Genomic DNA, 144,179 nt, shown 5'->3' with positions numbered 1-144,179 from the left:
ACTAAATGGCTTTTCGTTTTGCCTCTTTTATTCGATTGAACGGTCGATAATGACTCTAAAACCCCAAGGGGCAGGAGAGGAGGAGTAAACATGAATAAACATGGCAAAGCGATGTACCTGTCTGGGGACAGGGTCCAACTGAGGAGACCTGGTTGTGGCCTCAGGTATTGTGAGCCTCTTTTTTTTCTGAACATCACAATATTAGCATTTTAGGCTTGAAGCTCGGCAAGTAGACACGAAGATGAATATTTCTGTCTTCTTAATGCAATCAAGTACCGGATGCCAATTTCTGAAGAAATACCGGTAGATGAGATTTGCACAATTACAGTATCTTGGGTTTTGGTGCAAGTACACGACCGCAGCCAACCATGGGAAAAAGGCAACCTAGTTGTTTCAAGAGTAGGTTTTTTTAAAAGAAATCTAGAAATTACACGTACAACTGTGTGAAATTATGCTATTGTACTAGAGTTTCAGGAGAATTAGAAGTTATGCTGTCACGTCAGTTTTTTTGTAAAGGGCAGAGATTGCAAAGTCAGACTGCAGATTTAAAAAACAAGGATTGGTGGTTAGTCATAATTACACAGCAATGGAGAAAAATTGTGGGAAGAAACTTCAAGAAACGAAGTAGAAGGTTCTGCCTCTACAAACCCCCGTGATGAAAAATTCACCTAAAGAAATGCCAAGACCTAGAGTGGATCTGAACGGTTATTTTATGACTTCCAGCACTAACAGGTTACACTACCTGATGGTCTTGTACCTGTTAGTGCATAGGTAGCTCATGTTACATTGTAAATTTTGCTCGTGGTTATCTGGGTAAAAGACAAACCACGAGCAAAATTTACAAGATTACATGAGCTACCTGTGCACTAACAGAAGATCTCAATAGTGGGAGAACTGCTTTACAACTGACATGGGAACTGTAGGAAGTTAGCACTCACCCCTCTCCTAGAAGAATGAAATATTTTAGGAAATATTTAAAACGGCAGAATATTATATGAGAAATGGAGAAACATGTTTTAAAGGCAAAGCAGCTTCCTGCCTCCCCCCCCCCCGCACACACACACAAACACACACCTTTGTCAATGAGCCATTAAGGCCTCAGCCAAGCTCACTCATTTCCCCCCACTTTTGTCAATGGGCCATCATCTGCAACACAATAGGCCCCATCTAACAACAGAAACTCACTACATGGCAAGACTCAAGCGAGCTTGAGAGACAACCTATAAAGTTAGCTGAGACCCCTAGACCACCTGGGAGTTTGACAACCAATCAGGATACATTTCTTATACAAGAACAAGAAACTCAGAGGTGGGGCCCAACAGAGGGCATAAAACCAAGGCACTCCCAGCTTTTGGGGCTTCTTTGTTTTCTACTCAGGAACTCAAGCCATGTGATTCCTGTCCACCATTAAACCATCTTTCCAAGCAGTCTCCATGTTTCCAGTGTCTTTTTCCCCACTTGGAACTGAACCCAGATGGACATTTCTTCCAACAGAACAAGGAAAGGAGACATGGATACTATGTGTGATGTAAAAATACAGGTAGCCCTCAACTTACAATCACTGCTTCAAAGTTAGAAAAGCACTTAAAAACAGTGACTTACAACTGGTCCTCACATTACAACTGTTATGGCATCCCCATAGCCACTTGATCAAAATTCAAGCACTTGGCAATTGGCATGGATTTATGACTGGTGCAGCATCCCAGGGTCACATGACCAGCCACCTTCCCAGCTGGCCTCCAACAAGCAAAGTCAATGGGAGAAGCCGGATTTGCTTAACCACCGCACGATTCATTTAATGACTGCAGTTATTCGCTTAACATCGTGACCAAAAAAAGGGGCCATACAATGGGGCCCAACTCACTTAATAACCACTTGGGTTAACAATGGAAATTCCGATCCTATGTGTGATCATAAGTCGAGGAGGAGCTATATTGCAGAAACGTTCTTTGGAATGCAACAGAGCTGTTTTGATATACAAGACATGTCAAGGCCCCAATTGTTATTCAAAGAAGCTGACCCAGTATTTTACGGCAGAAGGAGGGAGAGAGAGATTAAGGAAGCACAGCGATGTGTATCCTTGAATCTATTGTTTTTAATCTAGGCATAAATTCTATAGGCATTTAATAACAATTGGCATCATAAAAAGAATTCCATGCTTAAAGGAGCCCTCGGAGAAATACAACTGAAAGGCATACATGCTGTAAAGCAGAAATAACTCTACAATGGTATAAATTCTTATTTCCCCTCAAGTCCTTCTGGATTGCTTCTTCCTGGTGATGATGGTGGGGGAGTTTGTGGAAGGGATGAACGAAGAATATCAGGAGGGTATGCCAAGATGAAGCTAGGAAGTATTTGATAAAGTCTAGTTTATTCTATTCTATTCTATTCTATTCTATTCTATTCTATTCTATTCTATTCTATTCTATTCTACTCTACTCTACTCTACTCTACTCTACTCTACTCTACTCTACTCTACTCTATTCTTTAGCCCAGTCCAGTCCAGTCAAGTCCATTCTATGTTGTATCAAGCTATATATTATAGTATATTGCATGTTGTGGGGTCATCAGGATATGAAAATCATCTCAGCCACCCAGCTAAAGCAAACAGGCACCAGACTGAGTAGTAGCTACATAGGGAGATGCTAAAGCAAATGGACAATTTAGTCACAGTGGCAAGGGAAGCTATGAATACAGCATTGTCTTCAAGCTGACACAATAAATACAATTAATATAGCATTGTACAGCAAGAAGACAATGGTAAATAGTTTCCATATTTCACTTAAAAAACCACATGGATTGATGAGAGAAAGTGATTGGTGATGGAAGGCTGGATGATGGTCTTCTCCTACTAAGCAGGAAGAGGATTGAAAGGATTGGAAGATGAGCATAATTTTAAAAGAAATATCAAGAACCTGTGCCTTGCTGGTGATGTACTCTGGTAGATGCAAATATAAATGATTTAGAAACCCTTGAAATGGATGTCAAGGTACCCAGTTTGGGGGGGGGAGGGATGAGATTAAGGTTAAATATAAAGAACCCCAACTAGCCCACATAGTGACAATAAAGATGTTGAAATGGTGAGTAGCTTCTGCCTTTTTGGATGAACCGTCAATGGTAAAGGAACCACATGCTACAATGCAACGCAACGCAACACAATACAACACAGTATATCAAATAACGCCTATCTCAGTAGACCTGGGGATGAGAGGGAGAAATGTTTTAGGAAAACAAACAAAGCACATACATAGATAAGTAGAAAAAAGAGGGAGATGCAGACATAAATATTCACCGGTAGGAAGAGCCGCCCTAAAGCTTCTATGGCTGAAAAGCCTTTAAACTCCATTTTCTCCCCCACCAACTCCCCACCAAAATAAGCACACCTTTACAAATGGAACTACACACAGCAGAGTATTGACTAAACAACCTCCTCCCATTCTCCTCCTCCTCCTCCTCCTCCTCCTCCTCCTCCTCCTCCTCCTCCTTCTTCTTCTTCTTTTTTTATTTTTTTTGTTGAGTACATATTAGGTAATATATATAAGTATAAGCATGAATTGAATACATATAATGATTTATTTTATCTTCTTTTATCTTCTCCTTCTCCTCCTCCTCCTCCTCTTCCTCCTCCTTCATATTTTCCCACATCATTGAAGTATTGATCCATAGGCAGTGACAGGAATTGACCGAGCCTGGGTTGAGAGAGAATGACTGGCCCAAAGTCACCCAGCGGGCTTTCATGCCTAAAGCAGGACTACAACTCACTGCCTCCTGATTTCAAGCCTGATGCCTTCACTACCACACCAGACTCTTTATTGACTAAAGTCCTATTACTGCTAATATCCCACATTTGCATAACATCGCTATCCTTTGAAAGAGCTATGCTGATATTGCTTAATTGATCCAGTCTGCAGAACAAGCCCTAGCCATCTAATCTCACGCCTGGATGTAAAAAAAAGGAGAAATCATTAACTAAAAGGGGTCCATTCGTTGAAGCCCTTATTACCATAAATGTCACACAGCTTGCCTTCCTCTTTTGCCCCCACCCCCAGTTATTCCCCTAGCCATCTGATTAATGGGTGGATGGAAGCAGATTAATTTACTTGTGATTTCTAAAAACTTAATCGGTGGAAGTGCAAGAAATATCTGATAGAACTGTCAAAGATAATACATGCTTTAAAGGACATAAAATCAGAAAAAAGCATCCAATCAAGATGGAACCACTATGAACTTTTTTTTTAACCTGAATAGATAAGCTCCTTTCACACACACATTTATTCTCTCTCTGATTTTTAAATGACTTTAAAATTATCTCTACATAAGCAAATTCACATTTGCTTCACTCTGAAGTCAAGGTTCAGTACAGTAAGGATTGTTCCCTTCATGCTAGCATTTTTTTTTTAAAAAAAAAACTTTCTATATTCGAAAAATGTATAATATTAAGAATTATTTTATCATGCGACAATTCATTATAATGGATGATAAAAAGTCCTTCCTCATTCATTATTTCTTCCTCCCTGCTGTATTCTGCCAAGAGGAAGGCATGCACAATATGTAGGATCTAATAATAGGTTCTAGAACTTTAAGATTGCCAATCCCTCAAATGGTAAGTGATTTTTTGTTAGCCCCATGAATAAAATTAATGATTTCATTTGGACTAGGCTTTGATCAGCAACAGGTTTAATCATTACATTTTAAGGTTTAACACCTTTGTCAAACCTTGGACATTGTAAATACCTTCTGTGATCTTATGGAGGAAAAGAATGGTCTATATTCACCCTTGCAACACTTGAACAAACTTGCTTATGACTCATGCTTATGGGTCATCATGATACATAGCTTGAGAAGCACATGTGGAACATATAGATCTGGCTCTACTCTCAATTGTATGGAATATTGGGCAAGTGTTCTGCCTTCCACTAGACAGCTGCAGAATCACACAAAATTCGCTCAATGAGAATAACACAAATTATCATTGATTTGGAATGTAATGTTATGAACATCTCTTCAGTAAAGGCAAAAGTCACAGTTATCCAAGCATGAGTGATGAAACCTTTTTTTAGGAAGCATAGTTTTGACAGAAATATTTTACTAGAAGAGTACTCAAATCCTCTGCTCGAAATAAAATTCCCTATACCACCAGGCTTGAAATTTTAGGCCTCGATAGCCTCAAACTACACTGTCTACGTTCCGACCTAAGCTTAGTTCATAAGATTATTTACCAAATGTCCTACCTATAAATGAGTACTTTAATTTCAGCCTCAATAACACAAGGGCTATCAATAGATTCAAACTCAATGTAATTCTCTCTAATCTTGATAGTAGGAAATATGACTTCTGCAATAGAGTAGTAAATGTCTGGAACACTACCTCAGTGATGGCTAACCTTTTTGCCGTCGCGTGCCAAAAGCAGGGGGAGCGTGGGGGGTGACGGCTGCGTGTGCCCACATTCATAATTCAATGCGCCCCGCCCTTCCACGCATGCGCACATGACCCCCCCCACTTCCCCCTGCTTTTGGCACGTGATGGCACGGTGGGCCCGGTAGGCCCGTTTTTCCCTCTCCCCAGGCTCCAGAGGCTTTCTAGGAGCCTGGAGAGGGCAAAAACAGCCTTCCCCATTCCCCCTGGAGGCCTCCCGGAGGCCGGAAACAGCTGGTTTCCCAACTTCCAGTGGGACTGGAAGGCCTGAAAATCAGTTGGCTAGTGCACACATGAGCGCTGGAGCTGAGCTAGGGCAACACTTGCGTGCCCACCAATAGGACTCCGCGTGCCACCTGTGGCACCCGTGCCATAGGTTCGCCATCACGGCTCTACCTTATCCTGTTGTTAGTCTCTCTAATCCCCATACCTTTTACCTTAAACTGTCTACCATGGACCTTTCATGTTTTTTAAGAGGTCCCTAAGGGGACGTGCATAAGTGCACCAGTGTGCCTACCGTCCCTGTCCTACTGTTCCCATTTATATGTAACCATTCTATGTGTTCATGGCTATGTTTTGCCTATTTATATCCTTTTATATGTGTCCATCTCTATGTCTATACTGTTATTGGTTTCCTTGTACTTGTTGACAAATAAATCAATATTGATTTAAGCCAATATTGGCTTAAGATTTTAATTGATTAATTTTATGGGTAAGGGTTTTAAAATTGGGAAGCCAAAATGATTTAATTATTTTTTAAATTATTTTAATTTTCATACTGTATGTATTTTAACCCTGGCTGTTCACCGCCCTGAGTCCTTCGGGAGAAGGGCGGTATAAAAATTTAATTAATAATAATAATAATAATAATAATAATAATAATAATAATAATAATAATAATAAATCTGACGAGCTGTTCTCTCACAGCTCTATGACTTGATCAACTGCTATAGTTAATAGATTCACTTTTTCTGCCAAAGTCCAGGTAGATAGGAAGAAGCCTTTTTAAAGGCACATTAATATGGAAGACTGATTTCCTTTTGGAAAATATGTATTGATTTGTTAGATTCATATCCCATCTTCCCTCTGGGAGCTCAAGGCAGCATACATACTGTTCGCTGCTCAACACCCATCTTTGGATTAAGAGAGCGACCAATTGGCAGCTACAGTGAGCAACCATAATGGAGGATGGGCTTGAACTGGGCACCACTCCAACACCACCCTGGTTCTATGGCAGGGGTGTCAAACTGGATTTTTTCGAGGGCCGGATCAGCACTGTAGTTCTCCTCCATGGGCTGGCGGGGGAGAGGAGACGGGATGGATGCCTCCTGCAGCACTTTTCCGGCCAAAACGGGGTGCGGGGGGGCCCATGCCCCATTTTGGCAATGAGCTGGTCCTTTGCTATTTCCAGGCCGGCCCTGCAGGCCGGATTTAAGCACCCCGCAGGTTGGATCCGGCCCGCGGGTCTTGAGTTTGATACCCCTGCTCTATGGTTTTATTCTTAAGGCTAGCAGCTCCAAAAAGAAGGAAGGATTTAGAATATTTCAGTTCTAGGCATAATCATAATATGGATGCCTCATGCTATTGCTTTGTTTACAGAGCGGAGCTCCAGATCTAAAGGCCAATTCCCAGAACTATGGATCATCTTATTTTCATTCATTCCAAGTGATGCTAATATTTATCTAGGGATTTATATCTCATTTTTTATCAAAGCCTCAAAGAGACCAGTAGAAAATATTAAAATCGGATCATAACAGCGATGTAGGAATGCTTTTTCAAAAACGCCTAGAAGTGTCCAGAGTTTTGATTTGTTATTGTGTACATGTACATTTACACAAACACGTGTCTTCTTTTTTCTGTTGTGCATTCTCATTCCATTTGCGAAAATGACTGCAGTTCAGTGGCAAAGAAAAAAGAAAAAAAAAAGAACCATGCACAGCTCCCAAACTGGGCTTTTTCTGTAAGAAAATGGTCCCATCTAAATCACCTCTTTATGGCTCCAGAGCAGACTGAGAGAGTGGATGGAAGCAGTACGTGTGAATAATAACCTTTGGCTAAGACAGACCTCATCTTTGTCTGCACTAACACTTCCTGGCCAAACATGTTTCCTTAAAGCATCCAATCTGCTCTCCATCATTGCTGTCTCTTAATACCATGGAGATCTGGCTGCAGAACTCCCTTCCCTTGCCCATCTCCACAGTAACTGTTCTCCGAGCCAAATAATAAAAAGCCATTGTAGACCTGTCTGGCTTCTAAATGCATTGAACAATGATGGCATGCTTGAGTTTGCCAGCCAGCCAGCTATGGTGATTACGGAGAATAGAAGAAGCTGGGTTTTGCGCTCTGCTTATTGTGCCTATTGTTATGCAAGGCAGGGCCATTCATCAAAATATGTGGAGTTATTCCTCAAATGTTTGCAAAGGTCAGTCACTTGTGCAGACCCAAGACGGGAGAAACCTTGGAAGGCCACACCTAGCAACCTGTGGAATTCTCCTCCTCTTCTCCTAATATCTTTGCTTCACAGATTCTTCAGAGCAAGAGATTACCATGAGAATGTTGGGCAATAATGGAGTTTGATTGGTTGATTGGGTTTAGCATCTTGTGTGAATCCAGCCAACGTGGCTCATTGTGATGGTGCATGAATTTGACTCCTTTTAGCTTATTAGACAAACTAAGCATAGCTCAGTGTATGAATCCGGTCCTAGCACTGACTTAATTTTGTGAAAGCGAACGGTCACAAGAGTTGGCATATGTCAAGGCTCTTTAATGAGTGGAGTAGGTAAACCATGAAATGCATTCCTTTCTTCTCCATTGCAACTGGTTCCCACTTTTGCTCTGCTTTTAAAGAGAGTATTGACTTATCTTTTAACATTGGCTTTTTCACTTGCTGCTGTGCATTTTAACATCATCTCAGTGAGTATAATTAATGTGATCAATTGTTGGATTGTTTTTTAAAATTCTGACGCAGCTCCTTGATTGGTCTCAAGGAGAGCAATACTAATTTAGTCTGAGAGAATCCTATGGCTCAGTTTAAGCACCCTGATGCCAAAGCACTCGAGTAAACCCAGGACAAAAGGTGCTGTTGACAAAAGTGCTTGAAGGACCTTTGGTTTTCTTAATCCACCATGCTGTAAGCAATGGGAAGAGCTGTGGTGGCGCAGTGGTTAGAATGCAATATTGCAGGCTAATTCTGCTCGACTACCAGCAGTTCGATTCTGACTGGCTCAAGGTCAACTCAGCCTTTCATCCTTCCGAGGTCGGTGAAATGAGGACCCATATTGTTGGGGGCAATATGCTGACTCTGTAAACCACTTAGAGAGCGCTGTAAAGCACTGTGAAGCAGTATATAAGTCTAAGTGCTAAGAGCTATTGCTAAGGGGGATTATTTAAGATTTCCCTTTCTGAGATCATCTGAAATCAAACTTGCATCATTTTGGGAATAGAGGGCTTGCAAGGTAAGTGTAGAGAAAGGCATACCTCTCTTTGATAAAGTACAGGGAAATTTAGGATAGCAGTAGCAGTAGCGCTTACACTTATATACCTCTTCACAGAGCTTTACAGCCCTCTCTAAGAGGTTTACAGAGTCAGTATATTGCCCCCAACAATCTGGGTCCCCATTTAACCATCCTTGGAAGAATAGAAGGCTGAGTCAGCCTTGAGCCGGTCAGAATCGAATGGCTGGCAGTCAGCAGAATTAGCCTGAAATAGGTCAGGGATCATAGGACTGTAGTTAAATCAACGAAACAAATTAGTCCAACAATTCATCTTATTATTACTATTAATATTCCTTTCCATGCCTCATTAAATGGTTCATATACAGCATCCTCTCCAAGATGTATCCATGGTGCATTTTCCACAATGCTAAATGAGCATAAGCAGGAGTTTTAGAAGCAGAACCACGAAAGTCTTAAAAACCTATTTAATTATTGCTTTTCCCTATTTGCTATTTCATATCTAGCTATTCATCTTCGATATTGTGTAGTGCTGTACCTATCCAGGTAAGAAAAAACATGAGCGATGGTTAGATTAACAGCTGCAAGAATAGCATTTGCTCAGAAATGGAAGAGTAAAGAAACACATTCAGAAGAAGTGTTATGTAAAATCTTCAATTGTGCAGAAATGGACAGACTCACTTTGGAACTCAAAAATAAAAGTGAATCAACATAGTATGAAATCTGGACTAAATTTTATGAATGGTTAGACAAGAGAAAGAATGCCAAGAAGAAGGTGTAGTGAATGTCTAGAAATATATACGTCAATGTATACTGAACTTGTGTGTGTGATATATGTTTATTGGATATAGATATCCAATAAACATATAGGATAGGAGGAATTATGTAGTATGCTTGACATGTAATGAAGTAAGATATATGTAAATCTGTGTATAGATTAAGGAATATATTTTTTATTCATTTGAATTAGATGGAAATGTTGGAAACCGGAGATGGCAAACCATGTCCATTGTTTTTTAAATTTGAATTATTAATAAAAAACTTTTTAAAAAAACACCACCGATGGGCAATGACCAAGGAATAGGTGCAGGTAATCTCGACCTCGACCTTAATTTAGCAACCATTTGAAGTTACAAAGGCACTGATAAAAGTGACTTACAATTATCTTCCAACCTATGACTGTCACAGCATCGCCACAGTCATGTGATCAAAATTCTGGTGCTAGACAACCAGCATGTATTTACAACAGCCGCAACGTTCAATGATTAACAGTGATTAACCAGTGAAATAACTTGTCTTCAGAAGTTGTAGGTGCCCCATCACTGGAGGTTTTTAAGAAAAGACTTGACACCCACCTGCCTGAAATGGTATAGGGTCTCCTGCTTGAGCAGGAAGTTGGACTAGAAGACCTTCGAGGTCCCTTCCAACTCTATTCTGATTGATTGATTGATTCCAGAGTCATGTGAGCATCATTCCCAGCTAGCTTCTAACAAGAAAAGTTAATAGAGGAAGACAGATTCAATTAACGACCATATGATTCGCTTACCAATTACAATGATTCACTTAACAACCACGACAAAAATGTCATAAAATCAAGTGTGATTCATTTAACAACCACTTTGCTTAATAACAGGAATTCTGGAGCCAATTGTGGACATAATTTGATAACTATCTGTAACAAGTTGAAATGCACATCAAAATCCAAGATGTATGGATAGCATGTGTTTTGGAATTAGAGCCTTCAAACCTGAGTACAATTTTAACATTTAAATAGCAGCACATCCCTCTCATCTGGCTGTCTGGCTAAAAGTCAAGACTGTTCCTACTGATTGGTAGCTACGCGCTACTTGTACATTTGTGTAAATGGGATCACTGTAATAATTTTTAGTAAATTTAGCACATCACATTTGGTTAAAGTGATTTCACAGGCCATAAATTTCATTGGCGTGCCTAATTCATTCGCAAAATCGCTATTGATCATACAGGTACCAAGTAAATCAGAGGGAAAGAAATGGAAATTACTTGGTTAAGTAATTATGATGTAAAGAGATAGTTCTGTCACCCGTATTAGGAGCAACACGTTTGTTCGTGCACTGATAGGGATATCAACTCTGGAAGGCAACTGCCTGGTACACTAGAAATCTGAAATTTGGCATATGCAGCAGAGGTGGTATTCAGCAGGTTCTGACCAGTTCTGGAGAACAGGTAGCGGAAATTTTGAGTAGTTCGGAGAACTGGTAAATACCACCTCTGACTGGCCCTGCCCCCATCTATTCTTTGCCTCCCGAATCCCAGCTGATTGGGAAGAAATGGGGATTTTGCAGTAACCTTCCCCTGGAGTGGGGAGGGAATGGAGATTTTACAGTATCCTTTCCCTGCCACGCCCACCAAGCCATGCCCACAGAACCAGTAGTAAAGAAATTTGAATCCCACTACTGATATGCAGTCCAAGATACCTCAGATCGTCTGTGAAAAGATCCTGACAGGAGAACTTTCTCTTACTTTTTCTCAACTAGTGCAGAAGGTATTACTCCAAACATTTATTTAAAAATGGTAAAATGATCAGTGGAATAGAACAATGTTCCTCAACCTTGGCTGCTTTAAGATGTATAGATTTCAATTCCCAGAATTCCCCAGTGGGGCTAGCTGTGGAATGCTGGGAGTTGAAGTCCACACATCTTAATATGGCCAAGGTTGAGAAACACTGGCATAGAATGTTGTGTTAATTGCTCCAAAAATTAAAAAAAAAAATCTGTAAATGAGAAAGTAACTCAGGATAGAAGCCACCTATCTGAGTACAGAGGTTTAGTGGAATTTACAAAGCCAGCTTTTCACCCCAAATCTTGTTTGGTTTCACACGTTATTGGAGTCTGAGAAAGCATAGTGAGGTAAGAGAGAAAATGCTGCACAGAAAAATCCAATTATATTCTAGGCATAAAGATGTTTCCAATAAATTCCTAGATCTGTGAAATCAGTGTGGCTCTAACTGTGGACTGTCATGATACATATCCATTAGAATTTGTTTTTATGGTACCTCTATCTGCCACTGTCATACTGTTAACAATCCTAGTGACCTTGTAATTGTTGGAAAGACTCAGGACAATGTATAATTTTATATTTGCACTAAACAAATGAGTAAGAGTGTTACATTTTCACTGAATATTTTGTTTTCCAAGAGTTATAAAATACATGTCCTGGAAATGCCATCTTGACACTGCCAGCTTGAAAGGCCACAATGTTTGACTCTTGTTTGGGTTCAATTTATAAGGTAAAAATAACTGTGTTAATTCTCACAGAGAAATATCTTGTTCTTTTTTTCCCTCTCAGATTAATGGAATCTATCTATCTATCCATCCATCCATCCATCCATCCATCCATCCATCCATCCATCCAAGGCACCTGAAGGCTGGATGGAAGCTGAACAAGGAGAGATTTAACCTGGAAACAAGGAGAACTTTTCTGACAGTGAGAACAATCAACCAACAGAACAGCTTGCCATCGGAAGTTGTGGGAGCTTCATCACTTGAGATTTTCAAAAAGAGATTGGACTGCCATTTGTCAGAAATGGTGTAGGGTCTCCTGCTTGGGTGGGGGGTTGGACTAGATGACTTACAAGGTACCTTCCAACTCTATTAATCTGTTAAATCTATTTATCTACAGTATCTATCTATCACTCTATCTATCACTCTATCTATCTATCTATCTATCTATCTATCTATCTATCTATCTACAGTATCTATCTATCACTCTATCTATCACTCTGTCTATCACTCTATCTATCATCTATCTATCTATCTATCATCTATCTATCTATCTATCTACATATCTATCTATCATTCTATCTATCACTCTATCTATCATCTATCTATCTATCTATCATCTATCTATCTATCTATCTACATATCTATCTATCATTCTATCTATCACTCTATCTATCATCTATCTATCTATCTATCTATCTATCTACAATATCTATCTATCATTCTATCTATCACTCTATCTATCTATCATCTATCTATCTATCTATCTATCTATCTATCTATCTATCTATCTATCTACAGTATCTATCTATCACTCTATCTATCACTCTATCTATCACTCTATCTATCTATCATCTATCTATCTATCTATCTACAGTATCTATCACTCTATCTATCACTCTATCTATCACTCTATCTATCACTCTATCTATCTATCTATCTATCATCTATCTATCTATCTACAGTATCTATCTATCACTCTATCTATCACTCTATCTATGATCTATCTATCTATCTATCTATCTATCATTTATCTATCTATCTACAGTATCTATCTATCTATCTATCTATCTATCACTCTATCTATCACTCTATCTATCTATCATCTATCTATCTATCTACAGTATCTATCACTCTATCTATCACTCTATCTATCACTCTATCTATCACTCTATCTATCTATCTATCTATCTATCATCTATCTATCTATCTACAGTATCTATCTATCACTCTATCTATCACTCTATCTATGATCTATCTATCTATCTATCTATCATTTATCTATCTATCTACAGTATCTATCTATCTATCTATCTATCTATCTATCTATCTATCTATCTATCTTATATGCCATCCATGTTGCCTGGAAGCGATCCTAGGCAGTTTACAATCATGAATGAGGATTGAAAATATCTCATAGATACCGAACATAATTGTTTAGGTTTTGTTGTCATTGAGCGATGAAGTTCATGACTCTTTCTGAAAATAATGGGTAGTGTTTGAAATAAATCTTGGTTTGCCACAAATCCACTTCTGTTTTCCTTAATGGTAGACTTGGTTCACCTGATAAGGGTGCAAGGCAAAACACAGCAGGCATGATCATCAATTAAAAAATAAATAAATACTGAAAGTGCTTTTGCTCCTCACCCTAAACAAAAATGTTTTTTTAAAAAGGCTTATCCAGGACATTATCTGATGAATTTTCCTTGATCTAATCAGGCAAGCAACATACAGTGACTTTCTATACTGCCCCCTTGGGAAGGGGTGTATCCTTCTTATAAAGAAGACCAGCATGGCAACTATCAAGACAAATACAGTTTCAAAGAAGAGCTGTCCATCACTTTCCACAGCTGTTCCTTTTATTCCTCCCCGTTTCCCCTCCCTTGGCACATCAGGACATTGGTTGCCATGGCAGGACACCAAATTGTTTTGCTTCTAAAGGGTATGGCTCCATTAAAGAAAAACATTGTGTGCAGGGTCTGTCATGGTGCTTGGGCTTCTTTATATTGCTGGGGCAAACAGCAGTTCTCTTGGCCCTTTCTTTCAGCAGCTGCTTAGCCAAAAAATGAAGTCTATATATCACAGTCATATCCTTCCATTTTTTCTCAACATCTCAAAAAATAGATGTTTTATTTCTTGCACAGAATAGAGCTGGAATGGATATTGGAGGTGTCCTAGTCCAACTGCCTGCTCAGGCAGGAAACCCTATACCATTTCAGACACGTGGCTGCCCAGTCTTTCCTTAGAAACCTCCAGTAATGAAGCACCCACAACTTCTGAAGGCAAGCTGTTTCACTGGTTAATTGTTCTCACTGTTAGGGAGTTTCTCCTTGGTTCCAGGTTGCTTCTCTCCTTGATTAGTTTCCATACATTGTTGGAATACTTTCCTATAGCCCAAACCTTCCATGGCAATTTTTTTTCTGTCATGTCATGCTTCCAGAGGTTGTGGGTGCTCCATCACTGGAGGTTTTTAAGAAGAGACTGGACAGCCACTTGTCTGGAATGGTATAGGGTTTTCTGCTTAAGCAGGGGGTTGGACTAGAAGACCTCCAAGGTCCCTTCCAACTCTGTTATTCTGTTAATCTCATGACGTTGCCTTTCTCTCCCCCATAGCCTTTGATCAAGATAGACTTCAATCAACCTTAGCCATAGCCATATTTTCGATGCTGTCCCCATCCCAAGGCAGCCTGAAGGTGTACAGAATCTTTTAAGCTCTGTCACCCATTACATTGGAAAGAAGTTGGGTGACTGCACTTCCTTGAGAAAGTGGCAACAGAGACAGAATAGGGGTTGACTCTGGGATCAACAGATTTGATGCTATTACAATTTTGGGCCAACTCAAAGATGGGCGGAGAACAATTCAGCTATTCAGCAGTGAAGAAAGGTCCATGGCAAACTGGATGAGGTTTGAGATGACAGCTTTGTTTTTATTTTTGAGTAACAGCTTACTTTTCTATTTCATAAAAGAAATTGGGGGAAAAAAGAATCAATTTCTTTTTACCCATGCCTGTTAAAGAAGCAAAGCACAAATATAAATCTCTGTGCAGCTCCAGCTAAGTCATAAACAGTTTTGTAATGGTAGAGAAGGACACACTGTAGGTTCTTGTAAGTCTGGCCTTTTTAAAAATAGTTGTGCTTAAAGTTCGATCCATACTGCCAATAATAATAGAGCTAGAAAAGTTGAATATTTGGAACTGGTATGGATTTTGATTGATTGATTGATTGATTTTGCATAATATTAAAATGTAGAAGCAATAGTTCCTTTCAGGACTTGGAGCTTTAGTGAGATCCTGATGTCACTGGGCTTATTCAGCTTAATGAGGAACGACTGCAAAGATTTACAGTTCCATTTTAATACTTGTTGATAGGTCAAGGGCAAATCTGAATTCATTACAGAACAAATGATTGTTGGGTCAAAAGGCAAAATTCCCTCCAGATCTGTGACTGAAAACCATTTGCCACCCGAGTCCAGGGAGCTATCTTACCAAAATTAGGCTAGTAGGAAGCACCTAGAACAACTGTTCTAGCCTTCATATTCTACCAGCATAATTTCAGTCAGAGTTGCAATATAGAACACAAGAAGAAACCTGAAGAAAACCTATTGTGAAGAGATTTATCACTTAAGGTGGGGAGGTAAGACAGGGCAGATAAGAAGCACAGCACTGAAAGCCTCTGTTATCTCTCATTATGCAAGGAAAGATTTATTTATGACTGAGGACCTGTATACTGCACAAGTCAAAAAGAGAGGTGTGAAAATATTTACAGACCCCTCGCATCCTGGACCTAAACTGTTTCAACTCCTACCCTCAAAATGACGCTATAGAGCACTGCACACTAGAACAACTAGACACAAGAATAGTTTTTTCCCGAACGCCATCACTCTGCTAAACAAATAATTCCCTCAACACTATCAAACTAGTTACTAAGTCTGCATTGCTATTAATCTTCTCATCGTTGCTATCACCCGTCTCCTCCCACTTATGACTGTATGGCTGTAACTTTGTTGCTGGTATCCTTAAGATTTATATTGACTGTTTCCCTATGACTATCATTAAGTGATGTACCTTATGATTCTTGACGAATGTATCTTTTCTTTTATGTACATCGAGAGCATATGCACCAAGACAAATTCCTTGTGTGTCCAATCACACTTGGCCAATAAAGAATTCTATTCTATTCTATTCTATTCTATTCTATTCTATTCTATTCTATTCTACTCTACTCTACTCTACTCTACTCTACTCTACTCTACTCTACTCTACTCTACTCTACTCTATTCTACTCTAATGAATCTGCTTTAATCAAGCTGAGCAGGGCTGGCCCAAAGCACTATGCTTTCCGAAGCTAGAACAAACTGATCTTATATTAATCTTATGTGGATTAATAGCTGAGTCTCTTTTTTAAAAAAGATATTTGCAATGGGGTTGCAACCAGGTAAATTGGTGAAAAAGGTCAAGCCAAAAGGTCAAGGCTCTGTTTCCGGGTCTGTTTAGCCCTGTAGATGCAGTGTGGCAAGATCCAGTCCCTGGAAGTCTTACATTGAGCATGTAAGCATTGAGCATTCAATCCATGAGATTGAAATGAGCAAATGAAGAAGGAGGAATTAGACAGGATATGGAAGGAAAAGGCCAAATTGGCTCAGAGTGGTGGTAGGAGCAGTTGGGGCAGTGACTCCTAAGCTGGGAGAGTGGCTCCAACAGAGCCCAGGAACCACAACTCTCTATCTGGAAGACTGCAGTGCTAGGAACAGCTACGTTCCTGCACAGAACCCTCAGCCTCCCAGAGCTCTGGTAGAGGACCCAAGATTAAGGAAGAACGGACCACCCAAAGAGGTGAGGAGGATTTAAATAACAAGTTAATATTTTATCCACATGGCAAATACAGATCAAAATCTTGAATGCACAAAACTCTATGGCTCCGAACAGCTTTCTCGGTGTCCTTTAAGCAGATGAATCTTGTCCAAGGCAGAAGATGAGTTCAACCAACAAGTTAAGCAAAAAATGTGATTGGTTGCTTTATAGCTCCATTCCTGTATTCATAGAAACACATTTTACTAGATTGGATGAAGACTAACAAATATATTCAAATAACATACTAAATCTGGCTAATGTTAGGGTTCTTGGGAGTTAATGTGCTACACAAAGTACCATTAAACCCTTTTTGTTCTGGAAGGAATTTGACAACACTTCACACTTTCAAAAATGGTTTAGAGTCTTTGTATTTTGGAGAACTCAGCATATCAGTAAGGGATGCTGATTTCCATACTTTTCAGAGTATAAGATGCACTTCCTCCCAAAAAAAAATGGGTGAAAATTGTGGTATGTCTTATACACCGAATATTGCTGAAGCCCCACTCGCCCATCAGCCCCCCAGCCTTCGGCCATTTTTTTACCTCCGTGCATCACGTTTTTGGCCTCTGCACACCCCGTTTTAGACCTATTCCAGGCTATGGGGATCACCACAGCACATCGCCGCTGATCACCACCTTTGTGCAATGCGTTTTCAGCCTCCATGCATCACGTTTTTAGCCTCCACATGCTCCATTTCATACCTGTTCCAGGCTGCGGGGATCGCCACAGCACATCGCTGCCGATTGCCGCCTGTGTGTCTCTGTGCCTCTGTGCATCATGTTTTTGGCCTCTGCACATGACGTCTTTGGCCTCCGCACACCATGTTTTTGGCCAGTTTGACGACTGCTGCCAATCCCCACCGCCTGGAACCGGCTGAAAATGCAATGCACAGAGGCCAAAAACGGGGTGTGCGGAAGCTGAAAAGTGACATGCAGAGGCCAAAAATGCAACGCACGGAGGCGGCGATAGGCTCTGGCAATCTCCACAGCCTGGAACAGTTGATTGGCAGTATTCTGGAAGCTGATCCAACCACCAATCAGCTCTGAAGTTGAAGTTGACCAGGCTGTTTGCTTTTTGCTGCAAGGATGCTAGCCAAATGAATACCGATGGATGCTGGTAAGCAGAGGCAGAATTGTTTTTTTCTTGTTTTCCTCCCCCAAAAAGGTAGGTGCATCTTATAGTCTGGAGCATCTTATACTCTGAAAAATATGGTAAGTTATGAAAAAAGGTGTGCACCTGCCATCATAATCACTATAATTCCCTTTTCATACATAACCGCATATGGTTCAAAAGGCAACTTTGAGTCCCACATCAAGTTGACACTGAAAGCAGCGGGTTGCCATCTTCCACTTCTGACAGCTCTCAATTTTCTTTTTATTCCAAATTGGTTTATGACCCTTCTTTCTTCTCCTTTTAAACACAGTACATGGATGTCTTTCTTTTAAAGTTTTATTCTATTTATTTTGTTTTTATCAAATAAAATCCGTAAGGTCTTTCCATTTCTAAAAATTCAGTACCAATTTTTTTAAGAACAATCAGGGGAAACAGACATGTGCTTTAAAAGAGTTACAGTATTTTTTTAAGGAATAAACTCTAAAGTGCTGCCCTGTCCTAGGATACAATCCTCTTGACTTGCCGCGCTTCCATTAAATCCACCAAGACAGCTCTCAGCCAGAACGGTATAATAAAAGGAACGCGTATCTAATTTTACATATGTTAACAACAGCAAGAATAGCTTTTGCACAACAATGGAAAAATGAAGAGATCCCTTCAGATGAATGTGTTATTTAAAGAAATATTAGAATGCGCAGAGATGGACAGATTAATACTAAAAATAAAGGAGAAGGAAGAAACAGAATACTTTTTAATGTGGGACTTGTTTTACCAATGGCTATCTAACAGAAACAGAGGTTAGAAACTAAAAAGATTAAAAGAACAATCAATTATATAATGAAAGTTTTGTAGTATGGGAAAGCGAATGCCATTATTACTATGAGGTTATTATTAATGTTATGTATTTTATGATTACCACTATACTTATTGTTTCTTTTTGTTGTTGTTCAAAACTATTTGTACTCAGACAACATGCTGTTCATATAGACATTGAGTGTTTATGTTTATTAAAGAAAAATGTGTCAAATATATATATATATATATGTAGGTCTTTGGTTATTCGGGTTTTCTCCCAGGTAGAATTAGAAGTGTCTTGGTGATGTTTTGACGAATGAGACTTCGTCATATATATATATAAAGACATCTCTCAGCAAGTTTTCAGTAAAGGGGAAATTTGTTCTTTAGAAATAACTAGATATTTTCCCTTCTCCTTGGATAAATTTAGCAAGATCAGCTTACTGATATATGACTTCTTAATTAATACAGAAGCATTATTTTCTGGGTATAGTTCATCACATTCAAAGAAAAAGAAGAACGTCATATAAGATCAAATCCTATATATTTTCTACACAGAAGCTTCCATATGATTTAAAACACTGGGAAATTTGTGGTTTGTTTTTGTTTTGTTTTTTAAACAGGAGGAGCCTAGCTGGAAAGAAAAGGCTCTCAGATATGGCAAAGAGACAACAATGCTAGCACACTTCTTCATTACTGCTTAAATAGAACAAGTGAATGAGTGAAAATAGGGCAATGGATATGCATTAATTCAATCTCCTATGAATTATACATGGGCCATATTCTGCTGAACGAGCCAGGCCTACCATCTCTGCAAGTAACCCAACCTTAACTCTCATGCCATCTCTCACTCTGAAGTCAGTTTTTGGGCCTGACTTTAAGGAAGCCTAACCTTGTTGAAGCTGTACGACTGCCTGAAGCAAAGCACAAGATATTTCCCACATTTCATGACAATCTCTTAAGAGTTATTACAAATGCTGGACTGAACAGGTCCTCTAACACAGGACTCTCCAAAATTGGCAACTTTAAGACAATTTTTAAACTTTAGCAGTGTTGTAGTAACTGAGGGGCTGCCACAAAGATGAGGGCGTCAAACTATTTTCCAATGCACCAGAAGGCAAGACAAGAAACAATGGATGGAAACAAATCAAAGAGAGAAGCAATCTAGAACGAAGGAGAAATTTCCTAATGGTGAGAACTATCAACCAATGGAATGGTTTGCCTTCAGAAGTTGTGAGTGCTCCCTCACTAGAGGCTTTTAAGAAGACTCTGGAGAGCCATTTGTCTGAAATAGTATAAGGTGTCCTGCATGGAAAGGGGGTATTGCTAGAAGATGTCCAAGATCCCTTCCAACTCTGTTATTCTATGTCTAAGAATTGTGGTCTTCAACTCCCAGAATTCCTCAGCCAGCCACGCTGGCTAAGAAATTCTAGGAGTTGAAGTCCACAAGACTTAAAGTTGCCAAGTTTGGAGATCCCTGCTCTAACACATCTGTAGGCACCAGACAAGCCTAGAGAGACATAACAGAAGCCTGACTTCCAACAGCCCTTCCCTATGTCAGAGTTCTGATAGATGGCCTCTCATTAACAGTAGTCCTGGCAAAGGATACCATTTAGATGGGACAAGTCAGACAGCTGTACGTTTGAAACGCTTCACATGACACCAAGCTATTTCTGTGAACTACATGATGACGAAGAAAAAAACACTAAGAATTGTCCATCTCAAGTTAATTATAGGAAAAAGGAGGGTTGCTTTAGGGTTTTCCCAATCAGGGACTTTTCTGCTCTGCGGCCTTTAGCTGCTTGACTCCCGTGTGAAAAACCAGCTGTAAATGAAGCTGGATGGAGGTTTCTTTTCCAACTTTCAGCTCCTTCTTCCACTTCAGCTACAATGATGGGCAGGGATTCTGTCTGGCAAGTAAACTTGGACTCCGATCGGTGGATTCCCCTGCTTCCTTCCTCTTCTCATCTCTGCCAGATTTTTTTTAAAAAAAACCAAACCAGAGATGTCTCTTCCCTGGGCATTCTTGTTGAGGATGGGTGGGGAAAAAAACAACAAGTTTTGCAGTTCTTCTTGCCACTTGAGCTAAAAAGAGAAACCTGACAGCTCTCTTGTCTATTAAAAGAGGGGGGAGGAATGGCCTGCGTTTCATTCTTCATTCTGCTGAATTTTATTGTTATTTTATTTATTTATTTGTTGTGGCCCATCAGCGGCCTGTGCAGCTGGTAGCTGATTCTGACAGGGAGGAGGCTGGTGTGGTGCTGCGCCAGCAGCCTGTGAAGCTGGCACTCAAGTCAGACAATGAGGAGGCTGGAGAAGATCTGGTGCCAGAGGCAGGGATTCAGCCAGGGCCTTCAGAACCTCCAGAAGCTCCCATAAGTGAAGAGGAAGAAAACGAGGAGCTTCTTCTGATGCACGGGCGCGCAGAGCTCCCAAAAGGCAGGAGTGACTCCTCAGGAGGAGGTTTCCTCGAGAGTAAGGCTTGGGGCTAATTGGCCACTCCCTTAGCCTATTTAAGGAAGGACGACGACTGAGGCAATTTGCAGGGAACAACTTCGTTCACTCTCCTTCATGTCCTGATCTTAGTTCTCTTCTCAGTTTCCTGCAAATTGCTTCTGGGCTTTCTGCTAACCATAGTAAGATTACGATTATTTATTCTTTGGATTCTTGTAGGCTGTTAAGAAAGTTAATTAATAGCCTTTGTTTGAAAAAGACTGATTTAATTTAGTAAACTAAGGTTTGTACAGACTTTGTGTGTGCTGCGTTCTTTGGGGTCCATAGCTGGGGCTATTTAACTTTTATCCTACCATTATTTTTGCTTATAAATAATTAAAGGTGGCAAACATCTCAGATGCTTTCCTTCTTCTTTTTCCCACCCACAACAACTCTGTGAGGTGGGTTGGGTTGGGATGAGAGAATGACTGACCTAAATTCACCCAGCTGATTTTTCATGCCTAAAGTGGGACTATAATTCCCGGTCTCCTGGTTTCTAGTCTGGTGTCTTAGAAACAAACATACAAACAAAAATCTCCTATCAAGGCCCAGCCTTTTACTGCCATTCGGCCTAGTAGCCCAGTATGAAATGGCCATCAAAGGCAGAGAGCAGAGACTGAGAGTTATGCCTGCACCCACCAGCCAACTGGAAGGCAATTATCTGTCAAAATGAAGCCTAGTAAATGGATTGGACTGTCATGCTTGCATCAGCAGCAGTGGTGGGTTTCTACCAGTTCGCCCTGATTCAGGCAAACGGATAGTGGTGGCGGAAGGAGGCTCCGCCCCAGGGTTGGGTTCTAAATTTTTTTACTACCGGTTCTGTGGGCGTGGCTTATTTTGTGGGCATGGCTTGATGATCATGTGACAATTCTTTAGGATTTAGCAGAGGTACTGGTCTACCAGGCTTTTAACTGCTTGCAGAGCTGTATCGGTCTACTCATTTTGTTTTTGGAGGCACTGGTCTACCTATTTATTTTTTCAGGCACCGGTCTACTCATTTGTTTTCTTTTACCACTGATCAGCTGTAGGGCAGCCCTTTGAAGCCCCGGCAAGAGTTTAAACAGTTTTTTTTCCCTCTAGCCGATAGCTGGGACTCAGGAGGCAGCAATAGATTGGGGGTGGGGCCAAATAAAAAGTAAGAATAATGCAGGGGGGTGGGGGATGGGGGGGCGGGGGGGCAGAACCGGTTCAGTGACATCATATCTTCACCGCTACTGGATCGGCCGAACCGGACTGAACCGGGAGGAACCCACCACTGCTCTGCCCACCCGCCTGGACGTCATCACAGACACTCTGCGCATGCGCAGAAGGTTCTGCAAATGCACAGAAGCGCCACGCATGAGCGAAGCGGGCATGCATGCACACACGCTCACAGTTCTGAACCGGCAGCGAAGGCAAGTGGAACACACTACTGATCAACAGAGGGGAAGGCACTACTTTCATTATGAACTGGGAACATTTGCGTAGGAGTCATCCTTCTGGCAAGCTAGGGGAAGGCTGAGGGCGATGTCAATCATTCTTGCCTTCTGCAAATGACAGATGGTTCAATCTCGTGTTCAGGAAAGCAGGAAGGGCAGATCAAGGACTAGGGCTGATATGATAGCAGTGTTCCAGTACTTAAGGGACTCTCACAGAAAAGTGGGGGCTCAACCAGTGGTGAAATCTAAAATTTGTTACTACCGGTTCTGTGGGCATGGCTTGGTGGGGGGGGGGGTTAATGTGACTAGGTGGGCGTGGCCATTTTTTTTTTTTTTACTTTTAAAACCATTGTTTCTACAACCTCTTTGGCGAAGAGGTTGTAAAAAAATGCTTTCAAAAGACTCTGACGATCCCAGCTGAGTTGCCTGATCGTTAGAGGCATTTAAAAGAAAAAAAGGCTCTGCCGACAGGCAACTCAGCTTGGATCGTCAGAGGCATTTAAAAGAAAAAAAACCTTTGATGATCCCAGCTGAGCCGCGCGATCATCAGAGGCTTTTTTTTTTACTTTTAAAAACATTTTTTTGGCTGAAGAGGTTGTAGGAAAAATGCTTTTAAAAGTAAAAAAAAGCCTCTGATGATTGTGCGGCTCAGCTGGGCATGGGGGAGGGGAGGGATTTTTGCTACTGGTTCTCCAAACCACCTGCCTCCATCGCTACCGGATCGGGCGATCCAGTCCAAACCGGGAGCATTTCACCCCTGGGGTCAACCCAGTCTCCAAAGCATCTGAGGGCAGGACAAGAAGTAACAGGTGGAAGATCATTAAAGAGAGATCTTAGAAGTAAGTTCTAAGAAGTAAGAATAAATTCCTAGCACGGAGAACAATTAATCAGTGGAAGGGCTCACCTCTGGCAGGGGTGGGTGGATGCTCCATCACTGGAGGTTTTCAGAAAGAGCTTGGACAGCCATTTGTCTGGAATGATAAAGGATCTCCTGCTTAAGCAGGGGGTTGAACTAGGAGACTTCCAATCCTATTATTCTATGTTCAATGCGCTAACCCTAGGTGAAGTAAAGATTCAGGGTTCCTTCACAAATATAATAGATGAATCATGAAGAAATGGCTTCTTGTTTCTAAGGTCTGTGTAGGATTTCAACCACTACTCCACCCTAGTTTTCTATTTCAACTCCCTCCATTTACAGTTCTTTTATTTTTTCCCATTGCCATCCATCTCACCCAATACAGTTTGTTTCCTTGTGTGTGTGTGTGTTTCTCTGTATGTGTGCGCCAGGGGTGGGTTCTAAATTTTTTTACTACCGGTTCTGTGGGTGTGGCTTATTTTGTGGGTGTGGCTTGGAGGCCATGTGACTAGGTGGGCGTGGCTAGCTGGTCAGAGTCATTTCTGGAAGGTCCTCGCACTTACGAACAGTCCTCGCACTTACGACCCGACTCATTTGTTTGCTTTTAACACTGATCAGCTGTAGGACGGCCCTTTGAAGCCCCGCGGCAAGAGTTTAAACAGGTTTTTTCCCTCTAGTCATCAGCTGGGACTCAGGAGGCAGCAATAGATTGGGGGTGGGACCAAATAAAAGGTAAGAATAACGTGGGGAGGGGGGGTGGGAGGGTGGGGGGGAGAATCGGTTCGGTGATGTCATATCGTCACCGCTACCGGCTCGGCCGAACCGGACCGAACCAGGAGGAACCCACCACTGGTGTGCGCGCGTGCGTGCACGGGTGTATCTGTCTGTCTATGTATGTATATATATGAACCCAATATGAAGTTCTACAAATGAATAGTGCTAGGATTATTACAAAAGATGGCATTCATATTCTTGAAATAAAATTATCGTTGTCATTCTCATCATCATCATTCTTATGTAGTGATAGATCTTTTATTACAGAGATAAAAGATAATATCAGAAAGTGACTGACAATCTAAAGCGTGTGTTTTAAATCCTTCGTTTCTAGTGTCGAAAAAATCTTGCATCCTTTAACAAACAGAAAGGCTTATTTGCATTTTTTTTTATTTGATGGCCATCCACGGAAAAAAGCCTATAGTTTAGCAAGACTTAGACTGCAGAAAAAGATAATCTTTGAAGTGGAAAGTTCAAAGGCTTTTTTTTTTTTTTTGCAGATAATAAGATCTCTCATAGATTTTAGCCAAAACTGGCTTTTCTGTAGTAATGTTATCTTTAAAAACAAAAAAAGCAAAGCACAATGAAATCATCATACTTTTGTACAACAAAAAAATGCTCCACAAATCATTTATTTACGTCCAATAATATGGTACTTAACACATAACAAAAACTGTGAAATGTATCCCTGCAATAATCTTTGAAGGCATTTCATGTGATATCATCTTGAACAAACTATCTCAAATAAACTGTGACGGCACTCCATGTTAGTGATAAATTAGTAGCGCTCTAAAGAAACACAACTTTTGGATGTTGAGATAAAGTATGGTTTCATGGCCTTTTCCCTACCTTCTATCCTCCTTTCTTCTCTTCTCTTTTGGTGAAGCCTTGAAGCAAAAATAAAAAATAAAAAATGGATGCTTAAATTCCTTATTTGTTTGCTTTCTCCAAACTGTAGTTGTTTTTAACTATGTTTAATTTGAAAATAACCCATTTCAATCATGGATTATGAAATTATCTGGTGTCAAAAAACCACAGTCACATTAAGATGAGTGGAAGTTTCCACTTCAACTGCAATTTTAACCTGGTTGACCAAATTCAGAAGCAAAGGTTTTTATTATCATAATCATAAGTTTATTTGTCAAGCATATATAAGATAACAGGTAAAAGTATAAACATAATTTGAATACATGAAAAAGAGTAAGTAAAAAAGGAATATTAGGACAGGGACAGTAGGCACGCTGGTGCACCTATGCACACCCCTTATCTTCTTATCTTCTCCTGGCTGTTCTGGAGCAGAAACCAGGAAGGTAGCGCCAATACACTGATTGTGATAAACTGAGACCTGGATGTAATAACTATTTTTATGCCAAGAAAACAAATGTCTGTTTCTATTACAAAAGAGGTTTGGGTTGGTTTTTTTTTTTTTGTTGTTGTTGTTGTTGTTTCTTTTACAGTTCTATGGTGTCCACAGAGGGACGTGGTGGCTCAGTGACTAAAACGCTGAGCTTGTCGATCGAAAGGTCGGCAGTTCAGCGGTTCGAATCCCTAGTGTCATGTAATGGGGTGAGCTCCCATTATTTGTCCCAGCTTCTGCCAACCTAGTCGTTCGAAAGCAGATTTTTAAAAAATGCAAGTAGAAAAATAGGGATCACCTTTGATGGGAAGGTAACAGCGTTCAGTGCGCCTTTGGCGTTTAGTCATGCTGGTCACATGGCCATGGAGACGTCTTCAGACAGCGCTGGCTCTTCAGCTTTGAAACAGAGATGAGCACCACCCCCTAGAGTCAGGAACGACTAGCACGTATGTGCGAGGGGAACCTTTACCTTTACCTTATGGTGTCCACAATTATGAACAAAGGTACGCTTTAGTGTAAGGATAGGCCTTTTTTTTTTTTGTCTCATGATTGTCAAGTCAGAGGTCACAACTGGCATGCTTGAAACGCACACACACAGCTGTGCACACACAGATGCCCTCAGCTCCTCAGCAGAAAAGGAAAAGGGAAAGGTTCTCTTCCCCTCTCCCCACAATACTTCTGCAGATTTCTTCAGCCACATCCTGCCGCAGGATATCTGCAGAGAGGAGAACGAGGTTTCTGCACGTCTAGAGATACCAACACCAAAAGAAGTAGAGTATTTGCGCTTCCCACTAAAATAGGAATTATTTAGAAATAGCATTATTCCACGGGGTTTCTTCAATACAATAGTGTGCAGTTCCTGGCAGCCTTCAATTTGTTGATCAGTGGACTGCTGAGAAATGTGTGCTATTGTGCCGGGGAAGAGTGTTTTCCAGATTAACAGCGCTCCTTGGAAGTCCATCCATCAGCTTTGGACAGAAATGAGCAAAAGCAGTTATCAGCTGGGTAATCCAAGTCCTTGACAAGGGTTGTTGGACAGTAGCTTGCCCACTTCTGGCTCATGCATCAAAATTCTTCTTTTGTTGAAAGCCCAGTGAATTATTTATGCTGATTTGACATCACACATTCTTGTTTTATAACCAGAAGATGGTCTTTCTCTTGGCTATCTCTGCTCATGCTGGGTTTATGGCTGTTTTCTTGAACTTCTTCTCCCTCACTGATCGATGCTTATCTGTCTCATCTCATCTTCCAGGAACCCGACAATAAACAAACCAGCACAGAGTTCTTTGGCTACAGCTTTAATCCTCCTGTTTTTCAACAGCACCTTGAAGCTAGACTTCCAAGGCCTTTAAAGCTCCGAGAGATAAAGTCCCAGAGGGAGGTCCTGGTTGAACCCCAGGATTTTAATTGTAGACTCCTAAATAATTTCTGGAGAATGGCAGCCAAGAACATATGGTCCTCTAGCAGCTGAAGAGGCAGATTGTGGTGAGTTTTAGAGGCCCAGCTTTATAAGACATGGGCTGTGGCAGAGAAATCTTATTTTCCTCTAAGGCACAGATGCCTTGTTGCACGGCAGATAGCCTTGTTTCATTTTCGGCCTCCGCACATCCCATTTTTGGCCTCCACACCAGAGGTGGGTTTCAACAGGTTCTGACCAGTTCTGGAGAACCGGTAGCAGAAACTTTGAGTAGTTCGGAGAACCAGTAGTAAAAAATCTGACTGGCCCCACCCCCATCTGTTCTCCGCCTCCCAAGTCCCAGCTGATCAGGAGGAAATGGGAATTTTGCAGTATCCTTCTCCTGGAGTGGGCCACGCCCACCAAGCCACACCCACAGAATTGGTAGTAAAAAAATTTGAAACCCACCACTGCTCCGCATGCCCCATTTTTGGCCTCCGTGCGTCCCATTTTTGGGTAAGTGTTCAACTTCTCATGCTCATTTCCCTGTACTAGAATCACACAGTAGATTCATTTAGATCCAGATTTAAGTGAGAATTCTATCCAGTCAACAGATGATTGATCAGTCTCCAAACAGTGCTTTTGTTTCGTTATATACTTATGAGGTATAGAATGTTGACATATACAGTACTTTCATTTGAATGTGCCAATTTCAAAGGGTAAGGACCAGTTAATTAAAAACCCAAATTACAAGTTGCTAGTCCAAAAAAAACTAAGCCACTCTCAGGCCAGATCTAAACTTTCAAAATAATATAAGCAGAAATCAAAGCTTCAATCCATGAGCGATAAATATTCTTAGAAGATGCGGGTTTAAAATGACCCTCAGAATTTACATTACAATTTGTTGTTGTTATTCTTGTTGTTGTTGTTGTTAACAAAAGAAGTCAAAAGTGAGATAGCCATGAACGGCTAGTCCTCAGGCAGAAGGGCGGTATACAAATTTAAAAATAAATAAATAAATAAATAAATAAATAAATAAATAAATAAATAAATAAATAAACAAACAGTAAACCCAGGCCAGGAGATACCTAGAATGGGCGGAAAAATCTACGTGGAAAAATCCACGTAGTTAATATTAAATGCAAAACAGTTCCAAAAAACAAAAAAGAAACAAAACAGATTTTATTAAAACAGCTGAGAATTAACTCATTCTCAGCATACTCTAAATTAAATGAAAGCAAAATCCTCAAAACACCATTCTTCAGTTTATCTCTGACCTTAGGATAATTAGGCAAACTTTTCTTGGCAACAGTTCAGGAACAGAAGACACTGACAAGAAAGAAATCCATCCAAACACAAAGCAAATCTCTCAATGGTTGTTTTCCGGCAAAGAGGCCAAGAGCTGTTGCTGGTCTTTTAAGCCTTATGGGAGGGGCCAAACATCTCTTGGCCCTACTCCCGAGTCATCCTCTCTGCTTTAGCTGCTCCTGCCTTCTGGCAGCTCTTCTCATACGTGCACTAGGAACAGGCTCCTCCTGTTCCTCTGCCTCTCTACTGTCAGCCTCTGGAGGCTCCGAAGTCCATGCATCACTCCCCGATAGCCCTGGCCCTATCTCTGCCTCCGACTCAGAGCCTTCATCCGGGCCTTCCCCAGCCTCCAGGACTGGCCCATGTTCTTCCTCAGCCTCATCGCTGTCCGACTCCACTGCCAGCTCCGCAGGCTGCTGGCAGACCACAACATCTATAACTTATTTCTGTAGTATCCCACACAGGATGAAATCTGCAGGATGCCATTTTTCTCTCCCATAGAGACACATTTTAAGCTGTTGTTATTTATTATTACTCCAGTATAAATCTTGCAGAGAAAGATAAAGCCGTCCAATAGTAAAATCCTGAATATATCTTAATAATGGGGGATTTTGCGCTGAATGTAACAAGCATATCATATAATCCAATTGTCTGAAGGTGAAGGAAATGTATCTGTAAATGTATTGCTTAGTCATTATGCTAGGAAAAAAGAACAATACACAGGCATTTATTTCAAAGTTTTAATGATTTTATCAGCCTTTTGTCAGGGGTTGTGGTGAAGAGATTCACCAAATATTTTCATGTAAAAAGACAATAAAAGTGAAATATTAAAGACAACACGGTGGAAGCATATCTAATCATGCTCCTTTCCTCCTACCAGGCAAATAATAAATAAACAGCTAGTAAAGGTATCAGTGGGAAGAGATACAGAGATCTCCAGGACTTTCATAATTTATCAGAATTTCATTCAGAGGCTGCTTGAAGGAGAACACGGCACAAGCAGTTTCATTGGACTGAGAGAAGCACAGTATGAAAACCTCTATGGGCAAATGCTTGCCAGAGGTAAAAGCCCAGAAGCCACAGCCGCTTGCTCCCATCACGCTACCCCAGCAGTGCTTCATGTTTGATGAAAGCCAAGCAGGTTTGGGGCAGGTAGATTCATCATCAGCCAACACAGCTCCATATGGCCTTCAAGTAGATCACACCAATTAATTTTTTTTTTCAAGTAGGCTGGTCTGCCAATTGGATAATACTGCTGTCTATTGGCCAACAGATGGCTACAGCTGGGAAGATTTGTAGGGTTGGAAAATCCATTTACAGACTAACACAGCTTTGTAATAGCCATTGGGTAGATTAGGCCAAGAAAGTTTTTAAGAGGCCCAGGTAGGTGTACACATGGGCTAACAAAGTCACAATTGTTCTCACTGTCAATTGACAGTCAAGAATTAACCAGTGGAACTTGCCTTCAGAAGTTGTGGGTATGCCATCACTGGAGATTTTTAAGAAGAGATTGGACAACCATTTGTCTGATATGCCATAGGGCATATCCTTTTTTGGCGCCGAGTGCCAAAAGCACGCACACACACCCATAATGCAAAGCGCGCACGACTCCCTGCGCCCCACCCCTGCGCATCTGTGTGCAGCCCCCATGTGCGCCCTGCCCCCATGCATGCTCGCATGACCCCTGCATGCCCCCAACCCCCCGTGTGGGTCCCAACCTCCACTCATGCGCGCATGACCCCATGTGCCCTTGCATGTGCGTGCCCGCCTCGCACATGCATGCACGACCCCCGTGCATGATCCAGGCCCCCACGCATGCGTGCATGACCCCTGCGCATATGCACTCATCTCCCGCATGCCCCCCGCCCCCCGCGCATGCACGGCAGAGACCTGAAAACCAGCTGGCCAGCAGGATACATGCACACGTGCGTGTGCAGCAGAGCTGAGCTGGGGCAACTGCCCGGGTGCCCGCAAAGAGGGCTCTGCATGCCACTTGTGCCCTGCGTGCCATAGGTTCGCCATCATGGCCATAGGGTCTCCTGTTTGAGCAAGGGGTTGGATTGGAAGACCTCCATGGTCCCTTCCATTATTCTTCCCATCCTGTGCATATAGATAAAAATGGAGTTCTAGTTGCCTTCTCTTTCAAGGACTAATTAGCCATAATGGGCAGTTCATGTGCTCATTCCCCACTTCAGCAATATTACAACACTGTGTTTTATACCCTGGATCCACTGAATGAGTTCCTTAATCCACTTACATACCATCTATGTTCCAATATTTGAGGGGCTGCCACAGAGAGGAAGGGGTCAAGCTATTTTCCAAAGCATCTGAAGGCTAGACAAGGAATAATGGATGGAAACCGAACAAGGAGAGATTCAACCTGGAAATAAAGAGAAATCTTCTGACAGTGAGTGTAATCAACCAATGGAACAGCTTGCCTTCAGAAGTTGTGATAGCTTCATCACTGGAAGCTTTCAAGAAGAGACTGGATTGCCATCTGCCAGAAATGACGTAGAAATGCTTGGGCAGAGGGTTGGACTAGATGACCTACAAGGTCCCGTCTAACTCTGTTAATCTGTATCTATACCAATAAATCTTACCGTCCATTGAGTTTATATGTCACTGTATCTATTATTATCCATATTGTCATAATATCTAAATAGGTTTATGCACATTTATCCCAATGGTCAAGACTGCTCTTATTAACTAAGCAAGCAATATATTCATTTAATATATTCATTCAGAAAAGCTGAATTTAAAGTCTCCGATTTTCACCTGCTCTTGTGGGGAGGACTGGGGAGGAGGGGGGAAATGAGTGATTTATGGGGTGCTATACTGTGAGTCATTTGTCTCAACTGTTTAACCCAGAACTTCGCCTGGGTCCATTGTGGTCCTTTTCTGAGCTATGCCGAAATAAGCCTTTTAACTAAAATGATAGCCATTGGGCTGAAGAATCCCCCAAACTAACCAAGAGGTTCTCATTTTCCCTTTACAATTTCTGAAGCAGTGGTCAAACCGTACAGTCACTTGTTTCGTTTTCTGATATGGGAATGACAGAAGGAGGAAAAACCCTACTGCACCTGTCCATGAGTTTGCATAAAATGGCTCAGTGTGGGATGAGTCATGTACACTTTATAAACCCTAGGCAAATTCATGAACTGGATTCACATGGTATTGCTTATTAAGCCCTAACTTAGCCTATTGAACAAGCCAAACTGCATGAATTCATGGATAATGCTAAGGCATAAATAATGCTTTAAATATCCCAGTCATTGCATTATAGCAGCATTGTATTCCATGCTGCTATAAGGCTACCAGATTCGGGCTGCAAAAAGCTGCATGACCGATAGATTTTAATGGAGATACAGGATGTAAAAAAGCGGTGAAATGTAAAATTTGTTACTACCGGTTCTGTGGGCGTGGCTTGGTGGGGGGTAATGTGACTGGGTGGGCGTGGCCAACTTTTTTTTTTTTTTTACTTTTAAAACCATTTAAAATCGGCCGAAGAGGTTGCAGAAAAAATGCTTTTAAAAGCCTCTGACGATTCCAGCTGAGCCGCGCGATCATCAGATGCTTTGTTTTTTTTACTTTTAAAAGCGTTTTTTTGGCCGAAGAGGTTGTAGAAAAAATGCTTTTAAAAGTAAAAAAAAAAGTCTCTAATGATTGCGCACCTCAGCTGGGCATGGGGGAGGCAGGGATTTTTGCTACCGGTTTTCTGAATCACCCACCGCCATCGCTACTGGATCAGGCGATCCAGTCCGAACTGGGAGCATTTCACCCCTGATCTAAATACTTAAAACATATCTAACGTTTTGCTGCCATCTGGCAGCTGTCTGGATTTTGGTAGGCTAGAACTGGTAGCTCTACCTAAGATATAACAAAAACACGACAAGACAAATGCATGAATCCTCACCCTTAAGGTGTCCTCACATCTGAATATCTGAGAACATGTTGGGGGTGATGGAAAGACAGACATGGCTGCTGGAAGACAGATCATGGGAGGAATTATAGAATACAGGTAGTCCTCGATTAATGACAATTGAGCCCAAAATTTCTGTTGCTAAGGGAGATAGTTGTTAAGTGAGTTTTGCCCCAATTTACGATTTTTCTTGCCACAGTTGTTAAGTGAATCACTGCGGTTGTTAAATGAGTATAATTACTGTACATGCCAGTTGTGAAGCATCCAATTATTTATCACAAGACTGCGGGGATGCTGCAACTGTCGTAAGTATGAAAAATGGATATAGGTCATTTTTTTCAGTGCTGTTGTAACTTTGAATAGTCACTAAATGAACTGTTGTAAGTCGAGGACTACCTGTACTGATTTATCAAAATGCTATCAAAATCTCTTCTCTAGCAGTTTAGCAATAGCAATAGCACTTAGATTTATATACCCCTTTACAGTGCTTTACAGCCCACTCTAAGCAGTTTACAGAGTCAGCCTATTGCCCCCAACAATCTGGGTCCTCATTTTACCCACCTTGGAAGGATGGAAGGCTGAGTCAACTTTCAGCCTGGTGAGATTTGAACTGCCAAGTTGCAGGCAGCCAGCAGGCAGCAGAAGTAGCCTGCAGTACTGTACTCTAACCATTGCGCCACCTTGGCCCATGATCACTTCATAGGATGGTCCATAGTACTCCTCCTTGCCTTTTTTTTATTAAGCCAGATGTGAAATGCAGAGCACTGGATTGCAGCTGGATATCATTTTTATTTTCTAAGAAATCTTCCAGGGGCCACCCAGATTCAGAATGATTCTTGGAAAGTAAAATGGATGTGGAGGCTGGTGTTTTCTTTTGCAGCATGCCAACTTTATGGTTTTTTAATTTAACATTTTTTAAAAAAATATATAGTCAGAATATGCTAGTAGTTTGGGCAATATAGCAGCAGCCCCTTCTTACAAACTCATCATGTCTGATAGAAATCCCAGACATTATAAAATTATTCTTTTCAATTCAACCACAATTGAGTCCAAACTTTCTGTTGCTAAGGGAGACAGTTGTTAAGTGAGTTTTGCCCCATTTTACAACTTTTCTTGCCACCTTTGTTAAGTGAATCACTGCAGTTGTTAGTAACATGGTTGTTAAGTGAATCTGGCTTCATTGACTTTGCTTGTCAGCAGGTCGTAAAAGGTGATCGCATAACCCTGGGACACTGCCACCGTCATAAAAACGTGCCAGTTGCCAAATGTCCAAATTTTGATCACATGACAACAGAGATGCTCCCATGGCCATAAATGTGGAAAGCAGTCATAGGTCACTTTTTTCAGTGCCGGTGTAACTTCACGCGGTCACTTTGAGTCAAAGACCACCTGTGTGTAGCATAACAAAACAGAACAAATGATTGAATCAAAGACAAGATTCCCACTGGAGGAACTGAGGAATGGTTAGTTCTCAATGTCCCTAAATTTCAAACTTCTTTTGCTGAATGTCCTTCTTTGGATTATTAAGAGCATCACTATGCTCCAGCCTCAAGTCATAGATGGAGCTACCTTCCAGCCAACTTTGGCTGATTTCCAAAACCGAAGCCTGGTTGAACCTAGTTTCTGCATCACAATCTTGATTCAAAGAAAAGGGTGATTTGAAGCACCTGGAGGTATGCAGTCAGCAACAGGAAAAGGAGTGTTTGATTCAATATGGTTTCCAAGAAAAGTACCTAGAAACATCCAGGAAATGCAATCCCCCAAACCCTTGAGTTTTCTCTCTTACTTTATGCAGGCTTCTCAACTGCTGGGAACCAACACAGTCTGCTTCATCAGCACTTACTCACAGAAATTTAAAAGCTTTGTTGTCTTTTTAGCAATAGCACTTAAAACAGTATATACCGCTTCACAGTGCTTTACAGCCCTCTCTATGCAGTTTACAGAGTCAGCCTATTACCCTCCACAATCTGGGTCTTTGGAAGGATGGAAGGCTGAGTCAACTTTGAACCGATGAGAATCGAACTGCTGGCAGTCAGCAGAGTTAGCCTGCAATACCGCATTTTAACCACTGCGCCTCCACCGCTCTTTAGCTAGTTCTTGTTTTAATATTTCCATTCTCACATGTGTCCTGTTAAGAAGAAGTGTGCTTTAAGAAAAGAGTGAACAAGCTACACCCCAGGATACACATATTTCTCTTCCCTCCCAACCTGTTATTGCAGCCCCCCCACCCCCCACTCTCCTCAGGGATCCTGCTGCTAAAATTGCAATTGGTTGTGAGCCTAATTAGATGAGATGACAGAGATACATTGGCACGACTTTGGCCCTTGATCAAGCCCAAACCGAGGCTTGAAAATTTCTTAGTAATTTATTAAAGCCTACCTAAAATGTCTAGGGAAATGCAAAACTGACCTTTGAACATCTAAAACAACAATGGAATAATATTATACGGCAAAACAAAGGTCAGGAAATGTATAGCTCTTATTAATTTGGGATCACCATTAATTAGTTTTAATATATTGAGCCCGCAAAAACCTGCCAACCTCTTTGACCTAAAATCCAGTGTGTCAGCAGTAAATTCACCCGTCTTTATAATATTGCGATATTTGCGCCGGAGAAATAAATGTGAACGGCTAACAGAGAGTATATGAAACTATTCAAATGCAAAAACGAGCCTGCCCTACGATTAGGCTGTTCTCATTGTGGCCATCACACCACATTTCTTTCATAACCCAGGCTGTTATATATGGGAAACAGGGAATAAAGAAGGGGAGAAGGTCAGAGATTAGTAAAATCCTTGTGAATACTAGAGAGTAGTCATCATGATGCTTAGCAAATTAGCATGCCTTATTCAGTGTTTGGGATTTATTGAACGTCTGTCCACCTTTGCTTCTCTGTAAATGCCAGTTATCCCCCTGATACCCATAACGGGCCTGTAGTTAAAGGCTGTGTAACATTTTACTGACAATATTTGCATGCAAAGAAGGTCCTCCTGTGCCTAGAAATGTCATAAAGAAGCTCGTAAAATGGAGGGCCTCCTAGGGGCCATGCCATCTTCCCCAGTAACCCTAATCCTTAAACCTCATATACGGGTAAGAGCCAGTGGTGGGTTGGCCCCGGTTCGGACTGGTTCGCAAGAACTGGTAGTAAAACCGGCGGGAGGCTCCACCCACCGACACCGACATAATCAGGAAGCTTCTGCGCATGCGCAGAAGTGCACTTGCGCGGTCCCATTGCGAACCAGTAGTAAAGGTAAGTAGAACCCATCCCTGATAAGAGGTGACGTAATAGTCTGAACGGACTTGGTCTGGCCATCATTCATTTTATTTATTTTTGTATTATTTATGTATTAATGAAGCAAAGGTATAGGGCTGCCCCATGCAGGTGATCCCACAGGTCACGCAAGGCTTAAGTTCTATACGGGAAATAGAACAAGGGTAAAGAACCTGTGACACAAAAGATGTTGATGCAGTGTAATTTTCAACAGCAGCTGATGATACAGTAAAGGAGCTGTGGCTGGGAGTTGTGCTTTAATAACACCTGGAAAGCCACAGATGCTTCACCTGCGAGATAAAGGCGGGCTAGACTGTATGTTATTCCTGACAGATAATATTTGAATGCAAATCAGAGTAAGAATTGTGTTGCACCTTGTGGTTTTAGAGTGCTTTTGCAAATGTTGTGAATATCAGAAGCACGTTAGATTGTGAATGCATATTTATCATTACACTATTATGCATCTAGCCATAAACCAAACTGGTTCAGCTCAGAGAGGCACATAGATGAGGTAGGTAAGTTAGTGACAATATACTGCATATGCTCAAATCCATATATCAGATGCCTATATCAGATTGTACATACGCTCATTACTGTATATATGCTGTGGTTCAGCTCAGAGGGGGGACATAGATGAGATCAACTATATTTAAAGGTACATCTTTTTAAAGGAAGACCTGAAAACTCCATCTTCTCTTGCTTTAATATTGATATGCATTTATGAAAAGGTAAGATCATTGTATCTCATCGCTGCACAAAGCTCAGCTTTAGATCAATAAAGGAGCTACTGTGTCATTTTTTCCCCCTTCCCTCCAGAAACCAGCAGGAGATCATGCCACCCTAAATCTTTCTGCTCCCAGAACATGTACGCACAGAATGGCGATTGGCAATTCCTGGCACTGAAATGTCCCCATGTATCGTCCGCTATGTGAAAACTTATCTCCAATGAACATGCACAACCCTAAAGTTATTTTGTGCACTGCATTTTTTGTTTTCCCCTTCTAGTTGCAGCATGGAGGATTCCTTATCACTGAAAGATCAGCCATACAAACTTTCAACCACAAGATGGAAGCAAAGAAATGTTGGGTGGGTGGGTGGATGGATGGGTAACCAGAATTTAGTGGTTATCCATAGTTGCGCAGCCCAAATCCAGCCACTGGGTTCATTATGAAGTATTGAGAGCTAGAGTGCTTGAACTTCAGCACCAAGAGTTGTATGCTTTCTGAGATAGAGATTGTTGGGTTTATACCAGAGCTGGAAACTACCCTAAGAACACAAGGTGAGGAGAGGAAACAAGGAAGCAGGACTACTGAGACAACTGGGAAAGGAATTTTTGATCATGTAGAACAGGGGTCTCCAAACTTGGCAGCTTTAAGACTTGTGGACTTCAACTCCCAGAACTGAAGTGGGAGTTGAAGTCCACAAGTCTTAAAGCTGCCAGGTTTGAAGACCTCTGATGTAGAGTCAAGTCTTTGCAGCAACACTTTCAGTTATATGTATTAAGCCCAATGTAGGCTAATGAGCTTCAGACCAATAAAGGAGAATATTTATAGCTCAGGAATGAAATAAGTGTTCCTTAGTGCTCTCTGAATGAGTCCTTAGTTGTTTTCTTGCAGACGTTTCATTATCCAAACTAGGTAACATCAGCATCATCTGGGTAATGAAACATCTGCAAGAAAACAACCAAGCTCAGAAAGCACCAAGAACTCCTCATAATCAGCTTTAGTTACACAGTATCTAGGTCCGTGATGGTGAACCTATGGCACGCGTGCCACAGGTGGCACACGGAGCCATATCGGTGGGCACGCGAGCATTGCCCTAGCTCAGCTGCAGCGCACATGAGCGCGCAGGCCAACTGATTTTCGGGCCTTCCAGGCACACCGGAAGTTGGCAAACAGGCCGTTTCCAACCTCCAGAGGGCCTCCAGTGGGGTGGGGAAGGCCGTTTTCACTCCTAGAAAGCCTCTGGAGCCTGGGGAGGATGAAAAACGGGCCTACCGGGCCATCGTGTGCCAAAAACAGGGGGAGCACGGGGGGGGGTCACGCATGGGGGGTGGGGCGCATTGAATTTTGGGTGTTGGCATGCACACACACGAACTCCCGTGCTCCCCCCACTTTTGGCATGCGACGGCAAAAAGGTTAGCCATCACTGATCTAGGTCAACCAAGTCAAATTATGCATTTTTTTATAAAAGGGGGAAGGGATGACTGTAGATGCCATGGGTCCAATCTCTTTCATAGTCAAAACAGCTCTGCAAAATGGGTACTAAACCCAAAGACTGGACAGAAAGGGGCAATCTCCCAGAATACCTGCTATATCAAACAAATCACTGTCCCACATTGTATCCATTAAACCTCCTCTTCCAGAAGCCGTCAATCATTGGACCTGAAGGTCTTGAGCCTGGGTAAGAGGCAAAACATCACTTCCATAGCAGAGCATCTCAAGTCATTTTCAGGCTGTCTCAGTGTGGGCTGATGAGATACAGCATGGAGGTACATCCTGTGGAAACCATGAGTTCCCAAACACAGGGAACTTGCCACCTGTTAGGTTCAGCTTTCCCCAATTTATTGGCATGATGGTTTTATCCTTTCTTTACATGTTTTTCATCCTGTCTTCTTGCAAGAGCCAGTTCTTTGTCCTGCAATCCCATTCATGCTCGGAATCATTAATCTCACTGAAGACAACTGGATTTCAAGTTCTGAGTTCCACCAACAGGGCCAGAGCAATTGGCCATTTGCTTAGGTTAATTTTCCTTCCTTCTCCCTGTCACAGCATCCTGCTGTGCTCAGGAACTGTTTTACTGGTGAGGTGAGAGTATTTTGAGGGGAATTTCTCCCCATGTCTCTAAAGATAATTATAAATTTAAGTGATTGAATTGTATTTTATCAGCCCTGCATCAGCTTTGTTATCAATAACAACCAGTCAAATTAAACTCAAGAGATGTGGTGGTGAAGGGGAATAGAAGGAAAAAGAAATACCGTTATTTTATTAATATTTATTATTAATATTTACAGTATTAAATAATACTGCTACTATGTTAGTTTCCCCTATCCCAACATTATCACCCTTCCTTCATTCATGGTTTATAGAAAATCTAGAGGTTACTGCTGGCAGGTTACATGCCAGTGTTTTAAATATTATTCTCCAAGCTTTGATTTGTGGTTATTTTCCCCCCACTTTTTAATTGGAACTACACAATGCCTGCCTGCCCAGCATGGTATTAAGGCTATTCAAAACTACTTTGATTTTAATTTTATGCTGTTTCTTTTGAAAGAAATAATAATTTCCATTCCAATTTGCTAACTTTTCAATGCAATCCAGGGTCTACCACTCCTTTGGCATGGAAATGCTTTCATTCCACATTGTTGTTACTACTATGTTCGTTTGTGGAATCACAACTCTGTATCCTGAAATTGCTATGCACAGCCATCCCTTTCATTCAATTTAATTTCGGCAGACTGAGAACAAGTAATGCTGTAGACCAGTGGTTCTCAACCTTTTCTACAGTTTAAAACTTTTCTACAGTTTTAAACTTTTAAATAGCAATAGCACTTAGACTTATATACCGCTTCATAGTGCTTTTATAGCCCTCTCTAAGCAGTTTACAGAGTCAGCATATTGCCCCCAACAATCTGCGTCCTCATTTTACCCACCTCGGAAGGATGGAAGGCTGAGTCAACCTTGAGCCTGGTGAGATTTGAACTGCTGAACTGCAGCTAGCAGTCAGCTGAAGTAGCCTGCAGTACTGCACTCTAAGGACTGCACTACCACGGCTCTTCAAAAAATACCTTTTGTGACCACAGACTGTGGCCATGGACCACCAAGGCTTAACTCAAGATTTAAATCATAACATTTCTTATAGCCTTCACGGATCCCTTATGATGACATCGCAGTCCCCAAAAAGGTCTGCAGGCTACAGGTTGAGAACTGCTGTTATAGACCAGTATTGATGTATCGACCATCCAGAACCATTTCATCTTGGGCAGGGAGATGGGCAGCATAGACATTTAATTAATTAAATACAGCTCAGATGCTCTGAATCAAAGAGCCTTTCTCGGCATTCTGAGAATGTCCAGTACAAGCAAATCATTCTAGCACATTACTGAGATCACCACACCATTTTCACTTGCTTCCCTGAGCAAGATGACTCCCCTTTACACTCAATTGACTTAAGTTTATCTATAATTCAGTTTAAGCCAATACTGTCACCAAATGGTAGACTAACATTTGTATGCACAGCCTGGATTTCTCAAAATCAGTTGTAATGCTAGTCGCATCTTTTTTATTTATTTATTTATTTATTTATTTATTTATTTATTTATTTATTTATTTATTCATTCATTCATTCATTCATTCATTCATTCATTCATTCATTTATTGGTTCGATTTATATGCCGCCCTTCTCCGGAGACTCAGGGCGGCTTACAATGTGTTAAGCAATAGCCTTCATTCTTTTGTATATACCTGTTTAGTAGGGCTTTTGGCCCCTCCTAAGCGGTGTTCTTTTTTATACAAAGTCAGTTTATTGCCCCCACAATCCGGGTCCTCATTATTATTATTATACATTTTCCTTTATTATACATCATGTTTCCATTTGACAGCGTACAGTGTTAGTCACATCTCAATTGACAAAGTTAAAGGACTATAAAATAAGAATAGATACAACACACTATTTTCTGTTATCAAGCTAGACTTTCACCCAGCCTGAAACTCTGTTCCTTTGTGTTAACAATTTTTTTCTCTCCAATTTCTTTATTCTCTCTCTCTCCCTCCCTCCCTCCTTTGCTAACTGCCTTCTTTTTCTTTTTTATTTAGTATTTTTCTGTGTTTAAACTGTAACCCTCAACTACACTACATTTACCAAAAAGAGGCAATTAATTGGCTGAACGATGGGGAGGCCAGGACTTAAATATTAATTACAATCTATTAATTAAGATGAGTTTGGACTAAACTTTGACCTGAGACAAGGGAACTTAACATCTGCAAGGAACAAACCATTGTTCTTCATAACAAAGGCAGGTTCAGCTGGCATGTACCAACTTCCTCACATCTCTTGCTTTCTACATAAAATTATTAATTCATGCAACATTCAACACGATTCAAAGAATCTATCCAACTTCTTAAGTACATGTTACCCATGTTGCCCGGGGGTGAAATGTAAAATTTGTTATTACCGGTTCTGTGGGTGTGGCTTGGTGGTGGTGGTGGGGGTAATGTGACTGGGTGGGCGTGGCCAACTTTTTTTTTTTTTAACTTTTCAAAGCATTTTTTCTAATGCTTTGAAAAGCCTCTCTGGCGATCAGGCAACTCAGCTGGGATCGTCAGAGACTTTTCAAAGCATTTTTTTACCACCTCTTCAGCCAAGAAGTTGCAGAAAAAAATGCTTTGAGAAGGCTCTGATGATCCCAGCTGAGCAGCGCGATCATCAGAGGCTTTTTTTTTTAACTTTTAAAAGCATTTTTTCATCGGAAGAGGTTGTAGAAAAAATGCTTTTAAAAGTAAAAAAAAAAAGCCTCTGATGATCGTGCGGCTCAGCTGGGCATGGGGGGGGGGCAGGATTTTTGCTACCGGTTCTCCGAACCACCCGCCGCCATCGCTACCAGATTGGGCAATCTGGTCCGAACCAGGAGCATTTCACCCCTGATGTTGCCTATTTATAGCATTCGGATATCCTTGTCACTTGATGTCAGCTGTTCTGTGCTTTCTGCTGATGATATTTTATATTATTCAATGCCTTCACTCTGTTGTTAGTTTCTGGCCCATCTTTTGCCCTTCTCAATCGCTGGGAAGTCTTCCCATAAGTGGGATAAAACTGGGGGTTATAATGAACTCAATACAATAATATGGTGACTTCAGAAAAGTGCTTCTTTATATTCTGAAAACTCAAGACAAAAGAGATCAAAAGATGTTTACACACATTGTACACCAGAAGAAAAAGGAATCTGCAGATAATATTCTAACGTGGAGAGGTTCGTTTGGTAAATACCAACTCCCTCAAAAGTACACCATTTCAGGGAGAAGGTGAAGGATGACGTTAAAAATATATATAATGTTAAAAACTTTCTCTCTAACAGAAAATCAGCACAAGTGACAAAACATACAATGCACCAGAAGCTTCCCCCCCCCCAGCTCCTTCCTTTTCAGTTTGCCAAGGGGAATTTTACACGAGCAGATGGGTAGTATTATTACACTACTTAGGTGATATTCGATGCAATTGTAGCTGGATGAAGTCCAAGACTATCTGGATAGAGTTTTGTCTGTTTTTTGTTTCCCTGTGGCACATACCGGCAGCATTCAAAGGTGTGAGAGACTCCTTGTTTTCTATCAACAAACAACAAAAGTGCACAGCAACCAGCTAACTTGTAAATAAGAACTGGTGAAATAAATTGGATGCACGAGTCTGAGAAGACCTCTGGCAACCCCCATTAAGCCAACCTAATCTTCTGGCACCCTTTGGGGAAATCTGTTCTCTTACATCAGTTGCCTTTGAGCCTGACTCTTCCCCAGTCATATTAAGCTGGCAAGTGGGGAGAAAAGATGTATCTTTTTTTTTTTTACCGTTTCTTTCCATGCTTGACTGAAATTGACTTTCAAAACAGGAAGCTCTGGCTGTTACACCAAGTGACCCAGACGTCCACAAACAACCACTGAAGTGAAGGAAAGTTCACATCTGAAGCGCAAACAATGCAGTGGTCATACTGCCGGTCATATGACATATCAGCCTCTTCTTCAAAGGAACTTCTGAATAATCAGAAGTGCTGATTTGTTAAGTCACCAAAAGGTTATGACAAGAGCTTCTATGTTGGTTTTTATGCATGGAACAAGAAGAAAACCATTTGGGCTAACTAGATCAAATTAAAGGCGACGAAAGGTCAAAGTTGAAGTCGCTTTGAATTCCTCAGAATAATTTGGATGCATTGCTAGGTAGTACAGGTAGACCTTTGACTTACGACCACCATTGAGCCCAAAATTTCTGTTGCTTTTTTTTTATAAAAAGTTTTTTATTTTTATTTCTTATACACATATTGTAAATGTACATTCTCTTATCCATAATTGATCATATATATATACATAATTTTTCCTAATGAAAGCATAAAAACAAGACATTTTAATTACATTTGGGGTTGCTCTTCTACCCTCTCTTTTCCCTCTTTTCACAACAAACCTTCTTCCCCTTCTTCGTTTTTCCCCTCTCTCCTATCTTCTTCTACTTTCTTCATCCTATTCTCCTCCCCTACTTCCCCTTCCTCTCCCCCACTCCTCCCTTCTTTTCCCCCTTTCTCACCTTCTCTCCTGCTCTTGTCCCCTATCCTTTCTCCCTCTCCTTCCCCTTTCTTCCATTCCTCTCTCTCCCTCTCCTCCTTTATCCGTCTATTCCTCTTTCCTTTCTTTCTCCTTTGTTGTGCCAAAATTTCTGTTGCTAAGTGACACAGTTGTTAAGTGAGTTTTGTCCCATTTAACAATCTTTTTTGAATGAATCACTGCAGTTGTTAAGTTAGTTAACACGGTTGTGAAGTGAATCTGGCTTCCCCATTGATTTTGCTTGTCAGAAGATCGCAAAAGGAGATCACATGACCCTGGGACACTGCAACCATCATAAGTATGAATCAGTTGCCAACCGTCTGAATTTTGAGCACCTGTCTATGGGGATGCTGCAACAGCTGTAAATGTGAAAAATGGTCATAAGTCACTTTTTTCAGTGTAGTTTTAACTTTGAACAGTCACTAAATGAATTGTTGTAAATCGAGGACTATCTGTATTCAGGCAGGATTACAAATGTATACCAAGGCCATGAAAAAGTCCCAGAAACAGTAATGGTAAATGAGACTTTTTTATATACAGATCAGTCAAGAGTAACAGGCTGAATCCATGTTTTTTCTTTTTTTCTCCCCATATGTATAATTGTTTACTTAGGTATGGTACAGAGGTAGAATAAGAGCATGTATGATCAATTGGAAGCAAATTTTCCTAAATTCCTTTTTTTTATTATTATTAAAAAGTTTTAACAAGTATTATTTTCCTAAATTTTCCTAAATTCCAAATATGACAATGGGAAGAATCATGGAACACATTGATAAAATTCACCCCAATTAATGTTTTCAGAAAGCAATGTTATAAAATGGTTTATAGATGGTATAGAACTCAATAATTGCCAAAATCAGGGGTGGGCAACTGTGGCCCTTTTATAACCCGTGGACTTCAACTCCCAGAATTCCTGAGCCAGCTTGTCTGTCTCAGGAATTCTGGGAGTTGAAGTCCACGGGTTGTAAAAGGGCCACAGTTGCCCACCCCTGGCCAAAATAGTCAACTCATATAGTAATAAATGCTAGAAATGCCATGAGACAGAAGGAATATTTCTACTGTATGTGATGGACATGCAACACGCCTACCCCCCCCCCAATTGGAAAAACATAGACAGTGCCATTCAGAGAATCTTAAGGATCAAATTCAAAATGACAACAAAGGGTTAGTTTTTTTAACTAGGTACAATTCCAGAACATATCACTACATATTCACAACACTGGAAAAAAGACAATACCAACCATATCTGATTGGGAATCTAAATTGCAATGGCAATCTAGCAGCAATGGCAAAAGATCACAAAACGCATACATAACAGAAGTTCAACTACATTTAAGTAAGTATGGCTTCCATATATATTACAAATTACGTAGTAAGGTAAACATCAACGAAGTATGTTTCGCAACAGATACTACAAATTTGTTGGGAGAACAAAGATAAGGGAAGTGGGAAATCAAATATTTGCCTATATTATTCTGAGGGGTTTTTCTTTCCATTTCTCTCTTCTTCTTTTTAATCCATGGTATTTCCACATAGGGCTGGGAAAGAATTCAGTATCAAATGCTGGCAGTAATTGCAGAACATACTTTTTTTGTTTTATTTTTATCTTTTGAACTACTATGATAACATATTGGCATTTTTTTTGCTGGCTATTCTTCTCTGTTGGTCCCCAAGAAGCTTTTGGTTAGCCTACGAATACTGAAAAGAATACAGTTGAATAAAACACCCAAAGAAAAGAAAATCTTGATACTGTCTCCCACTTGATAATGCGGTTTTAAGACACCACTTTAGCCCTCAGCCTATCTATAAGTTTACCAGGTCCTTCATTAGGCATTATTTTTTTTGTCACAAACCCAGCAATTTGAAAGAGTTTTCTACAAATCTTCTTCCGAAATATGAAATTGTTGCATAATGTTTTCTTGCTATCTCACAGGCCAAGTTTATATGTGTGTGGTGTGCACCTGCAGTTTTGGCTGCATTTAGATAAAATACCAAACTGTAGCATAATATGACAAAGAAAACTTAAGTTTGTCTGCCTTCATTTTCCTCTCATTCTAGGGTGGTGGGATCATTTCTGTTGACATTTCAGATTTAACTGTATTTTATAATGTTAATCTTGGAGTTGTTGATCTTAATGATTGAAACTTAACAAACTTCAGTTATATAAACAATACTTTGAAGTTGTCCTATTTTCATAACCATATTTAAATGAAGCCATAGTTTAGTCTAGATCTGGATCCCAAAGCAAGCTATGCAAAACCAAAATGCAAGAGCAGTACTGGATGCTAAGTGAAGCATGAAGGAGCCCAGAAAGAAACTGAGCTCATTCTTGTGATACTTCCCCCGGGAGTCCTTGGTGCTCTCTGAACTTGGTAATTTTCTTGCAGACGTTTCATTACCAAACCAGGTAACATCATCAGTACTAGAAGGGAATGGGATTTGCTCTTTACCACTGATGATGTTACCTAGCTTGGTAATAAAAGGTCTGCAAGAAAATCATCAAGTTCAGAGAGCACCAAGGACTCCACAGTTCAACCCTGAGCTATAAATATTCCTTTCTATCGGTACTACCTCTGGATTTGCTGATTCACCAGAATTAGCTCATTTCACTTTAATAGGGTTAGTGACTGTAGCTGGATCCCATAACCCAATGATAGAAATTCATCATTTAACATTACTAGGACTCCTCATCCCAAATGGACCAAAGCAATGATACTTCATTTTTTGCTATTTTTTTAATTTATATCCTGCTTTTATTATTGTTATACATAGTTTAAGATGGCGAACACACCTTATATTCTTTCTTCCTCCTCTTTTCCCCACAACAACCTTAAGAGGTAGGTTGGTCTGACAGAGAGTGATTGGCCCAAGGTCACCCAGCTGACCTTCATAAGGTAGGATTAGAACTCACAATCTCCTAGCTTGGTGCTTTAACCACTAGACCAAACATGTCCACTACAAGAAGCACATGCCAAAGGCTTTCTGGATAAAAATTTGGTGGGTTATGCAAAATGTTCTGAAGAAAAAAATCCAATTTTCTCCTCAATTGTTTTTATTGGGTATAGTTAAGGGCTTTTCAGAGGGTGAAACAAAATTGATATTGTATATGGTGACAGCGGCTAGGTTATTGATCGGTCAATATTGGAAAAGGGATGTTATGCCTACAATTCAAGAATGGACTTTGAAGGTGGCCAGTTTTGCAGAAATGGTGAAGATATCAGCATACTTAAAAGACCGGACTCAAGAGACTTATGCAGGGGAGTGGAAGAAATGGATAGATTATGTGCAGAATAAATACCAAACTAGGAAGTACCAGATAGCTTTTAGCTGAATGTTGTGTAGAAATGTATAGTATGTAGGGGGTACAATAGCTTGATATTATGAATAAAATGTATAGTACACAGGGGGAGAATAGAAGGGTGGTAAAGTATGATATAATATATTGTGGACGGATTTCACCTTGGGGAAGTCATGGGAGGAGGGGAGGGTTGGGGAGGGTTAGGGGGGAAGGGGGGGTAAAAATGGGGGAAACATTTGTATTTGTAAAACTTTTTCAATTAAAAAAAAGAAGAAGAAGAAGAAGCACATGCCAGACACAAGTCATTACTTACTAAATGCAATCATCTTTTGGAATTTCTTCTTTCTTCATTATCTTGGAGAATGGAAATTTGTATCCTTCCTTGTAAACAAGCACCCTGGCATGTGGAATAAAAAAGCAGAAATAGCCAAAGTTAAGGAGGATACTGTTTCATCATTCCTGTTGTATCTTTTAAGCCCACAGCCCAAGTCAATTGCCTTGTCACATAGAAACAATTTGTGAATTAACCACAAATAATTGTGGCTATTTGATTAGTGGCTGCTCTGTGAAATTCCCTTCAATAAGTCTGGTGGAATCACTCTCAAGTTATTTGAGGGTAGGAAAGATTTTGCTCAAACAAAGTAAGTTTGGTATCATTTCAGTTTGGCTTCAAAAGAAAGTTGTGCAGAGTATACAGCAAGACCTGTTCCAGTGAAAGTCCTGATATCCAGAGAAAGGCAAAGGAAATAAAGAGCTTGAGGAAAACCCAAACATCTGAAGAAAGAGCAGCAGGTCATTTAATTGACTGGGGGGGCAGGGGGAATAAAGCTAGTCTCCTAAGTGGTCCATTACAAAAGCTATTTGCTTCTTCATAGAAACAAGAGTGTTGTGTGGTATTAGAAAAGATAGGCCTTGATTTCTGAAATTGCTGCCTTGTTGTCGAATGCTGAGGCTGGTCTTTCATGTGATGGATGACCCAATGCCACCTACCACCGTGCTCTCATTAAGGAAAACATTGTCAGCCTTGGTGGTTGGCAAGAGACTAAGAGAAGATGAGTAACAGCCACATTTCCAGTGCTGAGTGTTGGCTGTCTACATGTACGAGCAGCTTCCTTTGAAGAGAGTAACACTTCAACTGCTTCATCACTTCTTGTTCTTTGTTTGCAAGTGTGACGTTTGCAGGACCAAATGAACAGGTGCACATGCCTTGTGTGTTCCTTTGGTGCTGCGGTTTTCTGTAAAATTCAGACAGACCTCAATGTGCATCGAAGTGTGGTAGAAATGTGTTGTGCCACCACAAACTGCATCTAAATGTTCAGATTCATTTTGTTTTAACAGCTACAAAGAGCTGTCTAGCCTAACCTTTGTCTGCTGTGCTGGTAACACAACAACAAAATGGGACGCCTTCTGCACCAGTCTTCCCCAGCCTCAACATCTTCCAGGCCAAGGAACGTGAACTCCCAGAATTCTTAGCAATGGTCGTGCTGGCTTGGGCTGGTGGCCCTGGCAGTCTCTCCACCTGGAGGCCATCCAGGTTGAAATCTGTAATTAAATGTCAAACTAAACCCCGGTTCTAATTAAATTAATTAAATGTGAAGAATATGATAATTCTATGTGCTGGATAATTTTCACCTTAAATGTTAACAGTTGGCTGGAAGTGCTAGAAATTTCACCCAAGGATTCCGGGATCTGCATGTGGCCCTGGATTTTAGGAAGAAATGTACGTGATCCCTGTAAATTTCAAAGAAATGTTATGTACAGTAGGATCCTTTATGACATTCCTCATTTATAGCCTGAAATAGAGCTGGCTGTGATGATTACCGCTGATAACCAGAAATGAATGGGTTGCAGAGAAACCATCTTTTTGAAATGATGAGAAAATTGCATCCATGTGCTATAGGAGCCCTGGTGGCGCAGTGGTTAAAGTGCAGTACTGCAGGCAAACTCTGCCCACAGCCTGGAATTCAATCCTGACAGGGTTGAAGGTTGACTCAGCCTTCCATCTTTCTGAGGTTGATAATATGAGAATCCAGATGGTTGGGGCAATAAGTCTTCTACCTTGTAATCTGCCCAGAGAGTGCTGTAAAGCACATAGGGAAGAATATAAGCCTAAGTACTAGAAAAGTTTTAGAATAACAGAGTTGGAATGGAAGGGACCTTGGAGGTCTTCTAGGCCAACCCCCTGCTTAGGCAGGAAACTCTACACTACTTCAGACAAATGGTTATCCAATCTCTTCTTTAAAACTTCCAGTGTTGGAGCATTCACAACTTCTGGAGGCAAGTTGTTCCACTGATTAATTGTTCTAACTGTCAGGAAATTTCTCCTTAGTTCTAAGTTGCTTCTCTCCTTGATTAGTTTCCACCCATTGCTTCTTGTCCTACCCTCAGGTACTTTGGAGAATAGCTTGATTCCCTCCTCTTTGTGGCAGCCTCTGAGATATTGGAACACTGCTATCATGTCACCCCAGTCCTTCTTTTCATTAAGCTAGATATGCCCAGTTCCTGCAATCATTCTTCATATGTTTTAGTCTCCAGTCCCCTAATCATCTTTGTTGCTCTTCTCTGCACTTTAGAGAGTCTCAACATCTTAGATAGTGCTCAATGTTTATGTCTGCTGCACACTGCTGGCTCATATTCAAATGGTTGTCCACTATTTAAATGGTTGTCCTAGATTCCTCTCACAGTTACTACTATTGAGCAAGGTACCACATATACTGTACCTGTGCATTTTGTTTTTCTTGCCTAAATGTAGAACCTTACATTTTCGTCATTGAATTTCATTTTGTTAGATAGTGTCCAATGTTCAAATATGTCAAGATCCTTCTGTATCTTAAGCCTATCTTCTGGAGGGTTGGCTATTTCTGCCAGCTTGGTGTCATATGTAAATTTGATGAGTTCCCCATCTAACTAATGCTATTGCTTTAAGCATTCAGGACCTGAGTTTGTTTGTTGCTGGACTACAACACTCATCATCCCTTACCAGTGTTCAGATTCATAAAGGCAGATGAGAGCTGACATTTAATAATACCTGGAGGACTGTGTGAATCCCACCTCTACCTCCAGGAGCATGGACAGCATCAAATAATAGTTTTGCAGCTTTCTCAGCTGCCTACTCTTTAATTTCCAAATACAATCAACACTGACATTTGATATGTCTAGGCTGATGCCGTCCCAGCTGACTCCCTATTCTTTCAAATTCTGTGCAGGCAGTGTTCATTAAATTGCAGATGTATAGGCTTTATTCAGGACAATAGCTGGGGGGAATCTGGTTTCTCAAGCCTTCCACAAAAGCAAATAAAAAAAGCAATAATGAAAAGCAGTGTTCACAGAGTACAAGCCGCCATTCTTGGGTCCATTTGAAGCTCCATATATGCTTGTGAGACTGAGATGCTGTAGGGCAAATGAAATCTCATTTACATGGATTAACAACATCTAATAATGTTGTCAAATGTTTAATTGCATTTATATGTAGTTCCAATGCACGGCACTGCAATCTGCTCTGAAAATTCTGAGAAAATCATCTCAGATAAAGTGACAGAAAGAATTTGGGTTAAAAGGCTCATTCGAGTTTAGGCATATTCAGGACAGGGCCAGATTCACAAATTTATTTACTTTGTTAATACATGGAAAATATATCAGTCATATGAAGAGCATTTCTGCACATCAGCCTAAGCTGCTAGTTTCCATTGTTGTGCTTAGCTTTTTATAAACTGACTTCTGAAATTCCAGGCTGGATTGATGCAAGTTGGCAATTGAATTGGCCTGGGGCTCAGTCTGGACTCAGGCCAGTGCAGGATCAGATTGGTTGTTCTCCTGCTTCCCATCCCTCCCTTCTATGTAGGTGTTGTGGTCTGCCAGCAGCCTGTGGACCTGGCAGTGGAGTCAGACAGTGAGGAGGCTGGGGAGGACAATGGGCCAGTCCTAGAGTCAGGGGAAGACTCAGACGAGGGCTCTGTGTCAGAGGCAGAAATGGGACCAGGGCCATCTGGGAGTGATGCACGGACTCCGGAGCCTCCAGAGGCAGACAGCAGAGGGGCAGAGGAGCCTGTTCCTAGTGCACGCATGCGAAGAGCTGCCAGAAGGCAAGAGCAGCTGAAGCAAAAAGGACGACTCAGGAGTAAGGCCAGAAGATGATTGGCCACTCCCATAAGGCTTAAAAGAGCAGTTTTAAAAAGAGCCGTTGGGTTCTTTGTAGAAAAGCAACATTAATTCCAGTACTTCTTGTCAGTGTCCCTTGAACTTTGTGGGGGTTTTGCCAAGAAAAGCCTTTGGCAGGTTGCCAAAGACATCAAGGTTGGTGATAAGGCCATAGGACTGGTTATGAAGAATTTGTTTTGGAGTAAGCTGAGAATGAATTAATTCAGCTGTTTTAATAAAATAACTTTGTTCAGGACTGAATTGTGTTTGGTAAACACTAGGTGGGCCTCAGTCACAACAGTAGGGACATCAAGTGTTATTGGATGACTTTGGTGTAGACTGGTCTCCTGTGTCTTTTAATTTTAGGGATTAGTTCCACCTCCCTAGTCCTCCATATTTGCTTTCACTCATGGGTGCCCTCCTTCCAACTTCCTCTATTTGGTCATTTTAATTTTGCACAATTTCCTTATTCACTACATCCTTATTCTCCTTATTCCTTAGTCTCTCTAGCCGTATTTATCTTCTCTCTGTATTTCTCTATCTCTCTCTTCTATCTTTCTCTCTCTCCTTCCCCCACCCTCTCTCCCTCTCCCTCTCTCTCCCTTTCCCTCTCTGTCTCTCTCTCTCTCTCTCCATTGTACCAACACTGCCCCAATAAACTGGGCTAATCCATCATTCCTGCAAAGGAACTTGTCAGAGGCTCCTCTCTTTTCAGTGCCCTCACCACTGGGAGCTGTATGCTTAGAGGATGGGTGCAATGTTTCTAGCCAGAACTTTTTCATTTTAAGTCATAGAACTAAGGAGAAATTCTGTGTACCATGGACAGAGGGTGGGAGAGGAAGGGGAGAAACAGAAAGAGTGCTTACTGTATATGGAGCGTAAAAGCAAAAGCTTTTACAGAAGCTGACAAATCTCTATTGAGCACCCTGGAATCAGGCTTGGATTTTAATAAGTCTTCAGCTTACATTTTTGAAAGTGTTACTTTTAATAGAAATATAAAGAAGAAGGCATGGAGATCCTAGCAACCCAGGACAGTGATCAACCTAGGGGAAGGAGCATGGCAAACCATGCAGCCAATCACAACAATGCTTGTTAACTAAATCAGAACAGAACCTTTGAAACCATCTACCGTACTCTGATGGGTATAAGGTGGGCTTGAGCAGAATCGTAGTTGGAAAACATGGGCAGGGACTGCTTTGTGATGAAGAAGGAGTAGGAGAACCATGACATTGTCTTACTTCATTCCAGAAGTGATGGGAGACTTTTACAGTATCTGTGACAGTCTAAGCAGGATGTGAAGATATGCACAGAGTTGTTAGCTTATGTTCATTTGTCCAAGCAAATATCCAGATGAGAGGTTAGTAGTACTAAGTGCTTATGACAAGGGGATTTAAAAAAAACTTAGCCATGCATGCAAAGGTCTGCAAGCAAGAAGAGACTTGGCAGATTTTTCCAATCAACAGTTGGCATGGAATTGTGGAGATTTAATGCTTCACTTTTACATCATAGAAGGTTCTATTATTTTCAGCAGAATATGTCTTGAGGGTTTTTGCTCTAAGAACTTCTTTTCACCTCACTCCTTTTTTCCCCCTTTAATATATTAATGTCCCATTCAGATCCTTGTCTAACAGTTCTCAAAATTGGCAAAAACCATACATAACTGCCTTGGTATATTGAGGAGAGAACAAAGTCACAAAGCTGCTTTTATTACAATTATATTAAATGTTGCCAAATTCACAAAAGTTTTCCAGAATTTTTTTTTTTCAAAATGCTTCTTCAGGCTGAATACTAAGCAAAATAGTAAATGAAGTGGGAAGACAAAAGACTCAACATCAGTAAAACTCAAAGTCTGCAATTACAACAGTACAAAAAATACTAAATCCATGTTTAGGTTATACCTTTATAAAGGTAATTCAAAGTTACAAAATAGTGTGGAATGTTTATATTTTCAAGATTTCACAACTAAGACAGAATTTAAACAAATGAAAATAGCAGGACAGGAATATATGTGGCAAATAATCAAGGGACATCAGCATTAATATGATTAATTAATTTTCTCAAGAAGTGAATCTGGCATTGATATCAGGGCTAATGTATTCATGTACAACTGCATTGGGGGAGCAGGCTTTTGGTTTGTATTTGTGTTGTTTATAAGTTTGTTTTAGTCTGGACTCTTTGTGGGGTTTTGTGTTTTATCTGTTTTTGTGGATTTTTCAGTTTTACATACTGCCAAGAGTTTGTTGGAATTGGGCAACGATGGATGGATGGATGGATGGATGGATTTTGTTGTATTTTAATACAACAATATATATATAATTTTATATATATTTATATATACAATTTATTTATATATACTTTATATATATATATATATATATATATATATATATATATATATATACAAATATATATACAATTTTAATACAACAATATAACAATCGTATTGTAATTTCGTTGTATGGGTATACTGTGTATACACATACAATGACAATAAAGTTATTATTATTATGGATGGATAGATGGATGGATGACAGTTCACCAAAGGAGGCTTTTTGCATCTCTCAGACCTGACCATCACAATTGATTGATTGATTGATTGATTGATTGATTGAGGGTAAAGGTTCATTCTCCAAGCTTGTGGGTTGGTTTCCAATCATTTCATTACCAGGCTAGGTAACATCTTCAGTTTATGGGATGTCAGTATTAGTGTTCTTTATTTCTTTATTTCTTTATTTCTATCCTGCCTTTAATATTCTTACAAATAATTCAAGTTAGCAAACATATCCAACACACTTTCCTCCTCTTATTGTCCCCATAACAACAACAATATGAGTTGGGTTGGGTTGGGCTGAGAGAGACTAGAAGGCAGGACTAGAATTCATGGTCTCCTGGCTTCTATCCTGAAGCCTTAATCCTTAAAGGATGAAGGCTATTGCTGAGCACATTGTAAGCCGCCCTGAGTCTTCGGAGAAGGGCGGCATATAAATCAAATTTAAAAAAAAAAAATCATTAGACCAAACTGGGTCTGGTTGCTTTAAAGAGAATGTTCATACTGTAGTCATGGTTTTGTCTGGATCCATGGCTGAAGCATGCTGTGGCATTGCTTGGATAAAGCTGACCAGCCCAGTCTTCTATAGTTTCCCCTTCTGCAGTGCTGAATTTTCTGTACTGAATCTGAGCGTCAACACCTATTGATGCTGAGCAACATTCATATTCCTTTAGACCAGTGTTTCTCAACCTTGGTAGCTTGAAGATGGGTGGACTTCAACTCCCAGAATCCCCCAGCCAGCAGCGCAAGGTCTGAAGCAAAGGCACGAAAATATAGAAAGCATCCCCCCCAACTGTCCAGCGTAAATCATCCAATCCACAGGCCCTTCAGGGGTCATGTGGGAGCACACGTCTGGCAGTGTCATCATCTTGCTATGCCACAACTGTTGACTTTGAAACATTATCAGCTTCAAAGAAAATGGTGCAATAAAGATTCACTTTCGTTTTCCTCCAGCTCCTTCCCCCCCAAGAATTCCCCTAGCTCCCCCTCCCCCATTCCATGGCAGCCGAGCAAGCATTGAAAGAGCAGAGGCTGACAGTCCACTCTAATCAGCTAAGTAAGCCATAACACCTCAAAGGGTTCCTGAGCCTTTAAATGGTCTCTCAGTCTGGTTCAGTAGGAATCACAATCATGGGAAAGACTGCTGATCTGACAGTTGTGCAGAAAACCATCATTGACACCCTCCATAAGGAGGGAAAGCCTCAAAAGGTCATTGCAAAAGAAGTTCCCAAAGTGCTGTATCAAAGCACATTAATAGAAAGTTATGTGGAAGGAAAAAGTGTGGAAGAAAAAGGTGCACAAGCAGCAGGGATGACCGCAGCCTGGAGAGGATTGTCAGGAAAAGGCCATTCAAAAATGTTGGGGACTTTCACAAGGAGTGGACTGAGGCTGGAGTCAGTGCATCAAGAGCCACCACACACAGACGGATCCTGGACATGGGCTTCAAATGTCGTGTTCCTCGTCAAGCCGCTCCTGAACAACAAATAATGTCAGAAGCGTCTTACCTGGGCTAAAGAAAAAAAGAACTGGTCTGTTGCTCAGTGGTCCAAAGTCCTCTTTTCTGATGAGAGCAACTTTTGCATCTGATTTGGAAACCAAGGACCCAGAGTCTGGAGGAAGAATGGAGAGGCGCACACTGCAAGATGCTTGAAGTCCAGTGTGAAGTTTCCACATGGAAACGTGGGGAGCCATGTCATCTGCTGGTGTTGGTCCACTGTGCTTCATTAAGTCCAGGGTCAATGCAGCTGTCTACCAGGAGATTTTGGAGCACATCATGCTTCCTTCCGCAGACGAGCTTTATAGGGATGCTGACTTCATTTTCCAGCAGGACTTAGCACCTACCCACACTGCCAAAAGTACCAAAACCTGGTTCAATGACCATGGGATTACTGTGCTTGATTGGCCAGCAAACTCGCCTGACCTGAACCCCATAGAGAATCTATGGGGCATTGCCAAGAGAAAGATGAGAGACATGAGACTGAACAGTGCAGAAGAGCTGAAGGCCGCTATTGAAGCATCCTGGGGTTCCATAACACCTCAGCAGTGCCACAGGCTGATAGCATCCATGCCACGCCGCATTGAGGCAGTAATTAATGCAAAAAGGGCCCAAACCAAGTACTGAGTACATATGCATGCTTATACTTTTCAGAGGTCCAATATTGTTCTATGTACAATCCTTGTTTTATTGATTTCATGTAATATACTAATTTTCTGAGATTGTGAATTTGGGGTTTTCATGAGCTGTAAGCCATAATCATCAAGATTATGATAAATCAAGGCTTGAACTATCTCGCTTTGCATGTAATGAGTCTATTTCATATATTAGTTTCACCTTTTAAGTTGCATTACTGAAATAAATGAACTTTTGCACGATATTCTAATTTTTCGAGTTTCACCTGTAGCTGTCCAATCTCTTCTTGAAAACCTCCAGTGATAGAGCACCAACAATGTCATGATTAAAGCTATAAAGGGCCAGTGCAATACAGAAAGGCTGTCAGTATTATATGGAATGTGGGAATAAGCTAAACTAAGAAAAATTGACTCTGATTCTACCTGCTACTATGTGGTTTGACCCAATATGGAAGTGAAGCGTTTCATGCTTTTTTCTGGAAACTTTGTTCAACTTCTCAGCCTATCATATAACTCTGATATTTCCGGGGGGGGGGTTGGTTTCCTACCAAATATTGAGCAAGTCTAACTCCATTAAGTTGTTGTTTGTTGTTCTTGTTGTCGTTAGACAAGTCAAAGTCCTAAATACCACTCTCCAGTGGATACAAGTGATAGAAAAGTTTTTAGTTTAGGTTGTAGAGGTCAATAAGATCTTGGAATGTCCTAGCAGCTACAATTAAGACAGATTTCTTTTATCAAGAAAAACTTTGTTTATTTAAAATCAATAAACTATTTACATTTTAAATCACAGAACATTGTATCTTGGTCTTTATTTATTTCTGAGGTAAATGTGCCTAGAGCATAATCCCTTCTCCCATGTGTCTCCCCCAAGTATGTGTGAGTAAAGGGGGTCATATTTATAGGGTGGCTAAGCCACTCCCCCTTCAGTCTCTTAGACAAAATGGAGGGAAAGTATAAACACAAAACCATCCTTCCGGTATAGACAGTGTGGTTCAGTGGCACTGTTTCAGATAATTATCTGACAACAAGAATAAACTAAATCCATACAAATTGGATCATACCAGATGCAAAAAGGTCTTTTCCAAATCTTGATAGAATAAAACTTCTCTGTTTCCAAAAACAAAACAAATCCATCAGTTAAGACAAACTACTATATTCAGAGTCCTTGGTGCTCTCTGAACTTGGTGGGTTTTTTGCAGACGTTTCATTACCCAACTAGATAACATTACCTAACATTGGGTAACATGGATAATGAAACATCTGCAAGAAAGCCACCAAGCTCAGAGAGCACAAGGACCCCAGAGTTCAATTCTGAACCTCAAATATTCTCTTCTATTAGTACAAAAGTTTTGTCTTCTAAGCTAATGCCAAAATTCACCATCCTGTTCAAATTGTATAGTACTATCAAGGTTAGATTGTACTCTTCTTTCTCCGATAAAGCTCAGCACAATTTTTTGTTCCTATTTAGATTCAGAACCCTTGAATTTATTTATTTATTTTGTCGCATTTCTATGCCGTCCAACTCCCAAGGGACTCACTGTAATAGAATTACAGTGTCTATTTAATACAGTAATAGCTTTGCTTACAGAGTGACTTGAATCAAATCCACATTTATCAGTAGTTCCCCAGTGACAACAATTTAACTTTACAAAAGGGCAATTTTTCAGTTTCAGTCAGATTCTACACTAAAGTCCTGTGACAAGCACACAAAATCAGGTGTGAAATCTTTGTAGGCAATGTGTGGATCTTCAGGCTGGTTCTTGATTGTTGAAGAAAAACGATCAAGATCAAAAGGACACGGTGGGGCAAATCCACCCCTCTGCACATTTGGCACCTCTTCCTCAACAGTCTTCCTGTTTCAGGTTATTGTTTTCTTGTAGAAAGAGGATGGACGGGGAGATTACTGGAAACTTTCTTAAGCTGAGCAGGTTTGCAAGATGCATGCTTTAGATTTGCTTGCAGGCTGTGTGTTTGCTACTTTATGGGCAGTCTTAAGACACTGCCATTCTTATGAATTTGATGATCCCAGATCAGGGAAGCTTTCAAGCCCACATCTCTGAGCTGTGATGGTCTTTCCTCCTGTCTTACCACAATCCTCACTGCAAAGTATTGGAAGGAAGCAGAACTGATAAAAATCATTGATATGGTAACTTATGGTTCTTGGGCTCACTGGAAGCCTGGAAGCCAATAAATCTCCCATTTCTGAAAAGTTGCCAAGGCAGGGAGAAAGAAGGCATCCTTAGAGCAGGGGTCTCCAAGCGCATAGCCCAAGTAGAAGAAAGACATTATTCTTATTCAGTAATCCTCCCCTCTTTTTTTCTTCATCAGTATATTAACTCCTGGTACAAGGATAAGATTTAGTAGATTGGGGCACACATACCTTGCACACACAACTCTTTGTAATATTCCCAGTGAAATCAAATCACCCTTCTTCCCAGGGAAGCCTGTCATAGGTTTGCAACAGTTTGCAACTGTCTTTACACAAAGGGGAAAAAACAGTCCAACCTATAAAAAACAACACCACAAAAAACTGATTAGGAACACAAGTTAAAATAGGGAAGAAAATGGTAAGTGAGCACCTGTCTACCCTAGACGAGTTCAAATCACCAGGACTGGATGGATTACACCCCAAGGTTCTGAAGGAACTGGCAGATGAGATCTCAGAACCACTGAACTATATCTTTCAAAGATCCTGGAGCACCAGGGAACTGCCAGAGGACTGGAAAAGAGCTGATGTAGTTCCCATCTTCAAAAAAGGGGAAAAAAGATCCAGGAAACCGCAGTCCTATTAGCCTGACCTCAATACCAGGGAAGATTCTGGAAAAGATAATCAAGCAACAAAACAGCGAACACCTAGAAGCAAAGTAATAACCAAAAGACAACATGGGTTTGTCAAAAACAGATCATGCCAGACTAATCTTACTGCAATCTTTGACAAAGTGACAAAATTAGTGGACCAGAGGAATGCTGTCGATATAATTTACTTGGACTTCAGTAAGGCATTTGATAAAGTAGAACATAACCTACTACTAGATAAAATAGAAAAATGTGGGTAAGACAGCATCATCACCAGATGGATTTGTAACTGGCTGACCAACTGCACTCAAAGTGTAGTCCTCAATGGAATTGCATCTACATGGAGGGAAATATGCAGTGGGGTACCCCAAGGCTCTGTTTTAGGCCCAGTACTCTTCAACATCTTCAACAATGATTTGGACGAGGGGATAGATGGGGAACTCATCAAATTTGCAGATGACACCAAACTATCAGGAATAACCAACACTCCGGAAGATAGGCTTAAGATACAGAAGGATCTTGACAGACTTGAATTGGGCGCTATCTAACAAAATGAAATTCAATGGTGAAAAAAGTAAGGTGCTACATTTAAGCAAGAAAAACAAAATGCACAGGTACAGGATAAGTGGTACCTTGCTCAATAGTAGTAACTGTGAGAGGAATTTTAGAGTCCTAGTGGACAACCATTTAAATACGAGCCAGCAGTGTGCAGCAGCTGCCAAAAAAGCCAACACAGTTCTAGGCTGACTAAACAGAGGGATAGAATCAGGATCACATGAAGTGTTAATACCACTTTATAATGCCTTGGTGAGACCACATTTGGAATACTGCACCCAGTTTTGGGTGTAAAAAAGATGTGGAGACTCTAGAAAGAGTGCAGAGAAGAGCAACAAAGATGATTAGGGGACTGGAGGCTAAAACATATGAAGAACGGTTGCAGGAACTGGGTATATCTAGTTTATTGAAAAAAAGGACTAAGGGTGACATGATAGCAGTGTTCCAATATCTCAGGGGCTTCCACAAAGAAGGGGGAGTCAACATCAAGCTATTCTCCAAAGCATCTGAGGGCAGGACAAGTAGCAATAGGTGAAAACTAATCAACGAGAGAAGCAACTTAGAACTAAGGAGAAATTTCCTGAGTTAGAACAATTAATCAGTGGAACAACTTACCTCCAGAAGTTGTGAATGCTCCAACACTGGAAGTTTTTAAGAAGATATTGGATAACCTTTTGTCTGAAGTGGTGTAGGATTTCCTGCCTAAGCAGAAGGTTGGACTAGAAGACCTCCAAGGTCCCTTCCAACTCTGTTATTCTTTTTTCTGTTTTCTGATACATTTTGAAATATTGGGGCTTCTGGCCACTGATAGGATTACAGGAGTCATCGCCCAAATCTACTTAGAGTTTATTTAGATCTTTGTACCATATTTTCCGGCATATAAGACGACTGGGCGTATAAGACGACCCCCGAATTTTCCTGTTAAAATATAGGGTTTGGGCTGTACTCGCCGTATAAGACTACCCCTCTTCCAATGCACACCAAATAAAAATTAAAAAACATCAACTGGCTCACCCACAATGTAAAAGCAGCTGTGCTAGACCCAAAATGGCCCCTAAAACAAGCAGGAACCTCACACAGCCACAAAAAGCCCAAAAAAACAACTTTCACACTTTACACACACACAACACAACACAACACAACTGGCTCACCCACAATGTAAAAGCAGCTGTGTTAGACCCAAAATGGCCCCTGCAACAAGCAGGAACCTCACACAGCCACAAAAAGCCACAAAAAACAACTTTCACACTTTACACACACAAAATTCCACATACAGCTTTGTGAGATTTTGTGTGTTTGTGTAGTTAGAGTGAAACACTACAAAAACACACTAATCTTAGAAAGCTGCACAAATATTATTTTATTTTATTTCATTTTTATTTTTATATGAAAGCTAAATTTAAAACTTCCTAAACTTTAAATGGCTAGGTCTAAAAAAGAACAACTAAAAAAAAACCCAATTAACTATTTTTTTTAAAGATCCCAAAAGGGAAAAAAACTTACCCAATAGAACAGGGTTCTCCAACCTTGGCAACTTTAAGACTTGTAGACTTCAACTCCCAGAATTCCTCAGCCAGCTTTGTTTTGCTGGCTGAGGAATTCTGGGAGTTGAAGTCCACAACTCCCTGCCTGCTAGATTGCAGGCAGGGAGTTGCTTGCTGATGGAATGGATTCAGGCAAGCTAAGCAAGGCAAGCGTTGCGACTAGCAGCTAAGGTAAGCAAGCTGGAGGGGAAAAACTTTTTTCCTTCTCCATGGCTCTGGCGATCCCAGCTGAGTTGCCTGATTAGCAGATCGTCAGAGCTTGGATCACCAGAGCCATTTAAGGCTCGTCAGAGCCTTTCGGGCTGGTCTGCCTGGTTACAGGAGAACGACACCCGGTGTATAAGACGACCCCTGAGTTTTGAGAAGATTTTCATGTGTTAAAAAGTCGTCTTATACGCCGGAAAATATGGTACTATAGTTACAGTTACTTAAAAGGAACAGCTGCAACAAACACAGGTTTGGCTGGAGACTGTTACTGTACCTGACTACCTTGCTTTATCAGGGTTTGTGGACTGTAGGTGATGTTGATTGAGCTTCCCTTCACAGGTGTCGTCACTGCTTTTTTCACTCTGCTCACAAAGATCTCTGTAAGGAGCACTCGGCATTGGACATCCAATGTGTTTCCTGAGGTCACCTAATCTTTTTTCTTTCTATCCTCCTGCAAGCTGTTGTTAGTGTATGACAATCCCCTCTAGATTAATGGAATAGCCTCTTAAAACTACAGGTAGTCCTCAATTTACGGCTACAATTGAGCCCAAAAGTTCTGTTGCTAAGCATTTGTTAAGTGAATTTTGCCCCAATTTAAGACCTTTCTTGCCAGTTGTTAAGTGAATCATTGCAGCTGTTCAGTTAGTAACACAGTTGTTGAGTGAATCTGCCTTCCCCATTGACTTTGCTTGTCAGAAGGTCACAAAAGGGAATCCTATGACCCCAGGACACTGCAACCGTCATAAGTATGTTGCCAACCGTCATGAGTCAGTTGCCAAGCATCTGAATCTTGATCAGATCACTATGGGGATGCTTCACTAGGCACTATGGGGATGTGTGAAAAACAGTCATAAGTCACTTTTTACAGTGCCGTTGTAAGTTCGAGCAGTCACTAAATGAACTTTTGTAAATTGAGGATTACCTGTATTCCTTTCAATTGGATAATCAATGCATAATCTTGTTAAAGCAGAACAAAAACCATGCATGCATTTAAACTTTCACTCAAAAGGAGATTTTTGGAGCCTAATTTTATATCAAAGTCTTTTTTACTATTTTTTATTTTGCTTTTTAAATGACTTTTCTGCCTTGGCCTTGACACCAGCATCTTTTTATGTGAATTTGGGGTACCTTTCAGTGGTGGGTTGCCCTCGGTTCGGACCGGTTTGCAAGAACCAGTAGTAAAACTGATGGGAGGCTCTGCCCACTGACCCAGATGTTGTCATAGGTGATCTGTGGATGTGCAGAAGCTTGGCTTGCGCGCGCAAAGTGAGCACACGTGTGCAATCTTGTTGCAAACTGATAGTAATGGTAAGTAGAACCCACCCCTGGTACCTTTGATCTTTTTTTGAAAGGGGGGGTCAGTTTATTTTATGTACAACACATATGCTGATGCAATGTAAAATCTTATCATCTTTCCACTAGGTTTAGATTAAATATCAAGACATCTTTGCTGTTACCACTAGGATACGTTAAATTGCCTAATCTCCAACGTCTTCCTCCTCCTAACCTGTATGATTACTTTATTAAAGATGACCAAAAAAGGAAGTTTTTTTTTTTTCCTCTTAGCCAACACTTTCAGCTTCATGCTCTTCCTGCGTTAAATTGCTCAAGACATCTTCCCAGGGACTTAGATTCGATTTCATCTTTCTAAATTTCAATCTTGAAGTAAATGAGATTCAAAGGAGGGGATGCATTCTCCCCCTCTCCCCTTTTTTTCTCTTCTTTTTTGAATTTTTATTGGGTTTCCCAAACCTCTTGCAGCCCACAGATGCAGCATCGGCTTCTTTCTATGCTCACTACAATCAAGCAGCAATGCTATTTCCTAACCAGTGCAAATTTTAATTGATTCACGCTTTCCTGACTTGAGCCAAGCAGCCTTTTCCTTTTTGATAGTGAAAAGACTCTTACGAAATTTTTCAACCATGCTTGTCAATTGGGTGGAGCGAAAGCCGTTGCACAGCTCTCTTCTTTAAAAAACAATTAGAGAGCTTTGGTTAAACAACATTTATAAGACATAGTTTTCCTCTGCTGCAGAAAATATTGTTTCCTAATAATGAGTTATTGGACTTTAGTTTATCGCTACACCTCCTGTGTGATAAGCTACATTTTGTGCAAAAGAAACAAACCCTCCGTATACTGATTCAATAGCAATAGCACATAGACTAATATACTGCTTCACAGTGCTTTACAGCACAATCAACAATCCAACAATCTGGGTCCTCATTTTACTGACCTCGGAAGGATGGAAGGCTGAGTCAACCTTGAGCCTGGTGAGATTCGAACTGCCAAATTGCAGGCAGTCGGCAGGCAGCAGAAGTAGGCGAAATGAATAAATTCATAGACGTTTCTCATCCCTTCTTTCTTACTCAAGTCATGTGCCTTCAAAAGTTCAATAATAAAGAGTCATCTATTAATTTCCTTAAGGTCACTAACAATCCAGAACATGATGTTATTTTAAGGGGAGGTGGGGAAGGGAGTCCTTTAAAGGTTAAATTAAGAACTGACCTGATTGAATCCTTCTATTTCAGTCTCCAATGATACATTTCACAGTGTGGACTGCTGTGGAAGAGCAAATTCTGTACTGGGATTCATTCGGAATAGGATTGAAAGTAAAATCACCAATATTGCGAAGTTCTTCAGATAAAAACTGTGGCACAATCATCTTTGGAATATAAAATATTGTTCTGGACATAGAATATATGTAGAAAAGAACAAACAACATTATCAATCAGGGCACTGGAGTTAAAAGTTTAAGCTAAAAAGTAGCATGGAGTAGGGGAAACGGGGTGTATGCACATACTGTACATTAAGTACCAAAAAAAAAAAAAGATATTTTTCCTTTTTACTTATACCAAAAGGACCCACAATTGTTTATGATGCTGAACAGTGGGAGATTTAAGATAAAAGAAAAAAAGAAATACATTCTTCATACAACGCATAATAAAAACATGGAATTTGCAATCACAATATTTCATCATTTTTGATGAAAGGGATTTGAAAGGGATTCAGCAACTTCAAGGCTAACATTTATCTGTTCATAGGTGTCAGACCTACTGGATAGACAAATAAGTGCCCGCATCAAAGATAGCATATCTCTAATTGGTGAAAAATGCATCTAGAAGGGGGTTGTAGCCCTCACATCCTGCATGGCACTTTCCAAGACATTTGGAGACTCAAGTTGATGCGACCTCACACTATTGCCTGGGCAATATCATGCATATGAATAAAACAATTTTATATATATGGGTTTTTCTTTTAAAAAAACTTGTTTTATGATAGGTTTAGAATTATGCTACATTTGTGACATGTTTCTCAGCTCAAAACTGCACATCAATCAATCACATTCTGGTGGCTCGATGGGTTGTAATTTACCCCTTCATAGCCTAAGCCAACATTTCTTGTCCAGCCTGCAATCAGAAGTTTGTTTTCAGGGAGGTACCGATCACATCATCAAACTACTTAAAACATGGATCTAGTGTCAAATAGTCTCTTCCTTTTCATCTTGTAACCCTTCAAGGGATCCCTCCCATTTGGTCATTCACAGCGCACTGAGCAGTGACATACCAAGCAGTCACCATCCAAGGACCACAACACAAAGGCCATATTCCACTCTGTGAGCTCCTTAAGGGTTAATTTAGTTTGTCTCTCACAGAAGTGCCTTTCATTAATTCATATGGTGGAACTCCTCCTGTCAACTGCATTTAAGTATATTGAGTTCAATGGGGCCTTTGTGTTCAGTTTTGCCCCAAATCTAGCTTTCTATCTTTAGTTCTTCCATTGTTTATTTCTTTCTCTGAGGATTACTTGGGGAGGGGGGAGGGGAGACTGTACACCGCTTTCTAATCTCAGAGATACAACACTATATCACTACAACATTTTCATTACAGTGCTAGTGTTACTGGATCAATAATCAGTCAGAACAAATAAGAATTATATTTCATATTGTTGAAATATTGTTTCATATCCAAGAATGGGGCCAACTCTCCTGTTAGATAGAGTGGATGCCTCAGGCAAAAGATATCATGAAAGGGCAGCAAATTATTAGTCATTTAATTTGTTTTTATTGTATTTTTTTACCACCCAAAAGGAGGGAAAGTGCTTCTGGAATGTTCTGCCTAATATATCAAAGTACCTTGACTGGTTTAGGTACTCAGCAACTTAACTATGAAGAGGGAAGAGAACACCCTCACAGATAAGAACATATTTTGCCTCTACCCCGTAAAAATCTATAGCTCTTCAGTCAAGCTTAAGCAGGGGCACTTGACAAATATTTGACCTGCATTTTCAGGAACCTTCTGTAGAGCTGAAGAAGAAAAATGAAGTGTTGTTGAGGTGCTAAGTTAAACAAGCAGAAAACTTGGGAGGTATGCCCATCGCTAGTCGATTAATCTTCTAGCTTGAATCTGATGGCTAATAACTTTAGCATAGCAAAAGATTTGTCAATTTCTATTGGCAGAAGTTTGAAATAACACAACGCAATTACAATGTATTTACAATATTAGAAAATGCTTTCCTTTGTTAGGTGATAAAGGGTCTTTTTTGTTTGTTTCTTCATTATATACATTAAAAGGGGCAGAACCAAATAGTGTTCAATTTTATAAAAGCAATCCTTAACCTTTAATGCCATTCATTCATCTTTGTCCACCTCAATTACATCTATCCATAATCATTAATGGAAGTTTCAGATGCTTAATTATACCATTACGTCTTTTAAGATTACAGAATGTATCACTCATTTTACAAACAAAAGAAAAATGTGAAAGCACCCATATATCATATTTAGTACCCTAAATCTCCAATTAATTAAAGTATTCAGAGTAGAGTCTTCAGAACCCCCCCCCCCTTTTTTTTTTAAAAGTCCAATGGTCTTTAATGGGCATCCACAGAGGGAAAAACAATGAAAGAGGAAATAAACAATGAAAGACTGTATTTGTGATGGCTCAAACATCAGGTCTTACTAGCATCAGATATTGGAACACCTGAATATAATTATAGGGTTTAGGTAATGACTTCACCAATCACATGTCAAAGTATTGACTTTTATAAAGTTAGGTCATGAAATAGTGTGCTGATAATAACTTCCATATTTTTCTCACTTCAAAGCCAAAAAGCCTGTAGGATAAAACTGAGTAATATTTGTTCACGGAAAATGAGGTCTTGCCCACCCATTAACTGATTTGACAGTCACTGTCAATACATCTTTTGTAATCTGGTTGGAAAACAAATGGGAAAACAATATATCAGACATTCCTAATTTAGAACAATAATTTGCAAAATGCTTGGCTGTAAATTCTGGGAGCTCTAATTTAACATGGGAAGACACAGGACAACATACATGATAGCTAACCTTTGAGGTTGTTTAGAGTGACCTCAGAGTGTGTCCTCTGACTTCTTGACACATTTATAGCTCAAAGCACACTTCACAACTGCCTTTGAATTTCTCTGTGCTATAACTGTAAGAGTGGACAAACTGGATGGGACAAAATCAGGGTAAAGTGAACTTAGAGCAAAGTAGTTCCAAAGGTGCTGATTGTAAAAGGCAGCTGGACTATCTTGTGGTTTTTTTCTTTGAAAATTTTTCGCTGCTCATCCAAGAAACTACTTCAGTTCTGATGAGTAGCAAAATGTTTTCAAAGAAAAGAGAAACCAAGAAAGTGCAGTTGCCTTTCAAAAAAGCACCTTTGGGACCATTACGTACAGTTAGTTGTGTACAAATATTATGTTAATTATGTACAAATATGTACACCAAGACCTTATGTTTGTATGTACACTGTATGTTTATATGCACACTGTATGTTTGTAAGTCCACTGAGAGCTTATGCACCGGAGACAAATTCCTTGTGTGTCCAAACACACTTAGCCAGTAAAGAGTAAAGAAATCTAAGAAAGAAAGAATTAGGATCTGGATGGTTGAGAATCTCCATAGGCATCTAGAGGAAAGTATGCATTCTTGCAAGACAAATAACAATGGGAGGGGTTCTGATGTTGTAGCTGCTGCATTTCTAATACCCCAAATACCTACGTTCCCAGGCAGAGGGGAGGGTTTTGCCGTGCATTTGAGAAGGCTGTTTATCACCGGTAACCAAATTTCACAGGAAGAAGTTTCTGTCTTTGGCAGACAAATGGTTTGTATTGAGTAACAGGATCCTACACATTTTGCAAAGGTGCCAGATAAACCAAAGGAGCCAGGAGAAGGTGACAGCAAGGAGTTGTTGTTTATATTTGAAAGACAAGGTGACATTTTACTTTTGAACTAACAAAATCCATAAAACGCAGTCTGTTCTGATAACCCGTAAGGCTGTTCTGAGACAAACATCTAAGGGTGTAGTTAAAGAATCACGAGAGATGCTTTAAACAACCAAATCCAGTTTTATGATTTCCTTGGAATTGCCATCCCTAAAACTCCCAGCCAATATGAGTAAGATTGATTCACTTCAGCTCACAGAAAGATTCTGGGTTGTGTTTGTTAGGGGGCCTAGTACTATTGTTGTTCTCTTTCATAATGAACATACCCTTATATTATAAAAGTACAAGAAATGATAATACTACAGTAATTATAATGACTCTTTCTTGGTTTTTCTGCACAAAGTCATAAACATCTAGTATTTCACTATATCTAGGTAGCATATCATGAACTTTTGAAAGCAGAGGCTATAGTTCAGAGGTGGGTTTCAGCAGGTTATGACCAGTTCTGGAGAAGCGGTAGCGGAAATTTTGAGTAATTAGACCAGTTTTGGAGAACCAGTAGTAAAAATTCTGACTGGCCCTGCCCCCATCTATTCTCTGCCTCCTGAGTCCCAGCTGATTGGGAAGAAATGGGAATTTTGCAGTAGCCTTCCCCTGAAGTGGGGTGGGAATGGAGATTTTACAATATCCTTCCCCTGCCACACCCAAGCCATGCCCACCAAGCAACACCACGCCCATCAAGCCACACCCACAGAACAGGTAGTAAAAAAATTTGAAACCCACTACTGCTATAGTTCTCCAGAACGTATGACTGAATTGTTTTTCCATATTTCCATGTGTTTTTGTGTGCAAAAAAAGACGGGTTTATTGTTAATTGTTTGGAAAATTGTAAAGCCTTCTTATATTTTCGTTATAGCGTTGGGTTTTCTTGGAATAACATGGAATTATTCCATATCTTAATATCTTGGTTTTTTACATAAGAGCATTTCCTTATACTTGCTATAGAAGCCAGTTCTTCTTGATGTGTCCAAACTATGGCTATTATTACTTCATTCAACTGTGCAAGGATATAATAAAACTTATAAAATACATGAGAGCCAAAGCTAGAAAACAGAGAAGAGATCAATATTTTGTTCCCAGTGTATTGATCCAAACTTTCCTTGAAAAAGATCTGTGGGAAAGCTTGGTATTTAGTTTACCGATTGTGGCATTGACAGGTTGTGGCATTTATTTATATTGTATTTCCTTTCCAATCAAAATTATCCAAAGTGGCATAAACAGAAAATTTTTTAACACAAATCAATAGCAAGTAGCTGTAGTGTAATAGACAGCTAGAAAAGCAGCAGCAGTAAGAGAAGAATAAAGGTTTTGAAAAATGGGACTTTTATCTGAACATTTTCACATTGTGCTAAATCATCAGGTGGATTTTCTTACATTGGCTTTATTATGTTGGGCAGAATTAACAAGCCTGGGTTTCTTAGCCATAGTTTCTGGCATAACAATATATATGAATCATCTAAATAGAACCTACATCTTGGTGTAATATGTGTACTAAGTCTCTGAAGTTGCTATTAGAATTTGATGACTGAGATATAATTCAATTAATCAATGCTAGCAAACTTGTTCTACTATTCAATGGGCTTATACCAGATTGACTCCTAGCTGGCAGAGGCCACGGGGGCCGGTCCTTTGCTGTTTTGAGGGCCGCCCTGTGGGCCAGATCTAAGCACTCCACGGGCCGGATCCGGCACACGGGGTTTGAGTTTGACTCAGGGGTGAAATGTAAAATTTGTTACTACCGGTTCTGTGGGCTTGGCTTGGTGGTTGGGGTGGTGGTGGTGGTAATGTGATTGGGTGGGTGTGGCCAACTTTTTTTTTTTTAACTTTTCAAAACATTTTTTCTGCAAATGCAAAAAAAAATGCTTTGAAAAGCCTCTGCCAATCAGGCAACACAGCTGGGATAGTCAGAGGCTTTTCAAAGCATTTTTTTAACCACCTCTTCCGGTGAAGAGGTTGCAGAAAAAAAATGCTTTAAAAGCCTCTCTGACGATCCCAGCTGAGTTGCCTGATCATCAGAGAGGTTTTTCAAAGCATTTTTTAAAAAGCCTCTCTGACGATCCCAGCTAAGTTGCCTGATCATCAGAGAGGCTTTTCAAAGCATTTTTTAAAAAGCCTCTCTGACGATCCCAGCTGAGTTGCCTGATCGTCAGATATTTTTTTAAAAGCCTATCTGACGATCAGGCAACTCAGCTGGGATCGTCAAAGAGGCTTTTAAAACATTTTTTTCTGCAACCTCTTCACCGGAAGAGATGGTTTTAAAAATGCTTTGAAAAGCCTCTGACGATCCCAGCTGTGTTGCCTGATCGGCAGAGGCTTTTCAAAGCATTTCTTTTACCAGTTCTTTGGCGGAAGAAGTTGCAGAAAAAAATGCTTTGAAAAGCCTCTGACAATCCCAGCTGAGCCGCACGATCATCAGAGGCTTTTTTTTTTACTTTTAAAAGCATTTTTTCAGCAGAAGAAGTTGTAGAAAAAATGCTTTAAAAAAAAAAAGCCTCTGATGATCGTGCGGCTCAGCTGGGCATAGTGGAGGGGGGGGGACGCAGGGATTTTTGCTACCAGTTCTCCAAACCACCCGCCGCCATCGCTACCGGATCAGGCGATCCGGTCTGAACTGGGAGCATTTCACCCCTGGTTTGACTCCTATAGACACTTCACTGTATACCAAAAGAAATCATTATAAAAACATAATCACTTAACATTTTCTTCTAAGCAATCTTGGAAATCAAATTTGGCATTTCATTTTAACATGAAAATTTAAGATTTCCCAATTTCTTGTGAGAACCAGCACTAGAAGCTTTTTTCCACAGGGAACCATCTGAGAGAAGAGATACCGTTTTGCAGTTCCCAAGGAATCGAATTAGTAGCACACATTACCTTATTACAAAATTCCAAGTGGTTTACTTGCTTATAGCTTATTGCAACGTAAGGACAAAGCCATCTTGATTTATGATAGTTTCGTCAACCTGGGTACCCTTTAGATGTACGGAACTCCCAGAATTCTCCAACCACTATGGCCTTTGCTAGCAATTCTGGGAATTCCAATCTACACATCTGAAAGGTGGACTATTTTCAACAACACAAAGTTAAGCCACCCATGCAGATATGAATGATGCTGGCAGCTTAACTTCTTCAGAAAAAAGCATTTATTCTAAGCTGCTTTCCATTCCAAGCAGTTGTCTCCTTTCATTAGACATTTAAATAATATGACACCGTTCACAAGAAAAGGTTAGAGAAATAGTTTTGGGCAAAGTCCAAAGACTCTCTTTGCTGACCTTGGATTCTGTCCCAAAATTTTTCCCACATTACAACGAAACTATTTTGCCAGGCAGTATTTTCACATCTCTTGAAACAAGGGCAGGAACAGCAACAAAAAAATTGGACAAGAGAACTCGGGAAATGAATTTATATGAGATTATTTGCTTTATATAAAGGCAATTTTTTTTTTCCGGCAAAGAAATCAAATAAGGTTTTAAAATACAAGGACACAAGCCTTGCAACAAGATTTCAATAATTTAATTAAGCAGAATAGACAACAAGGGTTATTCAGTTATCAATTTCATTCAACTCCCCTTTCCCCAACTTGTCAGCACCCACTCATAATTGATTAACCATTGAAAATCTTTTTTCTCCCGGCATTTTTATGGAACTGAATGAAATACACAACAAATTTTATGCAGAAATAATTACAGAAGCAGACAACCGTAGCAAAAGTAGAAAATGATGAAATACCGACGCCAGGAATAGCTGAGAGAATAATGAACGGGATAGTGATCCATATTGATCTGGAGAACAGCTTTTGACTGACTGCAACCTATCAATTTCTAGAGTTTGAGCAATTATTTTTTCCAAGAAGGGAAGTTTTAAATACATAAGTAGTGAGTCTCTTCATTCTGCTGACTTAGGTGACAAGATTTCTGAAGTTACAGTGTTCAATGGAAGAACCTGGAATAAAATAAATGCAGAAAATTAGTATGCCATTCATATGAACCATACTTTGCTAGAATAATAAGCATGAAATGACAACACTTAGTTAGTTCCTCATAGAAGACATAAACAAATAAACATTTTCAACCAGAGATGGGGATGGTATTAAAAGAGAACTGGTGATACATTGATGGCATTGCTACAAATATGCTTCTTTTGTGCCAAATAAGAACCACTGCAGAGAGAAGATACATTTCAAGAATCAGTGGTGAAATCCAATTTTTTTTTACTACTGGTTCTGTGGGCGTGGCTTGGTGGGCGTGGTGTGGCTTGGTGGGCGTGATCTCCATTCCCACCCCACTCCAGGGGAATCTCCATTCCCACCCCACTCCAGGGGAAGGATACTGCAAAGTCCTCATTCCCTCCCCACTCCTGGGGGAAGGATATTTCAAAATCTCCATTCCCACCCCACTCTGGGGCCAGCCAGAGGTGGTATTTGCCAATTCTCCGAACTACTCAAAATTTCCGCTACCAGTTCTCCAGAACCTGTCAGAACTTGCTGGATTTCACCCCTGAATAGAATAGAATATATGTAGCTCAGGGTTGAACTGTGGGGTCCTTGATGCTCTCAGAGCTTGGTTGTTTTCGTGCTGATCTTTCATTATCCAGCTAGGGAACATCTTCAATGCTAACATTTAGTAAGGGTCTGCTCTTTGTTTATATATGGTTTGCCCTGACAGAATTGGTAGAAGTGTGGTGGAATTGGTGGAAGTGTGGTTTTCTCCTTAGTGGTTCTTTGATTAAGCTATTGTTCACTGCTTGATTGTTTGTCTGAGTTGGTTCCTAGATTAGAGTATTTTCTGTTTGATTGTCTGCTGTTGTTCCTAGTGTTAATCCCTACTTACTTAGCTTGATTACTGGCAATGAAGTGTTCTGGTTCTTTATGTTTCCTAGCTTTTTTATTGTCTCTTTTGAATTGTGTGTAAATATTGTTTACCTCTATGTGCCTGTTGATGGCTGATTTGTCTGAGTGCCAAACATCCAGGAATGTCCTGCATTTTTGGATTTAGTTTGGTCAAGGATGCTCAGAGTTTCCCAATTGAAAATATAGTTAAATCTACACAGTGGCTTATCCTTACATAGTTTGTTGTATATGACTCCATTGTTTTTTGTCTTGGGCTACTGGGTCTTTTGGTTTACTAAGGTGTTTTGGAGGGGTTAGTTGGTTTGTGTGCTATGGTGATGCCATGTGGTTGTAATAGTCCCATGGCTGTTCCTGTGGGTTTTTTATGTATAGCAGTGCCATCTTTTTCATAGCATGTATTAGTTGTGCTGTAATAGTTTGGGTGGTCAGGCACTTGTGGAGAAAGTTACATGGGTGGGAGATCTTGTGTAAGCAGTCTGTTTCCTCTTTCTGGTGTTCTGGAGTGCTACAGCATGTTTGCGTTCATCTGAATAAAGTTCTTACAGAGCTTCTCTTGTAGGAGATTGGGTTGGGAGATTAATACTTTGGTAGTGGAACACTTGGCTAGTATGGGTGGTTTTACTTGCATTTCTAATTTGCTGGCATTTCTTCTGCTGATGACGATATCCAGAAGAATAATGTGTTGTTGTTTTCTTCTTCCTTTGTTAATTTTATTCTTCTGAAGATGTGGTTGATTGTTTCATGTGCCTTCTCTAGCTTTTCCTTCTTATTATGACAGAGGTGTCATCTACATACCAGATCCATAATTTTGGTTGTATGCATGGGAGTGATATAGTTTCTAGACACAGACAGCTATGAATCCTGATAGTGGTGATCCCATAGGCATTCCTCTGATTTGTTGGTATATTTGTCCATCCAACTGAAAATAACTAATGAGGCATAGGATGATAAGGTTCATGGTTCTGGGTATTTCGATCTCGTGTATTTCGTTAGGTTGGGTGTGTTGTGTAGTAGTGCTGCCATGCAGTCTTTCACTACTTCTCGGTCTATTGATGTAGAGTGCTATGACATCGAATGAAAGGAAATGATATATTGTGTATGTTGGTGAAAGCATAGGATATAAACTAGACAGTACTATACTATGGTTTATATATTTTACACAGATGTAATTTGATAGATGAGATCCAATTAACTGGATTTATACAGCATGCTAAACAATAAACCAGGAGTTCACACAAAACAAGACCTAGCAAATCATACTGGAGCTTAGTGTGAAGTGTGCACACACAATTTCTTCAGTACTTCTTTACAAAATGAAGAATAATGATTCTGTCTTTCTTTTACTGAAAACAGAATACTGGAATACATCTCCATCAAATATAAAGGCTGAATGTGTACAAAATTGATGGGAGTCTTTTTAAACTACACCAAAGTGGCAAATAAGACAGTAACCTTGAGCATTTTGAAGGGATATCAATTGGTCAAGACTTCACTCTTGATAGGTCATGGACAAATATTGAAAATGGGCCTCAGCGCAGTGTGGCAAAATATAAAGTCGCTCAGCCTGAAGTTCTTGTGTTGCAATAAATTACAATTTCAAAACTTGGTGGACTTATCTTTGAACTTCCTGATAATAATCATAACCCTATCTTGGTTTGGTATGAATGAGGGTTTGGGTTTTGAAGTAACAGTTTTAAAAATGTATAGGAAATTGATGCGTGGAAGAAAAAGAAAATTCAAAGAAGGCAGTGAAAATACACAGCTATTTGCTCCTCTGACTGATCTCTTCTTCCTTTAACAATTGCATACCATCAACATTGCCCTAACTTAGAACTTCAGAATTTGCCATGTTTTCCATTGGCAGAATTTATTTTGTGTTTATTTATTGCACATCCCACATCACTTCCCACATTGTTTCAAAGCTGATTTCCTGAGGCACGGCAGCTACAGAGAAGACCTGTATTTTTACCATTTTTTCTAATGAGAAAGTCACAAAATGTTGGATCCAAACAGCATGAAGATAATGCAGAGGTGTTAAATTGGCGGCCTGTGAGCCAGATGCATCACGCGCAGGCCACACCCACCCCAGCTCCGTGAAGGGAAAAAAATATCACGAAATCTCACGTGACGGCAATGTGATGCCATGAGTTTGACATCCGTGAGATAATGAATCATTAAACTATTATTGATTCTAACTTACGATTTAACAAAATTGAATAATCAAGCCCTTGATGAATGGACAGATAAATAATAGAAATGCATGTATCTACCGAAAGGCTGAGTCACACGTCGTACCAATCTATGATAGCCTAATTTCTCTTTTGGCTCAATAACTAAGGCACCAGGCTAAGAATTGGATGACTGTGAGTTCCAGTTCTGTCTTAGGCATGAAAACCAGCTGGGTGGCTGAGAGAGTCACTTTCTCTCAGCCCAATTCATCTCATAAGGTTGTTGGGGGGAAAACCAGAAGAGGAAAGAGCATTAGGTATGTTTGCTTCCTTGAGATATTTATAAAAATAATAAAGTCAGGTAAAGTAAATATAAATTAGTACATAAATAAAAATAAATGTGAGAATCCAGTCAACTTTAGTAATTGCACAAAATATAACCAAAGCATGATATAGAGACAGCATGTGAACTGAGTTTAAATATTCGGTCACACACACCTACAAATAAATGTTAAAACAAAACAAAATGTCATTGGAATTCTAAGATGAAAAGAGCTCCCAATTTTCTCATTTGTGTGAGAAGGCCAAATTTGTGTAATTCCGGGAGAATCAAAATTGTACTTAACGAGGTAAGTGCACCATGCTAAGCGGTTTGTGATTTGTTTTGTTTTGTCTTAGCGTGCTATATGAAACCAATCGTTGTGGTTTGCAAACGAGGATTTCTGATTCCACAAAATAAGTGAACCTACCTTTATTTAATAAAACATAGTTAAGCAGGCCTAGGCTTAGCAAGATGCATTGATCCATTCTTTGATTGCTGAACATAATATAAAGCCCAAACTTGCAAGACAGCTTCCATGAAGATGACTGCTTTGATTTCATACTATAGTTTAGATGAGACTGACGGTTCTTGAATAGCCAAATATCACATTAAAAGAAGAAAGAAAAAGTAAAACTTCAGGAACATCGTTGTTGAGTAGGGATTAGTATCTGAAGCCTGAAAAGGAGACTTTATATATATGTGTGTCCTGAATTAAGGAGGTCTGCATTTTCCTTGATCTAGCAATCCAAAATTGAAACAGGTTTCATTTACTCAATTATTTAGATTTTTCCCAACAAATTATTCCTATGTAAAGCTGGCCTCAAAGATAAAAATAATCTCTCCTGGTGTTTCTGTCCTTCAATAAAAGGGTAGTGTAAGTACAAGCAGGACACATTTGATGGCAGCTAAAGATATTACAGGATAAGGTTGGTTTGACAATAGAGTGTTAATTGAAAACAGAGTGACAAAGTACCTGAAAAGAATAAGCTGCCACTAATTAACTTCTTATCATTAAGAAGATTAATGCGTAGAAGGGAAATTTTCTTCTACTTCTCCACAATGTTTCTGACATTTGTAAATCGGATTGCATTTTCTCTACACAGAAGAAAATCAGAGTAAATTGGGCATATTAATGCTCTTTCATCTACCAGTTTCTATATATCTTGGAAAGAGTGAAGTAAAAAAAGAGTAGTCTCTACCAAGCACATCTGCACATTTGCTGCCCTGGTCTAACGTAGTCTGATGCACAAACGATACAAGAAACGTTGACACCTATCAATGCTTTAGTTAATCAGATAGAATGTTGACACCCTCTTCCCTTCAGTATTAGATTTAATCATACATGGCATTACATATAGTATGTAATCCTATTAGCATTTCAGAAGGTCTTAAGATGCTTCCTTATGCATGGAAAGTTGGGTTTGTTTTGTTATTTTTCTTACTATGTATGTTTTTGTTTTGCTTTGTTTTTTTAAAAAACCGTATGTGCTCCACCCACATTTACAGTTGTGAGTTGGACAGCTCTATAAAGTGAATAACTAAGTAAATAACATACATGCATCACTGCCAAGTCACACATAAAAATGATTTGGCCCAACAATCTTTTTACACCCATTCTCTAGTTAGATCAGTTCACCCACTGATTTAAGCCAGGGAGGTAAATTTTTACTTGGAGTACATGTGGTCTCCACCCAACACATCTTTCTTTGACTACCAACATCACCAAATCTGGTGGCAAAATAACTATTTTTCAGAAGCACTTTTTCTTCTTTAAAAAAAATGTATGTAATGGTGGAAATAGGAACGAAAAGCCTCTGAAAAGCAAACCATTCCTTTTCCTCTCTTAATACTGCCAATACTGCCAATCCTGATTTTGGATTCTCACTCTTCCACCAGGCAAAATCAGGTTGTTGTTGTTTTTAAAAAATCATATTCCCACTTTATGTGAGATCACAATGTCATCAGAAGAAGAGACCCTACAATGCTGGTTGGGAAAATAAGGTGCAGCCAGTCCTGCTCTAAACAACAATGTAATTTGCTTGACTTGGACTTGGGATACTTTTTAAACTCAGCCATTATGATTTTAAACCATGATTTAGCGTTTATTTATTTGTTATTTATTTATTTATTAAATTTACTTGCTGCCCATCTCACCACAAAGTGACTCTGGGCAGCTTACAAGATTAAAAGCAATAAAACTAGATAGATAGATAGATAGATAGATAGATAGATAGATAGATAGATAGATAGATAGATAGATAGATATGGTGACTCAGTGACTAAGACACTGAGCTTGTTGATCGAAAGGTCGGCAGTTCAGCAATTCGAATCCCTAGTGCTGCGTAAAAAGGGTGAGTTCCCGTTACCTGTCCCAGCTTCTGCCAACATAGCAGTTCGAAAGCACGTAAAAAATGCAAGTAGAAAAATAGGGACCAACTTTGGTGGGAAGGTAACAGCATTCCGTGTGCCTCTGGTGTTTAGCCATGCCGGCCACATGACCACAGAGACGTCTTCGGACAGCGCTGGCTCTTCGGCTTTGAAACGGAGATGAGAGTCGGGAATGACTAGCCCATATGTGGGAGGGGAACCTTTACCTTTACCTTTACCTAGATGAGTGAGAGACAGGAAGGGAGGGGGAGAGAGAAAGGGAGGGAGACAATAAAATTATAAATAAAGCTAAAAAGATGGGGAGGGAGGTGGGACCTATTGTTAGTCTATCACTCCTACATTGGGAGCCCAGGCCACAGGCAGAGCCATGTTTTCAGGCCTTTATGGAATGGAAGGTAGGTGGGAATAGATGGGGGAAAGATGTTCCAAAGGGCCAGGGCCACAGCAGAGAAGGCTCTTCTCTGGGACTCCACCGGCTGGAATTCCTTGACTGGCAGGATACGCAGTATCTTCCTCTGCTTCTATGAAACATGTTAATTCAGTAAAACCCATGATATCTCATGTATTGAGATTAGGAAATGACCTGAACTATTACAATTACATTGGCCACATCCTCACGTACATGACATAAACGTTCATAAATTTGTATAACTTGTGCAATAATGATATTCACTGTTAGCACTCATTCAACTCACCAGGAACAAACACAAATCATGTCTATAGTGCAATGTGTAAATCCAATTCTTTCTCCCACCCGCAAAACGCTCAAAAGCAGTCCCAGGGAGACTGGGAAGGAAATAGGTGAGTCTTAAAATCAATGCCAAAAGAGAAGCAGGCCAGATAGATGCTGGGTTTTTCCATTCTTTCCTTCCTATGTAAAGGAAATAAGAAAGGTGTCAAGAGGCCACTCTTCCACAAAAACAACCAATTCATCTCTCAAGTGCCTTTTCAAGCTTTACATGCAAGCACAATTTAGTCATTCCATGGGATGAAAGATGAAAGTAAAAGCTCATCCAAACAGTTCTTCAAGTTGATGTTCTTATGTTCCCTTCTCGTCTTGCAACATGCATTTCCCTTTTTATTTCAACACATAATATAGGCACTAGTAGGGAATTTCTCATTCTAGAAACCTGTCCTCCTCCTCCTCCTCCTTCCAGTATAAAAACATTATTTATGTTTTTAGAGTTTCAAAATTAAACGAAAATAATGCCTGCTGTTTAACGGTCTTCAAAACACTTAGTGGTCTTTTTCTTTAAATGCTCAAAATCTTTTCACCCAAGTAGGAAGAAAACTAAATTCATGCCCAGCATTTTGGAATGGATTCCATGACAATTGAAAGTTATACAAAATCCTCTTGAAATATTTTGAGAAATATTTGCACATATTCTGAGAATTCTTGGAAATTTAATTCTTTTGTTCAGGATATATTTCCGGGCTCCTCAATTTAATAATTGAATAATTCAATAAGTACTTAGTAATGTAGGATTATGTCAAAATCTAGCTGGAGAAAAGAAAACCTATTTAATTATGATGCATATATAGGTAAAAAGCCAGCTTGATGAAGCAATTCAGATGAATGGTGGCTTTACTGATTGAAATGAACAGATGGCCAGATTAGTTGGATCAGGAAGTAAAAGTTAGAAGTACCATCCTAATCAAATAAGTGAGTCCAGTTTGGAATCACTTACTGGCAGCCTTGCAGAATAGAAAGAAAATCAATGCTTAACAAAGAGATGGTCTCTAATCATGATCCCTGTATCTGTTGCCTGCTTTGGAGGAAGAACATTTAATCAACAATAAAGCATCACCATCTGTGAAACAGAAGACTTATTTTTATTGCTGTCGAGGTCAAGCCATAAATTATTCTCTGTGTACTTTATATACTGCCTTGCTTTTATGCATGAAATCATGAAATTTTAATTGATGAAATTATATTCTCTACTCTTCCTGCTCCCTACCAGACACATAAGCATATTGGGAAAATATTTAGTCTGCCAAAACGGCAACAAACCTATGAAAGCTAGATTGACAGCAATTATAAACAAATGTTATTTAAACAGTAACTATAAGACTACTGCAGAAAGTAGCACTTGGCCTGTCTGGAAAAGCTAACCAGTGTCAATTTTAGTTGGTGTCTGAATAATAATATGTATTATTATAAAAATAAAATATTGGGTTCTACTAATCTAAATGAAATATTAATATGTATCGCTAGTCCACGTATGTTATGCCATAAGCCAAATAAGTAAGTAAGTAAGTAAGTAAGTACCATATTCTTTGGACTGTAAGACGCACTGGTGTATAAGACACACCAAGATTTCAAAGAGGTAAGCAAGAAAAAAAAAATTTTTTTTGCCCTCCCCAGCCCCCAGGAACACTCTGCAGGCCTCCCAAAGCCTCTGCGTGCCCAGTTCCCCATTTTTTGCCCATTTTTCAGAAAAACAGGTGACTTTTTGCCCTCCCCAGCCCCCAGGAGCACTCCGCAGGCCGTCCAAAGCCCCTGCACGCCCCGTTTTCCGCAAAAACGGGCCCATTTTTTGCAAAAATGGGACGTGCGGGGCTTCGGAAGGCCAAAAATGGCTGTATTCGGCCAACATTCCCACCCTCTTTTACCAGGGTGGGGGTGGGGGGTGGGAACACCAACATTTCCACCCTCTTTTACCGGGGTTGGGGTGGGGGGTGGGAATGCGTCTTATATTCCGAAAAGTACAGTAAGTAAGTAAGTAAGTAAGTAAATGTCTGAATAGGAGATCAGAAGAAATCTCATACCTGTAGGCTAGACACAGAACTTAGACAACATTCCAGAGAAAGACTGTAGAAGACTACTTCTCTATGGTTGCTATGAAAGCTATTTGGAAATATCTATGCAGTCCACCAGGAGTGGAGCACCATTTGAGAAAGAGTTTACCTTTTAGTAGTCACCAACCTTTTTTTCAGTGAAGGGCCTCTGTTTGCATTTCCCAGTTGTCTATAATGATTTTTTAAAAATAAAATAATTATTAAATTTCAAGATCAAACATTAAAATATGAACTAAAGGGGAAAAGGAAAGGGAATAACAAAACAAATGAAAAGTGACCACAAAAAATTATACATCAAACAAATACAACAATAATGACTTCCAATTTACTTTTGGTACCGAGATAATAACAATACAACCTCCTCCCTTTAGGTTTAAACAAATAATCCCAATCTATAAAATATCTTCAAATACTAATAATCAACATACTAAAAAAAAACACAGTATTCATATAATATTCTTCTTTTAATTTTATTTAAAATGTAGTAAATTATCAAATGTGAATAATCTTATATTTTAAAAGGTACACTATTTTTTGAGTCAAACCCAGTCAAATCTTCAAATTACCAACTCTAACGTTGATTCTCTTATTTTTTAAGATCTAACAATGGTCTCCAAGTCACATGAAATTTAGTCAAATTATTGTCTCTAAGCAGAGTTGTCAATGTTGCCATTTTGGCTATCTCCATTAATTTCTAAATTGTCCAGAATGATTGTAGTCAGCAACATCCAGTAGCAGCATAACATCTGCCCGAGCATTTTTAAAATCCCTCATTTTTGTTGGTCCAAACACATAGGAGTTCACAAAGACTGGGTCAAAAATCAAGATGGCTGCTTTAACCATAATAATGCATGTAAAGAAAGGATGGGGCTTTGATCAAATGATACACCTACCATCTTGATATTCTTGCTCTTCAGTTGTGGATATCCTGCCCAAAGTTATCTAAATCATTAAAGAAACTAAAGCAGTTTCCCAGAGAGACAAATCTGGGATGTCAGTAAAAGCTACAATTTTTTTGTACGTACATAGATCCATTTATAACTATTTACCCGGAAAGGAAGACACATTTGGATTTTCTATCTCCAGATACCAAAACATCTGCTGGTCTTCCCAGATTCCCTTTGATTGGCTGAAATTGGCTTTGAGATTGTGATATCAGGTTAGGAAAATATATTACTGAACGTTCAGAGCAATAATGGAGCTGAAGAGAAACATGAAAAGATTCAAAGCTGAGTCTGTTGAAGTTTCACGTTAATCTGGGCAGTAGGCTACAGTAATCATTTCACTATACAATCCATAAACTGATTTTTTTTTTTTTTTGCTTTAATTTATATGCCGCCCTTCTCTGGAAACTCAGGGCGGCTTACAATGCGTTAAGCAATAGCCTTCATACTTTTGTATATTTATACAAAGTCAGCTTTTTGCCCCCACAATCTGGGATCTCATTTTACCTACCTTTGAAAGGATGGAAGGCTGAGTCAACCTTGAGCCTGGTGAGATTTGAACTTGCAGTAATTGCAAGCAGCAGATGTTAATAACAGTGCTTTAGTCCACTGTACTACAGGCTCTGACTTGTTCTCTGGGGATTCCAATCAAATTTAATCTGACCATGAACAAGAAAATGTACACATTTTCATGGAAAAGCCATTCACTCCACATACTGAAGCTTCATTAAGTACATTAATGGCCTAAGTTTTATTAGTACCATTTCAAATAAATTTACATATAATATTCTGCCTTCCCTTTAATGAAACCTAAGGAGTTCAATTTCAAGTAAATTCCCTTGTGGGCATTGCTAAATGCCAACATTTTAGCTAACTTTATCGAGAAGGAATATGGGAAGTTATCTTAGGCTAGTTAATGTCACACAACACATTTAGCTATTTCTGCAGGACTTGGTCTCATGCAAATCAGGCATTAGGTTCTGTAACAGGTTGGTTATTATGAGTTATTGAAGAAATAATATTTAAGCATAACAATAGCACTTATAGCACTTAGACTTTTATAGAATTCTAGGGCTGGAAGGGACCTTGGAGGTCATCTAGTCCAACCTCCTGACCAAGGCAGGAAACCTTATACCATCCCAGACAACTGATTGTGCTATTTTTTCTTGAAAATCGCCAGCAAATGGAGCCCCTACATCTCTGGGAGACAAGCTGTTCTACTGATTACTGGTTCTCACTGTCAAGAAATTTGTTCTTATTTCCAGCCTGGAGCTCTCTCTGATGACGTTTGACTAGGTGGCTCCGTGGCTAAGACACTGAGCTTGTCGATCAGAAAGATCGGCAAGTTCGGCAGTTTGAATCCCTAGTACAGGTCTCCCCTGCGTGAGCAGGAGGTTGGACTAGATGACCTCCAAGGTCCCTTCCAACTCTGTTACTGTTAAACTTCTATCCTGTTACTTCTTGTCCTGCCCTCAGCTGCTTTGGAGAATAAGTTGTCCCCTTCTTCTCTGTGACAGCCCTTCAACGATTGGAAGACCGCTATCATGCCATCCTAGTCCTTCTTTTCATTAAACTAGACATACCTAATTCCCTTATCATATGTTCATCATATGATTTAGACTCGAGACCCCAAATCATCTTTGTTGCTCTTTTCTGCTCTCTTTCTAGGTCCTCAGCATCTTTTTAGTATTGGGATGATCAGAACTGGACACAGCATTCTTTCTACATCATTTAAATCCATCTCTTTGCATGCGAGGGGCATCACTTGGGCTTCCTTCCTTTTGCTCCTTGTCTTGAAAATTAATCTTCAATTGAGGTTTGGACTGGTCGTCCCAAGACTGGACTATATGGGGGAGGGAGATTCTTGGAGAGCCACAGATGAGGATTTGAGTCACCAGGATTGTGAAGGGTTGTGGGATTTCATTCATTTTCTAGATTCTGATATCATTCTTCCTCTGAGCATCTTCTGGGTTCAAGTCAAAGCACAGATCAAAGAGGGACCCTGTTCCCATTCAGTTCCCCTTTTCTCTTTCATCAGGAGCCCCTGATGAGCCCTCTAGACATACAATGATTGGCCAAGCCCGAAATCACTTAATCTCTTATCATCCAGAAGCAAATTTAATTGACTTAACAGCAGACAGTAAAGTCCTCAAGTAAGGAAAATATATAGCGTTTTACAGTGCTTTACAGCCCTCTCTAAGCATATTGTCCCCAACAATCTGGGTCCTCCTTTACCAACCTCAGAAGGATGGAAGGCTGAGTCAACCTTGAGCCAGTGAGAATTGAACTGCTGGCAGCCAGCAGTCAGCAGAAGTAAGCATGCCTTAATCCTAATGTAGGAATCCAGTCAGAGAGTTTATTTTATAAGGAGATTGAAAACTATTTTAGCATGCTGGTTAAGGTCTAAGACAGGTACTGCAATAACCCAGATTCAAGAAGCTCACTTAGTAACTCTGATCCAGTCACTCCCTTTCAGTCCAAGTTATTTTATAAAAAATTTGTTGGGGGGGATTGAAGGACACTGTACAGGGAAGGAAGGAAGGAAGGAAGGAAGGAAGGAAGGAAGGAAGGAAGGAAGGAAGGAAGGAAGAGACCACTCATCAAAACAGACAAAGCTTAGCTAGATGGATAAATCTGATCCCATACAAGGCAGCTTCCTATGTGTCTCCACTGTTCTTCCTTTCTACCCGTCATTTGCAGAAGAATAAAAAAGAGAGTTGACAGCTCCACATAGCAAATGAAGGAGAAATATTGCTGGCTGGAATAAGGGATATCCATTCTGATCTGTGGGGACCACACCATCCCATAAACTCTTCAAAATTAATAGAGAACAGGAGATGGAGAAGGAAGATTTCTTGGAAATACTGACATGCAATAAATCACTGCCCAGCAAATTTATGGTAGGATGTGACTCTCTTATGGGGTAACCCGATCATACTAAATTGAGAGACATGCAGTTCTAATTCCACTGGTGTTTTGTTTGGCAGCATTTAGTTACCTGTAAGGTTTCCTCCTATATCATTATTCGTATCACACGAGTGGTCCCTTATTAAAACCCAGGTTATTGTAATTCTGAGGCTACCTTGCTTATTATGGAAGTGTTGAAATCAGCAACAGTCCAAACATCCTGTTTAAGTGTTGACAAAGGTCACGGAAACGCTTCAAGCAATTAGGAATAGCGTTGTAAAATACTAATCCATTATTATTAATCAAATGTAATACCACCCTACCACTAAAGAGCTCAGAAACATCATTGCATACCTGGCAACTATTCCAGAATCTTTTATCGTTCTCGGCTCCTGGTATCTGCTTATTTTTGTAACACTTAATAGGCTAGTTGCGGGCGCTCGAAATGTTAATCCTTTTCCTCGAGTTAATTTCCCAATCTTATCTGGTGGGGGGTTTTTTCCTCCTCACACTGGGTGCAGAATTTGCAGGAGAGGTATTTTTCTTAATAGTTGGTGCTTTTTTTTTTAAACAAGAAGACTCATTAATCAAAAGAAATACTCAAATAGTTGAGTTTGTCCAAGCTGCTTTTTTTTCCTGTCAGACTTATTTTTGTGGTCCTATCATAATCCTACGGCAGATCAGAATTCTATCATTTCAGATGTTGATTGCATTTAAATCTGAAATTTTGTAAGAACTATTTCAGCTTGAAATGCAATGAATATCTGAAATGAGAAAAAAAATCAATCAGCACAGAGAAGGAGGGACAAAGAGAAGAGGGAGGGAGAGGGAGAGAGAGGGTGAGATTGTAACTGAAACCTACTAGTTGTATCTTCATCTTTCAGATAGCCCTATCAGATCTAAAAATATTTCCCCATCTCTCCCCACAGCCCTATCTCCAATTCACATCACTTTCCCAATTACTAGTCCACTAAGAAGAAGAAGTCCCCCATGGCCTCATAGGTAGCTTTTTCAAACTTACAAAATGTCTGCAAATGAAAAGATTAGAAAATGTGGGTTGGTATAAACTGGAAATTTCATTTGTCTGCCCTTTCCTCCACCTCCACCTCCCTTCAAAAGGCCCTAAAATGCCTCAGAGTGCTAAAGGCAGTCATCGATATAAGCGGAACAAAAGAGAGGGGGAGGGACTTTAGAATTTTATTTCTTTCACTTAGTGGACCATCCACCACTGAAGTCTCTTGGTGGTTTATAATGACAACAAATATAAAAAACTTCAAAACCTAATAACTATAAAACCAGGAAAATCAATACTTCAAGGGTAACAACCAGTACTCTGTAATCTTCCTGGAATCAAACAGGCAGCAAGAGCGGTGTTTAAAGCACAGGCATAACATCTTTGTGTTGTTCCCAAATCCAATTTGGATACTTTGAAGTTTTCAGACTAAAAAAAAAGCAGCCTCACATAAAGCATGTTATCTTAGACAAACCTGGAAATTATTAGAAAATGTATTACAGTTTAGGATATTTTTTTTCCAGAAGGAACCCAGCTGCACTATCAACCAAAGCTAATTAAAAATGCTCAGAATTATTGTCATAATCATGGAAATCGAACATAGAATGAAATCCAGAAGCTCAACCAAACAAGCTATTCATTCCATTTAAGAAAACTACTTTCCATTGTAAAATACTCAAATCTACCAGCTCTCTGTAATTATGGCTGTTCAGAATAAACATCACATTTGTAATTTATCTCTCATCCAATCCATTATTGATGGTGGAAAACATACAAGGGAACCAAACCATTGTTTGAAAGTGTCACAGAAAAATAAATCTGAGTGTCATTAGCACACTGATAGTACCATTTGAATCCTAGTTTCATGTGGTTTTTGGAATAGATTTGAGACAGAGTCCCGAAGGACAGCATAGTTTTTTTCCCATTTTGAGGCAAAATTGCCTTCAAGCAACACCAACTGAGCTCTAAACGCTCTAGTAATTTCACCTTTTTCCCAGATATTATTCTCCTCACAGTCCCCCAAAAAATCTCACCAGGGAATGAATTTGCAGATGCAGTGCATATAAAAATCAGTTTCTTTACTGTGTATCAATTTTTAGAACTTGGTTCTAAAATTTAGAGCTTGGAGAGTAGAACCAGGGCCTCAAAGAACCAGAGTTTGCTCCTTTGTCATGCCAGATTGGTTCAGAATAAAACTGAGATCATTCACAATTTGAGAATCAGGGATGATTTGGTAGTGTTCATATCAGTTCTTTCTTCCAGCTAAGAACTGATATAGGAAGTCCCAGCTTCAGCTTCTCTCTCAGTCAAGGAAGGTCACCAAATGGCTTTGGACAAACCAAAGCAAGATGGATGGATTAAATAACAGTGACGTTTAGAATGGAAGAACTGAAGGACCAGTTTATGAACAGTTTATTATAAGTTTAGCTTATCTTTGTGGGTCATTACGAGTCAGCACTGATTTAATGGCACAAATATCCATCAATCAGCCTTGAGAAAACTTGGGAGTACAATGATGGAAAATCCCTTTTCCTCAGAGTTTTCATAAACAGCTTAAACAATGGTGCAAGTTGGGAATATCTTTATAAATTTCTTTTAAAACTTTTCCTGTTGGGAGTTTTCACTACCTAGTGAGCTTTATAACTTGAAAATAAAAGCCTGTGCCACTGCTATTATCCATGATGTCTTTGGAGAACCAGCAGCTTGTACAATAATACCTTACACTTAACAAGACGTTGATTTTTTGCAAAAAGAATGGGTACCTAAAACATGTAGCAGACATATGGTAACACTGTATGATCTGACAAACATTCCATTCTATACCAAACAGAAAAGTTTTCTTCTCTGACTTTAATTCCTCTTCAAATGGCCAACTCCCAGATAATGATAAGGCTGTAGGTAGATGCAGCCAGCCATAGGAACCAAGGTAACAAAATGGGAAACATATTGTCATGATGCAAACTCTGCCCTTTTATACTTCTGTGGCAATTTCACCTACAAATAGGCGAGAGGTAGAGTTGGTGCTTCAACGTTACCAAGCATGATTTCCCCATCACAACTGCTTGTAGGCATCCCCCCAACAAGGCAATGCAGGTTGAGTTAACCCATTTTGCTATGCTAAGGGTAAAAAAGACTGGCCTCTGGACCACATGTAGTTTTAGAGAAATCAGATAACTAATGACAAATATATAATTAACATTGAACATAAAATGTCCACTGGTTGAATGCTGAAAATCAGATCTAAAATATCTAGGACGTTCTTCCCCCCTCCTACATAATAGGTCTATGTAACCTTTTGTAGAATTATAGAAGCTTTCTGAAAATGCCAACTTTTCAAATACAAAAGCTACTCACCAATAAGGCCACAGATAGAAATAACCAGGTGCTATTAGAAAGGTGCAAGAGACAACACTATTGCAGGGTAATGACGTGTCTGGACCATTTCTGTGAGTGTTGTGTCAGATTGAAGTAGCAGGAATGTGTGGAGTAAATGAGAAAAGAAATGAGTGAGTGAAGAACAGAGTAGATAGAGTAGAGAAGAGGAACTATCACACACTAATGTTGCAATGATTTCATGATTTCTAGGAGATTTTTCATGATCTGAAAGTACAGAGGTTGTACAACTTCGAATAAGATAAATTTTGCATAAGCAGTACATTTTGGCAAAATAAAATGCAGTTTTTCAGAGACTTGAAATTTTTTTGACTAACCAATACACAAGCTCTAATTTTTGAAGAGAAAAGAACACTTTTAAAACTTTCAAAATTTCTTCAGGGATATTACAGTTTTCTTCAGCCTATTAATTATAAGCACAACATGTCCTTATATATATATGTAGTTTTATAAAGCAGTCACCTGTTTTTTTTAAGAGGGCGATAAACTTTACCATGCTGAGTTTTAAGTTTTTTTTTAAAGCGATAGTAATACATTTTTAATGGGTAGACAAAACAATCGTTTAAAGATCACTGTTGATATTTTAAATTTGAAAATTAAGTTCAAACCTCACCTGTATTGATCTGCAGAAATACATGTGAGTTTCAGACTTAATTTTAAAATGGCCGGCTGAGGAATTCCGGGAGTTGAACTGTTGAAGTCCACAAATCTTAAAATTACCAAGTTTGGAGTTCCTTGATGTAGAGCAGTGTTTCTCAACCTTGGCAAGTTGACGATGCGTGGACTTCAGTTCCCAGAATTCCCCAGCTAGCTATCATGGCTGAAGAATTCTGGGAGTTGAAGTCTACATATCGTCAATTTGCCAAGGTTGAGAAGTATTGATGTAGACCAGGGGTGGGCAACTGTGGACCTTTTACAACCTGTGGATTTCAACTCCCAGAATTCCTGAGACAGCCAAGCTGGCTCAGGAATTCTGGGAGTTGAAGTCCACAGGTTGCAAAAGGGCCACCTCTGATGTAGACGAAAGGAGTAGAGTAAAAGGAGTAACTTCAACTTCTGAATCAATTTGGAGGGAAGCCTCCTTGGGCTTTGGTGGTGAGACTCATTTCAAGAGGGTTTTATAGCAAGCCTCTGCCTGCAATGGTGCATCAAATTTAAAATACAGGAAAAAGAGTCATTCCAAAGCCATTTGTCCACTGACATTCCATTCTGCAACAGCTATTCAGATCTCCCAGCAACAGTAGACAGCAACTTTTGAAAGCCTTCATAAACAGTTATAGCAACCCCAGCTCATAATGGATAAAAAGCTTTGAGTTAAAGGCTTAGATATTACAATACATTGTGCAAGTTTTGAATGTATATATAACCCTCCTCGTAAACTGTTGCTTCCCAAGCCTAAGGCTATAAAAATCTTGATCGGGCTAGCCAGTTTTAAAAGGCTACATCCTGTTTCTTTTTCCTGCCCTTAGGACCCTTTGTGCGAAGCTCATTGTTGAACTAGTTAGAGACACCAACAAAGGGAACCATTTTGCAGTTTGAACGTTATGCAAAAGATTATTGAGGAGGGGGTTTTTAGTGCCCTTAACTGCCAGCACTTCAGAGGTACCTAACTGAAGGTCCTCTACTGGTTTAACTCTTACAGGCTCTATACAACTCCAAGTAAATTAAAGAACTGACCCTAATTTAGCACTAGTCACCAAGAAATGATATACCCTAAGCCAGAAACAATGCTTTACACATCATGTGTTGTGTTCATGGCAATTGATCCAAGTTAAGATATACAGAAACATCTTATGACTTTGTAGGGTTCATGAAGTCTGGAATCATCCCACTAGCAAGTGGGAGCCTAAACATGACTTCCTGAACTGTGTTCACTGAATATGCAATGATGTTTTTAAGTTTCAGTGGTACCTTAAAACACAGCAAACCTCACTTCTACTAATAGGGATGAATACATACGTATGAATTCACTCCATCCTGCTTCCTCATCCCTGGATGGGATAAATTCTAAGCCCCCAAAAGAAAATTAAACATAAAATGTGCAAGAATGCTTCAACATCAGTAGTTTCTTAATAATCTAATTTCCTATACAATTCACTATTTTGCACAATTATTTAAAGTGCACCAACCTCTCCTGCACTGCTTCTGGGGTCTGGACTGTATGAGTGGATGCTGCCAAAATGAAACCATGTAGGATTGAATTGACATCTACTGATCTAGTTAAAATTTATTTCAAAGTTATGTATGCCCCCACTATGAAATATTCCAATTTCGAAAGGCAGATAAAGGGACAAGGAAAGAGAGAAGCATTGGGAGTAAAATAGTAACGGTCTAGACCAGTGGTGGCTAACTTTTTTTTCGTTGAGTGCCCATAATGCAATGCAGGAGACCCCTGAGCATGCGTGCACAACCCCCCCATGCTCCCCCACCTCCCACGCATGCACACATGATCTCCCCACATTCCCCCATGCCCCCATACATGCATGTGTGACCCTCTGCCCCACATTTTGGGCCTAGTAGGCCTCCCTGCAGCCTCCTGGGCCCAAAAACAGGCTGCCGGGGGGGGCGCACACATCCCACACTCCTGCCCACCCCCTTGCACCCCCACACATGCATGCGTGACCCTCTGTGCATGTGCACGCATCTCCCGCATGTGCCCCGCCTCCCCACACATCGCAAAAATTAGCTGGCTGGTGGGAAAAGCGTGTGCATGGGTGGTGGAACTGAGGTGGGTGATGGCTCACGTGCCCGCAGAAAGGGCTCAGTGTGCCAGTTGTGGCACGCATGCCATAGGTTCGCCATCATGGGTCTAGACTCTAGACTCTAGAGCAATGGGTGCATCAACTGGATGAGACTGCCAGACCTGGAATATTTGACCAGTCCTTGTATTTCTTTAGAATGGAGTAGAAGCCCTTATCCCATGTGATTCCAACTCGCATTATCCCCATTGATTAGCCAGAGGTAAGGTACAATTAGTAACCTGTAGAATTTGCAGTTTGATAATATCTACAAAGGAACAAAGGTTGAAAAATTTGTTAAGTTTGATCATCCATGCCCAAAAATGCCATGGTCACTAACAGCTAAACTTCAGAGATTCTCAGATCATCCAGGTCATGGCTGTCCCAAAGGCAACTGGACTTTCTTAGGTTTTTTTCCTTGAAAATGTTTCTCTTCTCACTCAAGAAGTTTCTTCAGTTCTCCTCCAGAAATAACGCTTCTTGGATGAAAAGCGAAATGTTTTCAAAAAAAAAAAACCAAAAAACAAGAAAGTGCAAAAGCACCTGTAGGATAACAGCTAGACTGCTCCTATTAATTTTCATATTAATAAGATTGATGCAAAGCTATCTTCAGATTTTATATCCTGTTGCTCTGCCATCATCTGTGAGTGCTCTTTTACAAATGCAAAGAGGACAGGAGCTCTTTCTAGTTGTGATTGGGAGGATATAACCCCAGTGTCATCCACAGAGAGACTCTCTCTGGCTCAGAAGGAGTGTAGTGTGGTTTAGCGACATTTCACTATCTTATCCTGCATTGCGCCAACTAGTTTCAAAAGTTCAGTCATTTGGGCTTGCCTCTAACCACAAACCTCAGTCTTTCACAATTCTCCAGTGGAAAGTAACGGAAAGATTGGGCTAATACGAAGAAAGTACTCAAAACAAAAGGAGTCCTGAGCACTCAACTGAAGGGTGATTGAAGCCACCAGAGCATTTGGAGACAATTAGACCATGATTTGTGGAAAGGAATCCCCCAAGAAGAAATTTTCCAGGGTCTGTTCTGCTTTCACAGAAATATATGCATGTGTTATTTCTATTCCCTTTTGTACAATCTCCCTTAAAACCTACAGATGTCATTGTCCCAAAGGTGCTTTTCCAAAAGGCAACTGGACTTTTTTGCGTCTTTTTTTCATGGAAAATTCTTTTTGCTTCTTATCCAGGAAGCTTCTTCAGTTCTGACCGAAAAAAACTTCTTGGATGAAAAACGAAATGTTTCCAAAGAAACCAGGAACATCCAGTTGCCTTTGGGAAAAAACATCTTTGGGACAACCATGACCTGAACAATTGAAAATCTTCATAGACATACAGATGTCATTCAAATCAAAATTCAATTGGAATACCAACTATACCACTTAAAGTTGTCAAGTTTCGAGGTCATCTCAAATAAATTGCATTTCAAACAAAGTCTTTGAAGAAAAACTCCCATTTATTAAGCACGACATTCTAGCTCCGACTCATCGCAGCCAACACTGACTTCCAGACCCAAAACCCTCCCTTTCCGTTCCCCACTCCCCTGCACTCATTGGCACCTTCCAAGTCACTCTACCCTTAATCTACCCTCCAGCACAAAGGAATTTCCCCCCTCCCATCCCATCTCCTAGGGGATATTATCTCCAGGGAAAATAAGTAGGTGAAAAGTCAAACGTCCCTTTCCAGACGCCTCCGCTTCTCCTTCTTATGTCAGCACTAGAGTAACTGTAGCTTGAAGTGCTGACATCAGTACTGTACTGTGATTGACTTATCACAATTCTATACAACTTTTTAAGCGACAAATGTTTTTGCAGTGCTAAATCAAACTGTTGTTCAGTAACAAAGCAAGTCCAATAGTTAAACAAAAGAGCCATTGAAAACATCAGTATTTTTATTCAATTAGAAGCAAAGCGGAACATCTTTAAGTCTCCTTTGCAAATAAGCAAATAAGCAGGCCCTTGAGTGAAATGAGATCTTAGTCATAGAAGAAAGAGAAGGCGATGCTTTAAAGGCCTGAGAAAAATCCAGAAAGAATTGACATAGGAGTTAGTCAAGGAGTTAAGCTTTCTGCTCGAAAAGCAAATGAAAGTATGCAAGTAGTTTATATATTTAATTATTGTAAATAAACTAGTCCTTTCATTAGAGTTAACAGATTTCCTAAGTGTAAATCTACCTATTGATTAATGTATGCTTGTTTGTTTTTATCCTACTTTTAGTATTTTTATAAATTACTCAAGGCAGCCAACATATCTAATTCTCCTTCCTCCTCCTGTTTTCCCTACAACCCTGTGAGATGAGATGGCTGAGAGAGAGAGCAACTGGCCCAAACTCATCCAACAAGCTTTTATGTCTAAGGTGGAACTAAAATCCATGACCTTAAGTCCAGTACTTGTACAATTACCATTAAGACAACCCTATAAAGGCTGCAGAACTCCAAATGACTACTAGAGGCCAGCAAAAAAAACCCAGAAAACTCACTGAGTTTCATGGCCCAATATCAAATCTCTGCATGCAATGAGTCACAAACAAGTTGCTTCCCACTGTGTTGCTGTGCTTGTGGTCTTAAGCCTTCTGTTGCTTGTGTTTCTGCTACTGGCTATCCAAGGCAACCTCACAAAAGTACCTAATGGGTCAGGGGTGAAATCCAGCAGGTTCTGACAGGTTCTGGAGAACTGGTAGCGGAAATTTTGAGCAGTTCGGAGAACTGGTAGCGGAAATTTTGAGTTCAGAGAACTGGCAAATACCACCTCTGGCTGGCCCGAGTGGGGTGGGAATGGAGATCTTGCAGTATCCTTCTCATGCCATGCCCACCAAGTAATGCCCACCTAGCCACACCAAGCCACATCCACAGAACCGGCAGTAAAAAAAATTGGATTTCACCACTGTAATGGGTACCTATGCTAACACTTGGGATACCTCCCTGCAAATTGGCATTTGCAAAACTAAAACTCTGGTTAGTCCACCTTTATTTGGGAATCTTAGCTATTTCATAAAAACATAGTGTCAGGAATTGGTGCCACTTTCCAACTTGAGGAATTTCTGAATGGAAGTAAAACTCCTATCTGAAGCTTTTGCAGCTCTATTAATATATGGCAAGGGCTTTTAATTTCAGCTGATATAGGTGCTCCTGGTTCAGAACTATAATCAGACTGACTGCAACAAAAGGAGAAATCCATATGAGCCCTGATTTATGCCATAAGATCAGAATATTTAGCTTATGACTGAAAATTAGGATGCTGCTTCTTGGCCTTGGTGGTGGGGAAATAAATATTTGGGATGAAAAAAAAAAATCTTGATCCATAGGGATACATATGGGATGCAAAAATGTAAATGGCCACTGGGTGGTAGCAAAGCATTAGGATTTTGTGCATCTCTTTGCTGCCATCTAATGGTCTTCTGGACTTATACAGCCTAGTAATCCTAATGATATAATTTTCTTGAGGAATCTATTAAAACCTATGTAATGAATGAAGAAGTGGATGACCTTGAATTTGGAGCCAACAGAAACGAAACTATAAAGATCAGACAGGTTGTGGTTATTTAGTACAAAGTTATTCACTTAACAACTGTGGCCAGAAAGGTTGTAAAATGAAGCAAAACTCACTTAACAACTGTCTTACTTAGCACCTGAAATTTTGGGCTCAATTGTGGTCATAAGTTGAGAACTACTATAAGAAAATGAGTCACTTTGGAACTGACTGCTGAAGGGGAAAATTGAAAGGGATTGAAAAAAACATGGTTATACCACAAACCTATTTTGAAAAAACGAAAGATCATCTTTATGATCTTCTGCCAGGTTATGGGAAGTTTCTTTGTAAATCAGTAGCCAATACTATGTATTTTGAAAGTGATAAGAGGCGCTGACTGATTTCAGAATCTGTCTAGAGAAGCCTCCAAACATTCACTCATTTCTAACCTTCCACTGCATCCCTTGCAAAGAATGTATGTTGCTTGGGCTGTATTTACTACAGGTGCAGAAAAACATGAGTTTAAAGTATACTTGCTCCATGGTTTTATTTGTTGGTTTATTACTTCAATTTATATAGCTGCTCATCTCAGGTACATAACTCTGAGCCCAGGGAGCATCTGTTGCAATGGACCTACTGCACTGAAACAATTTTTTATAGAGCCAGAAATAGAAAGGTTAACCTTAAAAATTCTTCCAATTAAAAAAAAAAAAAAGACTAGGGAAGCAGCCATTCCTTATCGGCTTCCATAGCTTGTATCAGTCCTACGGTACTACTCTCTAAAGTAAAAAAGCAGAACTAGAAAGGATGGGCAATGTGAGTGTCAGTGAGATGACCAGTCACTGAATACATCAATGGTAGTATTGCCCAAGAAAAAAGCCACATTTGTATACATCTAAATACCTCAACAGCTCAATTGAAAGAGCAAAGTGCAGCTTCCCTCTTCTGACAACTTCTTCTGCATTGGGCAGATATATAAGTATCTTTTGCTGCTTGATACTACAAGTGATCTACAACAGATCCAGACAGTATCCAATTAATTAAGCTTATTGCATTACTTGGTAGATTTTTCTTTCAAATGTTACCTTTTGGGATTTAAAGTGCATCTGAATTGTTTTACCCCAACCCTCCAAAAATATGTCTGGGTCTTTCAGTTTCCATGAATGAAATTCTTGATTTATGGAATTACGAAAGATGAGTATGAGAAAGGACACATAGCATTAAGTCCTAGCAACCAAACCCGATGATATAAAAATGAAGAAAAACAAATACTTTGCATATCCCCAGGAAGCTCACATATCTGGGACACTGAATAAATGAAGAGTGAGCCCAAATTCAAAAAAAAAGGTAAAAGTTATTTTAGAAATAGCTGAGTATTGTACAGTTCACTGGCGCCCTTGTATAGTTCATTGCAAAAGACTGATGCTACCATTTACAAAGATCTTGCAGTCTTTAAATAAATATTTAAACCAATATATTTGGCAGTGATAATACGCAAAAAATGATGCTTTCAACAATGAAAAAAAAAATCCAAATCTTCGGTATAGCTCCAATGCTAGCATTCATGATCTACTAAGGTTAGCACTCATTATGGTGAGTGCTAACCTTGGCAGATAAATAGGAGGAGGAAACTATATTTTATATTATCAGGACATATTTGGAGAAGCAAAAGTTAACCTGAAAGTGAACTACTCCTAAGAAAAACTGTCAAAAATAGTACAATCAGTTTCTGTTGTGTAGATGTGACAGGTTAATGATGTTGAAGTGAGTCTCCAGCGAAATGGGGCAATCATAGAACAAGCCTAGTTCCTTATCTCACAAACAAGATGGAGCTAATCCTTCACGAAGTATGATCATCCTGGATATCTTTCATGCTTTGTCCTACAGCTTCACAATGACAATACTTTATTCATGATAAGTAGGACAGGCAGACAGGAAAGGGCACCAAAAGGAACCATGGGGCAGCAGGGACTATGTTCAGTGTCTCTGGAACCAAGCTGGAAGGTTGAGAATACACATTCCTTCGTGGAGGATGAGGTCGCTGGCACTCGTCCATCACTTTGCCCGCCTTCTGCTGGCATTGAACAGAGCAACACCAACTGCAACTAGGAGGGCTTACAACATTTCACTTCCTTCTCCAAATGACAAAGCGAAGGGAGCCTGTGACTTGTCTGCATAAACAACCATGTTTATGCAACTAATGAGCTGCATAAACTCACCACTTAAGCCATTGGCTCAACATTAAAAAATAACATGAGGAAAATCTTGGGTTTTGTACTTGGCCATGAGGGAGTTCTGCATGCAATGTTGGTGCATGCTCATCTAAAGAGTTCAAACAGAAGCCAGTTCAGTCTAGTGATTCAGGCACCAGGCTAGATGCCAGGAGTCCTGAGTTCTAGTCTTGCCTTAAGACATGAAAGCCAGCTGGGTGATTTTTGGCCAATCACTCTCTTTCAGCTCAACTGAACTCACAGGATTGCTTTTGTGGGGAAAATAAGAAGAGGAAGGAGCATTAGGTTTTTAAAGGCAGGATGATCAATCAATAAAAATATAGATAGATGACAGACAAACAGACAGACAGACAGACCCAGAACAGCTTGAAGGAGAGGTGCAATTCTAATGTTGTGTGCCCCAACCCACCTCATAGGGTTGTTGTTGTGGGAAAAAGAGGAAAACATGTTGGATATGTTTGCCACCTTGAGTTATATGAAAGAAAGAAAGAAAGAAAGAAAGAAAGAAAGAAAGAAAGAAAGAAAGAAAGAAAGAAAGAAAGAAAGAAAGAAAGAAAGAAGGGAGGGAGGGAGGGAGGGAGGGAGGGAAGGAAGAAAGGAAGGAAGGAAGAGAAAGAAAGAAAGAAAGAAAGAAAGAAAGAAAGAAAGAAAGAAGAAAGGAGGGAGGGAAGGAAGAAAGGAAGAGAAAGAAAGAAAGAAAGAAAGAAAGAAAGAAAGAAAGAAAGAAAGAAAGAAAGAAAGAAGAAAGGAGGGAGGGAGGGAGGGGGAGGGAAGAAAGGAAGAAAAAAGAAAGGAGGGAGGGAAGGAAGGAAGGAAGGAAGGAAGAAAAAGAAAGAAAGAAAGAAAGAAAGAAAGAAAGAAAGAAAGAAAGAAAGAAAGAAAGAAAATGACAGCTCAATTTTACAAAAACAACTCTCAGAATAGGCAAAACTGGCTTCAAAGGTAAAGTATCGAAGTATTAAATGTCACTGGCGGGCCAAATCATTTAAATATGAATGTAGCTCAAATCAAATATGAATGGATATTATCATTTTAGAGAAAGCAGTAGGGGATGTTGAAAGAAACTTAAGCCACCACCGAAAGACTAGCTTCACTTTTATTTTCAGGATCCTTTTTCAATTTTGACATTAGAAATTGGTGATTTGGGATGAGCCTTGGGTATTTCAAGTGTGGACTTAATGTGCGAACACATTAGGCAACGGACACCGTGTATGTGAACTTAAGAGCATCCCTAAATTGAAACAAGTGATCTAACAACACACATCGACTCTCGGTTTCAGAATTGGCAGCAGTACAAACAGGAAAAGGACAACTGCTATTTACTATTATTACTGCTACTATTGGGAAGTGGATTTTTTTCTGGGTAGCTTTCACTTCCTCACTGAAAAAAAAAATTACTGGAATAGAAAAGTAGGAAATGTACAGTATGCCATCAAACTGTTAATATCCAGCTGGATCCATTGTAGCTCATCCAGTGCAATAACAATCCACATACTACTCGCTATTTCCAGGGAGATGAGATAGCGAACATGAGTTGCTAGAAAAGGAACCACCTTTTCCACAACCATGGATTGTGGTTTATTCCTCGGCAAACAATAGTTTCCTCCAAACACAACTTCAATCTTTGGAGACAATATAGGACTCTTCAGCAACACAGGGAAAAGGAATGCAACTTTGAGGAAGTATTTTTTGCCCATCCGTCCAGCAAAGGAGAAAGAGAGATACATTTTTCTGCAGCTTTTTGCCACCAGTTATCTTTCAATCGGGTACAAAAGAACACACTTTTGAAAGTTCTTCGAGAGGAACAGAGAATTGGGGTGGTGTCGTTCTTGTTTATTTTTCAAGGGTGTGTGTGAACATTCTGTTCTCTTCTGAGATACACAATCTGAAGTCCTCCAAGTATCTCATACTACAACTCTTACATCCCCTTGCTGCTGGCCAAGCTGCATGGAACTGGTGTCAATTGTAGTCTAAAATATTTGGAGGACTGCAGGTTGCCTGTCTTTCATTATACAAACCTATCTCCAGGGGTCTATAGCCTTCCTAGCTTCCTATGCTGCAATGAAGCATAGGAAGTGGCAGGTTTTCAGGCTGGAAATGTTGAGCAGCCAGGGAGGCTTCAAAGGTGGGAAAGGTAACAAACTGCACAACAAGCTCCTTTGTCGCATCTTTACAACAACCAATTAAATACTAAGGGCACGGTGGAACACCAAATATCCTAGGAATAAAGGAGAAAGAGATCCCTTGTTAACCTTGTGAGGTACACCCATCAAACCCAATTCTTTTTTATTGTAAGGTTACATTAACGGAATCTTGCAAATCTGAAAGTACATCTCTCCCCTCCCCTTTACAGCTTTCTCCCAAGACCATTCCCTTATATCATTACATGATTCTTGTCGGCCCTACAGACTATACAAGATTAAGATACAAATGTCATATTGGTCAGGAGTATTTTTATTACAACAGAATCTTCCAAGTCTGAATGTATCTCCCCCTCTCTCATTTAATCTTTGTGTTAAGGGGCCTGAGATATTTTCTCAAATTACTTTAATGATCTGGGCTCAATCCCCAGTTCTCTGACCTTTGCCTTGGCAGCTGTTTTTCTTCCTGTCCTTCAAGGCTACTCCTCATACCCGTGATGGCAAACCTATGGCATGCGTGCTGGAAGTGGCACGCAGAGCCATCTCTCCGGGCATGCAAGCCATCGCCAGCTGCTCTTCCGGGTTCTGATTCGTCGGCCAACTGGTCTTCACGCACGCAGGAGCACCGGAAACCAGAAGAGCAGCCGCCCGGTGTGCATGCGCATGCCGGGAAAACGATCTTCTGGTTTCCAGCATGCGCATGCGCACCGACCAATTGGTCTTCACATGTGCATGCATGCCAGAAACCGGAAGACCAACTGGCCGGTGCGCATGCTCATGCCGGAAACCGGAAGATCATTTCCCCAGCATGTGCACTGGGCGGCTGTTCTTCTGGTTTCCAGTGCGTGCATGCGCACCAGCCAGCTGATCTTTGCGCACGCATGCCAGAAACCGGAAGACCAGGTGACCAGTGCACATGCACATGCTGGAAACCGGAAGATCATGCGCGCATCAGGTGGCTGCTCTTCCGGTTTCTGGCACACACACGCTCATGCATGTGCGCCCCCATTTTGGCACTCGGTGCCAAAAAGGTTCGCCAACACTGCCCTATGCCCTCTACATCTCCTTTTTAGGGAAGCAAACTTCTGAGAAACTGAAATACACGGACCTGTCAATTGGAGATTTCCAATCTTCCTGTCAGTTAGAAAAGACTTCCAATCTTGCATGATCACAAAGATTACAACCCAGAGAAAAAATAAACACAAGGCACATTATCTTCTTTTATTCCGGTGTTTATTTTGATTCTCATTTGTACTACTTGTTGGAAGGGTGCCAGACATACACTTGTGGTTGTTTTTTTTCCTGAGATTTGCCTAGAAAGAAACTCAGCTGGTTCCTTTGCTCATTGGTTTACTCAACACAACTCTGCAGGAATTCTTTCAATTCCTAAGAAGCAGTAGGTGGCTTGTGAGGTTCCTGACTTACCAACATTTCAAGCAAATTCCAAGTACTTCTTCAAGGGGTTTGACCCACAGTTGTTTTCAGCTCTTGGCATTTCTCTTTAAAGATGTGTCTTACCTCATCTGGATCTGCAGAAACTTCCCAAATGCAACATTCACTAACACCAAACATGTCTCAAGCCTCATGAAATTGCATCACACAATATTATTCTCATAACTACTCATAAGACATAAAATAAAATTAGACAGAAACAAAGCCCACTTGAATTTTCACCATATTTTTGGAGAATCGAAAATGATCATTTCATGAAGACAAATTATCTGGATAAAATTAGTTTTCTTTCTAGGTCAATGCACTATTTTCCCTTGAGTTTCTGGAGAAATAGAAATAGAATAACAGAGTTGGAAGGGACCTTGGAGGTCTTCTAGTCCAACCCACAGTCCAGGCAGGAAACCCTATACCACTTCAGACAAATGGTTATCCAACATCTTCTTAAAAACTTCCAGTGTTGGAGCATTTACAACTTCTGCAGGCAAGTTGTTCCACTTATTAACTGTTCTAACAGTTAGGAAATTTCTCCTTAGTTCTAAGTTGCTTCTCTCCTTGATTAGTTTCCACCCATTGCTTCTTCTCCTGCCCTCAGGTGCTTTGGAGAATAGACTGACTCCTTCTTCTTTGTGGCAACCCCTGAGATACTGGAACACTGCTATCATGTCTCCCCTAGTCCTTCTTTTCATTAAACTAGACATACCCAGTTCCTGCAACCATTCTTCATGTGTTTTAGCCTCCAGTCCCCTAATCATCTTTGTTGCTCTTCTCTGCACTCTTTCTAGAGTCTCCATATCTTTTTTACATTGTGGCGACCAAAACTGAATGCAATATTCCAAGTGTGGCCTTACCAAGGCATTATAAAGTGGTATTAACACTTCACGTGATCTTGATTCTATCCCTCTGTTTATGCAGCCCAGAACTGTGTTGGCTTTTTTGGCAGCTGCTGCACACTGCTGGCTCATATTTAAATGGTTGTCCATTAGGACTCCAACATCCCTCTCACAGTTACTACTATTGAGCCAGAAGGAATGGAGTCCAAGAATGAAGAAAGTAGGACATCTTTTGAGGTTTTCCCAAGGATGGCTGTTGAAGGGACCATTATCAGCCTAAATATATATTCTCTAACTAGTTGATTGGTTTAGGTAGGAAATATGGATTGGAAAGATCAGAGTCCATAATACATAGGAGATAATAATAAAATCAAATCAGGTAGCAACAATAGCACTTAGACTTATATTCCACTTCATAGTTCTTTACCACACTCTCTGAGCTATTTACAGAATCAGCATATTGCCCCCAACAATCTGGATTTGCATTTTAATAACCTAGGAAGGATGGAAGGATGGGTCAACTTTGAACCAGTCAGGATTGAACTGCTGGAAAGTCGGCAGAATTATCCTACAATACTGCACTCTGACCATGTGCCACCACAGCTCTATAGAATAGACAATATCTCTTTTGCTATTCATAATGATGAGTTGCAAAGACTAACAAAGAGACTTAGATCTCAGGACATTGTTTGCCCCAGTTGAACTAGTTTGCTAATATTCTTTTTGCTAAAAAATGTCACTTGGGAAACCATGTAGTTGACTCTTTTTCAAGCTTCCCCTTGATTTGGAGGAATCAAAATGTTGGTTGGTAAAAGAGATACAATGTTGGAGAATGGCTATATATCTGGAGGTTCTTTCTAGTCCAGCTCAGGTATCTAGTAGCCTTATTTTATTGAAACATTTTCATATTTCATGTTTTGAAGACAAGGAGAGGTCATCTGGATAGCCAGTATAAATATTCTTACATACCCAAGAACTTAAACATGGACATCATTAAAAGGGGGTGATGTTGAATGGAATTTATATGCTACAATCACACATCTTCCTTTGCTTCCTTGAAACCCTCTGTGTAATTGTTCTTATTGCTTTTCTTCTCTTTGCTTTTTCATCTGTTGTTTGTCTTGCTTTGCCTAATATAGGCTCTCATAGGCTTCTTATAGAACTTAGCCACTATTTTCTTTGTACCTGAATGCTAGATAAAAACTGGCACATTATATTGCTGCTAACAAAGGTATTCCACTTTCATTTTGTGACTGCCTCTGAAATGCAAAACTGATAGCTGAATTTAACAAATGCTCTAATTTTTTAAAATTCCCTCTTATCTTCCTTTGTTTCCCATGCTTTTTGCCCGATGACAGCTTCTGGAGAATCTGAAGCTTGCTTATTTTGTGTGTATGCGTGTCATTTAGTTGGCCCTAATAAAGAATATCCAAGTATGCATTTATTTTTCCTGATGGTTATGATTGCTTTGAATTGGCTAGGCTTGTTTTGCACCTTTTTGAGAGGGCAAAAAGGTCATAGGAGCTACCATAGAAACCAGGGTTCTATCCAGCAGGTTCTGACAGGTTCTGGAGAACCGGTAGTGGAAATTTTGAGTAGTTCGGACAACCAGCAAATACCACCTCTGTCTGGCTCGAGTGGGGTGGGAATGGAGATTTTGCAATATCCTTCCCTCAGGAGTGGGGAGAGAATGGGGATTTTGCAGTATCCTTCCCCTGCCACGCCTACCAAGCCACGCCCACAGTAGTAAAAAAAAATTGGATTTCACCACTGATAGAAATCTTACTTGTGCTTCTAGCATTTAGAAATGCTCAATAAAAATTGATCTTTTATTCATTATGTCATTGTAAAGAACATATTGGGCACTGGAATCTCAGTGCATAAGAATGTATCTTTATTCAATATTGAGGGGATTGGTGTAACTTATGAAAACTTACGGTCTAAACACATGAGGTGGCTCAGGTTTTGGACCAGAAGCTGGAGATCCAGGTTCAGTCTCAGCCATTGAAGCTCCGTGGATAACTTTGAGTCAAGTGGTGTCTGTCAATCAAATCTATGTCAAAGGGTGGTGGTTGAGGTGGAGACAAATAGAAAGAAGGAACCTTGAACTCATGAATGAAAGATTGGATACAAATCAAATAAATGCAGAATACTTCTGCTTCAGCCAACACCTATTATAATAAGGCAAAACAGAACTACATCAAAAGAGGTGTGAGGTCATGTTTCAGATGCGATACAATAGGGGGTCCCCATTGACAGTGGCCATAACCAAATGACTGGGACTTTTCCTTTACTTCATTTTCTCAACCCTTTCTCTCTTTTCTAAATTTTTTCTACTCTTCCACCTGCTTCAGCATATATCTTTCAGGTTCCTTTTCCTTAATATTTATCTCTTCCCTACCAGTATGAAATTAGGTCATCAGCAACGTAAATCTGAGAGCCAGCTGCTACCCCAAGTTGCCTATTCTGGTCTAAATAGATAAATAATTTAATGTCGGCAAATTTTCCACATTAGCTATGGGAACAATTTGCAAGGCTTTAGGTCTGAAGAGGCCAACTGACCTTACAGCTCCTGGGTGCTCATTATAGCAGGATGCTGCTTTGGTTAGGAAACTCAGAATTTCTAGTACATAATTATTAGAAGTTTGAAAGTAATAGAAGTTTGGTTCTTTGGCAAGCACAGAAATGTGGGGAAACATTGGCAATATTTTCTCTCTTTTTTGAAAAAAGGGAAGAGATCGGGCCAGGGCACTTTAGAAGAAATCAAGACAGAGATGGTTCTTTTAATTAGACATTCATGTCCCGTAAGTGGACATCAGAGAATGAAACCAAGGAAGATGAGTAGCATTGGGGCCTTGCACTACAACCCCATCATACGTACAGTATATGCATGCATATATCCGTATATTTTCACAAATAAATGTGAAAAAGAAGCTAATTTCTCAGCCTAATCTAACTGTAGGCCTGCAGCTCTAAATTCTTTCAATTAGGGGCAGTATACATATCACAAATGCTTTAAAAACAGGGGAGGGAAACCTTTTCGCAGTTATGATTTTTCTCCCATCAGTGTCAGTGAAACTGATGACAGTGAGGACCCCAAAGAAGTGGGGGGGGGGCATGACATTATGATATAGATGTGACAGAGATGTAGTTCCAGTAGCGGCTCCCTAAAATGCACTGATCATTTTGGGCATGCTAACGCAATGATGACGACATTCATTTCAGCAGTGTGACACCTGCTTTGTGGGCACTGCATTAGTTGGGAAAAGGTATCTGAATGCAGAATTATGGCTCTTAGGCTACTCTCAGCAAACACCAGAACAGAAACGGCACAGGCAGGAACTCAAGGATATAGAGCACTGATGACTTTATTGCAGGAATCAGTGAAGTCATGTGGAATGAATTTCAGCAACTGCAAATGCAAGCCTCATGTACAAATACAGGCTCAATTTTTTTAGTATTTTTCCCCCACGTGTATCTTCTGAGTGGGAGGAATGGTTTCTACCTGTCCCTTATTATGGTAGTAGGGTAGTCTGTTTCAGGCTGTTTGCTTCTCATTTTGCCAAAAAACAGTCCTTGGACCCAGGGGTGAAATCCAGCAGGTTCTGACAGGTTCTGGAGAACATGTAGCGGAAATTTTGGGTAGTTCCGAGAACCGACAAATACCACCTCTCACTGACCCGAGTTGGGTGGGAATGGGGATTTTGCAGTATCCTTCCCCTGCCACGCCCACCAAGCCACCCCACGCCCACCAAGCCATGCCCACAGAACCCACCGAATTTTTTTAGTAAAAAAATTTGGATTTCACCAATGCTTGGGCCCCTTGTTATTTCTAGAACCAACTTTTCCAAACAGAATGTACTAGTCCCTTGTTCCCAGATTGCTAAATGTTCAAACGATACTTACTTAAACAGCCAACTGCAAACTCCCTTATTATCAATGAAAGGATCCCAGAAAGAGATCCTGGAATGCCATTAGAAAGAAAATAAAAAAATCTTGATCTTAATATACGTGGGGAGGAGAAGCGTTCCTCGAGTTCAAGCATGACTTTTGGGGATCACATGGACAAGTCCATGGTCCTTTATTAGAAATAATATGAAAATCATCTTCCACAGACTTTTTCCAGGATGTTTTTTGACTTGTAAATCTTGGGGTCTTCAAAAATGCTAACCATGTCCTAATGTTTTTCAGAATCAACCAAAGTCAATTGTCCCATAGCACAATTCCAAATGATCCTGGAACCACAACAAAAAGAGGTTCAGAGTCCTTGAAGAAATGTTATGCAGTAAACAAACATTTTTCTTTCTTGTTACTCAACATAGCCTTCTACCATGACCACTGTTGTCTTTCCCTCATATTGAAGGGGCGTGTTTTTCTTTGTCTTCTTTCCCCTTATGCTGCTGAGTAATAAAAGGGATTGATACTTAGAAGTGAGACTATGAGACAACTACTTGATCCCTTTGGTGTAACTGGAATCCACAACCACTTTCTCCCATTCTTCCTCAGAAGGTGCACCAGGACAGATATGCCATTGAAAGAGAGATGAATGTGGAGCTTTTCTTCCATCAACCTATCTCTGAGTTTGCCAGTACCTGAATTGGATTAAATTCTCTACAACAATGGTTCTCAATATTTTCTTCACCACAGAACCCCCGCACTCCTCTTTAAATACTTCTGTGGCCACAGACCATGGCCACAGACCACCAAGACTTAACCCAAGATTTAAAATATAACATTTCTTCAAGCCTTCGCAAACCCTCAACGGATCACACGTTGACAACCATGCTCTAAAATGCTCTTTAGACCACCAGGTGGGATTGAGCAGAAAAAAAGTAAGTTTATAAATCTAGCAAGTAAAGCAGTCTTTATTAAAGAAAGCTAATACAATATTCACATCGTCATTTTATCTTTGGGGACATTTTATCAGTTTTTAGCAAATCACAGGTTGCTTTCATTACAGTCAAACTGATTCTGATTTTACTCTGACTCCCTGCTGCTTATGATATCCACTTCTTAGAACAAAGGAGATAAAGGTTTCCCAGAAGTCCCTAAGCTGCCAAAACTTGCATGTTTTCAAATATCCATGTATATACTGAATTATTAAGCACAACATACAGTAGCAGTACTATATTTCAAATGAAGTTTCTTGGCTTAATTTCAGTTCCAAGCCATTCTAAAATTAATTTTTCTCTGGGGATATTCTTTTGATGGTTTTAATAATTATCTAAGCAAAATTGTCTCTATTCGTTTACTCTGACCACAAATAAATTTTTTAAAAAATTGACACCCATAATGAATGATTACATAAGGCCTTCACCCCTGCGGTTTTGCTGGGAACGATGCCAGGTTTTATACACCGGAACTCAGAGGAACGAATAAAAGTTCTTCTGGTACTAAGCAGCAGCACAGGATATTTCTAAAACAAACCAAGCAGGTAGTAGACTTATCCTCAGGGTCTTTAGCTGTACCCTCTCTCTTCCTGTTTTGAATTGGATACCACAGCATCATAGAACACACTGTCCTGAACACAAATTGTACTTTATATTTTTAGCATGACCTTCTGTACTGTTTTTCACACCTTGTTGAAAAAGTTCTAAGCAAACCACCAGGAAAAAAAAAAGAAACCTCAGATAACATGCAGATTGAAGTTCCTCAAATCATAAACAATGTTTAAAATCACTTTCGCCATCTAGTCTAAGTAACAGGCAACAATTTATGTTGGGTCTGCGTAACAGCAACCCAGAAAGGACACCCAGGATGTGTGATACTAACAAGATTTGGATCAACTTTGGCTATCTGCTTGAAAGTAGAAAACAACAGGAAGTTTATTAGCTGGTGCTCACAAAACGTAACTAATGGGATATGGATAAATTGTAAGGCCACTGAAAAATGTTTATGTTATATTAAAAATGATCAAGCCAAACAACTCCATATGATTAGAATCAGTATATATGTTTTATTTTATAACTAAACTAATAAGTCAATCCTTAAATATTCTATCTCAGTACATTACATCACTGAAACACAGACGAGAGTGAGGGAAAAGAGAAGGTGAATACCTTTTATATCAGGTGGGAGGGGGGAGTGGAACATTGCATTATGGGACATCTAGTTTAAATAGAACATGTTATATTGATGATGTTTATACCAGATTAAAACACTCTGGTATTTCATCTCAATAGTTTATTCTATGTTAAGGATGCTTATGTATATAATGAAAATCAAATGACACAAGAATCATGGTGTTTTTATATATGTGATGTGGCCACATGTGAAATAATTTTGATTGTTTTGTACATCCCATCTTAGAAATAATTGAAAAAGTTCATCCATAATCAAAGGGATGAAACCTTTCTTGAGAAAGAAAATATAGTAGGCTTTTCACGGTAAATTAAAAAAAAAAGACAATTCTCTTCCTCACAGAAGTAGATGTCTGGGATCAACAGAGGATATTTGCTGTAGATCCAGTACATTTTCACATCATGTATCAGTAGTATTTGCAATCCCAAATTGTAGTGATGGACATTTGATAAATCCATGGAGAAATATCATGAAACTAAAAAGAAGTTGCAGATGCTGGATGGTATTTACTATTTAAGACATGTCATAGTTTCTCTGACCAGGTAGCAGACTTCGTGAAACTTCCATTGGCATTCCATTGGCATTCTTCAATCTCAAAAGACTTTGGTATCGTGCTCTGGAAAGAGGTCCTAAAACAGCATCTAGTGTGACTAAAAAGGCCAATTCGAGAGTGGCAATCCCTTCCACACTGAGGGCAGATACATTCTGTCCCCTGCCCAGCCCCCAGATTTTGCTGGTTCCGGGACTGCCTCTTTGCCTCAGCCTGCCGAACAAGTGTCTCTTCGAATTGGAGAAGGCCATGCTGCGTCTTTAGCCTCCAAGCTGAATGATCGGAGGTCAAGGTTTCCCAGCTGTTAATGTCCATTCTCAGGGCCTTTAGGTCCCTCTTGTAGATATCCTTATATCACAGCTGTGGTCTCCCTCTGAGGTGCTTTCCCTGCGCTAATTCTCCATACAGATCATCTTTTGGAATCCGACCATCAGCCATTCTCACCACCATTAGTGGAAAACATTAGTGGTTAGCATCCATCGATATATTTGGAAAACCATTCAATTACCTCTCATGATTAGGCATATTGGGTGAACTGAAAGGAAATGGGCGTTGGTTCTTACCTGATACGCCTCTTCTCTGGCGGGCGGGCACGGCAGTCAGGATAGGATGGGCGGAGACACGGGTGCGAGTTGTTAGGACCGAGTATGCTGTCAAAGTCGAAGACCCGCCTCCTGCTTGCGCCGGCAGTTTTTGAGACGAGGATAGAATAGCAGACCAGAGTGTCTAGAGAGAAAAACATAAGGAACATAATGAAAGTAGAACCCCCCCCCAGATAAAGGGATCAACCCACGGGGACGGCCCCAAAAGGGTGGGGCTGACTGCCGTGCCCGCCCGCCAGAGAAGAGGCGTATCAGGTAAGAACCAACGCCCATTCTCCTACGGCGGGCACGGCAGTCAGGATGGGACATACCAAAGTCCTGAGTCCTGACGGGAGGGAGATGGCCGGCCCCGGATTTACGCGACCTGATGAACTCCCTGAAGAACTCTCCTGCCGAATGTCGCATCCGCCGAGGCGTAAGCATCCAGGCGATAATGTCTGATGAAAGATGTGGGGGAAGCCCATGAAGCAGCTCGACAGATCTCTTCCACCGATGCTCGCGTCGACCAGGCGGCTGAAGTGGAGGCGCTCCTGGTGGAATGCGCCGTAATCCCTCATGGAACTGGGAGGGATTGAGCCTCGTACGCTTGAGCAATACATGCTCTGATCCATCTGCCTAGAGTGGGAGCCGTAACTTTGCCACCCAGAGACGCCGGGAGGAAGGAAACGAAGAAGGCATCCGAACGCCGAAAGACTGCTGTACGGTCTATGTAAATACGTATGGCCCTCCGGACGTCCAACTTGTGCCAAAGTTTTTCTCGACGATGGATAGGTCGTGGGCAGAAATCCGGAAGGATTAATTCCTGGGCCCTATGAAATACGGTATTAACCTTCGGGATAAATGAAGGGTCCAAGCGAAGCACCACCCTGTCTGGGTGTATGATACAAAGTTCCTTGCGAATCGACAGTGCCGCCATCTCTGAGATGCGGCGAGCAGAAGTCACCGCCACTAGGAAGGCTACCTTTAATGACAGAAACCGAAGAGAGACCGTTCTCAAGGGCTCGAATGGTGGTCTGGTAAGAGCTGACAGGACCTTAGGCAGATCCCACGATGGAAAGCGATGTATCCTAGGAGGTCTGAGATTGGTAGCCCCCCGCAGGTACTGTCGAATAAGGGGATGCTTAGAAATAGAATGTCGGGAGCCACATGACAGGACAGAGGCTAAAGCTGCCACCTGGCGTCTGAGTGTATTGGGAGACAGCCCTGCAACGAAGCCCTGCTGGAGGAACTCTAGAACCTGTTTAACCGAAGCAGATGAGGCTAACAGATGGCGCTTCTGACACCAGAGCGAAAAGGCCCGCCAGGTCGCCTCATATATTCTAGTAGTAGATCCCCGCCGAAAAGCCTGTATGACCGATATGATGTCGGCAGAGAGAGGGATTTCCGTCAAACGGAGCCGCTCAACCGCCATGCGGCTAGGCGGAGGAATTGGGGGTCCGGATGTTTCAGACGGCCCTGCAGAAGTTCTATCCGGTCGGCCTGTATTTGCCACGGTTGATCTGTGGAAAGGGCCCTCAAGTCCGCGAACCACGGACGACGATTCCAGAACGGAGCCACCAAGATCACTTCCGCTCGTTCCTGAAGAAGCTGCCTGACGACTTGTGGAATCAGGGGGATTGGAGGGAAGGCGTATAGGAGGGTGTCGGGAGGCCATTCGCAGCGAAGAGCGTCTACTGCCTCCGCTCCCGGAGACGGGAATCGAGTAAAGAACCGGGGTAGCTGGTGATTTGAGCTGGAGGCAAAGAGGTCCACTGCCGGAAGACCGAACCGACTCGTCACCTCCCAGAAAAGCTCCGGGTGGAGGCTCCATTCTGCTGGATCGACCGGAGCTCTGCTGAGAGAATCCGCTGTACGATTTTCTGCGCCAGATATATGTGCCGCTTTGATCGAACTCAAGTTGTGTTCCGCCCAGATCCCCAGCCTGTAAGCCTCTCTCATAAGAGCCCGAGACCGGGTACCCCCTAGCTTGTTGATGTGGGCCTTTGCTGATACATTGTCCGTTAGGACCAGGACATCCTGGCCCCGGACCAGATGACGAAATTCCTGAAGAGCCAGAAACACGGCCCGCAACTCTAAGACGTTGATGTTCATGGTCTGCTCTCGTGGAGACCATTGACCTTGCGTCAGGTGGGACCCCAGGTGAGCGCCCCACCCCGACAGACAGGCGTCTGTTGTCAAGATTAATCGATGCGGCTCGCGAAACCGGCTGCCCTTGTTCATTGCTGTTGAGGTCCACCAGGACAGGGAGCGAAGTACTCGAGTAGGGAGAATTACTCGACGAGCAGATGAGTCCCTGCGTGACCGTTGATATGGTAGTAGGAACCACTGAAGGTCCCTGCTGTGTAGGCGGGACCACGGGACGATTCCAAAAGTCGATACCATTTTGCCCAGGAGGCAAGACAAAGTGAGGATAGAAGTTGAACGCTGGCGAAGAACTCGGTTTACCAAAGACATTAAACTTGAAATACGCTCAGGGGACAAAAAAACTTCCGAAGTGACCGTATCAATCACCGCTCCCAGATGTTGGATCCGGGTGGAGGGAGATAAATGGCTTTTTTTCCAATTAACTGAAAAGCCATGCTCCTGCAAAATTCTAAGGGTGTCCCCTAAATCTTTAAGGGCCTGATCCGGGGAACGGGATAAAATCAAAATGTCATCCAGGTAAAATAAAACTCTAATAGGGAGGTTGCTAATGTAGGCCATAAGGGCCGCCATAACCTTAGTAAAAACCCTAGGGGCCGATGACAAACCAAAGGGTAGGGCCCGGTATTGGTAATGATTCCCCTGATAAGAAAAACGAAGGAATTGCCTGTATTCGGGAAGAATGGGAACGTGGAGGTAGGCCTCCGTCAAATCAATAGAAGATAAAAGGTCTCCTTCCCTAATGGCCATCAGAATTGTCTGCAGAGAATGCATCTTGAACCGGCGATAAATTAAGTGCCGGTTCAAGGCTTTAAGATCCAGAATGGGGCGCCAATCCCCCGATGGTTTTTGGACTAGGAAAAGGCGGGAGTAAAACCCCTTCCCAAATTCTGATCTAGGGACTGGTTGGATGGCCCTAGAGGCCAATAGGTGTCTGATGGCATTTCCCACTCGGGCCCTCTTAGCCCTATCCAGGGAAACCGGACAACGTAAATATAATTGGGGAGGGGAAGACCTAAATTCGAGGGACAGTCCAAATCTCACCACATTTTTGACCCAGTTATCCAGGGTTGTGGTATCCCAAATAGATGCGAAGATAGACAAACGTCCCCCGAGAGCGTAGGCTCTGGTTGAATTAACGCGCCCTCCGGAAGGGACGACCCCGCCCTCCCCGCGGAAATCTTCTAGGGGGATAACGGGATCCCTGTCTTCCCTGGTTATCTTGAAAGGAGGGTCCCCTGGGGGGATAGGGGCGCTGATACCGCTGATGGTAAGCGCTGCTGTCTGAGGAACGAAAGGAGGCAGGACGAAAGGACTGTACCTGTCTAAAATCCGAACGACGAGAAAGTGATGGCAGGACTTTGCGATGGTCTCGTGTCTCGATCAGCAAGGGATCCAAGGCTGGTCCAAACAGCTTATCCCCAGCATAAGATGACGATGCGAGGCGCCATTTATTTCGACTGTCGGCCTGCCAGTGCTTCAACCACAACAAGCGCCTAGAGGTCACTGTTGAGCCGATGGCCTTGGCTGAGAAGCGTGCAGCGTTTAGAGTGGCGTCCGCTGAGAACTCAACCGCTGCGACAATCTTATTAATGTCCTGGTGGGTTCGAGCGTCTGAAGACGGAATACGGCTCTGGAGTTGTTTTAACCAGAGAATAGACGCTCTATTAAAAAATGATGCCGCTGAAGCCGCCTGCACCGACCAGGCCGAAGCCTGGTGACCCTTAATCAGAGAACGTTCCGATTTCCTATCCTCCGGGCGAAGAGCCTCTTCAGGAGGACCAGATACTGGAGAAGAAGAAGTTAAGGCTAACACCGGGGCATCCACAGTAGGTATCTGTAAGAGGTTTGCATATTCTGAAGCCAAATTATATAATCTTTTATCTAGAGAATTTGGTGAGGGGCCTGAACTAGGATATTTCCACTGTCTCTGTAAGACGTCGGCAAACAATTTGGGAGCAGGGATAATCTCTGCCGCCACAGCGGGTTCTTCGAATAGCTTAGCCGTGGTATTCGATGAGGAGGAAGACCCTTCAGCCTTAGCAGCTGGAATGCCCAAACCAGTGGTCACCTGAGCCTTATATAATAACGATCAAAACATTTGAGGACGAAAGAGGCCTACAAACGAGGGTTGATCAGGCTCAAGGCCCTCGTCCTCAGACAGCTCCTGATCAATAATAGCTTCCTCCCCTAGGGAAATAGAGTCCTGGCTGCCCTGAGAAGGGGACCTTTGTCCTTCTTGCCTGTGGGAAGACCCTTCCAGGGGTAGAGACCTAAGAGAATCGGCCTGGTCCTCTAGATATTCTGATAATCGTGAGGAAGCTCTCTCCTGGAGCCCTTGGGCTATGCCTTGTTTGATAGAAGTAGCAATTAGCGCCGCTAAGGCTGGAGACAGAACTTGGTCAGAATTAGGAGCCTGAGTTGTAACAGACCCCCCCAGATGGTCAGCCTGAGATGCCTGGCCCCGAAGGGGCTGTTCTGGTACTGGCTGAGTAGGAGCCCTATCTTGACTGGTTGGGAAAACTGAGGCTGCCTCAGTGAGGGCCGTTGAATCCTCCTGGATGGATCTATCCGGAGACAAGGGAGGCAAACTTGGGTTCTGTTGAGCCCCTCCCTGGGCAGTTCCTGAAGAAGTTGGAACCATAGGGCTCATAAGAGGTCTAGGATCGGGGGCCTGACGAGAAGAGGCCTTTTGAAAGGCCCGCTCGATTGCTTTATGCCGCCTCTCTTCATCCTTGGAGCGTTTAGATGATGAAGGAGGAGGCTTTTCTACCGCTCTGGAGGAGGTTTGATGTCTGGGCCTTTTAATGTTTTGACTGCCTGAAGGCCCCTCTCCCGGATCAGGCTCCTGGGTTCTTTTTCCCCTGCTCTTATGAGCACGGGAAGATGACTTCAAAATGGCGTCCGCCATGTTAAAACCGGGAGGAGAAATGGCCGCCGCAATAAATTCGTCTCTGCAAAGTTCAACGGGGCACTTACAGCGTTAGTGAAGTTGTCCCCGCCGTCCCCCGGTTCCTCCGATCCTGAACGCAGCTTCCCAATAAAGATCGCTATCCCGAAAGGGGATTGTGCGATCGCGGCGATAACAGACCTAAGTGGGTCGCTGCCTTGCTGCAGGGCAAAGCCCGAGTCGCAGCGAATGCCGGAATTAATTGACCGAAGCCACCGGCGGAGTCGGCCAGCCGATAGTAGTCCTTACGACCGACCGGCTTTCCTTAGATGGTAACAGGAAGGTTTAATTTGAAAGAGAAGCAATCCAGCCGTCCTAAAAGGAAAATATTCTTGCCAAGTCTCTAGACACCACCGTCCTACTCGACCGAGTCGAAAAAACTGCCGGCGCAAGCAGGAGGCGGGTCTTCGACTTTGACAGCAGACTCGGTCCTAACAACTCGCACCCGTGTCTCCGCCCATCCTATCCTGACTGCCGTGCCCGCCGTAGGAGAATAATATTCAACAACTAAATGCATGGGTCTTCTATTCTGCATTAGGTGATCCTTGTTCTGATTTTCTAATTTCACACTCTAGATTTTTCTTAAGAGTAGTCATTGTTATAGTACTGCATAATATGCCTCAACATCAAATCAATTACAATACATTATTTCTCCCTGCAGTCGGCACAAAAGATCGGGGCTTTAGAAGTGGGCCTCTCCAACGTTTAACTCAAAAGAAGCTTTAGAAGAGTGTAAATGTGAAGATGAAAACCACTGCCACATCTGGTTAAGTAAGCTAACATTCTGGAACTTGCCAATCAGGGTGAAGTGATGACATAATTCAAGTAGTAACCCACTTCGCTTTATCTTTCTAATCTTGATTTGATGGCAGTTCCGAAAAAGTCCTGAAAAGTCATCCCACCTTGGCCTGCAGTGTAATCCTCAGAGATAAAATGGACAGCTTGTCCTGCTGCACAAATGGAGGCATGTTTGCCAGAGAGATTAACTAAGTAATCTTGCCAGTCAGTTCAGTCTAAAGTATCTTGTCAACGTCAATTCAATCTAAACAAACAGTAAATTCTGCTAGAGGCAGGCAGTTTCCCCCTCCCCAAATGTAAACACCACCCAAAGGGAGTAAACAAGCCAGGGCTGCAGGGGACTTTGAAACATAGACATGTCCATTTTCAATCAGTCCATGTCACCAATTAGCTTACCATTTAGGGCACTTAAAACAGCATCATCCCGTCTTACAGATGGAGGAATAAAGACATGGAGGTTATTGCTCTGCTAGAGATGACAAGGGGAGAGAAGCAAAAAGGAATGAGAGTTTTTGCTGCTAGACCATACAACATTACACAGGTTATTTAACAGCAGTGCTTTGGGCCGAGTTTATCTGGACAAGCAAAATCAGATTAAATGGGACAGCAGAGAAGTGGAGGAAATTCTTCCTGCAACTTGGCCAGGATGGAAAGAACAAGGCAGTGTCAATTACTCAACCAGGCTGGTGCCAAAGAAGAAGGCCTGTCTAGACCATTGTTTCTTAACCTTGACAATGTTAAGATGTGTGGACTTCAACTCCCAGAATTCCCCAGCCAGCATGGAAGTTGAAGTTCGCACATCTTAATGTTGCCAAAGTTGAGAAACACTGGTCTTGGCACAGAAATCAACTATCCTCTCCAACTTCCATCTCTTAGCAAATGTCTTCTCTAGCTGAAGGAGAGCAATATTGAAAGGAGCAAAGTCCCTCCACTGAATCACTTTCAACACCAGTTGTCTTTGGCCCTTTGTTTCCTTTTGGTATGATACACGAATAGCCAACTTATGTCTGCAGGACCCCGCTGGCATTGTATACAGGAGGTTGCCTGAGGCACCAACTTCCTTTGAATTCCTCCTCTCCTTTCATGGTTTCCCTTCAAGATGCTGTTATGAGATGGAGCGCCTGAATATGTCTCTTCGCCTGTTCTGTCCATTCATCCTTTTTTGCCTGTGCCCTTCCAATTACGAGCCTGGAGGCTGAAAATCTCCTGTGTTTAATCTATGTTCAATATTCATTTTAAAGACAAGCTTCTTTCAGGAACAGTAATAGTATAACCAGGGTAGATAAAAATCAATGATTTTTTTAAAAAAATCAAAAAAATCAGATTTTTTTTCATTTAAATCGGATTTTTTTTTTAATTGAATTTATTTTAATAAAAAACTTTTGGGGTAAAAATCTATCGTAAGATAGTTTTCTATTTAAGATACATAAATAATTTAGTTTATTCAGCATGAAATGGAGCTTAGTTATGTAGCATGAGGCTGTATATTCTGCAACACTGGGACTATCGGTGAGTCAACAGTGGGTCAAAGGAGTAGCAGAGATGACAGTTGCTCTTTAAAAATTATGATTTAAATCGAGTTGATTTAAATCAAGCCTTTTTACTAGTGATTTAAATCATGTTTTAAATTGTGATTTAAATCAACTCGATTTAAATCAAATCCACTCTGAGTATAACAGAACTGGAAAGAGCCTTGGAGGTCTTCTAGTCCAACCCCCTGCTCAAGGAGACTTTATACCATTTCAGAGGAATGGGCTGTCCAATCTCTTCTTAAAAACCTCCAGTGATGGAGCAACCACCATTTCTAAAGGTAAGCTTATACACTGGTTAATTGTTCTCACTGTCAAAACATTTCTCCTTTGTTCTAACTAGCCTAACTCCTGCTGATTTCATGGGTATCTACACATAATTTTCTAGGAAGAAATAGGAAAATGGTTTCCCCTTCCCTCTGGATTCATTTTAGAGATTGCATATAAGTAAATAATCATCTTTGGCCCGCAACTCCTTGTTATCCTGCTAATAGGCCTTGGTTTCCTCTTATTGTTTCTACAGTATTAGTAAGTGTGGGTAGTGTTCGATTAATGACCAGTCACTTAGTGACCATTCAAAGTTATTTCAAACTGCCCTGACAGTACTTATGACCTGTTCCAAAGTTCCAATGACCCGGCTCCCTCCTTATGATCACGTGGTAAAATCTAAAAATTTTCACTACCGGTTCTGTGGGCGTGGCTTGGTGGTTATGTGACCAGTGGGCGTGGCCAACTTGACATCACTCATATACTCACTGTTAGAGCCAGGAGCTGCACATTCTGAAGCACATTCTGCCCTTCTGAAGCCCCCAACGCTTTGAGTTTCCCTCCGCCATCTGGCTTGACTGCCCAAGCGAACCTTATAGCCTTCTCTTGCCCTGCTCTCCATCCCGGAGGGTTGCGCATCCCACCTCCGCCAATCCTCCATACAAACTGCCCGCCCCATTTCTGCAAAGGCAGAGCCCCTCCCCCCATGCAGGGCGATCGAAAGAGGGGAGGGGGATGTTGCAGAAAAGGCCATCTTCCACCCGGGCCTCCTCCTGCAGCCAAACGTGCCCAGCCATGCATGCCCTTTCCTCAAATGTGCTGTGCATGGGGTGCTTGGAGAGAGAGAGAGAGCATGAGAGCTCTCCAACCTCTGTTTTTGTGTGTGTGTGAGAGAGGGAGGGAGCGATTTGAAGCCGAAGCACCCAAACATCGGCTGGGCACACACGGCTGGGCATGCTTGGCTATAGGAGGAGGTGTGGCGCAATGGGGTTGTTTTGTTTGCCACAGTTGTGCTTCAGGAGGGCAGGCGGACGTCTGCAGCTGACAACTATAATGAATACGTCTACTTTCGCTGTTCACTTTCGTTTCGCAGAGGGAGGAGGAGGAAAGCAAATGGCGGTACCACAGCGGTGCTCCAGGTGGGCAGGCGGACATCTGCAGCCAGCCAGGGAGGGAGGGCGGCGAGAGCAGTGGTGGCCCCTTCCATGTGCAGCACACAGAGGCATTGGGCAAGGCGGCCCCGGCGCACCTGTTGAGCAGATGACCAGGCAGGCGGGGCCGGGGCCACCAGGGTTGATTGCTACCGGTTCAGCGAACTGATGCCAATCATCACTACTGGTTCGCCCGAACCAGTCTGAACGGATAGAATTTCACCCCTGCACTGGGTGCTCAGCAACCAGCCCACTTTTATGCAGTACGTCTGCAGCATCCCATAGTCACATGACTGCCTTTCATGATGATTTTCCTGAAAACAGACATTTACTTCTGCTTTTTGGCAAAACCGACCCCTAATAAACCATTGGTTCACTTAAAGACTGCGGCATTCATTTAACAATTACTGTGGTTACCTTATGATTGCATTTGCTTAATGACTGCTCAAAAAAGGTCATAAAATCAGGTCAGTCATGTGAGTGACCTGATATATGACCATCACAATTTACAACCATGATGGGGAGGCCCTACCTAACTGAGGACTACCTCTATTCCTTTTACACAGTTTCTTGTCTTTTCCCTTTGAAATACAGACTCTTAAAACTGAATGCCATCTTAGAGGCCAAGCTTGACATAGGACATCTTTGCACTGAGACATCCAGGGAGGGAGAATATACATACAGAGAGAGAGAGAGAGAGAGAGAAAAAGAGAGAGAGAGAGAGAGAGAGAGAGAGAGATACAGACAGAGAGACAGACAGAGACAGAGAGATTAGATAATTAAGCATCTTGCCAAACTACACAGAACTCTTATTACGGTGGCTATATTGCTTATGTTTAATAAAAATGTCTGTTCACTGAAAATTACTAAGAGAATATATTCACAGGGTGACATGCTAATAAAAAAGGCTTTACAGTGTTGACATTACACTTGTCAATTACTACTCCTGCTCCACAGTAATTTCCCAGTCTCCAAATATGCTTTACCTATTGCATACCACGGGGATCTAAGTCACCTTGACATGTCTTTGCAAAGCATCCTCAACAATGTTCATGTTTCCTAAATACTCTTCCAGGTTCCAGCATCCCTGATAGAAAACGTGTTGCTATTGCTACATTTTCATTTCTTCAAAAATAAAAAGCAGTGGTTTGGTTAGGCAATCTGCTTCTCTCTCAGTAGTATGCCTGTCCCTGTTTTCAAGTGCATGCATAAATTGTGCAGTTGCCTTTTATGGTGATATTCTTACTGTGAAAGGATTTTAAATCAGTGTTTCACCTAGGTGCCAGCCGGCTAGACAGAAAATCATGGGCACAAAGATCATAGCCTGTAAAGACTATTATCTTTATAAGCAGATATGTATTAATATTCACATAAAAGTATCATCTTTGATTTAAACAAGAATCCTCACACGCAAATGCTTTTTCCTGCAGACAATTACCCTGCAGGAATCAATATTTTATGGAGGAGAGGGGGCATCACCCACGTGGCAACTGGTTCACCATTATAGGCATTTGTAGTATCTCACGGTCATGTGACCGCAATTTTTTGACTTTTTTAAAATCATTTTCCAGTGTTTACTTCTGATTTCCAGCAACAAACGCCCATTGGGTAAAATGTATTTGCTTAACAACCACCACTAAAAATCATAAAATCAGATCTTATCACACGGTGATCCAATTAATAACCACAACCATTTACAGTCATAATTTCAGACGCAGTTACAGTCGTAAGTTGAGAACTATGGTATCTAGATTTTATAAAGGAGCTCAAGGCAGCATACATTGCCCTCCTATTTTTTGCTAAATAACTACTGAGAGAATGACCAGCCCAAAATATCCAGTAAGCTTCCATAAAAGGTGGAGTTAAACCTGGGTCTCCTTGGTGCATGGTGCATTAACAATTATCATGAGGGCAGGAGAGTCCGGTTGTCAAAACCATGGATCAAAGCCCTGCGTCTTTTTTACATGCATCACAGTGCAAATAAAAAAGATACAGACCAGTCCATCTGGGCCATCATGACCATCTACATAAGTGGGCCCCAACCTTTTGGGCACCAAGGACCAGTTCTATGGAGAGAGGTTTTTCCATGGACCAGAAGGGGTGTGGTTTTGTGTGCTTTCTGCACCCCACGGATGGGGCTTCGCTTGTTTGCAGGGCCCGGTTTATGGCATGCTGCAGATCATTGCTGGTCCACAGACCAGGGGTTAGGGACCCCCTGATCTAGATCAATGTTTCCCAACCTTAGCCATTTTAAGAGGTTTGGACTTCGATTCCCAGAATACCCCAGTCAGCATTGCTGGGAGTTGAAGTCCACACATCTTAAAATGGCAAAGTTGGGACCACCGATGTGGACTCTTTCCTCCCCACAATGATGCCCATAGGTGAGGCTAAAACCCATAATCATGTGAGTTTATTTCAAGACAGGTAGTCCTTGAATTACAACAGTCCGTTCAGTGACCATTCAAAGTTACAACAGCACTGAAATAGTAACTTATGACTGTTTTTCACACTTACAGCCGTTACAGCATCACCATGATCATATGATCAAAATTCAAATGCTTGGCAACTGGTTCACATTTATGACAATTGCTGTGTCCCAGGGTCATGTGATCAACTTTTGTGACCTGACAATCAAAGTCAATGGGGAAGCCAGATTCATTTAACAACTGGGTTACTAACTTAACAATTGCAATTTATTCACTTCACAACTGTGACAAGGAAAGTCGTAAAATGGGGCAAAACTAACTTAACAAATGTCTCATTTAGCAACATAAATGTTGGGCTCAACTGTGGTCGAGGATTACCTGTGTTGAACTTTTAATCTCTCTTTCTTCACTCACAGCCTACAGGAGTATGGATAGCTATCCCTTTAATAGGATTTTTGGTTTATTGATGTCGACAGTCGATTCTGTTGCCAGCATTAGTGTACCTGTAGCGTTTTATACCCCATAAAATGAATAAAATGATAGAGTGGAAACGAATTCCTCTGCTTTGAAAGTTCCTCATAAAAGCCTCACATCACATAACTAAAGGCATGTTTGCTTTTCTTAAGTTCAACAGCCAGTTTACCTGTGTGAGCAATGCCATTAAAGTGTCATTTTGTTTGTCAGTGAGGGCCATCAGGTAAATTATTCAACAAGTATGCATTAATAACTCAGAGATAAATGAAGCAATATTGGAAAGGCACTTAAAATTTCACACTAGAAATACTAAAAATTTTGCACACGTAGGCTTTGCTGAAATATATAGCAAACAGACAGTTCACATTTCTACAATACAGTAATAAAGCATTTAATGTGAAACCTAAAATTGACCATTACTGCTTTCTCTGCTAACGTTTGTCCCCTCCTCCGCCCCCTTCTTTAAGAAGGAGCTTTTGCTGGAATAGCCACTTCTACTTTGGAAATCATTAACCAGATATTATTCTGCTCCTTCTCAAAAGGAGCCTTTCACATTATTTCCATACAGTCGGGATAACAAAAGACACCAGGGAGCTTAAAAAAAGAATAAACACCCAAAGAATGCCTACAATCAATATATGTATATACAAATCTCATTAAGGGCTTACTGATTTTCAGAGAGTCTGGCACTCCAAAGGCCATAATCCACAAACACCTAGGAAACTCCAAGGCCAGGCCATACTGAGAAGATGGAAAACACCAGGCCAAGAGTGCCACATTAATCCCATTGACAATCAATACTTAGAAATCAAGGCATCCCTGTCGGAAACAGTCCTCAAATCATGCATGGAGCACCTGCTCCAGTCTCCAAACACAGTTCCTCAGATTATCACAGGGATGGGAACATGTGTGCTTTTGGTGAAAAGATTTTTTTTCCTCATAAAAGGAAATGCATAGAGTTTCATCCAAAAGCACTGGGCTATGGCTCTAAGCAAACTGATTTCAGTCCTGAATTTAGAGGCCTTGGCTTCCATCTGAAAACTCTTTTCTCAAAGATTTCTGCCTGCAGGGTTTTTTTCATCTCAGGAACTGAAGCCCCTCTGACCTTATCTTATAGCTGGCTGAACATTTACTGTTGAATCCCAGCAGCTCAATGAACCAGCAAATAAGTGGATTAAAAAGGGATACCATCTTGACTTTACGCCCGCCCTGCAAGAAAAAAACCCGAACAAATAAGAAGATAAGGAAAATATCTTGGGTAATTGCTTGTGGCCCAGCGGCCAGAGGGCAAATGGAAAGGGCAGGAAAGTCTCAATATGTTCCTTTGCTCAGTAACCGATTTTCAGGTTTTATTACCAATGATAAATACGGTTTGGTTTAACTTGTCCCAAACTGGGTTCCTCTACAAGCATTGGATGGCAACTCCCAGAGTTCCCAATTATGTGAGGTTCAAGGCCCAGGGTTTGAAAGATAATAAACTGGGAAGTACCATTTTTAAGAGAGCCAGCTTTATGTAATGCAACAGTCCCCAATCTTTTTGGCACTGGGGATCCATTTTGTGGAAGACAATTTTTCCATGGAATGGCGGTCACTAGCCCGCCATTCACCTCCAGCTATGCAGCCCGATTCCTAACAGGCCACTGACCGGTACTGGTCCATGGCTCAGGGATTGGGGACCCATGGTGTACTAAGTTTTTTTTTTTTGCTTTAATTTATATGCCGCCCTTCTCCCAAGACTCAGGCGGCTTACAATGCATTAAGCAATAGTTGAGATATCAGGCTAGAAATTGGGAGACCCTGAGTTCTAGTCCAGCCTTAGGCACAAAGCCAATGGAGTGACCTTAAGCCACTCACCCTCTCTCGGCTCTAGAAAGGAGGAACGGGCAAATTACTTCTCAAATCTTTCCAAGAAAGCTGAAACAGCTTGTCTAGGCCGTTACAGAAGTAAAAATAAACTGACTCAAAGCCACGTGCGTACATAAGCACAGGCAGACACACAAACACATGGCTGCTTTAGAATAACTAATTTCAAATTGGGGTATTTCATCTAATCCATTTTAAAACAGAATTGCTTTCCATCCTGCCAAACTTCTAAAATTCTGCAAATGATTTCCTTCCCACTAAAATTCACAGGGTTGAAGGTACAGCACTGTATATAGCAACGGCCACAGCAGGAAGAAAACATCAGAAATTGCACACACACAAAAAGTATGGAGGCAATCAGAAACTTATGCAATACACAGTATATGGAACGTGTGCAGCGAATAAACACAAGGCTCCCGGTGATTCTGCACAACTTTTAAGCAGCACAACTAGGCAAATGGTGGTGCCTACTACACTCCTTTACAGGGCAAATACAGGGAGTATTACATTAAAAACAATATGAAGAATTCTACATTGGTTGAGCCCAAAAGCAGAAACGCCCCCACTGGATTTTTCCATAAAAATGGAGAACGATTGGGGACTGTCTTACCATGGTTGTGATTTGAAGTTAATAAGTTTCTTCTGTAGTATTCCTCTGTTTAGAATTGCAGTTTTTGTTGTTAGAATTACAGAGCAATTACACGCATGCTTATGCAAAGTCTCACTGTTTATCTCGCCAATATGAAATCAGTATATATAGAGAAATCAATACTTTTCCATGGTCTGCCCCAGTAATAACGTTGGCTGGAAATCAAGGGATTGCCCATTAGGGAAATCCAGCAAGTTACAGAAGGCTAATGTACTGGATTGCAGCCCCAGGAGTAGGTCTACATCTGGAGTGAGCAACTATTGCCCTTCTACGGAGTATGGCTGCGGACAATGGTTTGCAGAGGAATTCTGGGACTTGAAGTCCACAGATCCTAAAGGGGTCAGAATTGCCCACCCCTGGTCCAGATAAAAAACAGCAAAGTTCTTGTGACAGCAAGGTTCAAGAACAGGATCTGCTGCAACACAAACTAAAGCTGTCCCAGTGAAAGGGGGGGGGGGTGCAACCATCTGCCAGGACAAGTAGAAACACAACCTGCATACAGTATGCAGAAGCAGACAATGCAATTTGATAGCAAGGGTGAGGGGGGGGGAAACCCCACCCCAGAGCAGGCAGTCATTGTCTTCAGAAACAGGAGCATTTGTGGCTGCCCGTTTTAGGAGTAAGGAGCAAACTCAACGAGAAAGTTATTGGAGGAGTAAAGGAGTTCAAAACTTGAGTAGAACTTGCAGCGTAATATTCCAGAGTCTTGATTTAGGTTCCTTGTTTGCATCTATGAGGAAAATTGCGTACCGTATAAGAGCCTCAGGCTAAGATTTGGGTTCTTAGAAAGATTTGGGTCCTTAAATCAAACTTTCTTTGACTGGTTTCAGGCATTGTTCCTTTTCTTTTTTCTTTTCTTTTCCTTTCCTTTTTTCTTTTTGCTACTAGCTATTTATCCTATTAGAGCACGTGGCCTGGGGACTCTCCATGAGATGCCTTAAGATGCACAATTGCACGACAGAAAAGAGCAGCCTCCACCCACTCCCAGCGCAAGAGAGCAAAACTAAAGGGTGGGGGGGTTGGAGATTCCCATCTCCACAGCTGCTGGTCACAAAACAGGTAGCTCGGCGCATGCTCGGGTTACCGGGTTTTGGGGATTTTTTTTGTTTTTATTTTTTTGATCTGTCAATCACCCACCCTCACCCCGCCGCCTCCGAAGTCCAGACTTGGGCGGAGCTGCCGGCAGCTTTGCGGGCCGGCTCTAAAGAGGGGGGCCGCTTTATAAGGGACCGGGTAGCTCCGGGACGAGAACTTTTTGGCTGTCGGTGGCGTCGTGGCTGCTGGCGAGGTGCAGAAGCGGAGCCTGCTGCCGGGGAGCGCTCGAGCAATGGATCCGAACATGGATGTAAGGAGGCGCCTGACGTTTGCCCAGGGAGCGATGGATGGAGGGATGGGATGGAGGGATGGAGCGCCTGGTTAGAGGTTCCTAAATATCGGGAAATATCCTAAATGCTCTACGCGATCTCGCAAAGCTCTTTGGGGAAAGCGGGACAAGGACACGCGCAACTGTGGGGTTTTTTTATCTTCTTTAGATTACAAGACGTGTAGCGGCTCTCTTTTCCGATCAGATGAGAGTTCCCGGCTGACGTTTACTAGATCTATCTAATCGGAGACATCCGCAAAATAATAATAATAATAATCTACTTTTGTTCCAAGCGGGGTGAATCTTTGCAGCTGAGCCGACTCGCAGAAGTGCCGTTTTAAAAAGCGGACCGGGCGGTAGATCCGAATTGCACCTTGTAGTAAGCCCTCTCCAATAGGTCGTGCAAGAGGACCCCTCTCCCCTTGCTTTGGAAGGGGGGGGAGAGGGGATTTCTTGCCCCGAACCCACCAAACGTTGCGCTCTCTCAACTTGTAGAAGAGCGGCTTTGCAGGCTCGTCGCGGAGAGGAGCGCCTTTGAAAGCAGCGCGCAAGGCTGCGTAAAAGTGCGTGGGGTCGGGCGGGGGACCTGCGAGGGACGGTTCTGGATTGCAGACGGGGGACGATTTTGCTTTCGTTGATCTCTCACAACCCCCCCCCCAAAAAAAAATCCCTGGGATATTAAAAAAAAAAATTAAAAAAAAAAAACCTCGCCGGGCTTGGAACACGGTGAGAGAAACTTGGCGGAATTTTTTGGCTGCCTTAGAAAGCGCGATTGACTAATACCAAAAGGAAACCTTGAATGAGAAAAAGTTTTAAGACGTTGGGTCCTGCCGTTTTCGAGCAGTGCTTGACTCATGCGGTTTCTTGTTTTTGTCATTAAGTAGAGCTCAGAACGTGTTGGGTTTTTTTTAAAGAGTCTCTGTACAAGGCAAATTAGGGTGGAATTTTTTTTCCCTCCTAGAGCAGTGGCTCTCAACCTTCCTAATGCTGCGACCCTTTAATACAGTTCCTCATGTTGTGGTGACCCCCATTAATAAAATTATTCCTAAAACCATTGAAAATATGTGTTTTCCGATGGTCTTAGGCGACCCCTGTGAAAGGGTCATTCGACCCCCAAAGAGGTCCCGACCCACAGGTTGAGAACCACTGTCCTAGAGCTTCTAGAGTGAAAGAGGTGGGGGAAGTGTTTGGTCTATGACCAAAGTAAAAACCAAAAAAGATAATGCTTGGTCTATCAGCAAAGTATATAGGACATCAAGACCACCGAAATGTTTAAGTAGCATGGATATTGGCATATTTTTCACCAACTTGTGGGAAGCATGAGAATCACAGCAAGGCTCTTTCCATAAAGTGGAGATAAGCCCTGGGTTCTGGAAAACTTTGTGAGAACTCTTAGAAACCCCTGCATAGGTTTCGTGCCCTTTTAATTCCTACTTGAATGCGTGAGAATGTGGAAGCTGGTCCCGTTTCAGCTGAGAAAAGGATCGCTTTTGTACCCTGGATGGGAGAATCCTCCACGGAGCCAGAAGGCGTCCGGCCTGAATAGAGACAGTCTCTGTTTTGAAAGTGTTGTCGAGCCCCTTTGTAGAAGCGCCTCACAGCAAAGAAAGGACTGTCTCTCTGCATGGCAAGAGGGAGGAGGAGGAGGACTGAAGGAGGCGGTGGCCAGGTGACTACTCCCTTACACGCCTTTCAAACGGCTGGTGGTTTCCTGAGGTTGCACTTCTCTTTTTTTTCCCCCATCTGTTGCCTTGCTAAATTGAAACTGCTCCCTCCTTTATGTTCTGACGGGTTAGGATTAGGCAAAAGGATCTGAGAAAGAGCTTGCTGGCGGGAGAATTTGAATGAGCAAACTTGGGCTTTTTGCAGAGCTCTTGCCGCACCCTGTTTTTGTTGGTTTGCCATTTTTAAATTTACAGAATCGTTTATGCTGCTGATGGACACCACGTCTTATAAGCTGCTCAGAATCACCTGGAACTATAAAATGGGCAGCATATAAATTTAATAAATAAAGTCTCACAGTTGTTTTGGTTTGGCATATTATTCAAGGCTGACAAAAGAGTTCCAATGAACTCTAAGGCTTGCTTACTTCACCCCTCACTTTGTGTTTGGATTTATTTATTTTTTTTATGAACCAACCTCTTTGCCTTGGGAGTCAGCCTGGTCAAGAAATCCTAGCACATTATTTGCCTCCAAGGAGGGGAAAATATGGAACAAGTGATTCTTTATTGTTCAGGCCCTCAGATCTAAGAAAATATTTTCACTATCAGGCACTTGACGTCTGATTTAACTGAAAATAATTCTACTAAGCAATATCCTCCCAGGATCTTCTTTAACAGGATTGTTGAAATGAAAGGATTAGATTTTTAACATCTTTAGGACCCCATTATACAAGTAGTCCTTGTTTAGCAGCTGCCTCATTTGGTGACCATTTGCAGATGTGACAGTGATTTTAAAAAGTGGCTTTATGACCAGTCCTGTCATTTATGAGCTTTGCAGTCTATAAAGCAAAGTGGCGAGCTAATTTAGCAAACACTTTGCTTAACAGCAGAATTGCTGGTCTCAAGTTATGATCACTAAAGGAGGACTAGCTATATTGTGGTAGAGACTACTTCAGTTTCTTTCTAATGGGTTTCCTTTGAACCAATGAGAAGGTAATTCTTTTCTCTGACAATACAGGAGCTTGCAGGTTGGCTGTTTACAAAACTGCCTCTTGAATCCTTATTAGCTTGTAAATCAACCATTGCAGTCATGATCTTCCATTCTTACTTTGATTCTTATTTCATAAGAATACAATAAATATAGTAGAGGTGTGTACGAATTGATAAAATATGTTTTGTGTATAGAAGAAATACATTTTGGTTTGCCACTTCAACCCTTATTTTGGCCAGACCAGGCTAAAGTAAAACCTAGTACAATTTAGTTGTTCCAGGTTCTGTCCAAGAAAAAATGGAAATGGCTTATGGGTAAACTGAGCCAGTTTAGCTTAGTGGTTTAAGCACCAGGATAGAAAACCAGGAGACTCTGAGTTCTAGTCCCACCTTAAGCAACAAGGCGGCTGAGTGACTTTGGCCCAGTCATTCTCTCTCAGTCCAAATCACCTACTAGGGTTGGTGTGGGGAAAATGGGAGGAGGAAGGTTTGTTGGATATTTTACAAATAACTCAATAGCTTGAGTTATTTGTAAAACAATAATAAATAATAAACAATAATAAACAAACAAACAAAATAGGGCACCTCTACTCTCTTTTTCTTTCTCAGAATGGCCTGTGCTGCAGCCCACTTGCTAATCTTTTCAGGATCTTATCTCCTACTTCAAGTCCTTCGTCTACCTTTCTTTCTGATCTTCCCAGCATCATCCTCCTTCTTAACTTCCACTTAGCTGATCCTAGTTTTGTATTTTCTCCCCCTACTGTCTCCCATCTAGAACATTTGTTCTGAGATGAACCACCAACCGTGTTTTGGTTTTAGCATGAACCACCCAATAGTGCTGCTTCTCCACATGGAATTTTTTTTTTTTTAATTTGATTTATATGCCGTCCTTCTCCGGAGACTCAGGGCGGCTTACAATGCGTTAAGCAATTGTAATTGTCTCTGCACGAAGCATTTTATTTGTTGTTTGTTTTGCATTATTTTTTATTAGATTTTATCCCACCTTTACAGGTAGTCCTTGACTTACAACACTTCGTTTAGTGACCGTTTGAAAAAAGTGACTTAAAACCGTTTTTCACACTTATGACAGTTGCAGCCATCCCAATGATCATATGATCAGAATTCAAATGCTTGGCAACTGACTCATATTTATGATGGTTGCAGTGTCCCGGGGACATATGATCCCTTTTTGTGACCTGACAAGCAAAGTCAGTGGGGAAGCCAGATTCACTTACTAACATAACAACTACAGTGATTCACTTAACAACTGTGGCAAGAAAGGTCATAAAATGGGGAAAAACTCACTTAACAAATGTCTCGCTTAGCAACAGAAATTTTGGACTCAATTGTGGTCGTAAGTCAAGGACACTTGTATTATTTTATGAATACCTCAAGGCGGTAAACATTCCTAATATTCCCTTCTATTTTCCCCACAACAACGACCTACATGTTTAACAGAATGATTTTCAAATCTGAAACCACATCTAGAGGCATCCATTGTATAGGGTTTTTTTTATAAATTCCTGCAAAGATCCATTTTCTAATCATCAAATTTGAATAGAAAAATGTAGCGCATCTAGGATTAGGCGTTCAGATAATTCCTTGAAGCAATCATTGGAAAGCAGTGATTGACCTGGTCATATACGTTCAGTTGGAACTAAAATATATATCTGTACAGTTGTTGCCCTTTCATTGAATGTGGTTTGTGTGTGTTTTCTTATGTTTGAAAAGTCCTTCAGAGAGTTGAGATGTGTATGTTGAAATGAATGTGTTGAAAATGTGACATTTCTGATCATCTCTTTGCTTCTGCATCTGATCATCGCCAGCCATTAACAGCTCTAATTGTTGTATTAGAGCAGAGGTCTTCACACTTGGCAACTTGTAAGACTTGTGGACCTCAACTTCCAGAATTCCCCAGCCAGTATAGCTCTGCTGGTTGGGGAATTCTGGGAGCTGAAGCCCACATATCTTAAAAGTTACCAAGTTTGACAATCCCTGCATTAAGAGGCAAATATTTTAAAGTTGAATACTGAAGCATGATTCAGTGTTGATTCTTTGCTTGCTGCTGAATGGGTCTTTTAAGATTTGCCTGCCTTTGTTTCCCACTTTCTAATTTTTGCTTCCTTTTGTCATCTACAGATGTATTCTTATACATTCTTGCTCGATAACAATACTAGTGAGCCAGGCTCTGGAGAAGAAGATAACTTCACAGGGCTATGCTTCGAAGAGGAAAACGAAGATTTCAAGCGAATCTTCTTACCCACCATCTTCTCCATCATTTTTTTGACAGGAATTGTTGGCAATGGCTTGGTGATTGTTGTCATGGGTTTCCAGAAGAAACTGAAGAGCATAACTGACAAGTATAGAGTCCATCTCTCAGTAGCTGATCTCCTCTTTGTCATCAGCTTGCCCTTCTGGTCTGTGGATGCTGTGATAAGCTGGTACTTTGGTGAAGTCTTGTGTAAAATTGTGCACATCATTTACACTGTCAATTTATACAGCAGTGTCTTGATCCTGGCCTTCATCAGCTTAGATCGGTACTTGGCAATTGTACATGCTACCAACAGTCAGAGAGCTCGGAAATTGTTGGCCAAAAGGATTGTCTACATCGGTGTTTGGCTGCCAGCTTTGCTGTTGACTATACCTGATATAATGTTTGCTCGTATTACTGAGATTGGTGGAAAATACATGTGCCAGCGATTTTACACTAACCAGTCCTGGCAGATCCCCTTCCAATTCCAGCAAATTTTAGTAGGCCTTGTCTTGCCTGGCCTTATCATACTGACTTGTTACTGCATTATAATTTCTAAGCTGTCAAAATCAAAGGGTTACCAGAAACGTAAAGCTTTGAGGACAACCGTCATCCTGATTGTGGCCTTCTTTGCCTGCTGGCTACCATACTACATTGTTCTCACCATAGACACTTTCATCCTCCTCCGGTACATCAAGAGAGGCTGCAGTTTTGAAATACTGGTGCGTAAGTGGACCACCATTACCGAAAGCCTGGCGTACTTCCACTGTTGTCTGAATCCCATCCTATATGCTTTTCTGGGTGCCAAATTCAAGACATCGGCTCAAAATGCACTCACCTCTGTCAGCAGGGGATCAAGCCTTAAGATCCTGTCCAAAGGCAAGCGTGCGGGACATTCTTCTGTTTCAACAGAATCGGAGTCTTCCAGTTTCCATTCCAGCTAACATAATTTCTTGTTTAATGCCTGTAATGAGGTGGGACCTAACAAACATACAGGCTCTTGTTTGTACATACTGTATAGTCACTCACAAGATTTTGGAGGGGGAAAATAACCCTCCAAGATAATATACAAGTTTATTCCCAATTGGAATATTTTGTTTCCTATTAGTTTTCTGTGGAAATCGATGGACTTATTTATAAAAAAAAAATATTAAAACCTTTTACATGTTGATGAGAGTGTGTCTGGGCAGGACCTAAAAAACGTTAGGTGGCAAAGTTGTATTGCTTGTGTGCCTAGTTGTACAGATAATGATTTTAAACACTTATAGATAGTAGCGTTGTTGATGTACACAAGCTGTTTGTACATAAAAGAATGCTTCCAAGATATTTGTTGAAAGACTGTATAATCATTGTGGACATTTAGGATTTCTTGGCCCAGATTGTGGGAAATGTTTTATTTTATACTACTTCAGTGGTAGGCAGTGGATATAATCCCCATCTTTCCAGAGGAAACATCAAAATACATGGATTTGAATGCGGCTGGGTTGCCTCCAGTGGCACTTAACCACCAAAGTACCTTCAGGCAGGTGCCTTTTGGCAATAAAGTAATTTTGCTGATCGCTGCCGTTATAAAGTTGCCAATAAAAAATGTGAAGAAAATTCTGAATGCGTTATTGTGAGTTTTATGCTCTTGTCATTTGCCTACTTTCGATTCTACTTTTCTCCATTTTTGAATTTATAGAGAAGAATGGATAGGTTATTATGCAGTCCAGATAGAGGATTCTTTGATCTGTAATTCACATCGGTGTTTCCTTATATGTTTCATGGACCAAACCAAGATTTCAGTAAACTTTGTGCAAATCGCTGTGTTTTCCTTCACGTAGATAGGATTCATCTGCAAAAGTACTTCTGTAGCTGAAACGAAGGTCCAGCCCTAGAAAGAATCCAACATAACATACATCCATGCCCTTGTCAGAGCTAAAGCAATGTGGTTTGCCTTGAAAGAATAAATTATCAAGCCTTTTGATAAAATAGATGGCTCAATACGATGACATGTTTCTGTGTCTTTGAAGTGGATTATGACCCTTGCTCTTCCTGAAGTCCACCCTTTTTTGCATGAGCTTTTATTAAAAACAAAACATGTATGCGTACATGTGTCTTATGTGTGTTTTTCCTAGGGTGATGGGAACCTTGTACACACTTGAAGTAGGAAACACCAGCACCATCACATTCCTCCTTTGCCTTGTTCTTAGCTGTACATTGTTTTTTCCCCCACCCTCACACCCTTGCATACACAACCTTGTCCCCCTAATTTAAATTTATTCAGGTAGTCCTGTATCAGGGTCTGGCATGTTTCTGCAGCTAGGAAGGATATCACCTAAGGAATTAATTCATTGCACTTCATTAGTACTGGAACATAACACTGTAACCCTTGATAGTAGTCTGCCTTTTATTCAGTAGTGGGATCCTGCCGGTTTAACAACCAGTTTGGTGAACTTGCCTTCCGCGTTACTGCTGGGGAGTAACACAGCTGAGGCGGGGCAATCCGCTCTGCCGGGCGAATCAGCTGAGAAGATATAGGTCAGTAAAGCGCAGGGACGGGCAGGTGGGCCCACCTGATCGTCGGAGCAAACCGGTTCGCTCCCAGCTGATCGTCGGAGCTACCGGTTCGCCTGAACCAGTCTGAACCGGTAGAATCCCACCCCTGCTTTTATTCCACCTCTGAAAGAAAGGAATGTGTGGAGCAAGCCTTAGTTTAAAGGGAGAAAGCCCCTTAGTTTATTCTTTGATCATGTTACAGTTATGAGACTTCCAATGTCCTTGGGCAAGCATTTTGGTAAGAAGACTCTTCAACTGTCAAGTGCAACAAGAATCCAAAAAAAACAAAGTAGGATCCCTTGGAAAAGAAACAACTGTGTTTTGCCTTCTTGTGTTCTTAGAGCAAACTGAATGAAGGCTATGGTAAAAATAAGTGCTTCATAGATACATTTATGGGATTCATTACCACAATAAAGGTTTGAATAAATCTGAGATAGGTAAGATCTCTGCAGAGGTGATAGTTCTGTGATAGGAGTGGCCGTTATCAAAATAGAGTATCCAACAATGCTCCATGAAACCATTATAAAAACTTGCTGGACAATGAAGCAAAATGTTAAACTAAGAAATGCTTAATCCATTCCAACAGGGTTGTTTGTTTGTTTGTTTGTTTGTTTGTTTTGTGCCTTTAAGTTAGTGGTTGACACCTGGTGATCGTCTAAACCCAGTCTCTGCAGTTTTCTTGGCAAGGTTTTTCAGAAGTGGTTTGGCATTGCTTCCTTCCTCGGGCTGAGAGAAAATGACTGGCCCAAGGTCACTCTGCTGGATTTGTGCCAAAGGTGGAAGTGGTTCACCATCTCATAGTTTTCAGTATGATGCCATCACCACTAAACCAAGCTGGCTCTTTGCTATGACTTCCACATCCCAGGGTAAGGTTAGGTCAAGGTCCACTTAGTAAATTATGACAAAATGAACTGAAATATAATTTGGTGTAGGGGTAAAGGCATCAGGCTAAAAACTGGGAGACTATGAGTTCTAATCCCACTTTAGGTGCAAAGCCAGCTGGTGACCTTGGACCAGTGGTTTTTAGCCCTAGGAAGGAGGCAATGATATGAAAATTCTTGCCAGGAAACATCCAGGTAGTCTCTGAGAAACAAACATGACTGAATGGAAGAAAAAAACATAGCAAATTATCTAGCAGTAATTAAATGTCTGGTCATCATCTAGCTCCGTGATAGAAAACCTATGGCATGCATGCTGGAAGTGGCATCCAGAGCCATCTCTGTTACAACAATTAATCAGTGGGACAACTTGCCTCCAGAAATTGTAAATGTTCCAACACCTGAAGTTTTTAAGAAGATATTGGATAAACATTTGTATGAAGTGGTGTAGGGTTTCCTGCCTACGCAGGGGGTTGGACTAGAAGACCTCCAAGATGTCTTCCAACTGTTATTCTGTTATTCTCTGGGCATGCGAGCCGTCGCCCGTTGCTCTTCCGGGTTCCGGTGTGCCCACTAGCTGGTCTTCACACACGCGGGAGCGCCAGAAATCAGAAGAGCTCTCTTCCGGTTTCTGGCGCACCCATGCACACCGATGACCTGGTGTTCCAGTTTCTGGCATGCATGCATGCATGAAGACCAGCTGGCCGATGCACATACACACACCAGAAACCAGAAGATCATCTTCCCAGCACACTCAAGCACACCAAAGAAACCGGCTGTTCTTCCGGTTTCCGGCACGCGCATGTGCACCAGCCAGCTGGTCTTCACACATGCATGCGCACCAGAAACCAGAAGACCAGGTAGCCGGTGCACATGCACACGCCAGGAACCAGAAGAGCAGCCGCATGTGCACCGGCCACCTGGTCTTCGGGTTTCCGGCACGTGCGCACTCCCGTTTCGGTACTTGGTGCCGAAAAGATTCACCAACACTGACCTAGCTCATCTGGAAACCAAAATTAATAGAGAATTGCTATAAATTCTAGTCCCCCTGTATTCTGCATTCAGTGAAACCTACTCATCCGACTGGATATAGGATTCTCAGCCTATACTCAGGTGACACTATAGAACTAATCAGTTCTTCAGCCTAACTTATCTCACAGGTGATAGGCTGCAAATGTCTTTCTGAACTTCCTTGGGGAAAAAAGCAGGATAGAAATGTAATAAAATAATCACTGACTTGGAGTATTCATGAACCATCTGAAAGTAAATTTGTTTCAGAATAATGCTCTCATTTTTGTGTAATAGAACCATTCTTTTTTCATGAGGAAAATCATTTTCCTCCTGATAACACAATTTAAGCATCTAAAAAGGCTTGGCTTTCATAGCCACTCTTGCATCTTAGAACTAATTCAAATCAGCGATAGCATCTTGGAAGAAAAAAAAAATCTAAACTTTATCTAAACCAGCACTGAGATGTTTTATTGTTACCCATTTTATGGTAAGATCAGCTTGTGGTTCTGTTTGCATTAATTCCGATATGAGCAGTTCAAATTAAATCATAGACCCATTTCTAAAATTAGATTGTAACATATTGAAAAAGTTAAGCAAACAACTAAAGGATCCTTCCATTAGATCAGAGTAACGAAGTTTAAGAGGCTACCAATTGTCACATTCATCAGTGAAAGCTGCTTATGATAGTCAGCTGGGAAGCCCCTTCTAAACTGGTGTGGAAACAGCCGTTGAGGCAGAGAAATGAGAGATGGCTGGAGTGCTCCAAAAACAACAACTCTCTCTTGCAAGAGATGTTACACATCCACTCACAGACCCACAAAGGTTTATTGTTTGAGGTAAAAGATAATATTGGTTACACTCCTTCTGTTCCACATACCAAAGCCTAAAGAATAATGGCTGAATGTTACAGTCCTCGCTTAATGACTGGTAACTAATTGACCACTTGAAGTTTCGATGAACACCTCACCCCCCCCCAAAAAAAGGTACTCATGATCCAGTTCCCGAGTTCCAATGACAGCGCACATATCCCATGGTCACATGACTTGCACTTTGGCCACTTGGGAACCGGCTCACCATTACAGTGGGTTGCACTGTTCCATGGTCACGTGACATGATTTATGATGGTTTTTGCCAGAAACCAGCCTTTTTGGCATAGAAACACCCATAGGAACCAGAGGTGGGTTTCAGCAGGTTCTGACCAGTTCTGGAGAACCAGTAGCGGAAATTTTGAGTAGTTCGGAGAACCGGTAGTAAAAATTCTGACTGGCCCCACCCCCATCTATTCTCTGCCTCCCAAATCCCAGCTGATCGGGAGGAAATGTGGATTTTGCAGTAACCTTCCCCTGGAGTGGGGTGGGAATGGAGATTTTACAGTATCCTTCCCCTGGAGTGGGGTGGGAATAGAGATTTTACAATATCCTTCCCCTGCCACACCCACCAAGCAATGCCACGCCCACCAAGCCACACCCACAGAACCAGTAAATTTTTGAAACCCACCACTGATAGGAACGCTCTGATTTGCTTAACCACAGCATTCACATAACAACTGCTACATTCACTTAATGACTGCCACAAAAAAGTTGTAAAATCAGTTCGATCACACGGGCACCTCGATTTATGACCATCATGATGTACAACAGGAATTCCAGGCTCTGTTATGGTTGCAAGTCGAGGACTGTAGTTCAACATTGAAACAGATCAGGATTCTCTACAGCATTAGAAAGATTACTGAATAGCTCAAGAGAATTCAAGGTATATATAGCATCTGTTCTCCCAAATCTGTACTTTTCCCTCCAGAATCAGCAGCCACTTCATTCTGCTGAAGAGAAGAAGTTTAAACCGACATATTAGATGAGAACGACTGAATGACAGTAACCAACCTGTTGACAAGTATGGCTTTTGTCCTTTCCTAAAGTAAAGAGATGAACTATCTCACTATCACTAAATACAGCATGCTAGCAAGTCAAGGAGACTCCAGTAAAACCCTGGATATGAGAGAGAGCAATGGGTTCAGAAGTGTGTCTGCTAAAATCATTCTCTGGCACCCAACTGTTCAAGCTGCAAAGGAGAAGATACCTTGAATACTAATTAAATTTCGAGAAAACACTATATCTAGGGAACTTGGCTGAGAAAAACTAAATTATAATTTCCAGAACTCAGTAGTTGACATGACAGACTCATTCCATGCAATAGATATTTCTGTTTCAAAGGGAATTTATGACTCAATTGAAATGAAATCTCTTAACACAAATGGAATTTGATTTTAAAAAAAAAAAAGGTTTCATCGATCCCATAGATGTTAAGGACAGGTACTTCATAAGTTGTGATTTGTATTCCTAGATTCATCTCTGTCCAAGATGTTAACACAAATGATTGGAACAAGAGAGATAGAGTGTGATTGCATCAAAAATAATCCACTTTTTCCTTCAAATTGGTTAGAGGAATATTACTTCAGCTGAAAACAATGTTGAGTTCTTTTAGATAATGGCACAATTCATCTATAGGTTCCAGAAAAAAACATTTTTATAAGTAGAGGTCAAATCAGTGGTGGGTTGTCCCCGGTTCAGACCGGTTCACAAGAACCGGTAGTAAAACCGGCGGGAGGCTCCACCCACTGACCCGGACGTCATCATAGGTGATCTGCGCACGCATTTTTATTTCATGAAATAAGGGAAGAATTGAAATTATAAGAGCTCTTTAATATTGTTTGATTTTGTGCAATCTACAGGCTTCTGCAGGTTTTGTGAGTGTTCCATATTTTATAGGAACCATGTGGCTGCACCCTTGTCTATTTTCTTAATTTCAGGAGAAAGTAGATTTTTGATTATTGTCATAATTAGGATGGGAATAAATGGGCAGGTAGAACATTATGCCCGTGCTTGTGCTCAATAAACTTCTTAATTACATTAATACAAGTAGTCCTCAACTTACAACAGTTCATTTAGTAATCATTCAAAATTACAACAGCTCTGAAAAAAGTGACATGACTGTTTTTCACAGTTACAGATCATTACAGTATTCCTATAATTACATGATCAAAATTCAGACACTTGGCAACTTGGTATATTTATGAAGGCTGCAGTGTCCCAGGGTCATGTGATCACCTTTTATAACCTTCTAAAAAGCAAAGTCAATGGAGAAACCAGATTCACTTAACAAGTGTGTTACTAACTTAACAACTGCAGGGATTCACTTAACAAGTGTGGCAAGGAAAGTCGTAAAATGGGGCAAAACTCAGTTAACAAATTTTTCACTTAGCAACAGAAATTTTGGCCTCAATTGTGGTCAAGGACTACCTGTACAATTCTTCAAATATAAATATAATCCAAGTGAATTCCAGAGTCATGAAAATTGCTATATTGCTACCTTTAAAAAAACAACATTTGTTCTATTTTTGACCAACTGGCCAGTATTGCTTTGTACAATTTGAAAATATAGCAGAGTTTATTTTAAGAAATCTGCATAGTGATTGTTCAAAGACATTTTAAAACTGTTCCAAAAGAACATATGTGTTTATCTATCAAACATACCAGGAGTAAACAGAATTTTGAGTTAAATTGTTGATTCTACTTTGTGTTTATGATCTGTACAAGAGCAAGGTGCAAAGGGAACTACGTAGTTAGAACAGGGCATCACTGAGCCTATTCTGAGGCCACAAGATCTCGGAATTTGCTTTTGGTACAAAACTTGAGTTTATAATCCTACTGCACAAAGTTCAGTCTTCGTTTCGTCATCTGAGTTCAGGTGATACAAGTGATTTTGTTGTATCTATTGTGAAATGACTGAAACTCTTGTAGATATATTACAAATCACCCTGAAATCTAGCCCTGTATTCTAAGCAAGCTTCTAGTGGCTAATTCTGATGAGACAGAGGATGTAATTAAAAACCATCTCAATGAATTGAATGCTGGAACTTATCTATCTAAAACCACAATGTGTCAGTATCAACTGTGTGGTTTGCACAAATACAAAAAAGAGAAAAGAAAGGGTGCAATATCAAAGTGAAAACTGAATGAAACTGAACAGACTGAATAGCCATGGAGAGTTAACTGGGGATACAGTGGGAGTGTAAAGGGGATAGGAAATTTAATAAAGTGTCCCAATTTATATTACAACTGTTTGTTGCAGCTTCCAAATTATTTCCAGTATTGAGGGAGTCTATGCCATCACTTAGACAGGCACAGTCAGGCCATCCACCAAACCAAGGATTAAAAAGGCCCGAAATTCTAACATTAAAAAATAAATAAACCTACAAAAAACATCTGTAGAAAAACAGAAGGGGGAGGGCACTTTAACCTATGTGAAACAGCCCAGAAGAGAAGACGGGCTATTAGGAAGGTGAGAGGAAAAGTGGGGGAGGCTAAAAAAAAATTGTCAGATGTAAATGCCTTATTCTCCAATATGTAAATAATGTATATATGGAACATCAGAGGTTAACTTATTCTTTGGACTTTAATGTATTCATAACTTACCACTCCCATTCCTAGCTCCACCCCTTGTATATATAAGGAGCCACCCTCACCATTCTCGTTGCTTCTACCTTGAATATTCAGTGAATATAGAATGCCTATCATAATTAAAAAGAAATATATTTAAAGCTTTAACTTCTATTATCTTTATTGAGTCTGATCCTGAAAATATTGCAACAAGCTGGTAGCAGAGGATGGTTAATTGACTCAATAAGTAATTAAAAATGTCCAAGAAAGATAGGCCCAACACCAGGGCCTACAGCAAAGAAATAGAAACTGATCAAGAGATGATCAACGAATCCACCAATGCGATTTCGAGAGAATCCGAAGAATACACCACTGGAGAAGAAGAACTAATGAGTGAAAATAATGACCAGAAAGAAATCGAAATAGAAAATAACGAACTCAGGTCAGAGATATTAAAGATACTAAAAAGCCAAAAGAATGATGAAAGTCTCATCGCGGACCTCCAGGAGATGCTGAAGAACAGCGGAGCAGCGAGAGAGAAAAACGTCATTAAAGAAAAACCCAAAGATCAAAAAATCGTAAGTGAGATGACTACTGAGAAAATAGTTGTTAAAAAGAAAAGATGTGATCCCGCGCGAAATTTTGAATGGCAGCCATCTTGGTTTCAACGAACTTCAAAAGAGAATGGAGCAGAGCCAATCAAAACGCTCAGTTCAAAATTTCTGGCGCGAAAAACACTATCAGACGAAGAAAGTGAGAAAGAAGTCTCAAACTCTTCAGATGATCCAAAATCAGAAAGTGAAGACGATTTAACAAAATCTCAAGTAAAATCAGCAATGAAAACGCTTTTTGCTGCTTTTGGGCCAAGACTGAAAATTACCAAGACATCTACGAAGAAGCAAGAAATCAAACCGGCGACTCAAGACCTGCACGCTCCCATCCTGACTTCGAAAGCGACGACGCCCGAGCCCAGAGAGCCATGCCGATTTCGCCCTACACCACAGACAAAATCGAATACCAACGCACACAAAAAGAAGAAAAGAACCGTCACCACCACCAGAGCCCCAAAAACAGAGCCAGAGACCGACTCATCTGAGGAGGAGCGGATCGAGAGAGCTGAAAGGGAGAGAACCTTCCACAACGCCACCAAAGAAGAAATGAACAACGCGCATGTGCGAAACTACGTAGACGACCCAGAAGGACTTGAACTGGCCAGAGAACCGCGCAGACTCATTGCAAGCATCCCAATGCCGTTCTGTAATTTCCTGCACTTGAGAGATCACGGACTGCCCCAGGTTGTAAGTAATGGACAGAATAATGTAGGTAACTTACTCAGTGACTTCCCAAAACTTAGAATTGATGGCATTAATTTACAAGAGTGGTATCAACAGCTTCAGGTTATTTTCATGAAAGAAAATTTACTATTCTTTATAACTAGCCCTCCAAGAAGACCTTGGACTTTAAAAATAGATTGTTTACATCATAGAGCATTTTTCATAATAATATCTAGCGTGTCTCCTGTAATGTATCATAGCATCAAACCAAACCTAACTGTATCAGAAATAATTCAATGCATGTTTAATCTATTTCACAGCGATAGCGTAGCTACAACCACAAGAATGTCTAAGGATTTCTTTTCCTCTAGAGTAAAACCAGGGGTTTCTATAAGTGAGCATTTGATAAATCTAAACAAAATAAGAGCTGAGCTACAATTGAGGGGGGAAGTGATTTCAGATCAAACAATGAAAAGTGTTATTATCAATTCACTTGATCCATCATGGGATAGCTTTATGTCACACTTAGATACCATTAATTTGGGATATTTATCCATAGAAAGTCTATCTAACAAATTGATAGCAGAAGACAATTCTAGAAAAAATCGATCCAGTAACCAAACAGACCACAAACCTTTTAGGAAAGTAGTCTTTCAAGATAAACATAATGAGGCCTTTAGATGCTACAATTGTGGATCCAGGGAACATAGTAGAAGAGACTGCCCCAAAGTCTCAAGAGAGAGACATAGACTAGAATATAGGAGCAAATATAATTACAGACAATCTTCCACAGATAGACACAAATATAGAAGCCCACCAAATTACAAAGAAGGTAGAGGGGGTAGAGAAAATTCAAAAGAGAGGAAATCTGGGTCACTGAATGGGCTAAATAAACAAGACAGCACCAGAACACAGCAGGATGAGAATAACAATTGGCTTATTGATTCTGGTGCAACAAATCACACCACCAACAACAAAAGTATATTATCTTCATTTATAGAAGATAAGTTTGTGATAAAGGTAGCTAATCAAGAAAAGGTTCAAGTACTAGGCAAAGGAAATGTGACCTTGCCTGGTCTAGGGAAAATAGAGGGGGTATTATTAATCCCAGAAATACCTCACAACATACTAAGTGCCATAAAATTAAGCAGAGAATCTGATATCAATATAGTTTTCTCAAAGGGGAAAGCAACTATAGAAAAGAACAAAACAAATGTAGGTACTGTAATGATAAAAGGAGGTCTACCCTATCTGATAACTAAAGAAAGATGTTTACATAACATTGATTCAAATATGGAAGATTGTATTGAAGCAGATGATGAAAATGTCAGTAACAGTGACAATGATGAGTGTAGAATAGCTCATGATCACAAAAACACATACAAGGAAAAGAAACCAAAAATAGGTAAACCAATTCATGATGAGTGTGCCCACATCTTACACAGGAAGTTAGGACATGCAAGCTTTCCTGTAGTACAAAAAATGACTGAACACGCAGAAGGTGTCAAAATAAAAAATTGTGAAAATTATTTGGAATGCTCAGTATGTAAGTCCACCAAACTAAAAACCAGTCCCAGACCAAAAAAATCTAACAGATCAACTAACAATATTTTTGATTTGGTACATATGGACTTAGTTGGTCCATTAAGTCCCTCAATTACCTATAGAAAACGTTACTTCCTAACAATAGTGGATGACTACAGCCGATATGGTTTTGTTTACACATTAAAGCACAAAGATGAAACATTTCAGAAATTCAAGGAATTCTACAAACGTATAGAAACACAACATAATATCAGAATAAAGCAAATTATGACAGATAGGGGATGTGAGTTCATGTCTAAAGAATTCTCCCAATGGTTAAAGGATAGAGGAATGTTACATTTCACGTCCAATCCTTTTTCTGCATTTCAAAATGGAGTTGCAGAGAGGAAAAATTCCACACTACAAACCATGATTAGGTGCACATTAGAGGATGCTGGTTTAGGCAAACAATTTTGGTCAGAGGCATTACATTATTCGAATTACACTCAAAATAGAACCTGGTCCAGTATTGTGAATAAGACACCATATGAGGTGATGTACAATAGAAAACCCAAATTATCACACATGCACATATTTGGAGTCACTGCAGACGTACACATACCTAAACAATTGAGGAGAAAGGGAGAAAACGTATCCAGGAGATTAAGATTCATGGGATACGAAACTGGAACCAAAGGGTACAGATTTATTGATAGTAATAACAAATTTATAGTATCCAGAACAGCTGTGTTCCATGAACAGGCCAATTGGTCAAAATTGCACCTTAATGAAATATTTCCTAATAAATGTAAAGATACGATATCTTGCGAGGAAGGAACAACAGAAAATCAAAATATTAACAAAAGTAAGAACAAAACCAAAACTTGGACTAATAGTCAGCATAAAATAAAGACAGACACATTAACAAAAAAGGAAGCTAGATATTTGCATGATAACCATAGCAAGCCTGAAAGAACTATTAGAAACAATAGAAACCAAATACCAAATAAATACAAAGATTACATAATGCATATGAATGGAGAACAAATAACACCTAATACATATGAAGAAGTATTGAAACTTCCACATGAAGAAAGAGAAAAATGGGAACTAGCTATGGAAAAAGAGATGGAAAGTTTACAAGGATTAAATGTATTCACACCTGCGATCGCACCTAAGGATAAAACAATTATAGGTACCAGGTGGATTTATAAAATTAAGAACTTAGAAGGAGGCAATACCTTATACAAGGCTAGACTAGTTGCACAAGGCTATGCACAAAAATATCCAGAAGACTATACTGATACATATTCACCCACAGTGAGAACAGAGAGTGTCAAAACAGCCCTTGTAGTAGCATCTGCACTCAATCTGGACGTATTCCAATATGACATACAGACCGCATACTTACATGCAAAATTAGATAAGGAAATATATGTAAGAGCACCACACAGTCAATACACTAATAAGAACGAAATTTGGTTATTAAATAAGAGTCTGTACGGATTAAAGCAATCCGGCAAAAGATGGTACGATTGCTTGGTAAAAGTACTTAAGACCATGGATTTCAACGCCACCACTGCTGATAACTGTTTCTTTGTAAAAAAGAGTAATGATCATATTGAATTTGTATTAATTTACGTGGACGATATTTTATACATTGGAAAGCATAAAGAGAGCAGGGAAATCTTTGTAAATAAGTTAAATGAACACTTCTCACTGAAATCTCTGGGTAAAGTGAATAAATACCTTGGTGTGCAAATTAACAAAACTAAAAGGGGATTCAAACTTACACAGAAAGATAAAATCATCGAACTCCTAAACAAATGTAACTTAAATAATGCTAAAACCTGTGACACCCCTATGCAAACTGATTTTCTTAGAAACACTGATGAATCTTCCCCTGAGTTTAAAGACAACACATTTTACAGATCAGTTATAGGTTCACTCCTTTATATATCTAATTGGACTAGGCCAGATATTGCATTACCTCTCAATCTATTGTCAAGATATGTTAGTAAACCAACCTTGTATCATTGGGAAGCTGTCAAAAGAATTCTAAGATATCTGAAGGGTACATTAGATTTTTGTTTAATGTTGGAACCCAATAATGACAGAGAACCAAAAATTACTTGTTATGCTGATGCAGATTGGGCTGGTGATACAACATGCAGAAAGAGTACTTCTGGTTATGTTTTTCTATTGAATGATTGTCCAGTTTACTGGTATACTGGTAAACAAGAACTAGTGGCCACTTCTACTACAGAAGCGGAATATGTTTGTTTGTCCAAAGCTGCAAATAACCTTGTATGGTTCAATGATCTGATCACTGATGTTTGGAAGAAACCCACCTTACCATTTATTATGCATGAAGACAATAAAGCGGCCATTGAAATATCTAGATCCGATGCAATTGGACAAAGGTCCAGGCATATTGATATAAAGTTTAAGCATGTGAGACAACTGTCTCAAGACGGATTCATTAAAGCAATACATTGCGATACTTCTGAACAATTAGCTGACATATTAACAAAACCCTTACCTTCTAAACAACACAAATATTTAACTTCTAAATTATATGTATTATATTGTCCTGAATCAGAATGTAATTGGTGTTGTGTAACGAACCGGCATTTAGAGGGGGATTTGTCAGATGTAAATGCCTTATTCTCCAATATGTAAATAATGTATATATGGAACATCAGAGGTTAACTTATTCTTTGGACTTTAATGTATTCATAACTTACCACTCCCATTCCTAGCTCCACCCCTTGTATATATAAGGAGCCACCCTCACCATTCTCGTTGCTTCTACCTTGAATATTCAGTGAATATAGAATGCCTATCATAATTAAAAAGAAATATATTTAAAGCTTTAACTTCTATTATCTTTATTGAGTCTGATCCTGAAAATATTGCAACAAAAATGTGTAAAAGAGCAAACAGAACGATCATGAAGAAAGACAGATCTGCCCGACTGTGTGGAGCACTCCACACTACAACAATGTGTTGCGCATTTCTTTCTTCTTCTCCCTGTTTGTGTATTATGGATTAATAATACAAACAGCCAAAAAATAGATTTTTTTATTTATTGGAATTATATCCCACCTTTATAACTTTATAATTCAAGGGGGCGAACATACCTAAAACTCCTTCCTCTTCCTATTTTCCCCACAATAGCAACCTTGTGAGGTGAGTTGGGCTGACAGTGAAAGACAGACCCAAAGTCTCCCAGCTGGCTTCCATACCTAATATGGAACTAGAACTCACTGTCTTCTGGTTTCCAGTCTGAAGCCTTAACCACTACACTAAACTGGCTCTGAGCTCTCCCTAGAAAATTCCATCTCGTGTGTGGATTTTCTCACAGATTTACCAACAGGGATCACAACATAATACACAAGGACGTTATAGTTAAAAACTTGAGTAAAACCAAGAATCCAGTTATTTTCTGCTTTCCCCAGTTGGTTGCCTTTGACTCCAACTCCAAAATTCTGAGCTGGTAGACCTTAGATTGCAAACAGCAGGCATAGAGTGATCTTTCATGGGTTTTTTAGGCTATGTGTATCTGTGTTTGCCCAAGAAAACCAGATGATTATGTATCTATTGGAAACTGTCCTTGGGACATAAGCTTCATTGAAATTCTGTTGTTTACCCAAGGGTTTTTCTGGAGAGTAAACACCTCCATAAATTAGTCTGCTCTCCCTGAGATTACACTGAGTGCTTTAAAGTAGAAATAATTCTGATGAGGACAATTATCTGTTCTATCCAGGATATCCTGTCTGTTCTATGCAAGATATCAACCCAGCATTGGAGAGGGGGAAAAGTGTCCATTTGTGCTCTTTAACATCTTTATCTGACTCTGCAAGAGAAATTATTCTCACTATTATTAGCATACACAACAGCTGAAATTTTCTTGCTTGTATAAACTCAGTGGATTTGCTCTTCCTAATTAAGCAGTATCTTTAATCCGGGAATAATACATCTGATTTTCCTTGAAAGTGACTGCCAATCTGCAAAATAAATAACTGTGTTCTGAATGTAACCATGCAGAGCTGTATACATCTTTAATCAGAAATGGTATATGCCCTACTAAATGTACTGCGGAGGGCAGCTGAGCCCTTTATAGTAAATATTAAGAATTAATCATCACCATCGTGTTCCATAATTGTAATTCCAGTTTATTATGCTATCAAGGTATGCTTCTTGGAAGCCATATAGAAGCAACACACGGTGCTGTTATGGAACTGCAAGTTGCTTTTACTGCAGAGCAAAAATTATACCTTAGCCGAAAACAAAAAAGAAGGCGAAATGCAAAAGATTAACAGTAATGCGGTTTAATGGGATAGCTAATCTTATTTCGAAGCAACGGGTATGCAAGAGATGTGCAGCAGGGCACACAAAACGAACACAAGAAAGAACATGCTCACAAGCTGTTCTGCTTCCACCACCACGCCGCGGCTGCTCCTTGTCTTTAAAGCCTTTTCCCACGGCTGTCTCTGCAGATCTTCTGTCCCATTTTTCACCACGGAATTCCTTTTTCCTCTCCTAGACCACCAACAAAAAGAAAAAAAAATCACTCCAGTCAACACTTTATTGAAAAGACACCCCTGGCAAACATGTCACCATCCGTCTGCTTACAGAAAGAACTCTTGTTGCGATCAGTAATCCCAAACCAAAGTCTGCCCACCATTACTCTGGCCAGCTATGATTTCTGAATGAAAGACATAACCTAAACAGAATGAAGCTGAATTTGCTTTTGCTTTTCTTCTCCTGGCCTGGCCCCTTCTGTACTGTCCAGGGCTTGAATATTTTCTTTAAATAGCTTGGCCTTTGAGAAAGAGACATTTTCCTCGACGAAGAAAAACACACCTATTTAAAAAAAGGCTAAGAAAAATTGTCTTCATCAGGGTGGGAACATTTTATGGCTATCAGATTAATTATGTTTAATCTAAATTTAAAAGAAATCAAATGCATTGTGGTCTTGTCCTGCCCATTATTTTGGAAGCATGGACCTCTGTTTACTGCTCAACAGTTAAATGTAGCTCTCAGCCAAGAAAAGATGACACATTCTTGGCCTATAGCACTTTTAGGGATAACAAGGGTTATTTGGAGTAAATTGCAGCTCTAGCAAAACAAATTGTCTCCTGTAATTAAAGCTTGTATCTTACAATCAGGACATCCTACTAGGCACATTTTTAGGCTCCATATAAATCTAGAAAACTTCATTCCCAATTCGGTTTGCACGAATTCAGTATCATGATCACATGTCTACCTGCGAAAGGTAGACCCATTTCTCACCCCACCCCACCCCATTCCATTCCTGGATGAACCCAAATTCTCAGACTCCCAGATTTTCTGCAAACCAAAATGAAAGAAAATGTGTTTTCACTCTTTTGCCAATTTTCTTTCTTTCTTTTTTTTCCCTTTTTTTTTGAAAAGCTGGTTCCTGCTTCGTATCTCCTTAGCCAATGGCTAAAATGTCCTCATAATAATTGATGTATGTGATTTTCCACAGGAGGGATTTCTGTTTATCTTCCCTGGTCAGGAGCAATTTCTTCTTCCAAGAAAACAATTTTAAACAATGGTCATTTGATGTAGTCATTATTGACAATAGTAGAAAGCAAAAACGTTTTTCTAAGTTTCTAAACACTTAAAAAATCACTCCTAATGCTTTAAAATCCATAA

The 144,179-nt window shown here is 40.7% G+C and overlaps 1 protein-coding gene and 2 long non-coding RNA genes across 4 annotated transcripts; 1 reads left to right on the top strand and 2 right to left on the bottom strand.

Moving 5' to 3' along the window:
• Window positions 1-69,936: 69,936 nt before the first annotated feature.
• Window positions 69,937-120,817, bottom strand: LOC132710634 (uncharacterized). 2 transcript variants are annotated; one of them, XR_009621314.2, is made up of 2 exons: window positions 120,530-120,817; window positions 69,937-70,380 (listed from the first exon to the last, which is right to left on the bottom strand). It is a non-coding gene; the product is annotated as an uncharacterized LOC132710634 (long non-coding RNA). The 2 variants fall into 2 exon arrangements; XR_015731803.1 differs by lacking the exon at window positions 120,530-120,817 and adding an exon at window positions 76,215-77,306.
• CXCR4 (C-X-C motif chemokine receptor 4) lies at window positions 119,755-128,432 on the top strand. The gene is made up of 2 exons (XM_034424348.3): window positions 119,755-121,913; window positions 126,722-128,432. The coding sequence occupies exons 1-2, from the start codon at window positions 121,896-121,898 to the stop codon at window positions 127,775-127,777; spliced, it is 1,074 nt and encodes a 357-aa protein (XP_034280239.1). The 5' UTR covers window positions 119,755-121,895; the 3' UTR covers window positions 127,778-128,432.
• A 3,634-nt stretch (window positions 128,433-132,066) lies between these two features.
• On the bottom strand, window positions 132,067-143,468 carry LOC148116571 (uncharacterized). The gene is made up of 2 exons (XR_015731801.1): window positions 142,922-143,468; window positions 132,067-133,079 (listed from the first exon to the last, which is right to left on the bottom strand). It is a non-coding gene; the product is annotated as an uncharacterized LOC148116571 (long non-coding RNA).
• Between the last annotated feature and the right edge of the window lie 711 nt (window positions 143,469-144,179).

Source organism: Pantherophis guttatus, chromosome 1 (genome assembly GCF_059756535.1).
Source record: "Pantherophis guttatus breed Tessera chromosome 1, ASM5975653v1, whole genome shotgun sequence".
Classification (NCBI taxonomy): Eukaryota; Metazoa; Chordata; class Lepidosauria; order Squamata; family Colubridae; genus Pantherophis; species Pantherophis guttatus.
The sequence above is the reverse complement of the archived record's forward strand: the minus strand, read 5'-3'. Positions and strand labels throughout refer to the sequence as shown.